The sequence below is a fragment of the Malania oleifera genome, chromosome 5 (assembly GCF_029873635.1).
Source record: "Malania oleifera isolate guangnan ecotype guangnan chromosome 5, ASM2987363v1, whole genome shotgun sequence".
In the NCBI taxonomy this organism is placed as follows: Eukaryota; Viridiplantae; Streptophyta; class Magnoliopsida; order Santalales; family Ximeniaceae; genus Malania; species Malania oleifera.
The window spans coordinates 34,820,159-34,936,589 of record NC_080421.1 but is presented as its reverse complement, the minus strand read 5'-3'; the positions used below and the strand labels follow the sequence as shown (position 1 = coordinate 34,936,589).

The window sequence follows — 116,431 nt, the reverse complement described above, 5'->3', positions numbered from 1 at the left end:
AATAGGATTTTGAAATAGAGAGGATTTTTGTTAATGATTTTCTACTAATCACCCCCTAATCCACACAAATGAACCCATATATATAGGTCAAGACCAAAATATAACCGTTTAGGACCTATAGGGAATTCTTAGAAAAGTTTTAAAATACTTAGGAAATATTAAACCCGTTTAACCCTTATTTACCTCAGTTAAAATAAAATAATCCGAGAAGGTTCGAGTGGCTGAACTGAGGTTCGGTCACCCGACCAAACTCATTTTTAAAAACCCTTAAAAATAATTCGGTAGCCCGAGTTTTGGTACAGTAGCCTGAACAAAAGTTAGTAGAATTTTTTTCGTAGGTTTGGGTGCCCGATCCTAGGTTCGGTAGCCCGACACATGTGTTCGTTCGCCCGGGGCCTATTTTGAACTGAACTACTCTACAGCCCAAGTTGGTGAAAATGTCACATCTAGGGGTTCGGTCACCCAAGGGAGATAGAGTCTTTCTTGGTTTGGCAACTCGAACTATTGACTTCCCAACAGTTCGGGCGCCCGAGGTGAAACGAACCCCTGGGGTTTGGTTGCCCGAGCTCTCTCATTTTATGCTTATCTTGTTCAGTCCATTTCAAATTGATCCTCTGTTTGACAAGATATTGTGGGGATATATTAGTGCATATACGTGGGGACCTAAAGTCTTACTAAGGTCTTTTCAAGGGTCGTTTTGAGATAGTCCCAAAAATTCGGCATCGATCGACCGAAGGGTGTCCTAAGGACATTCGGTCCCTATGGTCAATCTATGGTCATTTTTTAGCTTACAAAACTTACATGCATGACATGCAGAGATTATTATAGATTGATATAAATTATTATAGACCCAAATAAAATAAATTACAATAAGAAATAATCTTCAGGGTCTTCAAGCTTTACTTCGTGTATCATCAATTGATTTGTTAATATAAACATGCACACAAACTTGAAAGCTAACAAATACTAGAGTATTTGCTATTATCAAAACCGGGTGTGACCTATAAGGTCAACATTCTCCCTTTTTTTGATGATGATAAATACACCATGCAAAAAGTGGGTATAGCCTTAGAAGGTTCCCCTTAACAGTGTGCATTATGTAAAAGATTTATCAATGCAAACAATTTTTACTACCCAATTTTTTCGTTTCATCCATCTCTCCCTTTTGACAACAGTAAAAAGGGTATAAATCATTAGTACACAAGAGAAGTTTGGGAATTTTAAAAATTTCGGCAGCATATCATTTGAAAATAAGACATTTCTAAATAATTTCTGTATAAAAATTGATCTGTTTTGAGTTTTAAGATCTAACAGTTTATACACAACTACTTAACTCAGACAGTTCCAGTATGATCAAGACATAAAACATGAATAGAATCATTATCATACAATAGATATGAGAATTGTGCATTGCAAAACATAACCAATTCCATAAAGTCCAAGCTAATGAAATATACCAATTGTTATATTAATTGTTAGACTTTGAAATTATTAGAAAGCTCCCCCTTTTTAATATAGCATTTGGGTATGAATAGTTTTAAAACCAAAAATCATGTCATTTAAGCACACAAACAAGAAAAATAAGATATGTCGCATATAAAATCATTTTCCTGCCAAAAACAAAGATATGTAATATAAATAGATAAATATATATCTCCCTTGTGATTTTAAACAAATGCATAGGAGCAATGCTTGTTTGAAAAAGAACCTTTAATTTGAAGATCAAGCAAGCAAATTTTTCTGGTGATCATTTAAACCCAAAACAACTTTATGACCAGAAAAATTACAATCATATGTAACTTAAAGATAGACAATTTTAAGTGCAAGATCATATGGTAAACTTTGAAATAGTTTGTGGCAAAACAATATATTTCAGCTTTAGGATTTTCATTGAGATTAATACATTTAAGCACATACCACAATACAACTTAAAGCATATCTAAGCTTAAAAAAAATGGGTGAGCACAACAAGATTGTGATTTTAGCTTAGGGTCTCCCCCTATGAATTTGAATACTAGCTTAGATAAAATGAACAGCTTATACTACTCAAAGATTTAATTTATTAAGCATGCCAAGCAGTATAAGCAATCTCTTAAAAAATTCTTTATCATAATTATACTGAATATTAATTAATTCATTTCAAGCATTGTAACTAGTATAGTTTCCCTAGAGCCTTCAAATGCATAAGAAAATATATACTAAGGCATGAAATGATACTCATAACCTAGAACAATCCATATTTATTCAAAGACCTTTAAGCACTGGATATGATGTTCAAGGTTACAGAAGAACCTTAATATACAAGAAATAAATCTGTAAGATGCATATGAGTCTTTTAAGCTCTTTCTATAAGGATAGAGCTCAACTCCCCTAACTACCTGATGATTATGTGAAGATGAAATTTAATTTTCATTGAGTTTTCACTCATCCTTTCAAAAATATTTTAACTTTAATTTTATTATAATCATCTTTGGACAAGGTTTTCTGTTGAGAAAAGTCTATCGAAATTTCGGCAGTATGCCGTCTGTAAATTGAACATTTTCCCATAAAACTTGTACCTAATATGTTCAAATAAGCAATTTATAATTTAGTTCAAGGCACATGAGAATCTATATCCACTACCAGCATGCAATTTTCATTAACTGCATCCGCCATGCAAGAGACATTCTAAACTAAGCATGCAATCAGGTAGCCATCAACAAATGATACAAAAGATTAACTATCCATTAGAAGATATACTTATTTAACGCATAATGAATAGTAGGAATTCAATGCTTTTCAAATGAAGGCATATGGGCATAAAAGATAAAAAATCATGAGAGCATTTAATGTATATATATATATTCATGAAGAGAAATGCTCCCCCTGAGTTATGCACTTATTCAATTTATGCCTTTTCATTTTCTAATTACTTAGCCAAGTGTTTAGATTTTTCATGATTTAATCTTGGCTAAACATGCTTAGGCTTAGAGGACCAAAGATTCACATGCAATACTTCTTCAGGGTCATAAGCCAATGTATTCCTCTTTACTTATGAATTTCAATATATGATAGAGGCCCAAGTTCAAATGACTTTTCTTTCTTAATATTCATGCATAGGTTTCTTAGTTATTGCATTTTCATATATGTTGAAACCTATGACCATCATATTAGCCATTTAACTCATTTCTAAGAATACAAAACTCTAAAGGATATGACTTAACGTTATAAGAGCTTATGAGACGAAGTAAAGAATAATGCTCTTAACAGTTAAATTTCTATTAAGTTCATAAGAGTATTTAGGAGAGGTAGGACATTATTAAAATAGTTTTATGATAGTGAATATGTCCAAACCATTTAGGCAAAAAGCAACTAGAAATATATGAATTTTTGAATACTGATCTTTGGTGATTGGAAAGTATCCTTTAGATATGATCACATAGAGGAGCAAGGATATGAACCAAGGAATGGGTGAAATCTTACCGAATATGATTGTGGTTTGGTAAGGATTTCCTATGAAGGGGATAGGTGAATCAAGATTAGAAGATTTATATTTTTAAACTCAAGGGAATAATTTGATTTGATCAATAAAATACGAATCCCCTAGTGGATGCCTCTAATTTTGATTGTGAGAGAGATGTCTTATTATTAGCACATGATAGATATGGAATTTATTATCATTGCTTATACCTAGAGTGATGAGCATATTTTGATTAATGAGATTAGGGTTAAATGATATAAGGCAAGGTGAATTCCCTAAAGCTCAATTCTGTGCAATGGACAGCAGTATGCTTAAGTTTGTGATTTTTATGTTAGCATGGGTTAAGCATTTTGAATTAAATACCAGACATAGATGTCATGTCTATTTGGAAATGGATAAAGGTTCTTAGTATAACAAGATCATGTTTAGTGAGGTCGTATACTAAGATTTTCATTTTAAGCGACAACCACTTCCCAAACCTATAGTCATCACAACCCCTAAACCTAATCCTAAGATCTAAGAAAGCAAAAAATAATTAAGTTATATCTATTTGACTCTGGTCTTCCTCAGATCCTAAGGGGTTTGTCTTTATAATAACCTACATCATTTCTTTGTCTATACTTCTAGCATTTCTAAGTTGGATACGCCCTTTCATTTTACAAGATAAGCAAAATTTATATGCATGTGATAGACTATGCTTACTTGTTTTATTTCTATTTGACAACGTATGACTGTGGGACTTATAATATGAACCCTTTTTGAAAAATTTATTTCTTTTGGTTCTTAAGGTTTATTATGATTATTCTTTTCATATTCTACTTTGGGTGCAATTATAGAATAATCATCTATTTCCTTTTCTAAGCAGATAATTTCCAATATCTTCTTAATCTTTCTCTTCTCAAGGATAGCATGATAATCTTTTAATTCTTTTAATTGTATAGCTATCCCCTTATTCTCAATTTTCGAAAATGATTTTTTCTTAGATATCTTAACTAGAAATTTATTCATTTTCAATAAGGTATTTCCTAGTTTTTAAAATGATAGCATGCTTTTATTATTCAATTCAGCACATAATTCATCATAAGAATTAACACAATAATTTTCATATGAATCATTGCATGCTATGTCAATAGTAATATCACAATATTCAACAGATGATTCATCAAGTAATGTGTTATAGGACTCAACAAATGAATCATCACATGCAATATTAATTAAACTAGAAGGAGAAACATATACCTCCTCATTGGTTATTGTAGTAAACTCATGATCTGCCACTACCTAATCATTAAGACTTAGAGCATTTGGAGTGGCAATCTCCTTTTCCTAGGTCTCTTCATATTTCCTTTCTAACTCAACCCAGATCTCCTGTGCACTCTGACATGCCACAAACTCAACAAAAATATTAGAATCTAACGCAAGATATAATATGTCCATGACATATGAATTTGCATGCATTAACCTAATATCATTTTTATTCAAGGGCATACGAATCCCATTAACAATCACCCATCAGGACATCCAATCTATTCATGTCTGAGGTGGGAATCACAAGGGGGTTGTCGTCAGGTTTAATCCATTCACGGAGATACGGGTCAGATAGGTTAGCGGGTATGACGTAGTTCTGGACCTTCCTGTTCTGGGGGTCGAGTCCTGTGAATATTTTGAGAAACCACCACACCTTAACGTGGGTGTTAATACTATATTTATAATTACAAAGAATAATTACAGAATAATTACAATTAAATGATACCGTACGTAAAATGGAAACTATTATCCTAGAATAAATGAAATATTTACTATCATGGGAGTCAATGCATCTATATTTGGGCAATGAGTTGTGCGATCCTCAACACTCCCCCTTAAGTTGGAGTAGATAGTGATCATACTCAACTTGCTCAGTAAATAGTTAAATTTTGTGGGTCAGAGTGCTTTTGTGAATAAATCCGCAGACTGCTGACTTATGGGTATGTGAATAGTTTGAATAACTTGGTTTTGGATCTTCTCCCGTACAAGATGGCAATCGATCTCTATATGCTTTGTTCGCTCATGAAATACTGGATTAGATGCGATGTCAATAGATGCTTTATTATCACAATACATCTTGATTGGTTGTGAGTGAGCTATCTAGAGATCTGTCAAAAGTTGTTTTAACCAAGTAATTTCACAACAAGTTGATGCCATAGAGCGCTATTTTGCTTCAGTTAAGGACCATGAAATTGTTGTTTGCTTCTTGGTTTTCCAAGAGATTGGTGATTTTCGTAGTAAAATACACTACCCAATAACAAATCGCTGAGTATCTTTGCACTGAGCCCAATCAACATCACAAAATGCTTGTAATTGAATACCATTGGAAGCTGACAAAAGGATTCCTTGCCCAGATGATTGTTTGAGATAGTGCAAAACCCGACGTGTTGCATCCAAGTGGGAAGTTCAAGGCTTATCCATGAATTGACTCAATGTGTGCAACGCATATGCCAAATATGGTCTAGTGATAGTCAAATATATTAGTTTCCTAACCAATCTTCGATATGAAGATGGATCCGAGATAAGTTCTCCATCCGTCTCACTAAGTGCCAAATTTGGTTCCATTAGTAGACTACATGGTTTAGCCCCAAAGAAACTGGTCTCCTCAAGTATCTCCAAGGCATATTTCCTTTGTGATAGGAAATTCCAGTTTTAGAGCAAGCCACCTCTACCCATAGAAAGTATTTCAAGGGACCAAGATCCTTCAGTTTGAAGCATTCTCCCAAGTATTTCTTAAGATCATTGATCTGTTCCAAGTTGTTTCCTACCAAAATAATATCGTCTACATCAACCAAGATGATGGTGAAACTTGTTTCATGGGATCAGACGAACATAGAGTAATCTGCTTTAGATTGCTTATAACCACAATTGATAAGTGTGAAAGATAATTTAGCATACCACTGCCTGGATGCTTATTTGAGACCGTATAGAGACTTGTTAAGATTGCAGATTCTAGTCTCCCCTTTCGTCTAAAACTAGGAGGAAGATGCATGTAGACATCTTCATCGAGATCACCACGTAGAAATGCATTATTAACATCAAGCTGAAAGAGGTGCCAATTGTGGGCAGCAGCAAGAGCAAGGACAGTGCGAACGGTGACCATCTTGGCTACAGGGGCCAAGGTTTCAGTGTAATCAATCCTTTCCATTTGGTTGTATCCTTTGGCAATAAGACAAGCCTTGTAACGTTCTACAAATCCATCAGGATTATGTTTGATTTTGTACACCCATTTGTAGCCAATGGGTTGTTTGTGGGGTGGAAGAGGAGTCAAAGTCCAAGTGTTATTGACTTCCAAGGTATCAATCTCAGCACGCATGGCAGCACACCACTGGGGATCCTGCATGGCTTGCAAAAAAGACTGGGGTTCTTTTGCAATGGAGATAGCAGTCGTGAAAGCACGGTGTGTAGAAGAAAGGGAATCATAAGAAAGAAAATCAGAAAGAGGATAAGGAGTACCTGAAGAATGGACCGCCGCCGAGTTAGATGATGGGATAGGACGAGAAGGGAGTGCTTGGTCAACATGGTAATCCTGTAGGTAGGCAGGTGGCTGAATTGCATGTGTGGATTGTCGGACAGAGACCATTGGAGCATTAGAATGGGAATGAAGAATAGGTGAGCCAGGAGGTGTCTGGGTAGGGTTGGCGGAGAGGAGATTTGGAGAGTCAAGAGGTTGTGGTAAGACAAAATATGATGTTTCAAAAGGAGTGTGGCTAAATGGAAATTGATCCTCATGGAAGATCACATCATGGGAGACAAAGGTTTTGTGAGTGGCAAGATCATATAACGCATAACCCTTTTGTCCGTAGGGATATCCAATGAAGGCACAACGAATGGCACGAGGGTCAAATTTAGAAGGGTGGCCGAAGTGAGTGGAGGCATAACAGAAACATCCAAATACTCGAAAGTGGTGATATTTAGGCAGGGTGTTGTAGAGTTTTTCATAGGGAGATTTCCCACCCAAAAGAGGAGTAAGGGTTCTGTTAATCAATTAAGTGGCAGTAAGACGAGCATGACCCCAAAATTCTTTGGGCATGTTGGCCTGAAATAGAAGAGTGTCGGCAACATTTAAAAGATGACTATGTTTTCGTTCCGCAATCCCATTTTGTTGAGGAGTGGAAATGCAGCTAGTTTGATGCACAATTCCCTTTTTCAGAGTAAAATGACAAAATGTTGAATTCAGAACCATTATCACTGCGCACAATTTTGATTGCATGGTTAAATTGATTTTCGATGAGTCAAATAAATATTTGGAGAAGAGAACGAGTCTCTGACTTATGACGCATTAAGTAGACCCAACTATATCAAGTGTAATCATCAACAATAGTCAAGAAAAATTGTGCCCCAGTGAGTGATGGAACACTGTAACCCCCCCAAATGTCAACATGTATTAATTGAAAAGGTATAGTAGAAGAAATAGAACTTGAAGGAAATGCAAGATGTGCTTGTTTAGCCAATGGGCAAATGGAACGTGTGTCTAAATTAGAACAAATGCCTGAAATATGTTGTGAAAGTGAAGACAAAACTTTATTGGATAAATGACCGAGTTGGTGATGCTAGAGTTGGGAATTCAATGTAGCCACCTACAATGTGCAGGAGATGGCTTGCGGAAGTAGTACAACCCATCCTTCTGAGTGCCCTGTCCAATCATCCTCATCGAGCGTAGGTCTTGAATAAAACACAGGTGAGCAGAAAAAATGATTAAGCAATTGAGATTTTGACATAATAGGCAAACATAAATGAGGTTGAAATGAAAGGAAGGAACACAAAGAACATTTTTTAAAATAAAGGAAGGAGAAAAAACAATGGATCAAATATGTGTTACCACAGCATGAGAACCATCAGGGAGTCATATTGTGCGACCAGAAATAGGAATAGAATAGGTTAAGTCAGTGGGAGAGCGCACCATGTGATCGGTGGCTCCACTGTCAAGAATCCAAAGACTTCCAGAAGAATAATAGGAGAATATACTTGTTAAAGACTCAGTAGTACCTATGTGGTTTGCAGTATTGGCAGCCATGGAGACAAAATAGAAAATGTTTGATTTTTATTTATTTATTTATTTATTTTTGTTTTTTGTTTTGGTTTTTCTTTTTTGATTTTTTTTTCTTTTTATATCTCAACCGGGAGGTGCTTTAGTACAACGGAAAAATTGGTGCACCCACGAGTGATCTTAGCATTTGTACAAGTAAAATATAAGAAATTTGTGAAATGTAGAAGTGGTGGGAACAGTTCTACGTGTTGTTAGATTGGAGACGCAAACGAGCGCTGAAGAACTCTCCAGAGAAGATCTGCACAATGATCCGATCTACGTTTCTAGATCATGGATTCGTGAGGGAGCTTGTTTGCAAGGATGCGAGGGAGGTGGTGTTCGTTGGGGACGAAGCAGATCTGCTGCCGGGAATTAGTTTGGTGCGAGGGAGGCGGTGTTCGTCGGGGATGAACAGGGTCACAGTGATCCGAAATTTGGAAGGAGACGACGTCAACGGAGATGACGACGAAGGAAGTCAGAGACGACGAGGATAGGGAGCCGTCGTTAACACACAATTTGCAGAGAAAACTGGTGGGGACCTGCTGCAACCGTGGAGGTGCAGATCTGGCGAGGTGTAGATCCAGCGACAAGAAATGCACAACAAGCTTGATGTTGTGTGACAGGAGGTTCAGGCTGGCACCGTCGGCAAACAAGAAGGCGATGGCGAGGCTGAAGCTGGAGGTGAGGAAGTCAGAGCTGCAGACGAAAGACCAAGCTGGATGATATATTAGGGATATGGGAAAAAATATTTCCTGCACTGAAAGAAAGAAGAAACGATCTTACGCTCTAATAGCATGTGTATATTTTGAGAAACCACCACACCTTAACGTGGGTGTTAATACTATATTTATAATAATAAAAAATAATTACATAATAATTATAATTAAATGATACCCATATGTAAAATGGAAACTAATATCCTATAATAAATGAAATATTTACAATCATGGGAGTCGATGCATCTATATTTGGGAAGCCTCGATGGAATGAGCTGTGCGATCCTCAATAAGTCCGGTGCAAACGATGATGGGTTTATTGCTCGGGAGGATGGTGACAGATCCGGACTAGCATCCATTTATGTCGAAGGGCTTGGATGGATAGATGGTCGGGTCAAGAGCGACCCAGTTGATGAGCTCCTTGGAGATGAAGTGAGCCCAAACCATGTTACCCCGCACAGCTCCCTTCGAATTGTACTAGTAGAAGAGAGTAGACTTTTCGATAAAGTATTGGTATAGAGATGGAAATAAAGTGGCAAATGCCTTTGCTCATCAAAGTGCTAGTGGGAGGAATAGGTTGTTTACAAATAGTAGTCAACTCCCTAAAGTTATCAATGGGTTGTATAAATTGGAGAAGATGGGTACGACTTATAAGAAATGTTTAACTGATTTCCTGTTGATTTTGGTCTATACTTTATATTGTTTATCTTTTGTTTGTTTTGTTGCGTGATATTTGTTTTGTAGGTCATTGTTTTGGTTTTATTTTGATTGAACTTATAATCCTGTTTTGGTTGGATGTTGGTGTTGTTATTTGGGAGGCCTTTAAAGTTTTATTTTTTGTTTCTCCCTTTGATTATCTTGTAACCACGGTATTCCTCTGCCAAAAATGAGGGTTTATCAATAAATAAATGGAAATGCTGCCCTTCTTTTTTTTTTTTTTTTTTAAAAATATTTCATTGTAATACATTGGTCCTATTTGTTTAGAAAGAAAAGTAAAATAGCGGAGAAATGAAAGATTAATTAAAATTAGAGACAAATTTTTAATTTTGGGGAAAAAAATGGAAATTAGTTTTTTTAAATAATTTTTTTATGTAATTAGGAAGTAAGACGTCATTTTTGTCTTATTATTCTCAAAAGTAAATTATTTCAATTTTTTTTTTGTTATTGTATTCATTTTTATATAATATTTTGAAATTAAAAAATTAATTTAAATTTTTTAATTCATTTGAAAAATAAATGAAAAGTAGAAAATATTTTTTTATATTAAATGACACTTAAAATTTTTTATTTAAATCTTAAAATTTGAAATATATATATATATATATATATATATATATTGTTATTATTTAAATTAAACAAAGGCCCACAATGGGCCTTAAATCTCAAATTAGCTCAAATTGAGCTGCAATCAAGCAAAGGCCCACATTGGGCCTTAAATCACAAATTGAAATTCCTTAATTGTATGTTTGACACGAGCTTTCCCTATACTAACCTTGAACTATTCAATGTATCAGGTGAACGTGGCTGAAGTGGGTTCAATGCAAGTGGCCCAACGATGGAGTTTGAGACTTTTTATTTTTTATTTTTTGGGTTATGTTTTATTTGTAAATCAATACAGAAAAATGATTGTAAACAAAATTTTGTATTATATACAAATCTAGTGGATTGATGCTTATTTCAAACTAGTGAGAGTGAGAGAATTGAAACCCTAACCATGGGAGTAAAACGCTAGGCAAAGACCTTAAAAGGCACTCCCTTTGTTTTAAAAATATTTTTCTCAAAAACACAATTTGATTATTTAAAAAAAAAAAAATGAATCAAAATTTATTTTGAAAGAAAAAAATTTTAACCATGCTTTAAAAGTTAAAATTTTCAACTAATAATTTTCTATGAAATGGCCGGATAAAATGAGGTATCTACAAATACTATAGAAAAAGAAGAAAAAAAAAATGAATGATTTTTTGATTTTTTTGGTTATGATTGAATCTAAAAAAGTAGTATACCTGCATGTCCTTAAGAGAGGAATCGAGTTATTTGTAGTTTATCAAAACATTTCCAAATCTTGAATTCAAAAACATTTTGATGATTATCGAAAACACTTGAAACCTTTGATTGAAAAAGAAAAAAGAAAAAAGAGAACATTGAATATTTTAGAAAACTCTCAGTAAGAGTAGAGCCTTGAAAACTTGTTAAATTTAGAAAAGTAAACATTTCTCCATCCTCTGGTCACTTCATATATAGATGATAACTTTGAAAATTTTATTTTTCTAGTTTAACTTAAAAAGAAGAAATTATTTTGGTGGGAGAACCACAAGTTCGCCTTGAAATCTCGTTGGAAATGAACTTAGAAACCTCCAAAAAAAGCCCAAAAATCAAACCATGGGCATTCATTCTAATTTTTTTTTTTTATATTCCTTTTTGAAAACATTAGAAAGATGAATTTTTGATCCTTTTTTTTTTTTTATGGAGAAAGCCATGAAATCACATCAAAATATCAACAACCAAGCTCAATCATACACTTTGGTACTCACCTTCACTCATCAATATCATTGACATTCCAAAAAAGTTCAGAGGAAATGGCTAAAATTTACCTTCTAGACAGGGCGGTCGACCGCACCTCAGAGGCCGATCAATTGTCTGCAAAAGTTAAGGGGTGGTCAATTATGTGTCAAGGTTGGTCGACCAACTACATGCAATCTTGCTTTCTTTAAAATTTCCATGAAATTCAGTGGTTTTTATGCACAAATCTCACCTTCCCCTATCTTAGATGAAATTTTGATTTGAAATTAGGACATGCATACGCAGGAATATGGAGAAATAAATAATGAAATTCAATTTTATCAAGTATATGATTTTTGAAATATCATGTCAAAATCATGCAAATGTAGTTTGACATAGTACGCGTGCACACCCCTCTTACAACATTAAAGAACTGTAAAATGTGTTAAATATTAAACTTGATGGGGCTCATATTATTACATAAATAATAAAAAAAATAAAAAAAATGAAGAAAGTGAGTTGAAGAAGGATGAAGAAGAAGTCAAAGAAGCAGGTATGGGAAATAGACACATTTCCTACGTAGAAGAAATTTGCAGCCATCACCTCCGCAAATCACGTCGGCCAATCCTCAACGTTTACCACTTTTTCTCCCATAAATTGGTGTTTTTTTTTCTATGTAGCATGGTGTGGGGAAGAGGTAGAGCAACCAGTGAGAGAAGAAGAAATTATGTATTTTAGGAGTTTTTTTGAATTTTTCATACTATTATTGAAATCAAAGAGTGTTTGTGTGCAATTGAGTGTTTGTTCATTGAGTTTCAATCACAACTAGTGATTGAACGAGTCCCCTCCACCCATCAGTGGTATCAAAGCACTGCAGTTTGCTAGAATTTGCCAAATAGAGGCGAACATAGAGGAATTCGAACTTTTCCCAGATTTGAAGTTACTCAAAATCAATTTTAGAGCATACCATCGTGTAGATCGTGTCAAGATGAATCCATAAGTGAAAATCGCATCTCAAACAAAGTCCAGATGCCTTCCCATGCTCTCACACATGCCAACAGCTGATACTGCATCGTAGAGACGCATTGCACCCGCCATCGCAAGTGTTGCCGGCGACGTCACGCACCTAATGCACTAACATGCTCCTTCTTCACCTAACTGACACAACCTGGCCTAGAGACCCACAACTCGATCCTTTATGCATCATTAATATTCCTAGTATCAATGCACAACTCTTTTTTTTTTTTAATTAAAAAAAATATTAATAAATATATTTACAATAATGAAGCCTGCCAACAGCAACCTGTACCGAAGATCCACGAGCACGACCTGACCCATAGACCGACCCGCGACCAGATCCACGGATCGTCACCGACACACAACTTGTTCAGAAGACGCCACATGGTCTAACAATGCTAACTGACGCCATTAATCTACTATTAATAAAAATCGACCCAACTAAATCCATCTAAAACGATTTTTTAGCTGGTTCAGTGTTATTTGGACCTGTTTTTTACTTCCCAAAATTGGTTCCTAAAGGTTTTTGACCTTCTGAACACACTAGTGGCATTATATTTGCCAAAATCCATCCCCAACATTCTATTTTGATATATATCAAACCCGATGGCAAACGGTAGTGCACAAACGCTCATTCCAAAGTTGACAAAGGACAACTACGACAACTGGTGCATTCAAATGAGAGCCCTACTAGGTGCTCAGGATGTAATGTACATCGTTGAATATGGGAACAAAGAAGCCCCATCAAAGGAAGCCGAAGCATCTATATCTGATGCTCAATGAACGACCTTCTGTGCCGATTAGAAAAGGGATTGCAAAGCCAAGTCCATTATCTACCAGGGCCTTGATGAGGCCACCTTCGAAATTATCACTTCTGCCAAGACATCCCAAAAAGTCTAGAATACTCTCCACCAGATATACAAAGGAGCCGACAAAGTGAATAGGATTCACCTCCAAACTCTACGAGGTGAATTCGAATCCATACAAATGAAGTCGTCTGAATCTATTGCCGAGTACTATACTTGGGTAATGGTTGTCTCAAACCAATTGAAGAGAAATGGAGAGAATCTCACAGAAATGAGGATATGTGAGAAACTTTAGCAATCTTTGGATCCAAAATTTGACTACATAGCCGTCACGCTGGAAGAAATGAAAGATCTAGAGACCATGTCTATAGAAGAGCTCATAGGATCTTTGCAAGATCACGAGCAGAAGGTGAACAGAAGAAGTGACAGTAAGTCACTGGAACAAGTGCTACATTCAAAACTATCTTTGACTGATGGGAGACACGAGTAAGGGGGGACGTCGCACTGAAGACAAGCATGAGGTCGAGGATCTCGCAAAAGAGGATTTGGATATACTAAATCTAGAAAAGGAGGTCGATACGGATAAGGTTCCACGAGAGGAGAACATAGACAATAGAACAACGTCGCATGAGGAAGAGGATGTGGAAGAAGTGGTGGCGGTTACAACAACCATCAGAACATTGACAAAAGAAACATTGGGTGCCATAACTGCCATAAGTTTGGCCACTATAGCAACAAGTGTTGGGGGCAACAAAAAAACAAAGGTTAGCAAGGAGACTAACCTTGCCGAAACTGAACATGTAGTTAGAGAGTCGTTGATGCTAATGGCGCACATCTCAACCCATGACCAAAGTGTTAAGTACCTCGACGCTGGAGCCAGCAATAATGTGAATGGCAGAAAGAACCTATTCATTGAACTTGATGAGAAATTTCAAGGGAAGATCTCTTTTGGCAATCTATCTAAAGTCCTAGTTTAAGGGATAGGAGATGTTTTGATCAAGCGAAATTCCGAAGATCATGCTTTCATCTCCAGCGTCTATTATGTGCCAAACATGAAGACCAACATCTTGAGTCTCAAATAGCTTGGGGAGAAAGTCTACCGAATTAGCCTTAAAGATAAGCAGATGGTGATATTAGATGCTCAAGGTAAGCTCATCACTCGAGTCACTATAGCAAAGAATCAGATGTTCCTTGTTGCCATCCATCACGACATGCTAAGATGTCTAAGTGTCATCACAACAATAAAGATTGGCTGTGGCATCTAAGGTTTGGACACCTCAACTTTGAAAGCTTGAAGCTATTGGAAAGTAAGAAGATGGTGAATGACTTACCTAACATCCAACATCCCGATTAGATATGTGAAAGCTGTGTTCTAAGCAAGCAACACAAAAATAGTTTTAGAAAGCAAGCTGACTGGAGATCTACCATGCTACTCTAGCTAGTACACAAAGATGTGTGTGGTCCATTGAACCCAATTTCAAATGGACAGAACCGATACTTCCTCACCTTCATTGACAATTACAACAAGAATAGTTGGGTCTACTTCCTGAAAAGGAAGTCATAAGTGTTCAAAAAATTCAAACAGTTCAAAACTCTCATGGAGAAGTAGAGTGGCTATTGCATCAAGTCACTCCGATCAGACTAAGGAGGAGAGTACAATGTAGAAACTTTCCAGGAATTCCTTACGCAACAAGGGATTCAAAACCAGTTCACACTGGCCTACACTCCCCAATTGAACAATGTAGCTGAGAGGAAGGACCACATGATCCTTAACATGGCCAAAAGCATGTGAAAGGATAAGAATGTGCCCAAAAGTTTTTGGTCAGAAGCAGTGTTATGTACAGTCTCTTTGCTGAACAAGTGTCCTACGAAGAGTCTTGATACAAAGACACCAAATGAAACATAGAGTACTCACAAGTCCAATGTGAGTCATCTTAGATATTTGGCTCCATAGCCTATGTCAAGATCCTAGAGTCAAGAAGGACAAAATTAGAAGATGAAGGAAAGAAGTGTATCCTTGTTGGATACGACGATAGCACCATGGGATATCGACTCTACAATCACATCAACAAGAAAGTCATTTTCAGCCAGGATGTCATTTTTGAAGAAAATCCTAGAAGTGAGACCAGGCTGAATCTTCCAAAGATGCAGAATTGATGCTTGAATGAGAAGAACCCACAAAGGCAAAAGAAGTGGCTATTGAGTCACAAGTTCTCAAACTCGCACCGTTACAAAGCAAAAAATGTGCCCCGAGGTAGCGCAAACTGAAAAATGTGATTTTAAATTTTCGTGAAAAACATGGTGTGATGGAGTCACCACTAACCTTTTGAAGTGTGGTTAGAACATTTGATTACTACCCAATTAAGGGCAGAATCGGTCTGCGTTACCAAAGTAAGGATCTGGAGTTCGGTTATATTAGGGGAAGGTATTAGCACCCTCTACGCACCCGTTCTACTAACGATACCTAATTAATTGAAAATCATCCCAAGTTAAACTTAATAGTCTTTGATTTACTCCCATTTTGTGAAATTACAAAAAAATGCACATACTATATAAGTATTCTGTAAAAAATTAAGACACCTGGAGCTCGGAAAGCTCATGCCCTTTTGTTGAAATCATAGGGATGTAAAATCGAGAAAATATGATACAAAATAAACTCTCAACATTTTAAAATTTTGTAGGGTTTTTCTAAGTATGAAAATAATATTTGAGGAGGTTTGGGAACTCATTTGGGGATGAAAAGTTTGCAAAACAATTTTCCAACCTCAAAAATGTTTTTTATTTTATTTTATTTTTTTCCTAATTTTTCGTTAATTATCTAAATTTTCAAATAAAAAAAAGTCAATTAAAGAAAATAGTCAAGTCAAAATAATTCTAAAAGACCGTGTGGTGAACGGAAATCGAGGGGACTTCTGGTATGGCGTCATCGTGGCCGTTGCAGGGCTATAGGGATTGAACGGCTAGGGTGAGGAGCACCGAGATTGCTGACGTTGGAAGATTGTGATCGTTCCTTGAAGGCTAGGATCCAACGACAACAATCAAGGCGAACATGGATGGCTAATTTGGCTTCAATCTGGAGTGTCTATGGAAAGCACGCATCCAATGGCTGCTAGAGAACCGCGTCACCTTAGCGTGTGTGGAAGATTAAACATCCACGTGTTGCACATCTACGAGGATCAAACGCCAAGTGTCACGATCCTAGGGCTCCGAACCCAAACATACTTAAACCTAGATTTTTTGTTTTTTGTTTTTTTTCATTTTTCCATTCTTTCTTTTGAGCCTTCTCTCTCTCCCTTCTTTCTCTCCCCTCTCTTCTCTCTGAAAAACTCTTTTGAGACTTGAGACCCTAGCCCCAGGTTCGATCCCCTCTCTCAGCTTCCTTTCTCTGTTCTTAGGTTCTCTCCTTTCTAACATCTCTCCACTCTCTCTGTCCATACCCGAAATCCCAAATTGTCAAACCCCTAAGACTTTGAAACCCTAGCCTCTCCTTTTTAGATCTTTATTCTCCCTTGGATATTTTCTCTCTGCAAATCCATCATAAGCCCTCCCTTCTCAGAAGGATTGCTCCTCTCAGAAACATCAACCAAGGATTCGGTTTCTGGCATAATGGTGAACAGCAAATGCCCAAAGCGGTATCTTAGAGCACTCGAGAGCCAAAAATGGAGGGAAGGGTAATTCAGTTCCTGAAGTCATTCCAAAAAGATAAGTTTCCCGTCCCTTTTTGTTTTATTTTGTAAGAATCCGAACCATGATATATGGACTTATTATGTAAAGAGGGGTAAAAATGGAATTTCACAGACTTCGTCGACGAGGCCATAATTCATCAACGAAGGTTGAAGGCTTCTCGTCGACAAAATTCAAAAGCTCGTCAACGAGTGAATGCCGAGAGGTTCGGGGAAATTTGAAATATCAGGTTCGTCGATGAAATCGCTGCCTCATTGACAAAATTCTTGAAGACCTCATCGACGAGGATGCCATCTCGCCAACGAAATCGCCCAGGTCAAAGGCCTTTAAAAAATCTTTTGGGGTTGCTTTGTTGCTAAGTTTTGGAAATCCTCTCCCTCTCTCTCTAGAATTCGAAGCTCTCTCTCTCTCTCTCTCTCTCTCTCTCTCTCTCTCTCCTTGATTTCTTCACCGTTTGTCTCCTGAATCACGAATCCAAAGTTACTGCGAGGATCAATGAAGGATTCTCTACGTTTCCAGCGAATCGAAATCTCGTTTCGAGCGATTTCGGGTTTTGAGCTAAAATTGAGGTAAGGCTCGGTTTTCATTTCTGATTCAGTATATGTGTAGTAATATGGTTTGCAAGCATGTACTGTACTGTGGTTTGTAGGTTTTGAAATCTCGGTTCGTAGTCTTGGGGACCGTAAAGTTCGTAGTTGGAATTCGGGTTAAGGTAAGGGGATTTAGTTTATATCAGTTCATTTTTGAAATCAGGATCGATAAGCTTGCAGGCTATAATCGTATGTATGTTTTGGCTACTTATTTGGGGAAATCTATCGAGTAAAATATGGGACTTTCGGGTTACAGTTTTTAGGAAAAATTGGGGATTTCGGGTATCATCTCTACTTTGTTTTGGAAACTGTTGGTTATGTTAAAATTGTACTATTGAGGTGACCATAATCCATATTAGCATAAACTGTATACTTTAAATTGTAATTGATATGATTTTCCATAAACCAAATAAGTATGGTATGTATGTGTATATGTATTTGCTCCAGGTATTTGTAAAATAGCTATGTGGCGGCTAATTACCGTATGCTGAAATGTATAGGAACATGAGTTCCAAAATGATTAAAGGGATTTGTAAAACAGTCATGTATCTGTTAACTATTTTGGGCGAGAGTGGCCGACTCTATATCCGGGGTGTGAAATATCATCAATATGTTCTGGCTGGTCACTGAAGGGTGTGTTCTACACCGTATGTAGCAATGTAATCATTGTGGGCCTGAGTCGTCCGTATGTAGCAATGTAATCATTGTGAGACTAGGTGACTTTGTGTAGTTGCGTATGTAGCAATGTAATCATTGTGGGCCTCGGTCGTCATAGCGTAGTTGCGTGTGTAGCAATGTAATCGCCGTGAGACGAGGTGACCTTGTGTAGTTGCGTATGGAGCAATGTAATCACTGTGGGCCTTGGTCGTCGCAGCGTAGTTGCGTGTGTAGCAATGTAATCGCTGTGAGACGAGGTGACCTTGTGTAGTTTCGAACTAGTGTGACGACACTGACCATATGTTTTGGGTATCGTATGTACTAGAATGGTTTAGTGAAAATACTAGAACTGTTTGTAATTGTATGAAACTATATAGGAATGTTTCAAACTGTATCGTATTTTTAGTGTTATGAAGTATGTAAAATAACACTAGTATGACACACACTGATATAAACTGCTTTCTTCCTTACTGAGAGGTGTCTCACCCCGAATGTATTTACAATATTTTTCAGGTCCTTCTGGTAGCTGTATTTAGCATCCTAGCATCTGGAGGCGGGGGTGTCATTAGCTACTGCTAGTACCAGTTAGGTACGAGTTTTGGTATCCAAGTTGTCGCGATGGTTTTGTAGACACCTGGGGTATGTTTGGTATTATGGGAATGTATATCCTAGTTTGTATGGACTCTGGTATAACACTGTATATGTATAAAAAGACCGTATTCCACTACGTAAATTGATGTGTATGGATGTTTATGCGTATGTGTATAGGGCATCCGTTCACCCCACGGAGTCGGACCCTCTTTTTGGTATTGTATCATGTATGTTTTTATTGATACAGAGATAGGTTAGGTTACTACATTTTCACCACCGGGTCCCATTTCCGAGTTCGGGGTGTGACATATTTTGTTAGTCTTTTATTATGTGATTTATTGATTTGTACTTATGATTTGAATGTTGTGTGTTACTGGTTCAAACCCTAGTGCTTTAGGGTTGTGATTTGTTAAGCTGATTTGTTTAGGGATGCCTGGTTCAAATCTCTGGTAGATCTGGTTGTAGGGCCAGAGTTGAAGACGAGTGAACTCATCTCAACCCAATGAGTGGATGACAAGGTTGACTCGCACGAGTCAACCTAATGAGTGGGGGTGGGGGGGGGGGTGCTCGGGAAAACCTAAGTGGGTTGAGACATGTGGGTAGCTTGGGCTTTTGGTCTCTTATATTAAACGGGCTTTGTTTAAAATTTGAAATGGGCTTTAGGGTTAAAATTTAAAATGAGCTTTGGGGTGTAAAATTGAAAACGGGCTTTGGGGGGTTAAAAGAGAATTGGCCCGATAAACTTTTTAAATTAGAAGGGCTTTGGATTGAAAATTTTAAAATAGGCTTTGGTTTAATTTGAATATGGGTCTGGGTTAAAAATTTTAAAATGGGTTGTGATTAAATTTGAAAATAGGTTTGGTGTTAAAAATTTTAAAGCTGGCTTTATCGAAAAAAAAATATCTTGAGACTCAAATTTGAAATAGAACAGGGGTTGGTTTGGAAAAATGTCCAACACTTACGACAATGTTTTAGAGACTCAAGATTCAATCATGTCTTTCAAAAAGGGTCTTCCAATTTCCAAGAGTCAGAGTCAAGTTTCATTCCACCGAGTCTACCTAAGGATGGCTTGGTTAAAATTAGGGTGTCTACAGTAGACACCTCCACATAGTTTCCATTCACCACAGAGGAATGGAGCTTCATCACCATTTGAGTGTGAAATCTCAGACATTAGGCCTAGAGGAGCCTTTACCTTAGCTGATCTGGATGAAAATATAGAACCTATAGAAGTGAATGTTACTTTATACCATCTGTTGTTGACTAGCAACCCGGTTAGCTTTGAGGAGGCTAATGAAAAAGAAAAATTAAATGGAGAAAAGCAATGGATGAGGAGATTCAATCCATCGAGAAGAACAAGACTTGGGGAGCTGACAAATCTCCCGAATGGCCGCAAGACTATTGGTGTGAAATGGGTCTACAAGACCAAGAAGAACGCTCAAGGAGAAGTTCAGAGATACAAAGTAAGACTTGTCGCCAAGGGCTAAAGGTAAAAAGAAGGGATTGATTATAGAGAAATCTTTGCCCCCCGATTGCCAAGCTTGAGACTATCAGATTACTTATTTCACTCTCTGTACAAAATGGATGAAAGATTTACCAACTGGACATGAAATCGGCATTTCTAAACAATTTTTTTGGAAAAAGAGATATATATCGATCAGCCACTTGGATATATGAAGAAGGGCAAAGAAGATAAAGTGTACAAGCTAAATAAAGCACTTTATGGCTTGAAGTAGGCACCTCGTGCGTGGAACATGAGGATTGATGACTATTTCTAGAAGAATAGATTTGAGAAGTGTCTCTATTAGCATGTGATATACATGAAGATGGAGACAGAAGGAAGCAAGCTGATTGTCTGCCTATATGTTAATGATCTGATCTTCACCAGCAATAATCTAGAGATGTTTGCCATTTTCAAAAAGAGCATGGTCAAAGAATTCGAAATGTCGAATATTGGCTAGATGGCTCATTTCCTTGGCATAGAAGTCATGCAAAGTGAGATCAAAATCTTTATCTCCTAGAGCCACTATGCAAAAAGAAATACTGAAGATTTTTTTTTATGGGCAACTACAACCTTGTAACAACTCCGATTGAAATGGGAGTTGAGAAAGAATAAACAAGGAGATGTTAACCTCACATATTTCAAGATTCTAGTTAGAAGATTGAGGTATTTGATGTGCACCAGACCAGACATACTCTATGGAGTTGGACTTATTAGCAGGTACATGGAGACTCCTGACCAGTCCCATCTGAATGCAGCAATGAGAATACTCCACTATGTCAACGGTACCATCACTGATGGTATGTTCCATTCATCAAGAGGTGATTGCAAACTTATTGACTATTCAAATAACGATTGGGGAAGGGATCTTGGTGAAAGAAAAAGCACTATTGGATTCACATTCTTCATGGGAGATATAACGTTTACATGGTCATCAAAAAAGGAACCCATCGTAACGTTATCATCATGTGAATTGAAGCTGAGTATTTATGGACCAGGAATGTACTAAAGTATCTAAGATTTCTCTAAAATAAGCCCACAGAAGTCTACATTGACAACCAATCAGCAATTGCACTTGCGAAGAATACAGTCTTCCATAAAAGAAGCAAACATATTGATACTTGGTATCATTTTATTAGGGAGCATGTCAAGAAGAAATAAGTAGAGATGACATCTTGCAGAATGTATGATCAAATTGTTGATATTTTCATAAAGCCACTCAAGTATGATATTTTTTGCAAGACTAAAGACAATGGTTGGAATAATAAAGACAGGAGAGTTAAGTTTAAGGAGGGATGTTGAATATTAAACTTGATAGGGCTCATATTATTACATAAATAATACTAAAAATAAAAAAATATGAAGAAAGTGAGATAAAGAAGTTGAAGAAGGATGAAGAAGAAGTCAAAGAAGTAGGTATGGGAAATGGACACATTTCCTACGTAGAAGAAAATTTGTAGCCATCACCTCCGCAAATCACATCAGCCAATCCTCAACGTTTACCACTTTTTTTTTTTAATAAATTGGTGTTTGTTTTTCTATGTAGCATGGTGTGGGGAAGAGGTAGAGTAACCAGTGAGAGAAGAAGAAATTGTGTATTTTGAGAGTTTTTTTTTTCATATTATTATTGAAATCAAAGAGTATTTTTGTGCAATTGAGTGTTTCCTCACTGGGTTTCTATTACAACCAGTGATTGAGTGAATCCCCTCCACCCATCAGTGGTATTAAAGTGCCACAGTTTGTTAGAATTCGCCAAATAGATGTGAAACAAAGGAATTTGATTTTTTTTTCCCCCCAGATTTGAAGTTGCTCGAAATTAATTTTAGAGCATACCATCATGTAGATCGTGTCAAGATGAGTCCATAGGTGAAAACTATGTCTCAAACAGAGTCTGCATGCCTTCCCACATGCTCACACATGCCAACAGCTGATACTGCGTCGTCGAGACGCATTGCACGTGCCACTGCGAGTGTTGCTGGCGACGTCACGCGCCTAATGCACTGACACACTCCTTCTTCACCCAACTGACGCGACTCAGCCCAAAGACCCGCAACCCAATTCGCAACCCACCAACAGCAACCCGTACCGAAGATCCACAAGCACGAGTTTCCTCACTGAGTTTCAATCACAATCAGTGATTGAGCAAGTCTCCTCCACCCACCAAAATGCACAAAGACACTGAAAACTTACATGATACAAAAAAGCTTTTGGTGCTTAGTAATGCTAAACAATAAGGGTCCATGACTATCAACTGCTACCAGATGAGTCCATAATGTCACAAACTTGTGTCATTCAACTTAATTTATCCCTTGTTACCGGACCTTATACCAAGCAATGACAAAATGATAAGATTACAACTTATGGGTACAAGAGGGCATTATTGAAAATTTAGTAGGAATAACTTTCCTTTTACCATAAAAAATTTTGAGATCTCTTGGAAGTCAATAAGTGAGGGTGTGCATTTGCACATTGAGGAGAGTGTTGCTACATTCATGAGTAGCAATTTTTTTAGCCAAGCTGTTCAATTTTTTTTTTTTTTTTTTTGGGGGGGGGGGGGGGAAGTTTACATGTATTTTAGATTTATGCTTTTGGAACCCCTCCCCCCACCCTACTAATTAAGAAAAAAATCCTAACTAGCTTCCACACTATCTAGTTAGATCATGTAGACATGGTTAGCCCTATTTCACTACCTTAGCCTGTTCTATATAGAAGTCACACCGTTCAAGAATCACGATTTTTCTGATCAACAACTTTTTCACTGCATGAAATTATGTTATTGCGAGGGAACCACAAAATTTTCTATGTTTTGCCCTTAATTTCCAAAAAATAATGTTGCAGAGTGGGGAGTAGCACTATGCATGTAACACCAGCTTGCATGCATGTGGGTTCACATGGACCAGTCGTTTTCATTGTCTTTTCCCTTCTCCAAGTTCAAGAGAGAGAGAGAGTTAATGTGTGATGTACGTGCATGAGATTGCATGTGCCAGAGGCAAAGGCACGTAGCCCATGCATTCTTGTTTCCTAAAAATTCAAGGGAGACTGGCACTGTTCATTACTATTTCCAGAGTTATGTGGGTCTCCATTAACAGTTTCCACATTTATTGCTACTTTAGTTTCATTTAAAACCCAACTTCTAAACCACATAATTTCTTGGTTTTTCTTTTCTTTGTACATTATAAGAACACTCGCATGCATAATGCACCGGACGGATATGGATAGCTATTCACACGGCTCATTTGGTTCAGTGAATACTTATTAATTGGAATGAGGTAAAATACTGTTTAAATTTTAGGAATTAAAAAAATATATATTATTTTTATATATTTTTAATTATCTCATTCAATATACACAGTAAGAAACGACATGCAATAAGAAAGAAATAAATATTCGCATGACAAATTTTAAGAATAATTATTTATTGTTTATTCCTTATTATAAATTCATAAAATGTTTCACATTGTTATTTACTTTATATTAATAACAAAATTTCTTATATAACTAATTATAATTAATTTAGTAAAATTAATCTATTCTCGAATAGGCTTTCACAAATTGAACATAGCCTAAATTTTGATAGAGGAAATGATGAGGGTGGTCATGTAGAGAAATAATCAACTAGTAATCTACGAGTATTGAAAGGATTTTAGATGCTATTATTTTTTAAAAATAAATAAAAATAATAATAAAATTTAAGCAGAGGAAAGGCCTAATCATCCTAGCTAGCATTTATTTATTTTTTATTTGGTTTTAGATAATTCAAAATTTCAATTTGGATGAGTACTCTATACTTTCTCGAGCAACACAAAACTACAAGAGAACATAACCAACTCCATAGTCTAATAAATTAAAGATAGGCCTTCGCATGTAATCGAATTTAAGACCTCCAGTTAACAAGAAGTCTTATGTACACTTGAGCCAACATACCCTTGAGGGCCTACCATTCAATTGTTAGTATAAAAAATAGAAAATAATCACAAAAGTGGAATATTTTAAATTTTTTAATTAATTAATTAATAAAAAAATATTTCAAATGTTTATCTATATTACTAGTTATATGTTTTCCACATTATGCAAATTTTGCCACAAAGTATAAATATGAAACTTCAATTATAAAATCATGTATTCTATGCTCAGTCAAGCATGTTGTAATATGTGGCTCATATGATTGAGTGGAAGGTATGTACAAAGAGAAAACATAAAGAAAACAAGAATGCTGACTTGCAGAAGGTAATCGTCGACGATTTCCCTGTAACCGTCGACTGTTTGGCGCAGTTCAATGAAATAGTTGACGATTCTAAACATGTTACTTCGACTATTTGCCCTTGAAATTTAATCATCGAGGGTTTGGCTCATAAACTCGGCATTTGTTTTCAAATTTTGAATTGGGACGTTGGAGAAGTTAGGTTTTGGAGGAAAACCCTCCGGGAAACTTATATATACATGGTATATGTTTTAACTCTGTAATTTTGGTGTCTTTTGACACAAGATAGTGAAAATCACATTGCTAATTGCTCCAGTGGATGTAGGCTTGCCGAACCACATAATTCTTTGTGTCATTGTTATTTCTTTCATTATAATCTGCGTGATTGTTGTTCTGTGTATTTCACCGTTAAATGTTGCATTGTATGCTCATTTTATTCCTCTGTACATTCAATTTTTACAGCAAATTGGTATCAGAGCAATGTTGTAATGGCTTCTAGAACTTTTTCTGCAAAGTTTGATGTAGTAAAGTTTGATGGAACAGGAACTTTCGGTTTATGGCGGAGAAGAGAGAAGGATTTATTAGTACAACAAGGTATGGTAAAGGCTTTATACAGAATTCAACCAAAAAGCATGAATGATACAAGTTGGAAGGAATTGGAAGCAAAGGTTATGGTGACTATCAAGCTTTGTTTGGCTGATGATGTGTTGTATCATGTCATGGAAGAAGATTCTCCTATTGCTGTTTGGCAGAAACTTGAAAGTCGGTATATGTCTAAGTCTTTTACGAATAAATTATTTCTTAAGTAAAAGTTGTATTGGCTTAAGATGGTGGAAGGTTCATATTTGATTCAACACATCATTGAAATCAATTAAATTGTAAGTGATTTAATGTGAGTTGATGTGAAATTCGAGGAAGATGACAAGGGGCTGATGATATTGAATTCATTAAATGCGTCTCACACGTATGAGAATTTGATTACTACTCTAACATGAGGTAAAGAAACTCTGAATTTGGAAGAGGTAACAAGTGCACTACTGAGTTTTCATCGAAGAAAGAAGGCTAGCGATGAAATTTCACATGTTGGAGGGCTTGTGATAAAGGGTAACCAGGAACATGGGAGAAGCACATTCTAGAATAGATCAAGTTGTAATAAGACACATTCGCTGTCCAAGAAGAAGAAGGATATTCTATGTTTTAAGTGTGGGAAAAAGGGGCTCATAAAATCGGAGTGTCCGGAATTTAAGAAGGGGAATGCTGAAATATAAAAGGGTACTTCAAAATTAGTGAATATAGTAGAGGAAGGAATTTGGAAAGCAGTGCTGGTGATATGCTTTCAGTTTCATCAGGGTTGAATCGCCTCACGGATTCTTGGATCCTAGATTCGGCATGTTCTTATCACATGACATCAAATAAATTAAAGAATGGTTTAGCACCTACATGCATGTTAGTTAATTCTGGCTTCATTCTAATTGGAAATGATGTTGCATGCAAAATAATTAGAATAGGAAACATCAGAATTAAAATGTATGATGGTGTTGTAAGAACAATATGTAATGTAAAACACATACCGAACCTATGGAAGAATTTGATTTCATTGGGCACTTTGGATTGTAACATATTTAGTTACAAGTGCGAAAGTGGGATTATGAAGGTGTGTAAAGGGGTTCTAACGTTGATGAAAGAGCATAAGTTAACAAGAAACATCTATACACTGCTAGGCACTACAGTTGTAGGTGGAGTTGCATACGTAGATTCTGAGTTTGATAATATTGTTTTGTGGCATATGCAGTCAGGGCATATAGGTGAGCATGGTATGAAAGAACTTCATAAGAGGAATCTTTTTGAAGGGTATTAAAACATGCAGGCTAGATTTCTACAAGTATTGTGTTCTTGGAAAATAGAACAGGATGCAATTCAAAACAACCATTCACAAGATGGAATTTATTCTTGACTACATTCATTATGATGTTTAGGGGCCAGTGAGAGTAGCATCATGGGGTGAACATATATGTTTTTTGAGTTCCATTGATGATCACTCACGGAAGGTTTGGGGGTACTTCATGCCGCACAACTCAAAGACGTTTTCTAGGTTTAAATTGTGGAAAGCTGAGGTGGAAAACCATGTCGGGAGGAGAATTAAATGCCTCAGGTCAGCCAATGGGACTGCGTACGGTGATTCGAGGTTCATGGAGTTCTGTGAGCAGCATGGCATAAGCAGACATTTCACAATTCATCGAACACCACAACAAAATGGTATGACAGAAAGGATGAACTGAACTTTAGCTGAGAGAGGTCGATGTCTCAAGTTAAATGCAAAGCTAGCGAAAAAATTTTGGACTGAGGCAGTGAGTATGGTGTGTTTCTTGGTTTATCTATTGCCAAGGGCCTCACTAGAGGGGAAAGTTATAGAGGAGGTATGGACAAATAATGCGGTAGACTACTTCGGTTTGAGAGTATTCAGTTGTCCACCATATGTGCACATTTCTAGTGAGGAGAGATCAAAGCTTGATGCAAAGTCTAGTCGCTGCATTTTTCTAGGACATTAGAAAGGTATGAAAGGGTTGAAGCTGTGGGATTCAATGGCAAACAAAGTGGTGATTAGTAGAGACATGATTTTCTATGAGAAAGTCATGGTGAAGTGTACTCAGGAAGAAGATGATGAGAAATAAAAGCCCCAGAAAACTGGAGCAGAGATGAGCATGTTGTGCAGGTGGAGTTAGAGACTCAGGACAGTGATGACAATGTTCAGAATGTAAGGAATTCAAAAAATTAGCAGGATCACAATATCCCTATACGTAGATCCAGAAGTACTATTAAGCCACCGCCCAAGTATGTTTTTTATGATTCGGTGTCTTTTGCTCTTGGGTGCTATGGTGGAGGAAATAGAGTCATTGCATAAGAATCAGATGTGGGATTTGGTGGATCTTTCATAAAGGAAAAGGGCAATAGGTTGCAAGTGGGCGTGTTGGAAGTAGGAAGCAATTTCAGAAAATAAATGAGAGAAGTTCAAGACATGGTTAGTAGCAAAGGGATAATCATAGAAGAAAGAAGTTGATTATGATGAAATCTTCTCCCTTGTGATCAGGCACAATTCCATCAAGGTAGTGTTGGGATTAGTGGCACATTATGATATGCAGTTGGAGGAAATGGACGTTAAAACAATGTTTCTCTATGGTGATCTCGAAGAGCAAATTTATGTGGTACAACCAGAAGGGTGAAAGTAAAGGTGTAATCCCAAGAGGGGGGTGAATTGGGTATTTTAAAATTCTTTGTGCGAAAACTTAATTAATTTTAAAAGTTATTTTCACGTCCTCTAAATATTTTAATCACCACAAAAACTATTCAACGAACAACTATACCAATCAACAATCCTAAATATGAAATCAAATCACAAGGTTAATTATTTTTCAAGCAGATTAATATTGGTAACAAGATATTTAATCATACAAATATTATTCTTGTATTTGACCAATTAATCAATCAATATCAAACAATCCCTATAAATTAAATCAAGTTTGAATTTGCAGCTACAGCAGCATTCGATCACAATAGATATCTAAATCATTCAAGGCATCCACAAATCAAATTAAACATTCATACCATTCCCAAATCAAAATAAATCATTCACAGTAGATGAATATCAATATATAAGTGCAAGAAAGTAAAGAGATAAGGGATAAGAATTACACTGAGATTTTTTATAAAGGTTCGGCAACGTGCCTATGTCTTTGCCTCAAGCAACCCGCTGTGAAGATTTTACTAATTCTCTTCATTTAATAGGTGGAGTACCTCTCTCCGTTTAATAGGTGGAGCACCTCTCAAGCAAGAACACCCTCTTGTTTTTCTGATTCAAGACCTAAATCATTTGTTTACAAATAACAGCAACATATTTTTGTACAAGAAGAAACTCTCACAAAAGAGTGGATTTTTACAAGTTAAAATCACTAGTATACTCTTAAAGATAAGAGGCTACAAAGCTCAAGAGGGGTTTGTAGGTTTTCTGGATTGAAAGATAAGCAATCAAAGAATAAAAACCATAAAAGAATTTTCAACGATAAAGAAGAACGCATAACAGTGTTTGAAGGATGAAATCAATGAGTTTTTGTGCGATTTTGTTTCTCTCACACGATTAGGGTTAGCCTTAAATAGATGGGTTTGAATTCTAACTGTTTACCCAATTTTGGAAACAATATCTTTTGAAAACAAAAATAAATTGCGTTGTTCATAACTTTTATCACGCACTTCGGTCGACTGAATTGGAAGTTTGGTCACCCAAACCAATTAAAAATATGAATTTCAAATCGGCAATAGCCTTTCGGTCGGCTGAACTTTAAGTTTGGTCACCTGAACCTGTTTGGTCGAATCAACTTTTAGTTAGCTCGGCTGAACCAACATTGTCTAGGCTTTTACAATTAACAGTACTCATTCAGTTGACTAAACCACAAGGTCGGTCGCCCAAACTCACTGATGCAAGCCAGGTTATTCAGTTTCATGCATTAAATCGACTGAGCTTCGAGCTTAGGTCACCCAAACTTTTTGAATTCATTTTTCCTTTTATTTTTTATTCCAAAACTCATTTGTCTTCTTTTGAAAAGATATTTGGACTTTGAAAGAATATTTTCAAGTTGTTAAAATAGGTCTCTCAACCCAATTTATCCTATGAGCTTCATAAACAAACTTAAACTTTGAGAAGTACTTTCATGAGACTTCTATTACATTATACATCAAATAAACTCTAAGTCTTCATGTCTTGAAGCTTTCATCCGAGCTCTAGTCAATCTTCATTTAGCTTGTTTTCTTCTTGGCTTTTAAACTTTAAAAATGAAACATTGTGCTTGTAAGATATAATACCTGAAAATTCACTTGAAAGCACAATTAGACTCCTTTGTTTGTCATTATCAAAACTGATATTAATTCTTATTAGGCTAACAAAGGGTTTAGTCAACCCGATCAGGAGCAGTTGGTTTATAAACTGAAGAAGTCACTTTACGGGCTAAAATATTCTCCGAGGCAATGGTACAAATTTTTTGACTCTTATATGATCCAGATAGGCTACAGAAGGTGTGAGTATGATTGTTGTGTGTATGTAAGGAATCTTAATGGTGGTTCTCTCATTTTTCTATTAAGCGGCTCGTAGGCGGGACCTTGCAATGGTTGGCCTACCACGCTAAGCCAGAACTTATAAGTTTATAAGTATGATTGGTCTGCCCACCCTGGTCTGGACTGCTAGGGGGCACACTACTCTTCCCTGATGCTCAATTGACTATCCAACTCCCACACTTTATCTAAGATGTGTGGTAGCACTACCTAAACTGATAGCTACGATACCGTACTCTGAATCTTAACTAAGTCATCCGGGTTCTTCTATCACATAATATGTTTCATAATATTGTTATATAACTGTTTCATAATTCTATATAACATCTATAATGATAATCTTTCCTGAATAACTGTTATAACATATCTAGTCACGACATCTATACCGGCTGAATATCACGACATCAAATTGTCCATATAAGAAGAATTTTTCAAGATAAGTATTCCAATGCCACCTTGATTTCAAACAAATGTTTGTCAAGCTCGCACCTCTGGAGTTGGTCCAACAGTAACATCAAATCTCTAAATTGGAAGGAATTCACGTCCATCATTTTGGATTTGGGAGGTAGAATTAGTTCATTATGTGATACCCAATTTGTTCAGAGTTTTTGTAACTAAACTGCAGCTTGGGTCAACTCTGAGTTTCTATGTCTCATTATGATGTATGTTTTGGAAGTTCAAGCACCTTGCTTGTCCTTCCCATTTCTTTAATGAAATTACCTTCTTTTAAAACAACATCGTTTTCTTGTGGGAAAATTTTATTTGACAATTTTTCGTTGTGATTTTTAAGTTTTTATTTTTAATTTCAAAGATGTCTCTTGACTCTTGAGTAGTTTTATTTCTTTGAATTACTAATTCTATTTACTGTTTTAATTTTTTATGTAATCAGGATTTTCAAAATTTTCTAACAAAAAAACTTATGAAATTTCTTACCAAATTTAAAAATACTTCAATTGGTCCTACAAATGAGTACGATCATAACCAACAAATTAAAGGGAACTAGGTATGCAGCCACTCACTTGTAGACCCTAGTTTCAATATTCAATATACATGTATATTAAAATTTTAAAATGGTCTAATTAAAAATAATTTTAACATAATGTAAAAAAATATATACAATTTTTCGTGTACACAATTTATTGGTGTGTTTGTTATGATTTTTATTTCTTTTCAAATCCAAATTTTTCTATAGTCCAAAAAAACTATATCATCCTCTAATTTTGTCACAATTTGGGTTGCATGAGTCTTTTAGCCATAATTATGTCAAAAATATTTCTGATGAGTTTGATTTTTATTTTAAATTTTTATTAGATTTATTACGAGATAATACAAGGTATCATTCTTTTACAAGTACCAAGTCCTATTGAACCAGTGATATAATATAGGGTTGTCCTTTATGGTGCTTGTCTTCTCTTTTATTGAATTGTAGACTAACGGACACAAACACTACATGCAAATCACATTTAATTGACATTTGTCCCCATACCTTACACTTTGTTACCTTAAATTTACTATTTGCTTTTTCATTACCCAAATATCTATTTAATTTCACAATCCAATATTGATATATACATATATAACAACTACTTCATTTGCAGAGCATACTAGAAGTTTGAAATTAGACAAATGTGATACGATAAACAAGTTTTTTAAGTAGGTAAAACTATCGTACGTCTATGCATCATTAAAACATAATGAAGAAGTAAAGGAAAATAAAAATTCAATATATATATATATATATATATATATATATATATATTGTTGGAGAAGGCAACAAAAGATGTTGAAATTGATATTAGTACTATCGAGAAATGAAGAGTTAAGTGATTGTCAATGTAGATGTGCCCTAGATCCGGTCAAACATTATTAATATAGTTAATGTCATTTTTTTTATTATTTAATTTTTTGATAGGTCTGTTTAGATTTGTTTCTTATTTAACTTTGTTTGGATTTGTAATCCTATTTTGATTGGTTGTTAATATTGTTTTTGGGAGTCCTTTAACTTTTTATCTGTAATCTCTCAATGCTTATCTTGTAACCACGGTATTCCTCCATCAAAAGTGACGACATATTAATAAATAAATAATGGAAGCGCCGCTCTCCTTTAGTTAAAAAAAAAAAATTAAAGAAAAAAAGTATATGGGATAATGAGCATGCTTCAACCTAATTAAGCCACATAATATAGAAGATAGTCATAATCACCTTTAATATGTACATACTATTGATATAGACATACAAATATGGATACATGCACAATGTTTTACATACATTGATAGACAACAAATTAAGCTATAACTAAGCAATAATGGTGGCTGCCCAAGCTATGAAGTAAGTAATATAATTGAATGGCACTATTGAACATCCTAAAAAATGCATTTCACCTTATGCACCCAGTTCGACACACCAACACCCTTGTGTCTAGTCAAGAACCACGTCTGAATTAATTTTTTCAAGTCTGAATCATTCTATAATTTAAATAATTTTGTAATTATTGTTACCCTTCTCTCCATTCTTTGTGATTATTAGTAATTGTAATATTTTTGATTTCTGAGAAAATTGAAAGGACAATTTTATTTAATTGGTACAACAATCATAAAGTTAATTGTGAAGAAAAATGACATATGCCGAATTATTTTCTCAGCTGCGGGAAAGGGGGATGGTATCTGCAATCCGTGGGACGCCCGTTGCGAACCCTCCTCCACAGTGGTATGATCCTGGGGTTCGTTATGAGTACCATGCTAACTCTCCCGACCATACTATTGACAGATGTTGGGCTTTCAAGCATAAGGTGCAATCATTAAGAGATGCTGGATGGTTAGCATTCGACGACAAGCAATCGGGAGTCCAGGGGAATCCTTTGCCCAAACACGAGGAAGGAAGTGGTTAATATATCCAGGAGGTTCCCAAATCAATGGTTTCAGTCGTTATCCACCGAGGCTAAAATGATAGAGTACCGAACTTTTGACTATCTAATCCTTTTCAATTGATGTTCTTTTGTTTTCCCCATTGTTATTTGCATTTTGTAATCCGTGGATGCCTGTGTCTCGGAAGATTTTCTATATTCAATAAAGTGAATTATGCATTTTGTTATCTCACTTGCATCATGAGTCCAGTTGCCAAATTTTGTTTGCTTATGTTTCATGCCGGAATAGGGAAAGTAATATTGTCAGTGTTCATGAGCTAGAAAAAGATGTTAAGGGATGAAACAATCATTGAATTCAGACGTTATGAAGAAGTTTTTTTACTTTCCAAGGAATTCAACGAACTGGTTGCGCTGTTCTGATAATTTCCTATCAATTAATCACTCATATTTTGATCAAATGATGGATGGCCCTCTTTGGCTGACCAGTTATCCCTAAAAAGAACACAAACAATGATTTACTATTTGTTAACCAAATTGAGCCTGAATGTTAAACCAGTTTTTTCTTAAAATTCAAATCACCAAAAATCCAACCTGGGTTTGGATCCCTTAGCGTTTGGCAAATCATTTGAGACAATAGTCATTACCAAAAGGATGGCAGACCATTGTTCTGCTACCCAAAAGAAAGTCAAAGAAGAAATCCCTTGCAAACCCTTTTTGAGCCTGAAAGATTCATTTCTTGATTAACCCGTCAAAGGATCACACCCCACACTGGGGCAGTTTTTAAAAGATTGATCCCAATTGAAGTTCAAATGAAAATGAAGACAAGATTCCTTTATAAAAGAAAAAAGTGAAAGTCGGAGTAAAAGGAGGAAAATAAGATTAAAAGGGAAAGAAAAAAAGAAAAGCAGGAGGAAGAAGAAAGAAAATAAGGGACTTACTACATATGTGATCTTTGACCAAATTACCCTTGATGAAATTGATAATTTTTTAGCCTTATGTAACTCGTTTCTTCTTTAACTCGTATCCTTAGCCTACATTACGGTCCAAATGAAAGTCCTGACCAGATTGGTATACATTGTTGTCTTAAATGATTTGTCAGACTCAATGTTGAGTCTGAACTACGTGATGATCTGATCCTGAAAAGATACGTAGGTAGCTTGTTGAAATAACAAGTTCGGTCAACATCTTGCAAAACGCCTCAACTCGAACTAGGGGCATAAAATATTATTTGGAGTGGTATTTTTTAGCCTTAGTTTCCCTTTTATTCTAAAATCCTACATCCCTAAGCCTACGTTTCGTCCTAAGTCTTAAAGACCATCTTGAGATCAAAGCATGGGTTGATGGAACTGGGGCAGTTGAAGAGAATGACAGTCGTCTAGGCTAGGAAATCAACGTTATATGAATCTTGAATACTGGTATGAATTTTCCCCTATGATAGCATTGAAACATGGTAAAACATTTATTTTGAGCGGATGACCTTTTGATTTAGCAAGTTGATATCATAGTTGCATAATCATTCCTCGTTCTTTGAAAAAAAAGAAAGGGAACCCTTCTTATTCTTTAGAGCATTAAAAGAGGATGGATAGTCAAAGAGTTCCAGAATCACCAAAAATTTCTATAAAGAAGATCCTTGTGGAGAAAGAGCAGTCAAACTAGGGCTAATGTTATGTCAAGTTTCAAAAATAATCTAACAATAGAGTCAAGATCGGTGGCAGATAAATTTAATTGGGGCAAATTTTGAGTTGAGTCTCAGTAGGTCTCATTCAAGCACCTTATTATCATATTGGAATATGAAATCAGAGTCAAGATCAGCTGTAGGTCCATTCAACTGGGGCAGATTTTGTGATTCTCATTTGAGCTGAGTCGATCACTTCCATGACCGGATGAATAAAGAAGATTAAGCCAAGATCAGTTACATATCCATTCAAATGTGACGAATTTCATGTAGAGACCAAAGATAAGATCATTGGGAGAAAAGGTCCATGCATTGTCATGCATTACCCCAAATTTCACGCATTGTCATACATTTCATGCATTGCCATGCATTCCATGCATTCCCATATATCTCATACATTTCATGTATTACCATGCATCTCATGCATTGTCATGCATTTCACGCGTTACCATACATCTCATGCATCACCATTGTGTGTTTCATATATTACACAAAAAATAAAAAAATAAAAAATGCATACTTATAATCATAAGTTAGCAGCATGCATATCAATAGCAACATATCACTTCATTCTAGCATCATAATTTATCAACATGCATACATATAGCAGCATATCTTTGCATTCTAGCATCACGGGCAGCAATAGAGCACCCTTCATACTTGCCTTGTTGAATAAGCTTTCAAATGATCATTTGACTGGGAAAATTCCTGTTGTGTTTAATTCTGAGTTGGGGTAGCTGACCCCAAGCACACCATGATTTACTTGAAAAACTGAGGCAAGTTGACCCCAAACACACATTGATTTATTTTGAACTGAGGCAACAGATCCCAAAGAAAAGGGGATTCATTCATTGACATTCAGACTTTACCTCAAGAACATTTTCCAAATAGAGTAACAACTTTCCAAACTTTGCTTTCATACCTTGTTACTGGTTGAGGTGGCTCGGATCATCGTATCCGCTACGACTCGGATTCTTACATTCGAAGCAAGCCATCATTGTGTCCCATGGCTGGATCATCGTATCCTTACGGCTCAGATTCTTACATTTGAAGCAAGCCGCTATGAGGATCCCAAAGTAAACAAATTAAAGAAAAAAAGTATATGGGATAATGAGCATGCTTCAACCTAATTAAGCCATATAATATAGAAGATAGTCATAATCACCTTTAATATGTACATACTATTGATATAGACATACAAATATGGATACATGCACAATGTTTTACATACATTGATAGACAACAAATTAAGCTATAACTAAGCAATAAGGGTGGCTGCCCAAGCTATCAAGTAAGTAATATAATTGAATGGCACTATTGAACATCCTAAAAAATGCATTTCACCTTATGCACCCAGTTCGACACACCAACACCCTTGTGTCTAGTCAAGAACCACGTCTGAATTAATTTTTTCAAGTCTGAATCATTCTTTAATTTAAATAATTTTTTAATTATTGTTACCCTTCTCTCCATTCTTTGTGATTATTAGAAATTGTAATATTTTTAATTTTTGAGAAAATTGAAAGGTCAATTTTATTTTATTGGTACAACAATCATAAAGTTAATTGTGAAAGAAAAATAGCAACCAAAGCACTAGAACAGTGTAACACAATTTCATAGCTTTTCCTATTCAATGCAGTTATATAGACCAACTAGCTAGGATGTAAAATTTTCGAAAATGGCAATATAAACCTACATCTTGAGAGTTTTTTCCAAGTTTATCTTTTTTTAAAAAAAAAAAAATATATATATATATATATATATTAAATAATACCCTTTTGGGGAAAATAATTCTCGGAATGATTATGATGTAATCTTGCTACTTGGTCCAATGAGATTTAAACGAATTTCGCTAGACCAAGTAGCGAGATTTGTTTGAGAAAATGGTGCGGTGTAGGACACGTGACAAATCTCGCTGGTTCATCTAGTGAGATTTGCTTTGGAATTGGGATTCGCTTATCCATCCGTCTTTGGATGTGTGGCAAATCTCATTGGATTATCTAGCGAGATTTGCTTGCATATTGATTTTCTTCCTTCCTTTGCTCGCAGAAAAACCAATAGCAGAGAGAAGAGGGGCTTCGCAGAGCAAACTTCAACTTTGAGGGGAAGGTTGATGGATTTATCAATAAGAGAAAGTTTGACAAAATCGAGAATTAATTATAAATTTTAAAAGAAAATATTAATAAATTTGTTATTTAGGGAAATGTTGATTGATTTATCAATAAGGGAAAGTTTGACAAAATCGAGAAAAATTTTAAAAGAAAATATTAATAAATTTTGTTATTTAGGAGAATGTTGATGGATTTACCAATAAGGGAAAGTTTGACAAAATCGCAAATAAGAAAAAAAGACACAAATTGAGGGATTGTGTCCACTAAGATATAGCAAAATTAAGAGAGGAAGGGGAATTTTGAGGGTGAACTAAGATAGGAAAACTATTAAATGGGCAAATAAGATGGTGAGAGAAAATGCGACCACAAAAGGAGAGATTTTGGGAAGCAGTACACCATAGCAAGCATGAATTGTGCAATTTTCCTTCGCTGCTATATAAGTTGTCCACATTGGCCTCTTCTTGCCCCTTCAACTACTCTCCTCCTCCCTACACCCGCCCCTCTGCCGCCAAAATCCTCAGCAAGCACAAGGACTATCTCAGCCCCTCTTTGTTCCACTTCTACAAAAAACATGTGAGCCTTAATTTCTCCGTTGATTAATTTTTCCATACATCATCCAATTATTAAGATTATTAGTTAACAATTTCAATAATAATTATTATTAATTAATATTTAAATATTTTCTACTCAATAAAATAATAGAAGATTTCCCTATTTAATTAAATATAATCTTACTATTAGTGTATAATTGTAATATATGACTGTTATATAAATTTATGATAAAAATAATATTTTTAACTAAATTATAATTTATAATTTATCCTATGTTAAAATTCAAATTAATAAATGATTCTTCCCTCCAATTATTTAATTAATCATCATTATAATAAATAAATAAGGAGAAAACAAAAAATTTCATATGCACAGCAAATTAAATCTCGCTACACCAAGTAGCGAGATTTAAATGACAGTCCAATCTGATCTAGACGCATGCCAAAGCAAATCTCACTAAACCAAGTAGCAAGATGTTAGGAACTTGTGAGCATCCACATCAAAGTAACACCAAAATTTTAACATGGTTCAGTCAATATCGACATACGTCCACGAAGCACACACCAAATATTCATTATTGCCGAAAAAATTATCTCTCTTCCTCCTTTCTTCCTCTCTGCTCTCTCTAAGCATCTCACTATTCTCCTGTGTCATTTCTCAGCCCTCTATTTATAGGGCTACTATTCCAATCACAACTTAATTACAATTTAAACACAATGAATCAAAACATAGGAAGTTACAATCATGGGATTAATTTCACCGCGTGAGATTAATTGCAACGCGTTTTCCAACTCAGCTCCATGAATAGATCGCGTCTCCAACTTAGCTCCAGCTCTCCTGGCTATCTTTTGGTTCCAGCTCTAACACTCTTCCACTTTGAGACAAAGACGCCTCCTCAACCAGTATCATAAATAAATAATGTGCTCAAAACATATGTCTTCAAGCATGAAGACCAACTGAAGTTGAACACAACTTCAACTTCTCTGTAGTTACCATCTTCCTGTTTGCTCGATTCCTACGAACTAATCTAATGGCTGTCATCTTCACAACTGGTGTAAAAATGTCGGTGTAGTCAATCCCTTCCTTGTGCTCGAATTCTTTGACTACTAACCAAGACTTGTACCTTCTGGAGCCGTCATGCTCCTCTTCGATTCTATACACCCACTTGTTATGAAGGCCTTTGGGCAACTTCCACATTCTGTTGGAGGTGAGGGACTTCATCTCATCCTTCATTGTAAGCTCCCACTTGCTCATATCTGCCACCTGACATGCTTCATCATAGCATTCGGGCTCTCCCCCATCTGTAGGAAGTAAGTAATCAATATACCTTCTTTTTGGTATATGAGTATGAGTAGATCTCCTAAGCTCCGGAGCTGGAGTAGGAGACGATGGTGCAACGATCTGCTCCACTGGTTCCTCCACCTGAGGATTCTCGGCATTCTGCTGATGTGTCCTGACACATTCTAAGTGGACTAGTTCTAGTCTCTTTTTCTTTGGGGCATGGGTGTTTATCTGAAAACTAACCCTCTTCTGTTTCCTGACTATACAATCCTCACACATGTCAATCTGCACTTACTGTAGACCACTCAATTTTTCCTTTGAGTGCATCACCTTGAATCCCTTCTCGCTCATGTGACCAAGTCGTTGGTATCAGATGTTGTTGTCGTCATTTCTTGCAGCAACTGAAATAGACATGGAGGCATTGGAGGTTAGAAAAAGTGTTCCGCTTTTCTTACCTCACGCAATCGTTAGTATACCCTTTGAAACTTTCCATTCATCGCCAATGAATTTTGTCGTATATCCCTCATCTGCTAGCTGACCAGCTGAGATCAAATTCTTTCTTAGGTTTGGAATATATCTGACATCCTTCAGCTTCCATACTGATTCGTTTATATTAATCTTCACAACTCCCTTACCAGTTACGTCGCAAGATTGATCGTTGTCAAGGTACACCTTACCAAAATTACCTGATGTGTACTGCTCTAGGCAATCTCTATAACATGTGACATGAAATGAGGCTCCGGAGTCTAAGACCCAAGACTCCTGCTTGCTCTCCAAAGAGCAAATCAACATCTCATCATTCTCGGAAGCAATATTTGCTTCTGTCTTTGCCCTCGTCTCATATTCTTTCTTCTGACTCCTGCACTGGTTCTTGTAATGACCAGCTTTTCCACAATTCCATCACTCAATAACTTTTGTGCTCTAGGAACCTATGTCCTAAGTACCTCTGAGATTTCTGGATTTAGACCGCCTGGGCCTAGATCTGCCGTGATTATTTGATTGTCCATGCCTGTTTCCTCTACCTCGACTCTCCATGTTCAAGGCTGAACTCGAAGTGGAGCCATGGTTCGACTACATTCTTATTTTCTCTGTCAAAATCATGCTAACGACTTTATCGTATACAAGCTTCGATTTTCCTACAGAGCTACTAATGGCAGTAACAACATTATTCCAACTTTTAGGCAACTAATTGAGAATCAATAGGATCCGAATCTCATTATCAGACGTTATCCTGACTGGGGCGAGTTGATCAGACAACTCATTGAAATTATTCAAATGGCTGATGAAACTTTCACCTGCAAACATGCTCATTGTAAATAGTCTTTTCATGAGATGTACCTTATTTTCGGCTAAAGGCTTCTCGTACATATTAGAGAGTGCATCTATCAGAGACTTGGTGGATGTTATATGTTTGATATTGAACGCTATAGATTTCGACAACGTCATTCTGATGGCTCCGAGGGCTTTTCGATCAAACAACCCCCGCTCGTCCTCGTTCATGGATGTTGGTTTACCCTTCAACGGTAAGTGCAATTCCTTCCCAAAAAAATAATCTTCTATTTGCATCTTCCAGAAACCGAAATTATTGCCATTGAACATTTCAATTTTTAAGCTCTTTTCATTCGACATCTCGATTTACTGATCTAAAGATGGAATTAACTCAAATGGATAGCACGGTTGGATCCAGAATGATTGAAAACCCTAGAAATGATTCAAGTCGCTCAAAAAACAGACCCAAAAACGACTCCGAAAAGTTTAGTCAAAGTTTGGTTAAACCTAGTCAAACTTGATCAACTATGCTGACGTGGCACGATGGCATGGCATTATTGGCGTGGCCCACCTGCTGCCGTGATAATGGGGTCCACTTGCTGACGTGGCAGTGGGGTCCACTTGCTAACGTGGCGCCTGATGTAGCACTCCTGCTGACGTGGCCCCTAAATGGCTGACGTGGCACTTTGACGACGGTTGACTCAGTAATGCTGACGTGGCCGGGTCTGTGCCTGCGGGTCAGATCCGGTTCTCGCAAATGGGGTCTTGGGTTGATTCGATCTAAGTCAGCGTCTAGGTCGAGTCGGGTTCCCTCCGAGTCGGGTTGAGGCTGACCGAGCGAGGATGATGCGTGTAACACGTGCGGCGTGTGAGGGAGCTGGTCATCGGCACATGGAGAAGCGTCTTACTCTGGCAAGGCACGTGAGCCTTCGTCTGAACTCCGTTCGAGCTTCGGCTTGCACGATTCTCTTTGTCTCAGCGAGCTGAATGCGATGGTGGCCTCAAAACTTGGTTTTGATCCACTGGACAGAGCTCTGATTTCGGGATCACTTTCAATCTGGCTTTCCTGCTCCAACCGGGCTCTAATACCATTTGTTAGGAACCTGTGAGCATCCAGATCAAAGTGACACCAAAATTTTAACGTGATTTGGTCAATATCAACCTACGTCCACAGAGCACACACCAAATATTCACTATCGCCGGAAAAATTACAATTCTCTCTCCCTCTCTTCCTCCCTTCTTCCTCTTTGCTCTCTCTGAGCTTCTCACTATTCTCCTATGTCATTTCTCAGCCCTCTATTTATAAGGCTAATATTCCAATCACAATTTAATTAAAATTTAAACACAGTGAATCAAAACATGGGAAGTTACAACCATGGGATTAATTTCACCGCGTGAGATTAATTGCAACATGTTTTCCAACTCAACTCCATGAATGGATTGCATCTCCAACTCAGCTCCAGTTCTCCTGGTTGTCTTCTGACTCCAACTCTAACATATATTCATTTTGGGTGTGACATGTGACAAATCTCGCTACTTTGTCTAGCGAGATTTAAACAAATCTCGCTAGATCAAGTAGTAAGATTACGTTAGAGTCATTTCGAAAATTATTTTCCCAAAAAATGTATTATTTAATATATATATATATATATATATATATATATATATATATATAAAGAGAAATAAAACACTAAATCTTGAAGCCCCATGCCCTACATTTCACGTGTTACTGGTGTTAGGTACTTTCAATTTATATGCCACAAATGGTTTACCTTCACTGTTCACGGTTTACCATCTCTCCTCCAGCCTCTATATATATATTAAGCACAGGGATGAGATTCCTCAATGCCACTCCTATCACCACACACGCAGCTTTCACCACCTTCATAATCATTCCCATGGCGACCCGCCTCGCTACCCTCGTCGGATTCCGGCAAACCACCAGCCGGAGCTCCGCCGAAGGACAAAGGGAGAGCAAGTTTTTACAATCTCAAGGCCAAACCCTGCGTTACCGGCAAGTAGAAAAACACACCAAGTCGGAAACTCCCTGTCAAGGACATAGAGCATCTGCAAACACTAGTAAAAATCCATGGAAGGTTAAGCTTTGGAGGAGTAAGCGAGGCCACCGGAGACGAGATCATCGTCATTTGGCGGGATCCTGGTACTTGGCGCCTTCACTAAGTAGCATCGCGAGGAAAGCAAGAGCATTTTGTGACAGGTTCTGCTGTGACGCCAGTGAGAACCCAATTACTAGTGCAAAGGAAGTAGTGTTGGTTGATCCTTATTTCTCAATCCCTGTTTTTCCAGCCACAGCCAGTGCTCCAAGTTTCTAATTTATCATGTAGAGATATATCATGCACATACGATGGATGGAGGACTATATTTGCTAATAAAAAAATTGATGTTTTAATTTATTGCTAATCATGATAATTTGATTTACGGTCCAGCACCTGCAGGTAGATTTCCTTCACTTCTACAAGAACAATCTTACCAACAAAAAGGCAAGAATAGAAGAAAAAAATTATAAACAATAGCCTAAACAAATAGAGTTGCAAAACTACTACAAAATTAGTTGGAGCAAGCTTAACAAAACTAGTGGACGACGAACTCTAGTCGGCCTACTTCATTTAGGCATTTCCACAAACATGTGGTTTGCATTTGACAGCACGATGAAATGAGAACCGGGTCGAAGCCAGGACAATGAGGGTGACAATGAAAGGTGGGCTATAAGAGTTGAATATTTCCCACTTAAAATATTTTCATCCAAATCAATGTAATATATTTGATTTCTAAAATGAAATGAGAAAAAAAATTAAGATGAAATGGAATAAACAATAGTTCCCACAGGAGCACACTACCTTAATCTCCCCAAAATTCCATCACACAAGTATAAAAATTCAAAAAAAAAAATTAAATTGTATATTGACATTCATTACATAAATCATGTTTACTACAAACCTAGTTATGCCACAATGGGTGACGTGGAATCTTAAGATTGGTTACTTTCACAAACTAAATGTAAGATAACACAACACCTGTTATTGCATCCTGCAACTTGGGTTCGTGATTAGTCAAGTAACATCCTCGCCCCGCACCTTGTACTAAACGTGAAAAACAAATGTATATGGTTAACTAATTTATTTCATACGATTATAAAAAAAAAAAATTAAATGTCAAATGAATGGAGGAAAGGTACTTTAATACCTCTATACAAAAATAAAGAAAATATTCAAAATTATAATAACTATTATAAAATTAAACTTATAAGTAAACTATGAGAAAAGATTGTTGAACAAAGATTAAAATTAGAACAAAGTCTTAGAAAATCAATTTGATTTTATGTCTACAGAAGTTATATATCTGTTAAGAAGATTAATGGAAAAGTTTAGGGTAAAGAAAAGGAACTTGCATATGATTTTTTTTTTTATTTACTGAAAGGAATCATTCGATTTCGGGTCTAATACAAAGAACTAGAAGATTCCACCTCTGACAAGCGCCTACACCTAATGGCTTGACCGATGTTCCCATTTCCTCGCTAACCCATCATGCAAAAGGTATGTCGTTAGAGTGAGTGCGCTTTACTAATAGAATATCAAGTAAAGGGCTCTGCTCCTTCGACTGATTGTTCGCATCGGATCTCAGGTTCTCTATTCCACTCCCTAAATAGGGTTCTTTTCACCTTTCCCTCATGGTACTTGTACGCTATCGGTCATTGAGGAATACTTAGGCATAGAGGGCGGTCAACCTTTCTCGTGTACAAGCGATCAAAATTCGAACACACCGCTTTTTACTAGTACCTAGGGAAGTTATATTGTGAGTCTTAGAAAGAAAAAAAATGTATGTAGTAGGTATATTGATGTCATTACGGGTATGTACGATGCAGTGATAACTAGTGTAAGGATCATAGATAAAGAAACTAGTGATTTTCCAATCACCATAGGTGTACATCAAGGATATGCTTTGAGCTCTAATCTTTTTGGCTTTAGTGATAGATCAATTTGCTAAAAGTATCCAAAATAAGGTACCATGATGTATGTTGTTTGCAAATAATATTTTATTGACTGATGAAACTAAGGACGGAGTAAAAGTTAAGTTAGAAATATGAAGAGAAGCTTTGGAATTTAGAGGTTTTAGGGTAAGTACAAATAAGATAGAATATACTAAATATAATTTCAGTAATAGTAGGAGGAATATTTGAGACAAAGTTAAACTTAATGATGAAAAAATAAATAGCATTTGTAGATTTTGATACCTTGGATCTATTATGCAAGTTGAAGGAGAAATTAAAGAGAATGTATTGCATAAAGTAAAAGCAGATTGGATAAAAATAGAGAAGTGTTTCAAGTGTACTTTGTGATCATAAAATACCCTTGAAATTAACAGGGAAGTTTAATAGGATAGCTATGAAAGTAGTTATACTATATGGATCACAATGTTGGGCGATGAAGAAACAGAATATCCAAAAAGTAAAAGTTGACTAAATGAGAATGCTTAGATGAGTGGTATAACAGTTAAAGATAAATTAAAAATGAATATATTCATAGTAAGTTAAGTATAACTCCTATAAAAGATAAGATAAGGGAGGAATGACTCAGATGGTTTGGGTAATTACAACGTAAGTTACATAGTGCGCCAATGAGGAAGAGTGAGTTAGTTACTATGAGGGACAGTAAAAGAGGTAGAGGTAGACCTAAAATAGTTTGGAATGAGATAGTGAGTACAAATTTAATAGCTCTAAATTTGGCGTAAGAAATGGTCCATGATCACATAAACTAAAGGAAAAGAATTCATATAACCAACTCTAGTAGGATTTAAGACTTGATTTTATTATAATTGTTGTTGTTGTTGTTGTTGTTGTTGTTGTGTGTGTGTGTGTGTGCGCGCACGCGTGTAATAACTTTGTTAACCCTCTTGCCTAAATTTACTATTTCATTAACTCAACTACTTAAAACATCATCAGCCTAAGGTTTATTTTTAGGACAAAAGGTATACCTCTTTTGAGGTATAACTATATGACACATATTTGTTTAAAATTTTTTTTAATTTTTATGAACTTTCTTGATATTTGGTAGAAATGCCTTCTCATGCTTATATTTTTCTCAAATACAAAAATAATTTTATATTTTTTTTATCAAAACTCAGTGAAAGTACCGAAGAATTTAAAACCTAAGAGTGCAACTTTTACCAAACTTTAGGCAAGGCCCATAAAATTTTGAAAGTTTGGGAGAAGTCACTTCTTTTTATTAAATTTGAGGAGATGAATATCTTTGCCCTTTATTTAAGCTCAGGGGTGACAATATCAATTATACCTTTTCTAACCCATATTTCATCAAAAAAAAAAGTTGTCCCATCCAAGAAGGGGTGGCAAAACGGGCTGTGACTCAATGGGTGACCCATTTTTCGCCCATTAAAACAAGTTTGGGTCTAAAGAGAAATCTATTTATAAGCACGTCAATTTGAACCTAATCCAATTAATAAACAAATTAGCTAGGTTTGGGTCAAGTACCTGATATTTGTTGCATGTATGATGTACCATGTATTTTTTAAACAAATAAAGATAAGATACAAAGTTACATAACTATATCTTTTGAAATATTTAGGAGGAAAAAAATGATAAATAGGTTGTACTATTTTTAAAATTTTAAATCACTTTTTAAAAAAAATATTTAAAGAGACATAAATTAAATGATAAATAAGTGTTATCAACTTACAAATGTTAAAATATTAATGAGAAGAGAATAAATATATGTTATTTTTAAAAAAATTAAATCATATTTGGTGAAATTAAAATTAATATATTACATATTTCTTAATGGGTACTTAAAGTGTACACAGTTTTAACCCTTTTTATTAATTGGGCAAGTTCAGATATGATATTTAATGACCCATTTGTAAGTGGTCAACCCAAACCAAACCAGTTTAAGTCTCACCCACTTATGACCCAACCCAAACCCAACATTTTGACCTGTTTTGCTGCCGGTAGATCCAATCCTTAGTCTTTCAGGTTCAATATTAGTCAACCAAACTGAATTAACCAACTGAAAATCGACCAAATTCAATTAAATTGGTTCAATTAAGTTCTCCAATTCAGTCAGTTTAGTCTTAAATATATGAAATTTTGATTGTTCATTTTTTTAGTTTGATATAAAGAATTAATATATTTGATTAACCAAACCAATCGAATGTAAGTATTAATACATATAATACATTTTTTAACTTTCAAGTTTTTAACCAAGTTCGCTCTTCACTATTTTAGTCTATCAAACTTTTAAGAAGAATTTTATTCATTAAATATTGCTTGAAGCGGCAATTTAATATCATAGCAAGGAGTTAAACACTTGATTAATTTGGTTAATATTGGTCTCCATTAGTTGTAGAATGTATAATTCGGTTTAGTATGGTAAGCCAATATCCTTCATCAAAATTTTTTGACCCATACTTACTGAATGCTTAGTCCTATTATTTTTAATAAATTTAAAATTACTAAATTAAAATAATCCTTCTAGTATTTACGAATAAAATGACATTTTGTGACGTACTATTTTTAACCTATCAACTAATATTGCTTAACATAAAAGCTAGCAAATCCCAATATTGCCAACTTATTTATCAATTTAAACACTTATTAAATTATATCATACTACTACATCATCTCAATTAGTAATATACATGATAAACTAACAAATTCAAATTCCTACCTATGAACAAATTAAACCGAGACCGAGGGGTGGGCATTCATTTAATGTAAAAAAAAAAAGGTACAATTTTTATTTTTTTTTCTTCATATCAAATTTGATTCAAACAAAACCTTAAATTTCAATAATTCAAATACCACCTTTCCACAAAGATTTAAAATGCTTGGAGTCAAGAACCCATGATGTCACCTTTGATGTCGTGGTGACGATCAAGGGGGAGATGAAAAATCGCCATCCCTACCTAAATCCATGGGACAGGGTTGATGCTGCGCGCACAAGCGAAGAAGGGACGACGTTTACCTTCCCCAACACTGCGGCACACGGGCTGGTGGACCTCTTAACTCCACCTCTCGGTAGACCCAAACAAACTAAAATGGACTTCGTCGTTTCGCCATCAATCACCCAACTCACCTTTTTCGTTTGGGTCATGGATGTGACCATGTGGAGTGGAATTAGCCACTACTCAAAATGACGGGCAATTTCAAGTTTCAACCGACATTTCCCAGAGCATCTGCTGCATGACAAATGGAAAAACAACTATTGGCAGTTCTTGGTTTGCTTTTTATTGCTTGCTTTCACCGGCATCCAAAATGGCTCATGGGTTATTGTCAAAATCCTGGAATTTAACAATGATATTTTCATGTAATATGAAGTGTCTCTTTCACAACTGGCTTTTCTACAATTTTCATAGCTACATGGTGAAAAAAATGAACCAAAAATTGAATCGCAAAGTTGCTGCAGTTCTTTTTTTTATCGATACAAAACCTTCTGTCAAATGAATGAATGAACCAAACAAGTGTCATCCTGCTGGATTGAAATTTTCATAATCTAAGTTGCTGGTCTGTTTTTCTTCGACCATGTTCATCCAAAAGGGTAGGGGCTAGCAGCAATCATGGGTTAAAGCAGATTTAATACGTGGGGTTACGCCCTGTTTATTGTGAATTCAGCACCAATCGGCAGATGATCACTTGGGTGGTGGTAGTTTGGCAATCCACCAACGATGTCAGGAGCATCCGATTCAGAAAGTTGGAGAAGACTAACCGGCTTGATGAGGCTAGATGGGGAAAAGAATATATAATCAATAGTCCCAGTAAAACCAGGGGTGCAGTTTGTGAATGCTGGTTCTCCTCTTGTAAATGCATAGACACTGCATATCGGAATAGGGAGATCTCCTGAGCATTCCAGTTGTGGTACCTGTAAAGAGTTGCCTGAAATGAGGTACTGGTACACCTGCATGGCAAAATTTTAAAGCCTATATAAGAAATGAAGGGTAAAACTTGCTTCTCCATACTCAGCACCCAGATGAAAGTTGTATAGTCAACATCTCACCCTTGGCTCGTACCAAGTAAAGGTGTAAGTGAGATCAGCTTACTTGCAAGTTACTCAAGAATTTTAACAAGTCAAGTTCAAGTTCAAGTTCATAAATAGTACTCAAGTTGAGTTTTGAGCCTAAGCTTTTTAATATCATTAATTTTATATTATAAGTCATATAATATATATTTTATAAATATATTTAACATTATATGTAATATTAATTTATAATCAAGTCGAGCTCAAGTTTTATGAACTTGTAACTGAGTCGAGTTTGAGTTTAACAATTATGAAATCGATCAAATTCGAGTCGAGTTTCAAGCTTAATATTTTTTAATCGAATTGACTTCAAGTATTTTATCATGTCGACTCAACTCAACTCAACTCAAATACAACCCTAGTACCGAGTTCGGTCAAGCCAAGCGTGAGCAATAGTGGGCTCTAATCAAGATACACTACACACACTAACAAGCCTTAAGTCCCCACTATGTAGGGTCGGCTATATGAATCATTTTCTGCCAATTCACACAATGAGCTCTAATCAAGACAATGAACAAATAAGATAATCAAGCAGAAACCAATTTATGACAACCATCCCTAGATGTAATCATAGAAATCCATGCCCCTTCGTTAACAAATATGGGAAGGGACCTGGGACATGTACAAACAATCACATAAACCATATTCCACAAGGGCTCATAGTAGGGACTATAGGTGGTCTCTTTTGGGGATTAAAGCCAGACCCTAAAACCCACCAAGGCATTGTGGCAGGAAGCCCACCCAAAAATCAAAGGTCATCCTCAAGGATCCAAGCTCATCATGTCCAATATTCCAAACCACATGGCAGTGAAGCCTAATAATAAACCTAACATTCCTAGTGGTTGATGGATATCCCACCACTGCAGTAACATAACCTTGTAATCCAGGAAGAAAGAAAAAAAAAAAAAAAAAAACTTGAAATCCCATAACATATTGAAAATGTTAGCTGCAAGAGTATAAAATTAGGCTGACAGACAATTTCAGTTTAAGCCTATCAGCATCCTACTACATAGCTCAGTTCAATTCATTTGCAATCTAAACTTAACTAACAATGCCTTTCAAACTCCTGCACAAAGTGGCCAAAAAGAAATTCATTTTTAAATCCTGCTAAAATCAACTAGAAACAATGTTGTTTTAAAAGAATAGCATAATTCCCACATGCCAACAGCATCACATGGAACAAACTCTAAAGCTCAAAGCTCAAAGCTCTAAGTTATCACTAGGATTCATCCTCGTGTAGCAGGTTAGTTTACTAAGATCTAGGATCAAATCTATGGTATGCTAAATGTCTCTCAACAATGGCAACAGTTACAAAGCTCATCAGGAGTGACATCCCAAAACCCAAAACTTCTCAGGCAGAATTGCAACCACATTAGTATGAACTACCAGGTGGTCCTTAACAACTATAGCAAACATGAACTCACACACTATCCCAAACCTCTCAAACTATAACCAATGCAAAAGCTGAATGGAGTGAGCCCAAGGTGGACCAATCCAAACCTAGAATCATACTTACGCTGGACTAGAGGCTGAGACTTACGAGTGGGACTTGGACCAGGTAGGTACTTTAGATAAACTTAAAGGGCTGGAATCTAAATTAGTAGGTACCCTCTCTACCATGTTGCTCCACAACATTCAAAACCATGATAGGCCACAGAACATGGGCATGATTACTGTGGAGGTCACACCAAATACTCTCTGAGCACCTGCCCATCCAAATGGACACAGAGGAAGGGGATTTTTATTCATCTGGTTAACTCTAGAGGGCCAGGGATCAGGCTCTTGCATGAGGTCAAAAACCTACAAAGAATAATAACAGAAACAATGTTCATGCACTACCCCCATCAATGCCCGTCCTGTTGTCTATACCAACATTTAAGAATGATATGGAAGACATCATGTTGGCCTAACAAGGCTTTCATATCTTGTTTTAATGGAAACAAATGAAGGATGGTTTAACTAATTCGTGTTCAAGTAATGGATTTCAGAAACTCTAAAATGACAAGTTCAAAAAGATCAAGAAAGAATGACCAAAGATCACCAAGTGCTTAAAGTCACTATATTTACAAAGTGATCAAGAGGAAGCTCAAGGAGACTCAAGAAAGTTAAAGCAAATACAGCTCAAAGAATGATCAAATTCAGGGAAAAAGAAAGGAGATTCATGAAGACTTCAAAAATCAAAAGAGTTTTTAAGTTTTAGGAAGCTTCATGTAAGTACTTCAATTCTAAATATCATTTTGGATGAGATGAAGCTTATTTGGGGATAAAATGGACTTGGAGACCTTATTTTAAAAACCCCAAAAATATATTTTTAGATGAAAGAAAGCAAGTCAAGAGTTTTGAAAATTAAACAGAAAAACAGCTTTTTTGTCTATCCAAGCGACTGAAGTGAAAGTTCAGGCGCTTGAAGAATTTCCTCGAGCAACTGAAGATTAAGTACAGGAGCCTAAAGTTCTGAAAGAATTCTGGAGAGACAGTATAGCCTCAAGCGACTAAAGTTGGACCTCAGGCGCCTGACCCTGTTTTCAACAGAAAAAATAAAACAGTGGGATGAAGGCTCAGGTGACTAAACCTATGGTTCAGGCGACCGAACCTCGATAATGGCCATAATTTTTAAATATTTTGATTTCAAATCTAAATTACTTGCACCCCAAACTTTCTAAAAACTTGGGGGACACTCCAAGTAATCTTGGGCAGCACGAATTTGACTCTTACTAAGCCTATAAATACAAGGTTTATGAAATCAAAATTTAACCAAGAATTAAAAACATCTCTCAAAGCTCTCTTGCTCTCAAAGCTTTCTTGCCTATTGAATTGCTGCTAATCAACTGAGATTATTCTAAGTTACTGATTTCTTCTCTGAGCAAAAGTGCTGAGTTCTTGACTCTTATCAAGAGAAGAATTCTGGTGATATAATTCTTGAGCTTCATTCTTCATTCTTTTGATATTTTGATTGAAGTATATTAGTGATTTCATATTGTACTAATCAGCTCTATCTGAGAGCATTCTTTGTACACACATATTTGATCTTCTTCTTGTAGTTTTTGACGGTTTAAGGTTGTTTGGATTGTTAGACCAAGCATGGGGTATCGCTTGGAGAGGGGGCTCTACCCTTAAGGAGGCTTGTAACGATTTGTTCCGCTCGGAAAGGAACGATATAGTGGAAACCTTAGGTGGTATTGGCCTAAGGCGAGGACTTCGGCTAGGGATAAACCGAACCTCATAAAATCTCGGTCTCACTCTTAACCTTTCTCTTTATTTTCTACATATATAAATTGTGTGGTGTGTATTCAAAGTGCAGGAAGCCAAAACCGAGATTGAGAAGACTTTTGACTTAAAAAGTATGTTGATCTTTGCGGAAACCTTAAAGGGAGTGCGTTGATCATTTGTGGAAATCTTAGTTGAAAGAAAGCAAACAAATTTCATTCTTAATAGGGCTTGAATCAAATATCCACAGGGCTATAACCAAACTCTGCTTTGAGTGTTTGGAATCAACAAAAAGTGTTGCAGCTTGTTTATTGTGTTTGTTTGGATTATTTGTTTGTTATTTGCTTGTGTTGAGATTGAGTGTGGTTTGTGGATTGGTTAAACACCTAAGCATTATTGTGTGATTGATAAATTAACAAAAAGGTTGTGAATTCATAAATAATTTATAAAGAAAATTTTAATAACCCAATTCACCCCCCCTCTTAGGACTACACCTTAATTTTCAATTGGTATCAGAGTCGTGTTATAACAAATCTTAAAAAGAAGTTATATAAAGATCTAAATAGCACACGTAGGAGTAGCTCCCTTTGGAGAGGGTCAATCCTCAACCAGACCACCAATCTTCTATGGACTCAACTATACATTTTGGAAACAACGAATGAGAATTTATCTTCAAACCATGGATTGGAAAGCTTGGAAGGTTGTCACACATGGTGACTTGATTCCTACAAAATTTGTAGATGGAAAAGAAGTTCCTAAGGAAGAAGAAGACATGACCGAAATTGACCATAAAATGTTACGAGTCAACTCTAGTGCTATAAACGTCTTATATTGTGCTCTTGATATAAATAAGTTTAATAGGGTCATGACTTGCAAAACAACAAAAGAAATTTGGGATAAACTTGAGGTAACCTATGAAGGTACTGTTGATGTTAGAGACAATAGAATTGAAATGCTCACTAGTGAATACGAAGCTTTTAGGATGAATTCAGACGAATCCATCACAAACATGTATACTAGGTTTACATATAATAAACTCCTTAAACGCTTTAGGGAAAACTCATTCCACTTATGAGATGATACGTCAAATCCTTAGAGGACTTCCACCCGTTTGGGAACCAAAAGCCATAGTCATAACGGAAGGAAGAAATCTTAAAAACACCTCACTAGATGAACTCATAGGATCACTTCTCACTTATGAGATGGCTATGAAAGAAAGGAACACTGAAAACAAAAATAAGAAATTTGTAGCTCTTAAAGCATCTAAAGAATTTAAATTATATCAAATGGATGTAAAGAGTGCATTTTTAAATGGCTATATTAAAGAAGAAGTCTATGTAGAACAACCACCGGGCTTTGAAGATATACAAAAACCTGAATATATGTACAAACAAACTAAGGCCCTATATGGTTTGAAACAAGGCCCTAGGGCTTGGTATGAAAAACTTAGTGGATTCCTACTAGATAAAGGGTTTTCTAGAGGTAAGTTTGATAGTACTTTGTTTATCAAATCTAAGAAAGATGACTTACTCATAATCCAAATTTATGTAGTTGATATTATTTTTGGTGCAACAAATGATAATCTATGTAAAGAATTTGCCAAATGTATGCAAGAAGAATTTGAAATGAGCATGATGGGTGAGTTGAACTACCTAGGATTACAAATTAAACAAGCTAAAAAGGGTCGTTACATAGTAGAGAAGTGAGTAAGGATGATTTCAGGTTAAGAATAAAGAGAACTTTAGAAGTTTGAGGACTTTAGGCGACTAAACTTATAGTTTAGGAGCCTACACAAAGGCTCAGAAGCCTGAGCTTCAGACCTCAGGTGACTGAAGTGCTACTGCATGTTGATATTCACCTTTAGAAAATCTTTAGGCGACTGAGCTTATTCTTCAGGCGTCTGAAGTCGCGGGTACTTTATATATTTTAGCACGAAACCCTAATCTTTTCATATTCCAAGCTCCTGAACCCTACTCCTCCACTCACCCAAAGACCCTATTCTTCATTTCCCTCAACTTCTCACTCAAAATCCTCCGAATCAAAGCCTCACAAACACGATCCTACATCTTTCCTACTCTTTCTAGGGTTTCAATTTGGGTGTTCATTTGCTCTCTGATTCTGATGATGCCTTGTACAAAGACAACAGCAAACCGGGATTCCTCTTCAGGAAAAGGTGACACCAACATCGAACAATGGTTGGTTTCTTCGCATTCAAAGCAGATATATCGAACCCGTCTTCCCTCCATTGAACCAATCTTAGATAAGGTTATTGACACACACTTCTTTGATTCTAAATTCCAGGAAATCCTACCTTTATTTCGAGAGATAGGTTGGAAAAATTTTGTTGTTTATCAAGCCAAAGGCTTATTTCCCAACCTCGTCAAAATATTTTATGCAAATATGGTTCATAGGGAGAATGTTTTGACCACCAAAGTAAGGGGCAAGAAGATAGTTCTAACCCCTCAAACTTTAACTCCCATTCTCCATATTACTCCGGGTGAATTTGAATGCCCAACATTTGCTCAATCTTGGATTCTCGAACAAGGCTTCACTCCGGAAGAATTTTTGCCACTCATTATGGTGAATGAACTTGTCTACTTTGGGCATCCCCCTATGTACAAGCAACTAAATTTAACAGCTCAGATACTTCACAAGATCATCACCAATAACATCTTACCACACGTCGTTCGTACGTCGATTGTTTTGTATTATGGTGCTTGCTAAAAGGGAAGAAACATGATTTAGCTAGCCTAATTCTGAAATAGATGTTGGCTAAGTTGGAAGCAAATAAAGTCACCTTCCATATGGTGGTTCTCTCAAGATTATTTTTACAAATCTTAATGTTGCCACTCCTTCTGAACTGTTCATCAAAAGGACTCAGTACGACCTTTTTACCTCCACAACCCTCAAACAAATGAGTTATGAAAAACATGATGAGGATCGGCTCTTGAAAGGAGGGAGACCACAAAGGCCAGCAGTTGTACCTCCTCCTCCTCCTCAGGATCAAACAAGGCTTTCATATTTTGTTTTGATGGTGATAAATAAAGGATGGTTTAACTAATTTGTGTTCAAGTGATGAGATTTCATAAACTCTAAAATGACAATTTTAAAAAATCAAGAAAGAATGACCAAAGATCACTAAGTGCTTAAAGTCATACTACATTTACAAAGTAATCAAGAGGAAGCTCAAGGAAACTCAAGAAAGTTAAAGCAAATACAGCTCAAAGAATGATCAAATTTAGGGAAAAAGAAAGAAGATTCATGAAGACTTCAAAGATCAAAAGAGTTTTTAAGTTTTAGGAAGTTTCATGTAAGTACTTCAATTCTAAATATCATTTTGGATGAAATGAAACTCATTAGAGGATAAAATGGACTTAGAGACCTTATTTTAAAAACCCCGAAAATATATTTTTAGATGAAAGAAAGCAAGAAAATCAAGATTCTTGAAAATTGAACAGAAAAACAGTTTTTTTTGTCTGTCCAGGCGACTGAAGTGAAAGTTCAGGCACCTGAAGAATTTCCTCAGGCGACTGAAGATTAAGTACAGACGCTTGAAGATTTTTCTGAAAGAATTCTGGAGAGACAGTATAGCCTCAGGCGATTGAAATTGGATCTCAGGCACCTAACCCTGTTTTCAACAGAAAAAATAAAATAGTGGGATAAAGGCTCAGGCAACTGAACCTATGGTTCAGGTGACCGAGCCTCAATAACGGCCATAATTTTTAAATATTTTGATTTCAAATCTAAATTACTTGCACCCCAAACTTTCTAAAAACTTGGGGGACACTCCAAGTAATCTTGGGCAACACTAATTTGACTCCTACTAAGCCTATAAATACATGGTTTATGAAATCAAAATTTAACCAAGAATTAAAAACATCTCTCAAAGCTCTCTTGCTCTCAAAGCTTTCTTGCCTATTGAATTGCTGCTAATCAACTGAGATTATTCTGAGTTACTGATTTCTTCTCTGAGCAAAAGTGTTGAGTTCTTGACTCTTATCAAGAGAAGAACACCGGTGATATAATTCTTGAGCTTCATTCTTCATTCTTTTGATATTTTGATTGAAGTATATTAGTGATTTCATATTGTACTAATCAGCTCTATCTGAGAGCATTCTTTGTACACACATATTTGATCTTCTTCTTGTAGTTTTTGACAGTTCAAGGTTGTTTGGATCGTTGGACCAAGCATGGGGTATCGCTTGGAGAGGGGGTCTACCCTTAAGGAGGCTTGTAACGGTTTGTTCCGCTCGGAAAGGAACGATATAGTGGAAACCTTAGGTGGTATTGGCCTAAGGCAAGGACGTCGGCTGGGGATAAGCCAAATCTCATAAAATCTCGATCTCACTCTTAACCTTTCTCTTTATTTTCTACATATATAAATTGTGTGGTGTATATTCAAAGTGCAGGAAGCCAAAACCGAGATTGAGAAGATTTTTGACTTATTTGCGGAAACCTTAAAGGGAGTACGTTGATCATTTGCGGAAATCTTAGTTGAAAGAAAGCAAACAAATTTCATTCTTAACAGGGCTTGAATCAAACAGGGCTATAACCAAACTCTGCTTTGAGTGTTTGGAATCAACAAAAAGTGCTGCAGCTTGTTTATTGTGTTTGTTTGGATTATTTGTTTGTTATTTGCTTGTGTTGAGATTGAGTGTGGTTTGTGGATTGGTTACACCTAAGCATTATTGTGTGATTGATAAATTAACAAAAAGGTTGTGAATTCATAAATAATTTATAAAGAAAATTTTAATAACCCAATTCACCCCCACCCCTCTCTTGAGACTACACCTTAATTTTCACATCACTGTGCCTCTAATCATCCATTCCCACTGGATAATAAAATATGTACCTCATCACATGTCATGGACCCTACCCAGTTCCTCCAATCCCTCTATAAGTCCTGAAAGCTAGTCTCCCTAATTCCAAACCCGACACACCACAAAGAAGTCATATGATGGATCTTTTCCCAAATCATTGAACAATTTAACTTCTTCCCAGGAAATATCCTTGCATTAGGCTCCAACCCTAATTACATAATTACGTAATTACATTACTATGTATATGCATAATTGATTTGATTTGATTTTGTATATATGTAATTATGTAATTGACTCGATTTAGATATGTAATTATGTACATATTTATGTATGTACATAATTATGGTATTGACTCAGCTCTCACATAAACTAAACTATGTGACTGTGTAATCATGTAAACAGAAATATAATTCAGATATTTACGCACATAATTCAAATATCTATGTACATATAACATATTATGGACACTTTTGTTTAGATAAGTACATAATTATGGCATTGATTGCACTCTGCTCGTTTGAAACTAAACTACATCATTACGTAATTAATTACATAATGCTATAATTAAAATATTTATGTACATAATTATGTAATTATGTACATATTCGAGTTGAAACCATAACTACGCAAACATGTACAAAATTGGTTAAATTCAGTTATCTAAACCAATTACTATGCATATATATAATTATGTAATTGGTACGGTTTATATATGTGTAAATGTGTAATTATGTATGAATTATGATGTGAATACATAATTACATAATTAATGCTAAATTCTGATACTCAACCAAGCCACAAATAACCCTTGAGGATGGCAGGAATAGGTGGAGACAGGTGATGTCCAGGGCAGCGAACCTCCTCACCACCGAAAGCTAACCCTCATGGCTATTGTTTACGATCTTTTTATTGCATGCTTGGGCATGTACACACTAAAAGTGAGCATCAAAGCTGTGAGTTCCACCTAATATTCCCGCAATTGCTTCCGCATGCTTTAATTGGGTAAATGGGTTGACCCATTTTTAAAAGGCTATAGTAATAAATGGATCAAATTATTTTATATAAACGGATCATAAATGGGTGAATGGGTTACTAATGACCCAACCCACTCTAACTCATACCCACCCATTTAACATGTCTACTAGTAAATGGGCAATGGATTGACACAAAAACTTGACTGGAGTGAGCCCCTTATATTTGACCCAAATGCAGTGCAATACTAATGATCCGTGGCCCAGCCCATTCCAGGCCCAATCCATTCTTGTTGCTTGGTATCACATGCATCAAACCCTTCCTTATCACAAACCCTAGCTTGCCTAAAACCCTCTGAACCGTCAACCACAGCCACAGCTCCACAAACCAGCTCTGTACCTCCACAGTTGCCACATCACTCGCCAAAACAAATGCTAGCTCTGATCTTCCTGACATCATATCTTTCCAACTCCAGCAAGCATGACTATCTGAAGATTGATTGGGCTCTTTTTTTGAGATCTACTCACCTTTCCTGAACACACCAACTGCAGTAGTTCAATATACCTTCTCCAACTCTCCCCACCCAAACCCCCTGGGGCAAATATGGAACACCCCTTACAATGGTACGCAATCCCAACTCCAAAAACTCACCTTTTCAATTTGATTTGATTGCCATCTTGTACAATATCCTCCAAACTTCATCAAATGAATTGAATTGCTTCAATCTCGAGAATACTAAGGACAAATAATTGCATATGCATCTTGCAACCAAAACAGTCATACTGATCCACTGGTTCTTATTCCAGATTTCTCCTACAGATGGACAAACTGCCCTCCCCAACTTTTTACAGGAGCGAATTGAAAGTTTCCCTTTGATCTGCAGCAACTTGATGACATACTCCTCCACACCTGAACTGCGATCAGCCCCATTAAATTGACAAAAAATACAAGAAGAGCATGAACAAGAACGAGCGAATGGTTCTTAAGTGAGAAGCACTCTTGCCCATAGCTTAGAATGGAAAGATAATTACTTGAAGGATATATTAGCATGCAACAGGCAAGGGGGAAAAACGGAAGGGAATTAGTTAAAATGCAGACATGAAATGAAGAGACCAACCTTATCACCAGGGGTTGAATTGAAGTCACCTGACAGAATTACTGACGGTGCAGAGTCAAATCTGTTTGATACCAGTATTTTAAATTGAGCTAAACGAGAGAGGAGATATTTAGCTTGTGCCAGCTTAACATCAGCCCATTCTGGATCCCTGCAGCAGAGAAATTCCAGTCTGATTTATAAATCAAGCTAAAAATATCTAAACTCAATAACTCACAGAAATCAAATTTTATATGCACAGAAACACTGGAACACGAACAAATAAATTAATGAAATCTGAACATAATTTACCAATAAAGATGAGTGTTCGCCACAATAACAGTATGATGAGAAGGATCCTTAAGTTTAAACGCAGCCATAATTCCAACACAATCACGTTTTAATCTTACACGGGGATCATTAGGATCTTCAGAATCCTCCGGTGATTTTTTTGTTGCTGAACCTGAAAATGGTCATTGAAGAAGTAAGCTACCACTATAATACACAGGAAATCAGACTGAGCAGAAACCTCTTAAGCTGCCATGTAGAAAATATCCACCATGAAAAAGAAATCAAACAAATAAATAAGGGCCCGTTCGGTATCGTTGTTGTTTTCTGTTTTCTATTTTTGTTTTTGCACAATGAAGAAACAGCTTATTAAAATTGTGTTTATTATGTTGCCAGTTTTCCATTTCAGTCATCGGTTTTCAACTGTCTGTGAAAAATTGAAAACCAAATTTTATGATTTTTTGTTGCTTTGCCAACCTATTGCCAGAAATTTTAATATCTAATAATAGTTTTTTTTGGATTAAATCATTCATTTTATACACTTTTAAATTAAAATTAAAATTAAAATAAAATGGTCATATGAATATAAATACATAAATTTCAAATAAATAATAATGAAGCCAATTACAAATATTTTTTCTATTTTTCAATTGTCATGTACAATAATTTTTTTGTTGTAAAGTCAAATATGAAAGCATAACAATTAAGTAAAATAATTATGATAATTTTTATTTTTATTATAGTATTTTTTTTATTTGTATTATTTTGAAATTTTATTATTTAAATCATATTTTTACAATATTGTTTGATTTTAAGGAAGAAAGTGAGCATTATTAATTAATTTTTTAATTTTTTTTATTTTACAAATATTAACCGAGCAGGTTGTTGGTTTCTAGTTTTAAGTTTATGTTTCTGGTTTTTGGTTTTTGTTTCTGATTTTCGTTTTCGTAATTTTTGACAGTAATACCAAATGGCCCCTAAATAAACGAATATGCTCATGCTTGTCTTCTATTAATACAAAACTTAATGGTTAAGGCTGTTTCTGTTTTTTTTTTTTTTTTTGGCCATTTTGCTTCATTTTCTCTAATAAGTAGGGGAGTGCACCTTTTTGCAGGTTTGTTTCTTGGTATTCTTTGATTGTTTTTCTTTTGTTTTTATTTGGCAAGCCTCTCATCACATGAAAACCTGAGATTTGGTTTGCTTTGATTCTAACTCTTCAAGTTTTTCTTTCCCTACTGATGCAGCTTGTGCTCTCATGCTTTATCAACATGAGAACAAGAACATCTTCCTGCATGATGACATTCTGGTTTATATGGAGCAATCACCTCAGTATGTTGCTTAGCAGGACTGGCAGAAGGTACACAAATTGAACGAGGCTATTAATATATTGAACAATATTCAGGATACTGTTGTTGCCAGTTATGGGATGAAGAAAACCGTCACATTTCCCAGTGTTTGTGGATATATAACTGTGTAGTCTCAATTAGCAATAAAGAGGGTATCCTAAAGCATATTTGAGCAAGTGCTCTCAAACAAAAGACTGCAGGCCCCATTTAAGAATTTTTCAAGTTTTATTCCATCATCTATGAAATGGACTATTTTCCCAAAGGCTCCATTAAATACGATTTGGTTCTATCTTGACATGCCATGAAAAACATAACAGATAATACAATTTCCAAAAAGTATTTAAATGTACCCCTACTAAATGCAACCTTATTTTTCCAATACTATCAAAACATTTTTCAGAAATTGCAACGTACAGAGCCAAATCAAATTTCTCATTAAAAATTGTCCAATCTCTGAAGGATTTGAAATATTCTAATAAAGCAGTAATCATATATGAAGAAAAATAAAAATGGGATGTGATGTCCTTCTGCACAAAGCCAGTGTCCTCAACAAACTTCTCATAAAAACTGTAATTAAATTACACATAAATATCAAAATGCAAACAGTTACCATCTTTTGGTCCAGCATCTTCATTTCCACCTGATAGCATATCAATGTGCTTAGCATCACATGAGATGGAGGAATCTTGAACCAAGTTTACAAGATCATTGTATTCTATTGTCTCCTCTAAGACCAACTCTGCACTGAGTAAAAGACCAAAAGATATGTTAGATGGAATAGCAATAGAAGTACATGGACTTTAATAACTATGAAAATATAAATTTTTTTTTTTCAAATGGCAATCTGATGAATTTTTATGCAAAATTTCTTTTAACCCAAACTGACTGCTCAAAACATGGACATGATTAAATTCAAAAAGTTTCATATTCGACATAATGGGAATAGCTACCCCAAGTGATTTTGGAGCGTATAAACTTTTACTATACCACAAATCTTAGAAAAGGATGCACTATTAGGATCAAAGATTTTGAATCTACATTGAACTAGAAAGGAGAGGATTCAGAAAACCTGTCATGCTTGTAAAAAATTCCACACCCATCACGCTTCTGCCCACTTCTTTGAATATAGATGCTAGAATAGCCACGGCTCTCCATATTGCCTTTGTAAAAGCTATCATACTCGTCTAGTTCCTGGTGAAGTTCATTACATGAATCAAATAGGTTCAGAAAAAGGATATGGAGGATCAAATGAAACTAGAATACAAACAAGCAAGCATTACAAAGTTATATAATAACTATAGGGGATGCCTGGAAGCAGGAGAAACCTGTAGGCAGAGGAAGTCAGCCCCAAAGCTCTTGAGAACAGTTAGTATTGCCTTGGAACGAGATTTCCACCTGCAATTGACGTAGTGGAGAAAAATATAGTAGTTTTCTCCTTTACTAATAAAACCTTGATAGACCTATCATAACTAAGAAATTGAATTTGAAATATACATGTTGATTTATGAACCATGATTCATGAAAAGTAGACCTTGAAACTTAAAATATAGCCTTCTAGTCATTCTGCCATGATTTTCCAACTCAAATGACAATTCAGGACAAATAAAATTCCTATAAAATTTCGAACAGGAGAGGGGGGTTAAAAAAAAAAATTTTTAAATAAAAATAAATAAATAAATAAAAATGAAGAAAGCCACTCTACACCCAACATCATATGAAAAGTGAGAAAATTGTCCCTAAGATCCTCCCATTCCATGCACATTATGCATGGTCTTCACATACGAATATTAGAAAAAAGTAGTTGTTCAACCAAGTATGTACAGGTTTATTCTTCACCCACAACAATCAATCCAAGAATTTTACAAGAAAATTATGCACCACAGGAAATTCAAAGTCAGGTTTCCAACATGTTAAGGGCAATTTGAGCATTCACCCATGAGAGTTATGGACAATTTTATAAGGGCCATTGGTACTTGCAGGTAGGTTGTGTGGCAATTAACCATAAGACCTTACACTGCACTTCAAACATGGAATTGTGCAGTTGGATTTAGAATTGTGCGGACTTGGACATAGACAAGGCATATTCCGAAAAATGCAAGTTTAAAAACTGGGCGCCTATTTGGTATCATTTCTGTTTTTTGTTTTCTGTTTCTGTTTCTCCACAATGAAGAAAAAAATTATAAAAACGCATTTGTTTATATTGTCAGTTTTCTGTTTTTGTTACCAGTTTTCAATTTTTTGCCAAGAAACTGAAAACCAGATTTTATGGTTTTCAATTGTTTTGGCAACCTGTTGTTAGAAATTTTAATATCCTCAGATAGTTTTTTTCGGATTAAATTAATCATTGTATACACTTTTAAATGAAAATAAAATTAAATGATTATATGAATTTAAATATAATTAAAAGAAATATATACATAAATTTCAAAAAAAAATAATAAAGCCAATTAAAAAATACTTTTACTACTTTTCAATTGTCATGTCCAACAAAATTTTTATTGTAAAGTAAATTTTGAAAGTAGAACAATTAAATAAAATAATTTTAACAAATTTTAATTTTATTATAGTAATTTTTTAATGTGTATTATTTGTAATTTTATTATTTTAATCATATTTTTATATTATTATTTGTTTTAAAATGAAAACAAGCATTTTTTTAATTAAGTTTTTAATTTGTATTAGTTTTATAAATGTTAACCAAACAGGTTGTTGGTTTCTAGTTTTTAGTTTTTGTTTCTGGATTTTGATTTTCATTTATGGTTTCTGTTTCTCTAATTTTTTACAATGATACCAAATGACCCCTTATCATACCAACAATATATCTCAATTTTAGGACAACCAATTCATCCAATCCTAAAAGACATTGATAATACATGGAAATTTTCATTTGGGGATATTTGCCCGGTTTTTAACAGAAAGTCTGCCAAACTCAAATTCTTCGTGATAAATTATAGGTTACAGAATGTTGAAGACATTACTGAACATTCAAAATAATAAAATAAAATTATAAAGAAAGAAAAAAACGAATCCTGTTAAAAAAAATTAAAACAAAGGTATAGACCCGTAACCCAAATGCACATGCCTTGCATTGGCACACAATGCCTTTACACACAACAAAATACAGGCATGCACAAGTGTGCATCCAGTATATGCTCTTTTTTTTTCGAGTACATACGTATTTTCTCATTCTATTCTATTGGCTTAGTAAAATCCATGGTGTTTCCATTCAAGATATGCAATATAAAAGGATATTCTACAAGAAGAAAAAAAAACATAAATTATTTAAAATAAAGAACAGGTTCCAACCAAGCAGCTTAGAAAATATTAATATTATTAAAGAAGCACTTCAAGAAAACTTGCACAGTTAAAAACAAAACAAGATGAATCATATGCAGCTGATGTTTCTATATTTACTTGAGACAAGGTGAGGGAGAGTGCGGAAACAAAGAACTCTTCACATACACCTACAGAATAAAATGACTTTTAAGTGTCAGAAACAAAGTGAGGAAAGGATTCTCATGGCTAGAATATATCTGCAGTAATTAACAAGCATTAAATGTCTTTACTTTTCTCGTAGTGGTTATGTAAAAGTAGCAATATTGGCTATTAAATGTTTTTACATGCAGACAATGATGTGGTGCGCAATTTTTCAACTGCAAATAAAGTGATAAAGAATAAACAAAATAACATTTGGATTGTAAACCCACATGATTGTAATAAAAAGGTCCAAGGTCAAAAGAATTTTTACATGAATACCTATTGCAATTTTTCACATAAACCCATGCTGATGAGCAAACTAAGCCAAAGAGGAAATTATAAATATCAACAGAGCAAGAAAATATTAGTTGACAGACCAAATGTCTAGGACTCTAGCGTGATCTTTAGCCAAAAGAAGGTGGTAAGTGCACAAAATTTTCCAAAATATTTCTAATTCCAACAAATAAATAAATAATTTCAATGGGATTGGAGTTAAATGACACAAGAGGAAGTAGAGGCAGCTTTAAAAAGGCAAAGTTGTTTCCCAAAAGTTTTCATAAAGGATCTGCACAGGAAGTTGTATGGGGATGGATTAGAATTGAAGGGAAATTGGATGGAAAGACTATTCCAGGAAGAAGAGGTTTGACTGCCAATCAAACTCCTTAATGGTGATAATGCACCCAGACTAGACAGTCTCACGTTAGCATTTTTTTCATGAATGTGGGGATTATTGAAGAAGATTTTATGAAAATGACGTCTGACTTTTATGATCATCATTGCTTAGAGAAGAGTCTAGATACCACTTTCTCACAACTCGATCCTGAAAAAAGCGAATCTATTAAACATAAGGTGGTTCAGAAACTAGTAACTTGGGGTGAAATCCCTACAAAATAATTGCAAAAGATTAGGCTATAGAAATATACAAAAAGAGAACTCCTTGCTTATGTTTCATTCAGAAAATATTTTTTGTCGAATGGAGACATGCTAGATTCAGCAGTTATTGCAAATGAGTGTGGAATAATCAGATTCAAAGACTTGGGGTGATCTGCAGGCTAGGAAGAAGCAATTGACAAAAGTAAATGCATAAAAGAGGAAAAAAATGCATGGACCCTATCGAAATTGCCTCCTAATACTAGACATTCAGAATAGATAGTAAAGGGTAAGTGAAAAATAAGCTTAACACAAATAGTATATTTGTCATATATATATATATAGAAGGGCAAGGTTAGTGGTTAAAAGATTTAAATAAAAAGGTGTTGATTATTTCAAAACTTTTTCACCTGTTAGTAAATTGACATTCATTAGGATTATGTTGGCCATAGCATCAATATATATAATTTGGAAATACATCAAATGGATCTAAAAATAGCCTTGTTAAAAGAAGATCCAGAAGAAATTTATATTCAACAAATGGAAGAATATATAGAAAAGCAACAAGAAGATGAAGTGTGCACATACCTTTATATGACCTCAAACAAACAGCTAGACAATGGAAGAAAAAATTAAAATTTGGATTTAAGAGAAATAAAGTTGATAATTTCTTCACTAAATGTAGTTGGAATTCTTGTGTTGTTGTTACTCTTTATGTTGAAAGGACTTGTTAATATTCACTTGTTCTGTGAATATGCATTGTCTCCTTCATCTCTCTGTCAGAGGAGGAGGGACAACGGTTATCAAGGGAGATGCAGTTATTTCTCTTTTCAAAAACATCCAGTCCATGGGTGAAGACCTTTAAGCCCCCCAAACACATTGTTGTTGTACGACTTAGAGCAAATGCCTCTGGACAATTTATATCTTTGGAGAAGACACCAGTAAAGCGGGCTATTCAAATGATCTCTCTACCAGACGGAAAGGAGGCATTGGGATGGAAGTTTTGGGATGCAAAGCTGGGGACAGCAGAGGAAAGTAATCCAGTCATATTCAAACACAAGCCATGTTGCCGCAATTGTGGCTCTTCAAATGTTGGCAAAGATCCTAAACACAAGCAACAGTCCTTCTCAAGGACTTGAGTTCTGCCTCACCAGCAATTGTATAGGAGAAGATTTGGAAAGGAAAGTCTGACCACGCTGACCATGAGGGGATTTGAGAAGGAAGATTTCCTTCTAGTTTAGAAAAAAAAATTCGATTCGAATTTTTTGGACAATCAAGATACTTGTGGGGTGTATAAACTTAATACCAATTGCTTCAGGCCCAACGTTGGGAGGGCAGAAAGTAATATGACAGTTTGGTCAAGTCTTGACAAGACTTTTAAGAAAGGAGGGGGGGAAGCTTCATGTGCATCAGCCCCGTTATTGAGCCAAACTGAACTTTAAGGAGGCATTCCTGCTGGGGAATTCCAAATTAATTGAGGCTTCAGGGCCCAGGCTACTTTGGCTCAAAAAAGGTGCAGGCAAAGCAGGGGGAAGTCCACTGGAAATTCAGTTGCGTGTCAAGGAAAAACTCCAGATCGCTCATGTCTTCTTGAGCAGATAATGCAGGGGTTGTAGGGTCTATAAGAGGTAAAACTGAAGCTGGTAGCCAATGGAAAAGATTTGTGAACAAAGGGAAGCAGACTGTTGAATAAGAAGGTGATTGGAAAAGATTCTTCTCTTCATCCACCAATTGAAAAATGATTGTGGAGGTTACCCTTAAGAGTTTAATTTCTTGAGGCATGAGGTAGTAAAAAGTACGGGTTCATCAAAATTGGTGGGATACTAAAGGAAGTGGCATTGTATCCCATGCAAGCACTAGGAAGTCTGTTTCGACATTGCTAGCATGATCTTTCCTATCACCCATTTCAAAGTGGGTGATGGCAACGAGATTCGTTTTTGGAATGAGGGATAGGTGATGACTTGTTGGAGACGACAATGCCTTGTCATTGTAGGCATTGCTGAACCACATATATTTGTGTGTTGACTCTTGTTGTTTTCACATATTCTGAGTGTTTGAATTATACTTTAGTGCTTTGGCATTGTTTCCCATGCAAGCACTAGGAAGTCTGTTTCGACGTTGCTAGCATGATCTTTCCTATCACCCATTTCAAAGTGGGTGATGGCAATGAGATTCGTTTTTGGGAGGAGGGATAGGTGATGACTTGTTGGAGATGACAATGCCTTGTCATTGTAGGCATCGCTAAACCACGTATATTTGTGTGTTGACTCTTGTTGTTTTCACATATTTTGAGTGTTTGAATTATACTTTAGTGCTTCATTGCTTGCTGCGTTCATAATTTCCGCTGTGCAATCTCATACTCGTTATTACAACAATTGGTATCAGAGCGTTGTTGTCATGGCATCGGGTTCTTCTTCTGCAAGGTTTGATGTTGTCAAATTCGATGGAACCCGAAATTTCAATTTATGGCAAAGGAGAGTGAAGGATGTACTTGTACAGCAAGGGGCGGTGAAGGCTTTGTATGGTGTTCAACCGGTCAGTATGGATGAAGCAACTTGGAGAGAATTGGAGGCAAAGGTTGTTTCCACAATACGTTTGTATTTGGCCAACGAAGTACTCTATCATGTGATGGAAGAGGATCCTCTAGCAGCTGTGTGGCAAAATTTAAAAAGTCGGTACATGTCCAAATCACTTTCTAATAAGTTATTTCTTAAGCAGCGTCTTTATTGGCTTAAGATGGTTGATGGTTCGAACTTAAATCAACACATCAATGCATTTAATCAAATTATTAGTGATTTAATGCATGTTGATATTAAGTTTGATGAAGATGATAAGGCTTTGATATTACTAAACTCCTTGCCAATAACTCATGCTTATGAAAATTTAGTTACCACTCTTACATGGGGAAAAGAGGCTCTCAATTTAGAAGAGGTGACAAGTGTTTTGTTGAATTTTCATCAAAGGCTGAAAATATGTGATGAAGGAGAAGGACTTGTGGTGAAAGGTAATAATGAGCATGGCAAAGGAAAGTTCAAAAGTGGATCGAGTCAAAAATCCCATACTCAATCCCAGAGGAAAAAGGATATTCGGTGTTACAAGTGCAGTACAAAGGGGCATGTTAAACCGGAGTGTTCGGATTGGGTGAAAGGAAATGCTGAAAAGCATGAAGGGATTTCAAAATCAATGAATGTGGTTCAAGAAGGAAATTCAGTTTGCAGTGATGGTGATGTTTTTTCTGTTTCGTCGAGGTCGGATCACCTTACAAATTCATGGATACTTGACTCAGCATGTTCTTACCATATGACTCCAAACAAGGAGTGGTTCAGCACCTACAGGTTGGTAAATTTAGGTTCAATTCTAATGAGTAATGATGTTTCTTGTAAGATCATTGGCATAAAAAATGTTAAAATAAAAATGTTTAATGGTGCTGTAAGAACCTTGAGTAATGTAAGACATATACCGGAGTTACGGGAGAGCCAGGGCATTAAGAGACACTTTACCGTGCGCCGGACACCTCAACAAAATGGTGTGGTTGAAAGGATGAACCAAACTCTAGCTGAAAGAGCTCGGTGTCTCGAACATAATTCAGGGCTACCGAAGAACTTCTGGGCTGAGGCAGTTAGTATAGCTTGTTTCTTGATAAACAGATCACCAAGGGCATCACTATAAGGGAAAGTGGCAGAAGAGGCATGGACGGAAATGCAATAGACTACTCTGGATTGAAGGTATTCGGTTATCCAGCCTATGTTCACATGTCTAGTGAGGAGAGATCGAAAGTTGATGCAAAATCCAGACAATACATTTTTTTGGAATATCCAAGGGTGTGAAGGGTTACAAGTTGTGGGATCCAATGGCAAACAAGGTGGTGATCAGTAGAGATGCAGTCTTTGATGAGAAGGCTATGGTGAAGCGTACTCAAGATTGTGATGTACAGGAATAGGAGCCAAAAAACTGAGGCAAAGACGAACATGTTGTGCAAGTAGAGTTGGAAGCTCAGGGCAATGGCAATGATCTTGGTCCTATGGTTGCAGGGACCTTTAGCTCGAGAAACCAGCAAGTCAACAAAGTTCCTATATGGAGATCCAGACGCACTATCAGACCTCTGCCAAGGTATGGATTTGAAGAGTTAGTGTATTATGCTTTCCTTACTAGTTGCAACGATCCAACTACATTTCAAGAGGCAGTGCACGGCCAAGAGAAAGGTAGGTGGATGGGTGCAATGATTGAAGAAATAGAATCACTATATAACCAAACTTGGGAGTTGGTGGAGCTTCCAGATGGGAAGAGAGCTATAGGCTGCAAATGGGTATATGGGAAAAAGGAAACAATTTCAGAAAAGAAAGGAGAAAAATTCAAGGCACGGTTAGTGGCAAAAGGGAACTCATAGAAAAAGGGAATAGACTAAGATGAAATATTTTCACCTGTGGTCCGACACACTTCTATCAGGATAGTATTGGGGTTGGTAGCTCATTATGATCTACATTTGGAACAAATGGATGTGAAGATAGCGTTTCTTCATGGTGACTTAGAGGAATAGATTTATATGATACAGCCGGAGGGATTTTGCAAACCAGGAAAAGAAAACTTAGTTTACAAGTTGAAGAAATCTCTTTACGGGTTGAAACAGTCACCAAGGCAATGGTATAAAAGATTTGATTCCTACATGATCAAAATTGACTACAAAAATGTGAGTATGACTACTGCGTGTATGTGAACAAGCTTGATGGTGGTTCTCTTATTTTCTTGTTATTGAATGTCAATGACATGTTGATAACTGCTAAAGATTTAACTGAGGTAAATCAGTTAAAGGAATTAGTGCATAAAAAATTTGACATGAAAGATCTTGGTTCAATCAAGAAAATACTTGAGATGAAGATTCGCCGAAAAATAACTGCAGGGAGGTTAAGGTTATCTCAGGGCACTAATGTGGAGAAAGTGTTGGATAGGTTTAGCATGGCTGATGCAAAACCGCTATGTACACCTCTAGCTAGTCATTTTAAATTGTCTGTTGCAGATTGCCCAAGTACGGATGATAATATCCGGGACATGTCAAAAGTCTCTTATGCTAGTGCCGTGGGGAGTTTAATGTATGTCATGGTGTGTACAAGACCAAACTTAGAACATGTTGTGAGTGTGGTGAGTAAGTTTCTCTCTAATCCGAGAAGACAGCATTGGGAAGCCATCAAATGGATATTCAGATACTTACGAGGCACATCGGGTTATGGCATCATGTTCAGCAAGCAACAGTGTAGTTCTTCAGTTGTGGGGTTTGTAGATGCTGATTATGCAGGGGATATGGATGATAAAAGGTCTACAACGGGTTATGTCTTTGCCTTTGTAGGAGGACCTATATGTTGGAGATCCATGATTCAATCTCTGGCATAGTAGTCAGATGCGCGAGGCGAGCCGAGGTGCAAAGGGTCTTTGAAGCCGAGGCGCGAGGCGCGAGGTGAAGGCGCGCGCCTCACGAAGGTGAGGCGCACAATTATTAAAATGGTGTAAAATATCTATTTGGGGTAATTTATATATGAACATATGAATATCTAGTCATATTAGAATTTAAAATGTCAAAACATTCAATAAAAAAATTGGAAATTTAATAAAATTGCCAAGACAAAGCCCAAAAGCCTCAACAATTCAACATAGTTCAACATCAAAAGAAAAGAGTACAATAAAAGATTTCAAAATATAAAATCTAAAAATCCTCCTCAATCATCACTCATCACTCATCATCAACTAGGTCGGTGAAGATATCATCATCTTCCTCTTCATCATTAGAACTGTTTTCTCCAACATCTTTTTCCTCTTCCGTCTCCTCTACACTATCCACTTGGATTTCATCCTCATCTACAAGTTCCAACATTGTGGTCCGACCCCTAGCAGTGGTTGCACTACTAGATGAAGCCCTTCCTCTTCCTTTAGACGATGATGGCATATTTGTACTTATTCTTGATCTAGTGTGATGCGGGGGGTTATTTAGTCCAGCGGCTCTAGCAACAGAATCCCAAGTCAAATTATCATCTTCAAACACAAGTTCATCATCCTCATCAGAATCACCATCCATCCTACCAATCAACCACTCATTACTATCATCAATGTCCTTCAGGAGGATGGGATCAATGGTGTCACGTTTGTCGTATCGACGCCTCAAAGTTCGATTATATTTCACAAATACCAAATCATTCAAGCGTTGTTGGGATAGCCTATTTCTCCTTTTGCTATGAAGCTGCAAAAAGTTTAAAGTAATATGGTTAATAATGATTCTAAAAAGCAGTAGATTGGTAGTTCTTGTTCTTTAATAATTAATCCATGATATACTAATGACTTACATGTTGGAATATGCTCCAATTTCTTTTGCAGCCGGTAGCACTACACGTGAGGCTAAGAATTTTCACAGCAAACTTTTGCAAGTTTGGAGTTGTTGATCCATATGCCATCCAACTTATGCACGCAGCAAGCATGCAGCAGGAAGAAGAAGAAGAAGAAGAAGAGAAGCAGCAGCAGAAAAAGAAGAAGAAGAAGAAGAAGAGAAGAGAAGCAGCAGCAGCAGAAGAAGAAGAAGAAGAAGACTTACAAAGGTTCGAAGTGTTGAAGGCGACGTGACGAACTCACGTCGTGCTCGAAGGCAGTCAGACGAACCCACGACTGCTTCGAAGGCAGGCAGACGAACTCGCGAGGGCTCCGGCTGGTTCGAAACGAAGTTGCGCAGGTTGTGCTTCTTCAAAATGTCGAAGATGAACTCACGATCCTGGTCGAAGCTCGAAGACGAAGTCGCGAAGGCTTCCGGCTGGTTCAAAGGCTCGCAAACGAACTCACGAAGGGCTTCGAAGGGTCGAAAGGGGCTAGGGCTCTGTTCGTTTGAGTCGAATAAGGGATACGAGTCTGGCTTGGGCTATTTGTCTCCTTTAAATGGCTTAAAAATACACAAGGCGCGCCTCACTGCGCCTCGCGCTTCACTGCGCCTCGTCTCGCCTGGGGTCGCCTCTTGCAGGTCGCCTCGCCCCACCTGGTATGAGGCGGCGAACTCATCGCCTCACTGCGCCTTGCCCCTAGGAGGCGCGCTTTTAACTCCTATGATCTCTGGTGGCATTGTCCACAACTAAAGTGGAATATATGGCAATTGTTGTAGCCGCAAAAGAAGTCATATGGCTTACCAGTTTGGTCAAAGAGCTGAGCTTACAACAAGATGGGGTTGTGCTGCGTTGTGACAATCAGAGTGCTATTTACTTAGCGAAGAATCAAGTGTACCATGCTAGAACCAAACATATTGATGTGAGGTTCCACAAGGTTCGGTAGTTGATTACTTCAGGTGAACTTGTATTGGAGAAGGTTCACACATCTGAAAACGCAGCTAATATTTTGACAAAACCAGCAACTACTGATAAGTTCAAGCAATGCTTGAGCTTACTTGAAGTCTCCCAGTGCTAGATGGGAGACAAACCCAACCGAACGTTCTAAGGTCAAGGTGGAGCAATCAGATATATTTTTCAAGCTCTCCTAAGGGGCGTATAATCACCAAGGTGGAGATTGTTGTATTTGTGTGGCTCTTATACTTTGTGGAGTATACTAGATAAAAGGAATAAAAACATACATGAAGTCTTTTGGTGATGAGCAGCAAAGACTCGTCGACGAGAAGATACCGAGAGTCAGAAAAATTCAGAAGTTTTGTGATACTGAGAGCAATTTTAGTGACTCGTTGAAGAGTGGACACTTCTCGTTGACGAGCTCGAGGCTACGAGAAAGAATTCAAATTTTGAATTGGAATGCTGGGACGGTTGGGTATTTGGAGGGAAGCCTCCGAAAGGTTGATAAATATGTTTTTTCTGGGCATATTATGAAGAGAGAGAGATCATTGTATCTTTGTATTGTGTAACTTTCATTTCATAGTAAAACATTTGCCGGATTGCTCCCGTGGATGTAGGCATTGCCGAACAACATATATTTGTGTGTTGATTTTTGTTGTTTCCATATATTTTGAGTGTTTGAATTATACTTTAGTGCTTCATTGCTTGCTGCATTCTAATTTTCGCTGTGCAATCCCATACTCGTTATTACAACAGCTAATCATGCGACAAATGAAATAAAACTTGAGCAATTCTACAATTTATTAAAAAAGATTTCAAAGATTGGGATGTATCCCCTCATATCTTCGGCCATAGACTCAATCAGAATAAGAGAATCGGCCCAAATCACATAAAAGATTGGTTGCTGTAGAAAGGAAAGCACGAGCTAGGGTTTGAATAAAAGTAAGGTGGTGAGAAAGGAAAGTCTTGAAAATTGCCCATCTTAGCTATAGCTCCAACCCTAAAAATAAGGGGGCGTCCCAGAAGGAGAAGCACACCAACACAGAGAGAAACACTCATACATTGAGCAAAGAAAAAGGAGAGGCATTACAGTAAATTGAGGGATAGGTTAGTCTCGAGGGCTAAAACCCTAGAGCACATCCAAGTGCTCCCTGCAACTCGAAGGCACAGCCCAGTGCCCCATGAAATCCAAAGGCACCCCTACCTACACAAGGAAGCACTCAACCCAGAAGATTACACAAGAGAGAAGCAAGAGCCTAGACAGAAAAGAACGCAAGGATAAGAAGACCCGAAGGAGTAGAAGACCTCAGGTATACATCCATTGGCTTATCCTTCCATAAACTATCATATATCATAGGTACCGGGTAAGAAGAAGGATCCCCTCATGCATGCATGCACGTAGGTCTCCCCTGAAAACCCCCACGGTCCCACTAGAACCAAGCCCAAACCCTGAGACCCGCACATCCAAACAATAACCAAAGCCCATGTTTTTAAAATAACCAAAGTCCATGTTTTAAAATAACCAAAGCCCCTACTTTTTTTCTTTAAATAGCCCAAAACCTTGTTTTTTAAATAAATAAACCAAAGCCCATAATCCAAAAGCCTAAGTTTTTAAAATAACCCAAAAGCCCATTTTTTTTATAAATAACCCGAAGCCTATGCTTTTAAAATAGACCAAAGCCCAAATCTAAAAACAGCCTAGAGCCATGTTTTCAAATAAAATTAGCCCAAAGCCCAAATCTAACCTTAAGCCCATGTTTTTAAATAAATAGCCCAAAGCCCACATTTTTAAACAACCTAAAGCCTAATAGCTTGAAGCCCATTAACCCAAAGCCCATATTCTGAAAACAAACCAAAACCCAAATATCCAAACCAAACCCCAAAGCCTAGAGCCCGAACCAGGCCCACACAAAACAAAGCAACCCAAAGCCCAAATATCCAAACCGGACCCCAAAGCCCAAAGCCGAGTTAGGTCTAGGCTCCAAGTCCAACCCAAGCCCACCAGTACACCATAGGGTCCACAAACCCAATCCCCGAGTCATTCAGGGCCAACCCAGTGGGTTGACTCGCTTGAGTCAACCCTATCCACCATCTAAGTCAATTCAAGTAAGTCTGACCCACTGAGTTTGGGGTGAGTCAACTCACCCTGATCTATTTCCATCCCCAAATCCAAATGCAATAGAGAAAAGAGAAGGGGAAATCATCTGTCATGATGAAGCCAATCTAGGGTTCTACTTTGAGCCCCTAATCCTTGAATAACCTACAAGATAGCAACAAAACCACCCAATAGAATCAATAAATAAGAAAAGGAAAAAGAAAAGTGAAGAAAATTTAAACAAAGCAGATCTAGGGGGGTGAAGGATCAAAGGGTAGCATCGTAGGTTTGAAAACCCTCTCAGATCTGAAAAACCCTAGGAGAAAAGGGTAGCCAAGAGCCCTCATAGATCTGGGAGGTCACAGATCTAAGTAGAAGAACATAGAAAAAAGAGGGAGTCAAAGGGGGGGGGGGGGGAGAGAGATCTAAGAACACCACAGAAGTGAGGAAACCACTAGGGATCCGAAGAGGTTGTAGGTCTAAGGGATAGAACCAAAAGGAGAAAGAAGTGGAAGAGGCAGAAGCCTCGCAGGGAAGAAAGAACAGAGAGAGAAAGAGATAGGAACGCAGAGAAAGGAGAGAGAGAGAATGCAAAGGAAGCGAGAGAGATGAGAGAGGGGATCGGAAAAATGAGCAAAAAGAAAAAAAAAAAAAGGGTTTTATATGAAAGGGTTAATGACCATGTGTCACCACCAGGTGGTGACACGTGGCACAATCTAGTCCAAGCATCAAGTGCATGACGCGGCTCAACATAAGCCGTTCGATCTGTGTTTTCTCCAGATGGTTCAAATCATGCCACGTCAGCAATTCGAGTATATTATTCTAGGCCACCCGAAGGGTGACACGCGACAGGGATAATGTCAGCAGCACGTCACACCCATTTTCCAAAAATTCAAAAAAAATATTAAAAAGGGGGGGCATCCTCGAGTGGTGACACGTGTGCTGACGTCACCCCATTTCTCAGAAATATATATATATATATATATATATATTTATATATATGTTGCCATGTGTCCTCACCCTGAGTTGACACGTGGCTTCCCCCCCCCCCCCAAATTCCCCAAAGCGGTTGACCCAGTTCGGACCGGTCAAACCGGTCCATAATTATTTTTTATTTATTTTATCTATTTATTTCTATTATTTATTTAATTTTTGATTGAGAAAAATTCATAAAAATAGGAAAATTTGAAAAAAAAATCAAAAAAACATTTTGAAAGTCAAAAAAAATAAAATAAATATTTTGAGTTATTTTGGCTAGGAAAAATGGAGAAAAACCTTTGAAAAATCCCATAAATTTTGAAAACAATGTTAAAAGTGCTTAGGAAATTTTTTACAAAATTTTGAAAAATTAGGGAATATTATATATATATATATATATATATTTGTTAATTTTCTTGATTTTTGGGTGGGTGTGCCCCAATGATTTTAAAAAAGGAATGGAATATCTTTAGACCTCACCTATAACGGCTCTGAGAGGGGTTTTTCTAACAAGATCTCTTCTTTTGGAGGTCTTATTAGACATTCCTAAGTCACGCCCAGATTTTTTTTAATCTACTATTAACTTTGTACATTTATTCATTTATTTGTTTGTTTATTTTGAAAGGAGCTAATTAAAAAGTTATCAAATTCAATTTGGGAATTATTCTTAATTAATTAGGTACCGTTCGTAGAACGGGTATGTAGGGGTTGTGAATACCTTCCCCTCGCATAACCGAACTCTCGATCCCAATCCTGATATATGCAGACCGAGACTACTGGTTCCTTAGCTTAAGTTTAGTCTAGTGACCAAGCAAATGAGTTGTAATTGGGTATTCTAACCACACCAACGAAAATAGGTCAGTGACGACTCCAAATTCAAAATTTTCAAAAATCATATATTTTATTCCCTCACCTCCCCCAGGGCACCTTGTCCTGGGACGTCACAACAACTTGGCAACTCCTCTGGGGAAATTAGAGAGTCGAGTCATTAATTAATTATAAATTATCCCAAATGTGAATTTAATAAATCTTTTAATTACTCCATCTTATTTTGTGAATATTGTTTATATAATTGTGAATATTTTTTTGTATATATGTTTTAATAAGGATGTGTAAAGATGAATGAATGTGGGGTTTGTGGGAATAGGCTAAGTATATGAACTCACACACATTTTCATGAGTCTTCTACCAGGGTTTTACCCTCTAGAAATAGAAAGAAGCACGGTACCGTTAGCTGTCATGAGACAAGGTCTTTGGGGGCGTGGATTACTCCGCTTAGTTTGAACTTTGTCCAAGCCCATTGGGTGAGGATAGGAGACATGCTAGGAGCCTGTTGACCCTATGGGTCATACTCTGTTTTGATTATGACAAATACTCAGGTATTTAATGATTGCCAAGTTGATGTGCAGGTTTATCTTGGCAGTATCCTATGATGGCACTCGGAGACCCGGAGGAAAACAAAGACTCTGAAGACCCTTGATATAATTGATTTGTTGTAATTTATATTCGGGTCTGTAATATTTAAGTAGGAAAGGTCTGTAATAGTAAATAGGTCTTTGGTTTGTAATAAGCTCACACACATCACATGCATGATAATACGTAAGCTCAAACAAACCATGAATGACAATGGACTTTAGAAAGACCTTAGGGTTTTCCCTTCGGTTGACCTTTGGTCGACCGACACCGGACTTTTTCGGTGTCTCTAAATTGGACCTCAAGTGCCCCTAGGACACTCACACTTTCACATATAATTGTTAGGCACTTAAATAGGGCTTTATTGTGTTAAGACAGGACCGAAATGCACACTTGGTGCACTTTCGGTCGACCGGCCAAAAATAGTTCATTCTTGGCCTGGTCGACCGAACCATCCCTGGGTCAACCGTTGACCTAGGTCCCAGTCGACCGAGACCATGTAGTTCATTTGACCCCAGTCGACCGAACCAGATGGAAGTCAACTTTTTGACCTCTCGGTCGACCGAGCACTTTTTTACTCCAACTACCTGGTCGACCGAGGGGTCTTGGGAGGATTCCCAACGGTCTGGTCGACCGAGCCATGCAGTTCAAAAAGGGGCCGGTCGACCGAACCTCGGAGTTTTGGAAAATCGCCCTTGCCCGGTCGACCGACCACTCAGTTCAAAATGCCCCTGGTCGACCGAGCCACTTGAGTCCTGGTCGACCGAACCATTTCTGTTCAATCGGACCTCTCGGGTTGGTCCAATTTTTACCGTGGTTAATATTTTTCTAAACAGGGTTAAAATGCCTTAAACGTCATTAAACTTTTCTAATAATACCCTATAGGTCCCCAACGGTCATATTTCCTTCCATAGCTATATATATGGGTTCATTTGCAAAGATTAAAAGGAGATTAGCCACTTTGATTAGGGAAAATTCTTTGAAAAACCAAAACCCTATAATACTCATTTTATTACTCAAACCACTCATACTTGCCTTCTATCATTGCCTACATATTTTGTAAGTTGATTGAGTGTTTTGTTTAAAAGGTTTGCTCTCCTTATGCTACTTGTTTGACACGAGTTTCTTGAGAGCCAAACCTAAGGATTCTTAGGAGGCTTTTGCTAATAAGCATTTCCTAAGAAAACCTTGTTAGATCTTCTAAGCTTGCACTTTCATTGCAAGATCTTGGGAAGAGTGTATTTGTTTTTATTTGCAAAAACTTTTCAAACACTTCCAAATATCTATTGTACTTTTATATTGCAAAATACTTTGAACAGATATTTGCTTGTGTGATTGTGATCTTTGTTGCAATATTCTTTCACTCATATATTATTTGCTGAATACAAAGATTACATGTCTTTTGCAAACCAAGCATATACATCGTTTAATACTTACATGCTTGAGATATCTTAATGATTGAAATACATAAGACTTGACATCTTTGTGTGAACCTATTTGTTGAATATCTTGCGATACAAAGATTGTTTGTTTGACACTCTCACATACTCTTTACACCGATAGAAAATACCTTTGAGAGTTGAATCATCTAGACCACATTGAGCTTACAAATTATTTCATATTTGTGGTGTATATTATTGCGCGAATTTGGGTACATATCTGCTTCACTTGAAAGCACAATCACTGTACCATTTCATTGTAATACACTTTGGTTGTATTTCCAGGCACGGGCCTGAAGAGGGAGACTAGCCCTGGAATAGTCCCAGATTGGCTTAGACCCGGTTAGGAAAGCTAGGTACGTCGTCCTGTTAAGGCGTATAGGTTGAGGTCAGCCCCGCTAATTGACCTAGTTAAGGTTGAGGTCAGTCCTGTGATAATTTGACCTGATTGTAAACGGTGCCGCTCCACCCTTAAGTGAGCTATTAGTGGAATCCTCTAACTTGCGAGCTTGAGGCAGGGACGTAGGCACAGTTGGCTGAACCCCGATAACACATCGGGTGTTTGCTTATATCTCTGCACTTTATATTTACCGCACGTGTATGTTATGGGTGAATGATGCGTATGACTTAATTTTCACAGTATATTTATCTACGCGTTTGGAAATTGCATAGACTGATCCTAGGTTGTGTACATACCATGTTTGCATAGATCAACCTAGGTGAAAAAGTTTTAAAAATTCCAATTCACCCCCCCTCTTGGCAATACACCAATTCTAACAGACCCTATTATTAATAGGGAATAGAGCTTAACCACACTTAATTGTCTATAGTTTTCCCTCCCTTAAGATAGAGCCTCACTGAAAAACCTCAAGTAAATCATCCACCTGGGGTTGGGATAGGATCCTCACCCTTCTTCATGAGTGGGTTTAAATCTGTGCTATGATTGGTTGTTTGTCTTAATGATTTATCTCACATTCATTTGCATGCATGTTAGGCATTTCACTACATTGTCAAAATTCTGAGATAGCCTGAAATTACTTCATGGTGAGTCCAATGGTGGTACACAAAGAGGAGGAGGTCGTAGTCCAATCATATTTTGAATCCCAGCAGAATCGTTATGGGAACAGTCTAAATCGGAGTCTCGATGTGGTGCTGCCGGCACAGGTCAAGCTAGACACTAGAACCAACATTCTGAGAGAGGTGAAGAATATCTGGATTGGCTGGACAGTTGAAAGAGGTCTCAAATTTTCCCAATTGTACAGCCATATCGGGTTCTTGCTGCATGTGGTAGTCAACTACAAGGTAATAAATATAGTCACCTAGAAGTGCAAAAATTGACAGGTAACAGACTCCCTCATTTAATAAGAATACCAACCACTACACCCGCACATCTGCAACCTTGGCAAGACAAGCAAGCATGTCTCATGTGTCTCATATTTCTTTTCTTCTTCTGCTACCTTATATATCCCATCAATTAATGAAAAAATAAATAAAAATAAAAACATGAACATACACATTAACACAACCATTTTTAGGGACCGCCATCCTTCTCAAAAAAAATAAAAAATAATAATAATAATAATCTTGTGTTTACCAACTTGAAATTCGTATATTTAATTTGAATTTGTTGTAATTTTATTGTAAGTTTGGATAGAATGGAGTTCAAATTATATTGTATTTCATCAAATTTTATACATATTCAAATTCAAGGCTTAAATTAAATTTAAATTTAAATTAAAGCCCAAAATTCAAACTCAAATTCAAAATCTAAAATCTATTCTAATAAACACAATCAAGTGCAAGCCCTGGGGCACAAGATAAATAACGTATGTTACGGAATATGAATTTTAGGCCCCAAATTTGTGTAGTTTGGAAGAAATTTATTAGAAATTTATATTATGTTTTATCCAAAAATCCAAACTTAAGGTCCAAATCCCATTTTCCAAATGCAAGCTAGGAGTTTTTTAGGACAACCAAATTAAGAAGAATTCTATCAGTGCATTTATATGAATTGAAGGACACATATTTTGTTTGTTTGCAATGCAAAATTAAAGGGTACTATTTTGTTATTACTCGGATTAATTGCAAGGCATTTTAATCTGTTCTCAGAAACATGTATTATCTCTAATAAAAATTAAAAATACTAAATAAGAAGGAATACATATGCATGTGTAGGCCAGAGATTGATCTTAGTTGTGAATTGGTGGTTTCCTAGCGGGTCCAGCATAATCCATAACTACCATGCCTTCCACAGTGTTGTTCCCCGTAGAATCCATGGCTTCCTACTCATGAGCTTCGTGTGCTTTAGATCAATATAATACTTATTTTCAAGCCATATGCAAATTATCAACTATACGAAGGTGCTATGGCCATCACCTGAAATGTGATATAAAGAATTAGCGGGCCAATCTGCATAGGTATTTCAATGTTTCCCACAGACTCTCTATGAATTTCGTCAAAGGTCCTCATGATTAGATTATTTTGCTGCATATACGAAATTTCAATAGACAAATTATGAAGTGTGGTCATAGGCATGACATTCAGTGAGAACCCATTATCAATTAGGACCCAGGCTACCATATGGTCTCGGCATTTTGTGGAAATGTGGAGCGCCTTGATGCGCCCATGGCCTTCTGGTGGAATCTTTTCATTAGTGAACGTTATATAATTGGTAGTTGTGAGGCTTCCAATTGTATGGTTAAAGTTGTCCACACTAATGTTTTGTGGGATATAAACCCAATTGAGAGTTTTCATAAGAGCTCCCCGATGGGTCTCTGATTTCAAGAGTAGAGACAATACTGATATATGTGTTGGAAGTTTACTAAGTTGGTCCACTACATTGTATTCACTTTTTTTGATTATTTTCAAAAACTCCTCTGCATCCCTATAGGAGACCAGTTCTTGGACTACTTTATTGGCCTCTCCTGAATTTTGCCTATTTTCTTTTTCCAGATGCTCGGACATATAGATTCTTCCACTATGGGTTATCCCACTAACCCCCACGACATAGTTGGTCACATCTTCATTGCTAGTCTCGTACCCGTACTTCTATGGTACTGCTTTGTTGCTCTTATACGGTAATGGTCTGGGAACGGATATTACTAACCGGGCCAGTGCTTGGTTGACTTCTTCCATGATAGAAGATCTTTTCGAGTAGGGACGAATGGCCTGTTTGTATACTGAGGATGTTCATATTTTCCCTCTTCTATCGCTTGTATTTATGCATTCTCTCTTATGGTGCATATTTCTATCCAGCTGAGTTCCACAAGTTCAAATATAAACTATCGAAAATTCTGGCAATTATGCACTAACCAACTATATTTTTTCTGACAATCACATAGTGTCCCTTCAGGGCAAATGGCGTCCTTTCCAAGCATTCTTGCTAGGCATAGCTCTTTGTAAACCAGATTCAGTGGGAATCGATTAGGCTCCAACTTCCCGCTTTTCTCCACCCATTCTTTTATAGCATTTATGGTGCCTCTCCCATGATTAGGTAAGGGATTGCCTTGAATGTTGGGCTCCTTGGCATCGAATGCTAGCTAGCCCACATCCCTTAATGCTTGGACTTTGTGCTTGAATGACCAACAGCGATCGATGGTATGTCTAGGAGTGTTGGCGTGGTACGCACATCGAGCAAAATGGCCGTACCATTTCGGGGAGGGAGGATGTATGGACACTCTGGGAATGGGTGCAATAAGTTGCCTTTCGATTAGTTGGGGAAATAACTCTGAATAAGTCATGGGAATTCGCTCAATCCTTCTCTGTCCCTTAGGAAATCCTCTTTCTGGAGTTTGAGGGTCCTGATGTTTCTGAGTGTGCAAAGGCCTAAAGGAAATTAATTGGGGTCGTGCGCCTGGTTGCATTACTTGATTGACCATGGGTTCATAGACAAAATTCTTATTTATCCACCAAGACCAACCCTCTTGGTATGGGTACCCCTGGATCATCTGCGTTTCTTCTTCCTTTTTCTTGCTGACCCATTTTTTAATTGGACCAAGTTCGGAACTTGCACTTTTCATCCTTCCTGTCTTAAAGGCGCTTTCTATTCTCTCCACGATAGTTATCAAATCTGCGAAACTTTGGAAAGTACTCCCAATAAGGTGGCCAAATTATAGGTCACTCAGCATGTTCACAAATAAAGAGATAGTCTCCCTATCTTCCACGAGAGGGTGTACCTAAGCTGCAGCTTCCTTCCATCTATATGCATATTCTTTAAAGGTTTCGATGGCCTTCTTTTCCATGTTCTGTAGGGTCAATCGATCTAGTATCATCTCCACCACATGCCAGTACTGGGCAATGAAGGCATGAGCCAAATCCTTCCAGGTGCGGATTTTGGCCCAATCGAGTTGAATGTACCATCTAATTGCCACCCCAATCAAACTATCTTGAAAACAATGTATCAAGAGCTTATCCTTGTCAAAATAGGCTTCCATTTTCTGGCAATACATGCGAAGATGTGTTAATGGGCATTTGGACCCATCAAACTTTTCGAATTCTGTCACTTTAAATTTAGGTGGCAGTGTCACCCTCGGGACCAAGCATAGATCGAAAGCGTCAATTGACCCGAACAAGTTAATCCCCTCCATAGCTCCTAGGCATTCTTCCAACATATCATATCTCCGTTTTGTTTCTGTCTTGGAGGTACACTCCTTATCCGTTCCTTAATCAGAGAACATTACCGGGGGTGTCCCTGCAGCAGGGAATCCCTGAGCTAGCATATTGGGTACAAACGGCGGTGGACTTGGACCTAAACCATTTACCGCACAAGTGGGTTGGGCAGAAGGTGCCCGTGAACTGGCGTAAACCCCGAAGCGTGAAAAGGATCTGATTTTGTCTCAAGTTTTGGAGGTTGTGCGGCCTTTCCTTTATTTGCGGCCATCGACAATTCCATCATCATGTTCATCTGATCTCGGATTTCCCTGACATCATTGCCCATATCCTCTTGGCCTTGTTCTAGGCCTATGACATGGTATGATAGGAATGCGCGGTGGGCTTAATGTTGAATTTTGTAAGCTGGGACCCTTCCTTATTTTTGAAAACAACCCCTTTTTTATGAGTATGCATGAATATGTGCACAATGCATGAATGTTTATGTAATGCAAATTAAATGACTACAACAACAACAAAACCAAGCCTTAGTCCCTAAGTGGGGTCGGCTATATGAATCCTTTTCCACCAATTTAGGCGATCATGGACCATTTCTTTTGATAGATTCAAGGAAATTAAATTCTTACTCACTATCTCCTCCCAAGTTATTTTAGGTCTACCCATACCCCTTCTACTGCCCCCCACAATAACTAAGTCACTCTTCCTCAGAGGCGCACTATGTGGCCTATGTTGCAAGTGTCCATACCATAGTAGTTAAAAGCGCGCCTCCTAGGGGCAAGGAGCAGTGAGGCGATGAGTTCGCCGCCTCATACCAGGTGGGGCGAGGCGACCTGCAAGAGGCGACCCCAGGCGAGACGAGGCGCAGTGAAGCGCGAGGCGCAATGAGGCGCGCCTTGTGTATTTTTAAGCCATTTAAAGGAGACAAATAGCCCAAGCCAGACTCGAATCCCTTATTCGACTCAAACGAACAGAGCCCTAGCCCCTTTCGACCCTTCGAAGCCCTTCGTGAGTTCGTTTGCGAGCCTTTGAACCAGCCGGAAGCCTTCGCGACTTCGTCTTCGAGCTTCGACCAGGATCGTGAGTTCATCTTCGACATTTTGAAGAAGCACAACCTGCGCAACTTCGTTTCGAACCAGCCGGAGCCCTCGCGAGTTCGTCTGCCTACCTTCGAAGCAGTCGTGGGTTCGTCTGACTGCCTTCGAGCACGACGTGAGTTCGTCACGTCGCCTTCAACACTTCGAACCTTTGTAAGTCTTCTTCTTCTTCTTCTTCTGCTGCTGCTGCTTCTCTTCTCTTCTTCTTCTTCTTCTTCTTCTTCTTCTTCTTCTGCTGCTGCTTCTCTTCTTCTTCTTCTTCTTCTTCCTGCTGCATGCTTGCTGCGTGCATAAGTTGGATGGCATATGGATCAACAACTCCAAACTTGCAAAAGTTTGCTGTGAAAATTCTTAGCCTCACGTGTAGTGCTACCGGCTGCAAAAGAAATTGGAGCATATTCCAACATGTAAGTCATTAGTATATCATGGATTAATTATTAAAGAACAAGAACTACCAATCTACTGCTTTTTAGAATCATTATTAACCATATTACTTTAAACTTTTTGCAGCTTCATAGCAAAAGGAGAAATAGGCTATCCCAGCAACGCTTGAATGATTTGGTATTTGTGAAATATAATCGAACTTTGAGGCGTCGATACGACAAACGTGACACCATTGATCCCATCCTCCTGAAGGACATTGATGATAGTAATGAGTGGTTGATTGGTAGGATGGATGGTGATTCTGATGAGGATGATGAACTTGTGTTTGAAGATGATAATTTGACTTGGGATTCTGTTGCTAGAGCCGCTGGACTAAATAACCCCCCGCATCACACTAGATCAAGAATAAGTACAAATATGCCATCATCGTCTAAAGGAAGAGGAAGGGCTTCATCTAGTAGTGCAACCACTGCTAGGGGTCGGACCACAATGTTGGAACTTGTAGATGAGGATGAAATCCAAGTGGATAGTGTAGAGGAGACGGAAGAGGAAAAAGATGTTGGAGAAAACAGTTCTAATGATGAAGAGGAAGATGATGATATCTTCACCGACCTAGTTGATGATGAGTGATGAGTGATGCTTGAGGAGGATTTTTAGATTTTATATTTTGAAATCTTTTATTGTACTCTTTTCTTTTGATGTTGAACTATGTTGAATTGTTGAGGCTTTTGGGCTTTGTCTTGGCAATTTTATTAAATTTCCAATTTTTTTATTGAATGTTTTGACATTTTAAATTCTAATATGACTAGATATTCATATGTTCATATATAAATTACCCCAAATAGATATTTTACACCATTTTAATAATTGTGCGCCTCACCTTCGTGAGGCACGCGCCTTCACCTCGCGCCTCGCGCCTCGGCTTCAAAGACCCTTTGCGCCTCGGCTCGCCTCGCGCCTCTGACTACTATGGTCCATACCATTTGAGTCGTCCCTCCCTTATCTTATCTTCTATAGGAGCTACACCTAACTTACCACGAATATGTTCATTCCTTAATTTATCTTTCAATGTTATACCACTCAACCATTTAAGCACTCTCATCTCGGCAACTTTTACTTTTTGGATATTATGTTTCATCATCGCCCAACATTCCAATCCATATAGCATAGCTGGTCTTATAACTGTCCTATAAAAACTTCCCTTTCAATTTTAAGGGTATTCTACGATCACATGGCACACTTGAAGCACTTCTCCATTTTACCCAACTTGCTTTAACTTTATGCATTACATCATCTTCAATTTCTCCTTCAGCTTGCATAATAGATCCAAGGTATCGAAATCTACAAGTGCAATTTATTTCTTCATCATCAAGTTTAACTTTGTCTCCAATATTCCTCCTATCATTACTAAAATTACATTTCATATATTCTGTTTTATTTCTACTTATCCTAAAGCCTTTAGATTCCAAAGCTTCTCTCCGTAATTCTAACTCAGCCTCTACTCCATCCCTAGTTTCGTCAATTAATACAATATCATCTGCAAACAACATACACCATGGAACCTCCTTTTGAATACTCCTAGTCAATTGGTCCATCACTAAAGCAAAAAGATAAGGATTCAAAGCAGATCCTTGATGTACACCTATGGTAATTGAAAATTCTCTAGTTTCTCCATCTATAGTCCTTACACTTGTCATTACTCCATTCTACATATCCTTAATGACATCAGTATACCTACAACATACACCCTTTTTTTCTAAAACCCACCTTAGAACTTCCCTACGTATCCTATCATATGTTTTCTCCAGGTCAACAAATATCATATGCAAGCCCCTCTTCTTTTCCCTAAACTTTTCCATTATCTTCTTAAAAGATAAATAGCTTCTATGGTATATTTCTCAAGCATAAAACCAAATTGATTTTCTAAGATCTTCGTTTCTAACCTTAATCTTTGTTCACCTACCCATTCCCATAGTTTCATCGTATGACTCATAAGTTTAATTCCACGATAGTTATTACAAATATGAATATCTCCTTCATTTTTGTATATAGGTATTAAAGTGTTTTTCCTCCATTCATCTGGCATTTTCTTAGTTTTTACAATTGTATTAAATAAATTAGTTAACCATATAATTCCATTATCACCCAAGCATTTCCAAACTTCAATTGAGATGTTATCTGGTCCCATAGCTTTCCCATTTTTCATCTTTTTTAGTGCAAACTTAACTTCATTAACTCTAATTTTGTGAATAAATCTCATATTTTTAATCTTTTCCTCATTTGACAATTCTAAGTTTAAGCTTTCTATTTGGTTTTCGTTAAACAACTTACTAAAATAACTTTGCCATCTTTCTTTAATATCTTCGTCCTTAACCAAGACAACATCATCCTCACTTTTTATAAATTTTACATTTCCTAAGTCTTTGCTCTTCCTTTCTCTAGCTTTAGCAAGTTTAAATATATCTCTTTCCCCTTCTTTTGTACCTAATCTATCATACAAACTATTAAAAGATCTATATTTAGCTTCACTAACGGCCCTTTTTGCATCTTTTCTCGTCTCCTTATATTTTTCAAAGATATCTTTGTTTCTACATTTTTGCCATGTTTTATACCAAATTCTTTTTGCCTTTATGATTTTTTGTACATCTTTTATGATTTTTTGTACATCTTTATCCCACCACCAACTCTCTTTGCTATTCGAGAATTTTCCCCTTGATTCATCTAAAATCTTTTTTGCTATCTTTTTAATAGAGCTAGCTAATCCATTCCAAAAAGTATTTGTATCTATCCCATCCTCTGTGGTCCAATCCCCATCTTTGATCATTTTATCTTTAAATTTTATTATATTTTCTCCTTTTAATTTCCACCATCTAGTTCTCCTATACTGGTTTATTTTATCATTTTTCTTCCATTTTTTAATACATATATCTAATATTAAGACTCTTATGTTGTGTGGTTAGGCTTTCACCTGGAATAACTTTACAATCCTTGCATGATAAACGATCTACCCTCCTAGTTAAAAAAAAAACTATTTGACTTCTATTTTGTCCGCTTTTAAAGGTTATTAAGTGTTCTTCTCTCTTCTTAAAGCAAGTATTCATCATACTAAAATCATATGACATAGCAAAGTCTAAGATCATCTCCTCATACTCATTTTTGTCTCTATATCCATATCCTCTATGTATCCTCTCATAATTTTTATTATCTCTTCCAACATGTCCATTCAGATCTCCTCCTATAAATATTTTCTCAGTCCCTAGTGTGCCTTGTATAATACTATCCATATCTTCCCAAAATTGTCTCTTAAGATTTTCTGCTAAGCCAACCTGAGGAGCATAAGCACTAATGATATTTATTATCTCTTGTCCTAATACCATCTTGATTTTTATAATTCTATCCCTTACTCTAGTTACATCCACAACGCTATCTTTTAAGTTTTTGTCTATAATAATGTCTACTCCATTCTTATGTTTTTCTTTTCCAATGTACCGAAGTTTAAATCCTGATTTATCGATTTCTCTAACTTTCTCCCCCACCCACTTAGTTTCTTGAAGGCAAATTATATTAATTCTTCTTCTAGTCATTATATCCACAATTTCCATACTTGTACTCGTAAGTGTCCTTATATTCCACGTTGCTAATCTAATCCTAATTTCCTGAACTAACGTCTTTACCTGCCTACGTCTAGAATGATGTAGGAACCCTCGCATATTTGACACCGTACCAGGGCGCCGACACGGCGCGTCGCTTCGGGGTGACGACCTAGCCCACCCTCGCCCACTTTTCGCTACACCCGAGTGGTTCAAGTGCAACGCGTCGCTTGTAGGGGACGCCCCAGCAAATATTCGGTAAGGATTCATATTATAGTGATTAGACAAATTTTACGCTGACTATCAGCTACCTAACACAACCATCCTCCTTCAGTCGGGCTTGGGACCGGCTGTGTGTGAAAAAATTAGGACATTAAGTGCATCGCAGACGGAGTTAAATTAAATGACTACTTGCAAAAATTATTGAAACAACCCATGTTACTTCAAAGGAAACAAACATGTTTACACCATATCATTGTCATTAACTGATTTTAATACAATACAATTTGCTTTGGTTACACTTAGACAAGTAAATTCTGAGATCCAATGTTCCAGTTGCATCTTGCTTGTCATTGCACTTGTAGAGTTTAGGATTTTCTTTCTCCTTTGGCAGCCACGGCTTTCAACAATGTTTTGTTGATTTGCACCTCAGCTTGAAGTTTTCTGCTTAAAGCGATTATTTCCTTTTCCGCTTGTATGCATTTGTCCTTTTTCTGTTTCACATTTCTCTGGCATTGGAGGATAATTCAGCGTTCTCTTTTTTTTATCATCCTAGCATTTAACTCTGCTACCATGATTCTTTCTTCAATCCGAGCCTGATTTGCGAGTGCCATTAGCAGGTTCAAAATTTTATGAGTTCCATTCATCAAGAAATTTGCAATTTGAGGATTTATCCGACTGGTGATCCAATTCTAATAATCTCCATGGACCTCGATCAAACGCATGCCTAAATCTATTACATGGATGGTCTTCCATGCAGCCACAAATATTTCTATCTGCTTGTGGGCCCCCTCTTGTTCATAGGCGAATTCTGAATTACCCAATTTGTGAGTCATAGGTATGAATTGACAAAAGTCGACTTGCCTTCTGAACATAAGAGGATCATAAGCAATTCCTCCCCCTAGGCCTAGCAACGGGACCCATGGAAAGTCTCCACATCAGTATATCATATCAGAGTTTTCCATCCACGAAGCTTGCCACGAGAATCCCTTTGTTTCCTAATTGCGAATCCTTTTGGCCCATTCGTTCTTGTTCGGGTGTTCTTCCTATGAAGCTTTATCAAAATCCGCCAAAGGGATGCGAAGACTTGAGAACACTAGAGAAAAACACCCTTCATTGCACAGAACGTGACTCATGAACCAGACATAAAGAAGTGGAACTCAGCACTTCAATCGGCATTTTCCTTTGACTCGATAGTGATTCAGGGATCGGAATGTCACTTCCAAAATACCGGGTTAGCCCCATTTTGAATTTAAGCCAAAAAAGAAGTGGTTCCATGATCAATGGCCCCTATCTCCTTTGGAAAAATTACCAGCCCATAGATGGCATGGGCTAGCATATTCATGTGAAGTTGCTCCTTTTGTTCCCCTTTTACTAGAGTTTTCAAATCTTCCCAGGTGATGACTTTAGCTTCTTTTCAAACTTGTTCATTTATCCTCTGAGTTTTGACCCCGATCACTTTGCATAGTTCTCTCCTGAAAGATGTGGCAAGATTGGATCCATAGGTCCCATAGGTCTTTGGTAGGTGTAGCAAAGACATATACTCTTCAATAGTGGGAGTCATGTTTATTCCCTCCAGAGTGAAGCAGTGATAGGAGTGATTCCAGAATTCTGTCAAGACATTTATTACCTCGTAGTTGACTAACACATGTAGCAAGAACCCAATATGATCGTACAATCAGGGAATTTTGAAACATCTTTCAATTGTCCAGCCAATCTAGATATTCTTCACCTCTCTCATAATTTTGGTTCTAGTGTCTAGCTTGACCCGTGCTGGTAGCACCACATCGAGACTCTAATTCAAACTATTCCGGTAACGATTCTGCTAGGATTCAGAATATGATTAGACTACGGCCTCCTCCTCTTCATGTAGCACCAATGGACCCACCATGAAGTAATTTTCAGCTATCTCGGAATTTTCACAATGTAGTGAAATGCCTAACATGCATGCAAATGAATGTGAGATAAATCATTAAGACAAACAACCAATCATAGCACAGATTTAAACCCACTCATGAAGAAGGATGAGGATCCTATCCCAACCCCAGGTGGATGACTTACTTGAGGTTTTTCAATGAGGCTCTGTCTTAAGGGAGGGAAACCTATAGACAATAAAGTGTGGTTAAGCTCTATTCTCTATTAACAACTAGCTCTCAGCATGTCCCCTTTCCTCATCCAATGGGATTGGACAAAGTTCAAACTAAGTGGAGTGATTCACACGGCCCCAACGAACTTGTCTCATGAGGGCTAACAGTACTGTACTTATTTCTCTTCTTAGAGGGTAAAGCCCAGGTAGAAGACTCGTGAAAATGTGTGTGAGTTCATATACTTAGCCTATTCCCACAAACCCCACATATCATTCATCTTTACACATGCTTATTCAAACATATATACAAACAAATAATCACAATTATTTAAACAATATTCACAAAATAAGATGGAGTAATTAAAAGACTTATTAAATTCACATTTGGGATAATTCATAATTAATTAATGGCTCAATTCTCAAATCTCCCCAGCGGAGTTGCCAAGCTGTCGCGACGTCTCGGTAATCAGAGCGGATTGTAAAATGTGTGTGAGTTCATATACTTAGCCTATTCCCACAAACCCCACATGTCATTCATCTTTACACATGCTTATTCAAGCATATATACAAATAAACATTCACAATTATATAAGCAATATTCACAAAATAAGATGGAGTAATTAAAAGGTTATTAAATTCAAATTTTGGATAATTCATAATTAATTAATGGCACGACTCTCTAATTTCCCCAGTGGAGTCCCCAAGTTGTCACGACGTCCCAGGACAAGGTGCCCCAGGGAGGCGAGGGAATAAAATATATGATTTTTAAAAATTTTGAATTTGGAGTCGCCACTAACCTATTTTTCCTTGGTGCGGTTAGAACACTCAATTACTACTCATTTGCTTGGTCACTAGACTAAACCTAGGCTAAGGAACACCCAGATCAATGAGGGCTCTCGGCCACCCTTTTCTCCAAGGGTTTTTTGAATCTGAGAGGGTTTTCAAACCTACGATGCTACCCTTTGATCCTCCACCCCCTCAGAGCTGTTGTGTTTCATTTTTTCTTCACTTTTCTTTTTCCTTTTCTTATTTAGTGAGTACGTTGGGTGGTTTTGTTGCTATCTTGCAGATTATTCAAGGATCAAGGGCTCAAAGTAAAACCCTAGATTGGCTTCATCACGACAGATGAGTTCCCCTTCTCTTTTCTCTATTGCTTTTGAATTTGAGGATGGAAACAGGTTCGAGGTGAGTTGACTCACCCCAAACTCAGTGGGTCAGACTCACTTGAGTCGACTCAGATGGTGGATAGGGTTGACTCAAGCGAGTCAACCCACAGGGTTGGCCCTGAATGACCCGGGGATTGGGTTTGTGGACCCTATGGTGTACTAGTGCGTTGGACTTGGAGCCTAGACCTGACTCGAGCTCTAGGCTTTGGGGTCCAGTTTGGATATTTGGGCTCTGGGCTGCTTTGTTTTGTGTGGGCCTGATTCGGGCTCTAGACTTTGGGGTTTGGTTTGGATCTTTAGGCTTTGGTTTGTTTTCAGAATATGGGCTTTGGGTTATAGGCTTCAGGCCATTGGGCTTTAGGTTGTTTAAAAATGTGTGCTTTGGGCTATTTATTTAAAAACATGAGCTTCGAGCTATTTTTAGATTTGGGCTTTGGGCTTTTTAATTTAAAAACATGGGCCCTGGGCTGCTTTTATATTTGGGCTTTGGTCTATTTTAAAAGCATGGGCTTCGGATTATTTATAAAAAATGGGCTTCTAGGATATTTTAAAAACTTGGGCTTTTGGGTTATGGGCTTTGTTTTATTTGTTTTAAAAATAGGGTTTTTGGGCTATTTAAAAATTAAATTAAATTAAAATAATAAAAAAATGGGGCTTTGGTTATTTTAAAACATGGACTCTGGTTATTTTAAAAAGATGGGGTTTGGTTATTGTTTGGATGTGTGGGTCTCAGCGTTTGGGCTTGGTTCTCAAGCTGGGGGTTTTCTAGTCTTTCAGAGAGAGTGGGACTATGGAGGTTTTCAAGGGAGACCTACGTGCATGCATGCATGAGGGGATCCTTCTTCTTACCGGGTACCTGTGATATACAATAGCTTATGGAAGGATAAGCCAATGGATGTATACCTGAGGTTTTCTACTCCTTCAGGTCTTCTTATCCCTACGTTCCTTTTTTTCTGGGCTCTTACTTCTCTCTTGGGTAATCTTCTAGGTTAAGTGCTTCCTTGGGTAGGCATGGGTGCCTTAGGATTGCAAGGGCACTGGGTTGTGCCTTCGAGTTGCAGGGAGCACTAGGATGTTCTGCCTCCTTCTATGAGTAGGGTGAGAGCTTTACCCTTTAGTTTCTCTAGGGTTTTGGCCCTCGAGACTAACCTATCCCTCAATGCACCGTAATGTCTCTCTCTTTTCTTTGCTCAATTTATGAGTGTTTCTCTCTGTGTTGGTGTGCTTCTGCTTCTACAAGGCCCCCCTATTTATAGGGTTGGAGTTGTAGCTAAGCTACGCAATTTTCAAGACTTTCCTTCCTCAGTGCCTTCCTATTATTCAAACCCTAGCTTATGTTTTCCTTCTTACAGCAACCAATCCCCTCTTTTATGTGATTTGGGTTGATTCTCTTTTTATTATTGAGTCTATGACCAGAGATATGAGGGGATACATGCCAATCTTAGAAATCTTCTTTTAATTAATTGCATAATTGCTCAAGTTTTATTTCATTTGCCGCATGATCTGCTTTCCTGTTTTTGGCCGCCGGTCCCTATGAAGGTGCTTTTGGGAATATCCTTTTAGTGTAGGATTTCCGGCCATTGTGTATTTTGTCATTTTTGTTACCCCTGTAATCCCCCAATATTATTTCCCTATACCCCTGATGTATTTTATGTACCCCTGATGTAATTCAATGTACCTGTGATGTATTTGTACAGACACTGAGAGGAATAATAAAAGAAAAGAATTTTTCCTAACACGAGGACCTGATTACATGAACTGTCGCAGGGAACCCGTTTGAACAATATAAAAGAAATTGTCAAAAAGGGACCTAATTAAAAGAATATTATCATAACAAAGATGACCTAATAAGAGAAATGTTAAAACAAAGGACCTAGTCGAAATAATAAAGAGAATGGCCTAGTTAAATTAAGGAAAATAAGATAAGTAAGAGAGAAGAAAAAAAATGCTATCAACAGGAACCCTAATTGAATTCATGAAATTAAAGGATGGATGAAAATGTTATCAGAATGACCCAATATGAATGAAATTGCAAGGTTGGTACAAAGGATGGATTTACTTATTTTTCACAAGATAAAGGAAATAAATAAAAGAGACCCTACTAAAAAGGGGCCCGGTTAAAATTGGGTGTTTACAGCCGCCCCTCTATATAGTCTCGTTGCTTTTAAGGTAACATTTAGTACAAGTGATTTTTTTATTTTTTGGAAAAAAAAATAAAAGAAAGGACTTCACTCCAGCCTTCAAAGGGATTGGAAGGCAACTTTATTGTAATTTTTTCGTAACTTTACCTTCTGTTTTTAGGACATCTTTTTTTTAATAGCAAAAGAAGAGATATGATTAATAGATTAAGAATTTATAAAAAATAAAAAATAAAAAAATAAGACATCTCCTAATAAAATCTGGAAAAACTAGAAGGAAATTCTAAAACAACAAAAGGAAAAAAAAAAAAGAAACAAACAAAACCACAACTCCCAAAATCAAACCATCAGATTACTCCAATCTTGCTGAACTTCCAGAAAGCTCCCTTGAAATACCCAAACCCAACACACCACAATGATGTCATATAGTGACTCTTTTCCCAAACCAGCAACCAATTCAGCTTCTTCCCTGAAAAGATCTGTGCATTACCTCCAACCATAACCCCCATAACACTGCAAAGAAACGACATTTCTGTAATGCTGTCCTATCCTTCCTCCTTCCAAAACCCACAAATGAAATAGCCAAAAGTTCCTCCACCAATTCTGGACATACCCAACTTTCTCCCAAAACTCCAAATAGCTTATTCCATACCCTCCAAGAAAAATTAAAATGAGATTCTGTCTCTAAATTATTATAGCAAAGCACACAAACATTTGGAGAAAGTGCCTTCAATGGTCTTCAAATCTGCAGCAAGTTATTGGTATTGATTCTATTAAGCACAACCAACCACAAAAAAAGACTTGATTTTTGGGGGTACTTTGGCCTTACAAATAATAGAATAAAGAGGTAAAAAGAGGAATTAGAATGGGCCAAGAACTCACAAAATGATCACAAGAATATACCCTCAAATGATCCAAGGATCAAGAACAAACATCCCTCCCTGAAGAAATGACAATTATTCAATAAAATCAACAAGGAGGACTGCCCAACTAACTCTCTATTATTAAGAGGTCTCCTAAAATGAAAATACTAAGAAGCCAAAGGACTGCCCAAATCAACAGCAAAGAAAGAAATAGCACTTTTCTGCCCTAAGCTAAAACAGAAGAAATGAGCAAAAGATGTGGATAGGACACCATTCCGCAACCAAGGGTCTTTTCAAAAACGAGTTCAAGAACCCATCTGACCACAAATTTCGTGTAAGAAATGAATAAGGGATAAATTTGAGAGATAGATCTCCATGGACTCTCCGAAGAATGTCTAAAACTAGTAGTAGTGGATACAGATCTCCAATATGTTTTTAAGAGGACATCTTGTTCTCCTCTCATTGTACCTTGTTTGTTCTTTTTTAATATATATTTCTTATCCATAAAAAAATCAATGTGAGAGATTAAGGTCCTAATGATGTAATTCTTGAAATCAAGATCAACTGACATGATGGTAAAAATACTTTATCCCAATCACATTATGCTGAGAAATTAGGTGAAGTTTTTATTACTTCAATAGTAATGTTAGCGATACTCTCTTGGATACAACAACAAGAAGAAGAAGAAGAAGCCTTAAGTCCCACTAGGTGGGGTTGGCTATATAAATCCTTTTCCACCAATCCACCCAATTAAGAACATTTTTCTCTACTAGACTAAAAGTCATTAAATCCTTCCCCACTACCTTATTCCAAGTTATTTTAGACTTACACCTACCCCTTTCACACCAGAAACAATAACTCACTCACTCCTCCTCACAGGTGCACTAGCAGGCCTACATTTCAAATGCCCAACCATCTAAGTTGTCCCTTCTTTATCTTGTCTTCAACAGGTGCTATGCCCAATTTATTGTGTATATGCCCATTCCCTAATTTATCTTTTAATGTTATGCCACTTATCCACCTTAACACTCACATTTCAACAACTTTTACTTTTTGTACATGATGTTTCTTAGTTGCCTAACATTCTGAACCATAAAGCATAAATGGTCTTATAGCCATCTTATAGAAATTTCCTAGTAATTTTAAGGGTACTGCACGATCACACAACACAACTGATACACTCCTCCATTTCACCCAACCTCCTTTAATTCTACGTATTACATAAATCCTCTTCAATTTCCCCTTCCGCTTGCATGATAGATCCAAGATATCGAAATTTATGAATGTTATTAATTTTTTACCAAGTTTAATCTTCTCCCCACTAGTCCTTACATCACTAAAATTACATTTCATATATTTTGTCTTAGGCACTCTATCATAGGCTTTCTCTTAGTCAATAAAACCATACGCAAGTCTCTTTTCTTTTCCCTAAACTTTTCCATAAATCTTATTAAATGATAAATGGCTTTTATTGTCAATCTCCTAGCAATAACACCAAATGGATTCATTAGAACCCTTGTTTCTAGCCTTACTATTTGTTCAATTATCCTTTCCAATAGTTTCATCATATGACTCATAATCTTGATTCCACTATAGTTAATATAGTTTTGAATATTGTCTTTGTTTTTGTATGAAGGTATTAACATGTTTTTCCTCCATTCTTCTAGCATAATCTTGGTTTTTATAATACAATTGAATAGATTAGTTAAGCATATACTTCCTTTATCCCCTAAATATTTCCAAACTTCAATTGGTATGTTACTCATTTGGCCCTATAGATTTCCCACTTTTCAATTTTTTTGAAGTCATCTTAACTTCAAGGACTCTTAACTTTGGGAATAAATCTCCTATTTTTAGTCCTTTCCTCATTTTTCACTTCCAATTTCAAGCTTCCGTTTTGGTTTTCAACTTATTAAAATATCTCCTCCACCTCTCTTCTATGTCTTCTTCTTTAGTTAAGACATTACCATTCTCGTCCTTTAAACATTTTACATTACCTAAATCTTTGCATTTTCTTTCACTAACTCTAGCAGTATTCTTTTGGATCCTCTCCATAAATTAGTACCTAATAAGGTTGACCCTATGTCACAATGTATATGCATTAAGATATTGAAAACTTAATTTTTCTTTTTTATAGAAAAATAAATCCATTAATATTTACGGGAGAATTACAAGGAAAAGAAAATAAGATGTCCACCCTCATAAAAACATAAGCAAAGAAGCAAAAACAATTACATCCAAGCCCCTTTCCAATCCCTTTAAAGATGCAACAACAAAATTCCTAAAAGAATTCCAAAGAATGAGGCCAAAAAATGCCGTGAAAGTAACCCTACCCCAAAGAAAATGCACAGAATTTGTTTTTGCCATTGAAGACCGTCGCATCCCTTCCGCAGGGTCTAAAAAATGCCAAAACGTAGCACATTTCCATAAATCTATTCCCCTCTTACTCCTCCCAGAACCTCTGTACTGCATCAGCAGAAAAACATCAACACTTTGGGAAAGAAACAGAGCCTGCTCAAAAACTGAGAAAAAAAAAAAACACAAAAAACAAAAACAAAACGAAAGCTGTCTAGCCACCTGAAAATGGAAAAAACAAATGATCTCTGGTCTCGCTCACTCCCAAACACATGACACAAATATTTGGACTTATGGCCATGTACGTCTCCTCATTTTCAGGAAATCATTAGTATTAAGCCTCTAAAGAGTCAGAGTCCACATAGAAGCCCTGATCTTACAAGGAATCTTGGCCTTCCAAATAAAATGGATCAAGGGAAAATAAGGACACAGCATTTTCAACAACTGGGAAAGAAAAGATTTTGTAGAAAACAAACCTGAAGAATCCCCAATCCAAACCCTCAAGTCACCACCCATTCAGGAACAAAAGAATCCAGCACTTGCAACAACATGGTCATATCCTCAACCTTGCTCTCATTAAGGAAGCTTGATGCATTTAACAAACTGCAATAGAATCTAACGTTACGCTTGCAGTTGGAAAATTGAGTAGGTTTACTCATAAACCTAGTTATGAACACTGAAAAGAAAATAGACTTCTAAGATATTTGAAAGGTAAAATAAATTATGGCGTGCAATATTCTGGCATTGAATTTACTTTGGAATGGTTTTGCAGTGCAGTTTGGCTGCAGATAATGTGGATCCATACTCAACTGCTGAATGGATTTTCTGCGCTTAATACACAAACGAATCTATGGACTTTATAATAAGATGTGAAGATCTCAGGGTGATTTTTAGACTAGATATGGAGAAAACATATGTTCATTTAAATTGGTTAGTTCCTTATATAATTGTAAAAGGGGATGGGAGTCAGGAAGAGGTGGAGGAGGTGGGTTCATTCTTTCTTCTCTTCCTGTGTTTGAGTGAATGGATCATTTTTTCCCAAGCTCTCACAATTTACAACAAGGAAATCATCCTCTTCTCTTCATATTAGTCAATATGATCATGGAGGCATTCTCCAAACTTCTAAACAAAGCAACTGGCAGGAACCTTATACACAATTTGCAATTGGGTACGGTGAATATCTACTCTCTTGTCTTTAGGCAACATAATGGCATTTGTAGGTCAATCATATACAATTTAAAGGAGATTCTTTTATGTTTTGAAATGGTGGTGACAGGTTTAGGGATTTGCCAAATGTGAGGTCATTTCCAGCACGGATGATCAAAATCATTGATACTTTGGAAACCAACTCATCTTGTGAAAAAAGTAGGCTTCCTTGCACAAAACTTGAGGAGAGGAGATAGATTGGAAGGGCTAAACCTCTATAAACATTTTTTTGCACTCTCATCATCCCAACTCACTTTACCTTCATTGCTTGCTTAATGCTTGATTGATTGCTCATATCACTTGCACTAGACTAAGAAAAGGAGGGATACTTAGGTTTCATTGTATTTTAACAACCCAATTCAAACCCCTCCCCCAACCCCTACCTTTCCTGCATTGCCTCTTGGCAAACAATCAAAAAATTCCCCTCATAGAAAAGTACCCAGCTAGCAATATAGTGGCAACCCCCAGCTTGCAATATAGGGGCAAATAAAGAAGCTTGCACAGGGAAAAATGTAATTAAGGAGGGTAGTAGTAAGAGTTTGGAACCATGTACCTGGGAAAAGGTTTCAAAATTAGGAGCTTGAAGCAATTTTCTCTGTTATTCTATCAATAGGAGTGGAGAGGACAAATTGGTTTAGAAAGAAAACCTGATGGAATCTTCTCCATTCTAGGTCCTATTTCAATCTGTTAAGGAAGAATACAGATCAAACTTGGAAGATTCCCTGTTAAGTGCATCTAGGGATCATGCGCTGCCTCCAAAATGACTTTCTTTTCCTTGTATAAATTTCTGGCAGTGGACCATCTAACTAGAGAGAATTGGACAACTTCCCATTGGTGTTGTATGGGCAAGCCTAGTGAAAAAACAGAGGATCACCTTCTTATGCATTGTGAAGCAGGAGCAGAGCATTGGAGCTCCCTCTTTGCCTTAGCCTTCACAGGTAGGTGGTCTTGGCAAGACCTTTCATAAAGCAGAGCAAAGGTTCAAGTTACCAACTAGTAGAGATATTAAAGGTAATAGAGCGTTAATTACATGCACAAATAAATGTCACCTAATAATATGGCACACATGAACATCACCTGATAAGAAGGTCAACAGTACGAGAAAATAATGATAAAATCAGAACAATATGACCGTATTAAGAGGTCGTACAAAAATGCTAAATATCTTATCCCTTTCAAACCAAATTATATTAGCTAATACTAAAGAAACAAATAATATATTCATTACTATCATAGTCAACAAGAAAAGAGATTATGGAAGGGGAAAAACTTTTTGATAGTATAAAGGGGGAAATAAAAAAGAACAATGAAGAAGACAATTTTTTTAAAATGAAAAATTGGTGAGAGATTTCTCATACCTGAGCCAAAATGTTATATGAAACAAGACGAAATTTGAAGCCTGCAATATCATATATAACATGGCATGCTTATATAACAAACACTAAGCTTATATAAAAGTCAAATCATGGAAAATTTTGCACAGTGATGAACATGATAACAAAATCAATCCAACAGTGAACCAGTGAGATTTTTTTAGATAGAAAAAGAAGAAGTTCATTAAGAAAGAAGAAGAAATTACAAAGAGGATGAGAAATGCTCACGCAATGAAAGAAACGCACAAGAAAAACAATGAAATAAGCTAAAAGAGGCAGCCAATCACGCAAAACATCCAGTAGCAAGCACCCACAATGATGCAAAAAAAAAAAAGCATTCCTGTCCCAAACAAGATATAGATGAAGCGATCACAAAAAAAACCCAATCTTCCATCCAACCAGTTTACCCAAATGGCTGCAAAACCTTTGCCTTCTTCTGCTTCCCAAACCCAACAAAATCAATCAACAATAAATCCTCCAAAGACTGAGGAGAAATCCAGCATTTACCCAACACTAGAAAAGCTTACTCCCTAACACCAAGCCACACAGCAATGCAGAACTGAATGTGCATGATCCTTACTATTAGCACAACACAAAAGACAAACACCAGGGGAAAGGACCATGTATGGTCTTCGAATCTGCATAGATTTGGTGTTAACTCTAGTAAGAATGGCAATCTACACAAAAGCCTTTGCCTTCAAAGGAATTTTTGCCCTACACAGACAATTAGCAATAGAAAGAGAATGAAGAGAACAGTTTAGATGGGAGTAAAATGATTTACATGAAAAAAAAAAAAACACCATAATTACCCACACACCAGCCTCTAACTTTCCCAACATGAGAATATTTTAAAAAGTCCCACAAACCTATGGGAGAAGAAAGCTCCTCAATCTCCCCATCATTAAGATTCTAAAAATTTAAATCAAAAGAAACCTCTTGAATAAAGAGGAAAGAAGAAATAAGAACATCAAGAAAGAAAGTTAAGATGAATAGAAGGCAACTCAGAAACACAGTTCTCCTACCCAATGATCCTTCCAAAACCAAACCCTAAAACTGCCTTCCACTTCCTATTTAAAACAAGAAAAGAAGAAAGGATACACTTGCAAAATGAATTTCCATGGGCTTTCATGAGTAATTCAAGCTATTAAATTAGCATCTCTTCTCCTGCAGACCAAATTTACTTTTAACATCCATATGCGATTGAGAATCTGTTTTCCAAAGGGGAAAAACAACCTAGCCACTGACCCACCATAGCAGTGCTCTAAAACACCAACTTACCAAGACCCAAGCCCCGAGCCCCCTCCTCCTTAGACCTACAAACAACCTCCAACTCACAAGATAATCCCTCCTCTGGACAACCCCTGACCAAAGGAAAACTCTCATAAACCTCTCTAGGCAATTAGCAACCCCCACCAAAATCTTAAACAAGGATAAAAATAAATAAATAAATAAAAAATACAACGAAATTGAAGAGATACACACCTGGATTAAAGTAGTGCAGCTTCCCAAGGCGAAAATCATACCCTTCCACCCATCAAGACATTTAGAGACTAGCAGTCACAAGATCCCAAAATCCCCTGGACTAAGGATTTCCCACCTAAAGAAACTCCTAATGTAAATCAAAAGGCCACTGCAGAATCTGACAACCTACAAGAACTACAAATCTGGAAGTCACCTTCAGACTCAGATTAATTGCAGGCTGCAGCTGGGCCACACTTAGCTAAATATCTTAAGACCAGAGAGGCAGATACTAACTCAAAAACCTGTAATATGGTGAGAATTACAAAATACTTCCTGTCATTTGAGAATAAAAAAATAGCACCATCAGCAGAAAACTGCAAATGAGAAACAACCACATCACCCTTCCAACAGCAAACACCTTGTACAAAACCCCTTTCAATCTTTGAAGAATTGGGTAAAATGGAAAACCTGATCACAATGATAGGTCTCTCCCTCTATTTATAATATATGCCAAGTACATAACAATGACCATATTACCCACACCTTCTCACTCGCTTACACTTACTAGGACAGTAATAACACAATTAGTAACACTAAGCACTAATAACACTCACCCCTAAAGTTGGAGCATAGATATCATATGTTCCTAGCATGTTACATACGGGCTTAACTCAAGCACCTCCCAAGGCTTTTGTGAATAAATCAGCAAGTTGAAATTCAGACTTCGCATGAACCGTAATCAGCTTCTGCACAAGTTTGAGGCAGACAAGTGACAATCAACTTCATTGTGTTTCATCCACTCATGGAAGACTAGGTTAGAGGCAATATGAATAGTAGCATAATTATCACATATCAACTCCATAGGCCAAGAATGTGGAGAACCAAGTTCTTCTAACATGCTCTTAGCCAAATAAGCTCACATGTAGTGTGTGCCAGAGCCTAATAATCTAACTCAGCACTCAATCAAGGCTGCCATAGTCTGTTTCTTCCTTTCCCGATACCAAGTTACCACCTGGTAGAAGGTGAACAAGCCCAATCTGCATGTTTATATCCCTAAACATAAAATGTGACCCTAATCTTTATATAAGAGACCTCTCCTAGGTGCACCTAGTATATGAAGATACAAATGACTATACCCAATGACTTGTTTTTGGAGAATCAAGAAATTAGCTCACAACACTTGTTACAAAATATACATTGATTTGAGTGACTGTAAGATAATTCAACTTCCCAAAAAATCTCCGGTATCTTCGAGGATCGGCCAACAAATCACCCACATCTGGCACTTACTTCTTGTTAGGATCCATAGGTGTCTCCATAGGTTTAAATCCCAACAGCCCAATCTCATCTAAAAGGTCAAGAACATATTTTTTGAAAAGACAGTCCCTTTATAAGATCTAGATACTTCTATATCCAAGAAGTATTTCAATGGCCCTCAAGGGCCCTTGATATGAAATTCAGTCTATAGAAAATGCTTCATAAGTTCGATACCTCAATGATCATCACCAATGATCACAATACCATCCACATACACCCTACCAAAAGTAGTACGACAATAAAATATAGAATGATCTATCACGCATTGCTAAAGACCAAACTTGAGTAACAGCACTGAATTGAACAAACCATGCTTTGGGATCAGACCATACAAGGATTTCTTGATTCAACACACTAGTCACGACTCTCCTTTAGCAACAAACCCGAACAATTGCTCCATGTAGACCTCCTCCTAAAGATCACCATGTAGGATGGCATTTTTCACATCTAATTTAAGCAAAGGAGATGGCTAAGGAGATGAACAAACAAGCAAGCTGGGCGATCGAGAAGAATGTGCCAAAATAATCCAAACAATGCCCCTCAGAGTAACCCTTGGCAATAAGATGGGCCTTCAAACAAGCCAAAAAACCATGTAGATTGAATTTCACAAACCACAATATGCACCAAAGGACAACCAACCACAAACTTATCAAGAGGAAGGAAGTTCCAGCTCCCAAGAATCATTACCTAATAATGCATGCATCTCTTCAACCATTACAATCTTCCACTCAGAATGAGATAAGGCAAATGGATTTTGGAAGAGCAACTGAAGACCAATTACTAACAAAACAATAATATAAGGGTGACAAGAAATCATAACAAACAAAATTAGAGATTGGATGCTCAGTAAAGGTGCTTTTACCTTTCCAAACAGCGATAGGATGATCAACTAGAGGTGTAGAAATGAAATCTAGAGAATGCTATCCTCCCTCGAGTCATCATATGTATACCTACAAATTGGGATGATCCAAGCAACAAGAAGGACTCAAATTGGATGGAGGAGCAAAAGGACCAGAAAAACATAAAATATTAGGACCTAGAAGGCTAGGTAGAGAAAAGGACTCATAAAGGTCAATATAACTCAAAGAATTAGAATAGTAAAGTGCAGATAGAAAGGAAGGATGTAAAGTAGGGCTATAGCATCGATATCCCTTTTGAGTATGAGTAGCCCAAAAAAATACATTTGATAGTGAAAAGATCCAACTTATCCATTCCTAGATGTAAATGATGGGCAAAAGACTCACAGCCAAATATACAAGGAGGAACTGCGAACAAAGGAGCTTTTGGAAGATAACTAAATATGGGATTTTACCATCAAGGGCAAAGGACAACATTTTATTGATGAGAGAGCAAGCAATTAGCATGACATCACTCCAAAAAATGACTTTCATTTAATTCAAAAAGGGTACGAACGACTTCAAGAATACGCCTGTTTTTCAACTCTACAACACCATTTTTTAATGGAGTGTAGGCACAAGATAACTGATGGATCATACTAGGATTAGTCATAATAGGTACCGAATTAAGTACTAAAGTATTCCTTAGCATTATCACTACGAAGTGTCATCAAACTAAGTCCTTATTTGATAAGGCACAAAATATATAAAACAACTCCTAATGATCTTTCATTAAATACAATCAAGTCATTATGGAGTAGAAAAGTACACCAGCCTCATGTCCTGCCAATGGTCTTTCTCATCTTTCAAGTCTTGAAAAGCAACAGAATCAAGAAAGAAGGTTACAAAACAATTTAGAAACTTATAATCTTACATATAGAAATGAGATTGAAGAGGGATTCAGGAATGTACAAGACAGAAGAAAAAGAGATGGAGAAAGATTCACTTTTCCTATCCCTTTAATTGTGACAGGACTTATCAGCAAAGGCTCAGTATAGATTTTTAAAATACTGGTGGGCTGAAGAAGTTGGTTACACCTGTCATATGATCAAAGGCAGCAGAATCAATAACCCAAGGAATAGTGGGACAGATTCTAATTGACATGCAGACTGTAGGATTACGTTTTTGAGCAAAAGATGCAATGTGATGAGATGCTTGTTGGTATGCCTAATACAGCAAGAACCTTGATACTCCTCCCTTCTGAGACAGTTATAGTGCATCGCTCACCAACAGCAGAACAAGTGACTAACAAGGGAAATATACTATTGGGATTTGGAGACTCCATCCCAACACATTCAAACCCTTGACACAGGAGCAAATTAGAAATACACAGCAAACAGCATGCTTTTGGAATTCATAGACTCCATACCAATGTTTCAGGCAGAAAGAATTCAATAAACACTGACAAACAGCTTCCCGCAGCATCAAACAATCATTCCTTGAGTGCCGCACATGAGCAACTAAAAAAGGTGGGATCGTTGGACAAAAACATTACCAAAAACTTCAATAATATGTTTGTACAGGGATTCAAACAGTGGAGGATGACTTCAACCCAGAAACATGCCTGTAAGAACCTTCAAGTGCTGGAACGTGGGATTGGTTTTGCCTTTCTTCGACCAGCACATGAGGGCTCATGGAATTAGCTCCAGCAATGGGATTTCAATGATGGCAAATCAGCAATGTCTGTGCGTGGCTACGGTGTTAGTTTTGTGAAATCTATAGGGTTCTTTTTGTTCTAAACTGGCAATGCCGTCCAGGACTGTCATGGCTTCCAGTGTACCAAAGTTCAAATCCTGAGTTCTCAATTTTTCTAGCTGTTGTGTTGAGCATGGAATGGTGGGATACATTGATTAGAAGGAAAATTAACTTAATCTGCCCTCAAGAGACGAAATAGGTAGGGGAGAAAGGTAGAGAAATTTAGAAATCAGAATTTAATTACTTAGATTTTGCAATGTCCTATGATTTGGTTATATTGAATACCAACTTTATAAAAAGAGAAGAACATTGAATAACTTTCAAGAGTGGGCAAAATAAAAGCCAAATAAATTTCTTCTTAACTAGGAAGCAGAATCATCTATCATGTAATAAGTGTACAGTTATCCCAGGTGTAAGTTTGACAACACAACAAAATCCTATACATATATATATATATATATATATATATATATATATATATATATATATATATATATACACACTAAAAAATGTAAGAGAAAAAGAAATAAAAATTAATGCAAGAGGATTAAGCAGTGGAGTTTGAAGGGAGAAAATATAGTAAAGTTTAAAGATAAAATGATTAAACTATTAAAGAGAGTGACTGAACAGTAGGAGGGTTGATGCGAACACTATGTGGAATAGAAAGGCTAACTCTATCATAAAGATAGCAAAAGAGGCTTTAGGATAATCCAGAGGAATATACTCATGCAGTAAAGAAAGTTGGTGTCAGGATCAAAATGTCCAAAAAGTCGAAAGGCAAAAAGAAGCTGGTATAAAACATGAAAAAGTTGTAGAAATATAGAAAATCTTGAAAAGTATAAAGAGACAAGAAAAAATGCAAAAAAAGTCATTAGTGAAGCTAAACATATAGCTTATGATACTGTATATACTATACTAGATACAAAAGGAGAAAGAGACATAAACTTGCTAGAGCTAGAGAAAGAAAATGTAAAGATTTAGGTAATATAAAAAGTATGAAGGACAAGAAAGATAATGTCTTAATCAAAGAAGAAGACATAAAAGAGAGGTGGAGGAGATACTTTAATAAGTTGTTTAACTAAAAGCTTGAGCTTGGAAGTGACAAATAAGGAGGAGACTAAAAAGAGATTTTTTTCAATAAATTAGAGTCCTTGAAGTTAACATGGCTTTAAAAAAAAGATGAAAAATGGGAAATCTATAGGACAATATAGCATACCAATTGAAGTTTGGAAATGTTTAAGGAATAAAAGAAGTATATGGTTAACTTATCTATTCAACACTATTATAAAAACCAAGAAAATGCCAGAGGAATGGACGAAAAGCACATTAGTACATTTATAAAAACAAAGATGATATTGAAAATTGTAATAACTATAGCGGAATTAAGATTATGAGTCATATCATGAAACTGTAGTAAAGGATAAGTGAACAAAGAATAAGGCTAGAAACGGGAGTTTCAAAGAATCAATTTAGTTTTATGCCCAAGAGATCGACAGCGGAAGCTATATATCTTTTAAGAAGATTAATGGAAAAGTTTAGGGAAAAGAAGAAGGACTTGCATATGGTTTCTATTGACCTAGAGAAAGCCTATGATAGAATACCTAAGGAAGTTCTTCAATGGGTTTTAGGAAAGAAGGGAGTGTGAAGAAGATATACTGAGGTCATTAAGGATACATATGATAAAGCAACGACTAGCTTTGGGACTGTAGGAGAGGAATTTAGAGAATTTCCAGTTACAATAAGTGTACATCAAGGTTCTACTTTGAATCCTTATCTTTTCGCTTTAGTGATTGATGAACACAGTAGGAATATCCAAAACGAGATCCCTTAGTGTATGTTGTTTGCAGATGATGTCTTGATTGATAAAAGTAGGAGCAGTGTGGAATCTAAGTTAGAACTTTGGAAAACTATTTGAGTCTAAAGATTTTACAATAAATAGGGAATATGATAGAATATATGAAATGTAATTTCAATAATGTAAGGGAGAATGCTGGAGAGAAGATTAAACTTAATAATTAAGACATTAATAACACTATATTTCAATATCTTGGATCTATTATGCAAGTGGAAGGGGAAATTGAAGAGAAAGTAACACAAATAGTTAAAGCAAGTTGGGTAAAATGGAGAAGTGCATCAGGCATTTTGTGTGATCATAGAATACCCTTAAAATTAATATGAAAGTTCAATAAGACGACTATAAGGCCAGCCATCCTTTATAGATTAGAATATTGTGCAACTAAGAAACAATATGTAGAAAAAGTAATAGCTTCCGAAATGCGAATTTTAAGGTAGATGAGTGATATAACATTAAAAGATAAATTAAGGAAAAAACATATATGCCATAAACTAGGCATGGCACTGGTCAAAGACAAGATAAGGAGGGGCAGCTTAGATGGTTTGGGCATTTGAAACGCAGGTTTAGTAGTGCACCTAGGAGTAGTGAGTTGGTTATTGTTTTTGGTATTAAAAGGGGTAGGGGTAGACCTAAATAACCTATAATGAGATAGTGTGGAAGGATTTAATAACTCTTAAGCTAGAGGAGAAAAATGTTCTCGATTGGATGAATTGGCAAAAAAAAACACTCATGTAGCCCACCCCACCTAGTGGGACTTAAGGTTTGTTGTTGTCATTGTTGTGGCTTCCTGTTTCTTAGGCCTACGGTGGTGCTTGCAATTCTCCTATGATGGTATACATGCAGCAGGGATTTAGACTTTTAGAATTTGGTTTTGACGGTGGCTGTGACAATTAGGGTTTAGTTCTTAGAATCATGCTCTTATACCATGTTGAAGAATTAGGTAAAAGCAAAAGACTTGATCACAATGATAGGTCTCTCCATCTATTTATAATATATGCCAAGTACATACAGTGACCATAACTCACCAACTCACACTTACTAACACAGCAATAACACACAATAGTAACACTAAATAACTAGTAACGCAACCTATCAATTATCATACTCAACACAACAGCTACTAAGATTTATATATATATATATACCAAGGGATCATTTGGAACCACTTATAATAAGTACTTTTGTTAAAAAAAAAAAAGTACTTATATGGAGAAGTACTTATAGTATGTACTTATTTGAATAAGCACTTAAGTCTTCGACTGACCATTAATAATCTCAAAAAAAGAGGTGGAAGAAAGACAACCTCTAATCCAACCCTACCACTGAGCCTCAAACCCCTATAGAAGACCCCATCCAAAAAAGACCAACTAAACCTCTATCAAAGGGCCAAAGGCCTTCTCAAAGTCCAACCTAAAATCAAACCCTTCTTACTCTTCCCAACATCCTCCACAACTTCATTGGCTACAAGGGCAGCATCCAAGGGTCCAATCCGTGACTCTGGGAGAATATTTTAATAGTATTAAGTTTGAATTGGCGAGAACAACAGTCCAATAACCATCCCCATTAAGTGTGACCCATAAAGTTGAGAAATTCCAGGACCACTCTATCCCAATATTAATAAATAACTGGCATGAAAGTAGTGCTTTATTTAATTCTCTCTAATCAAATCAACCTCACTGATGAAAACAATTAGCATAGTAATGATCACATTTGAATTCAATTAACCCAACAAAGTAACAGTAAAGAGCAGCTTTAGTGGCAGTTTTGATTGACGAAACTGAAATTCTAACTTTTAGGGACCTAAAAACAAATTTAAGTCAGAGAGAACAAAGTGACATGCTGTTGCAGTAACAACAACAACAAGAAACCAAACCTTCAGTCCCACTAGGAGGGGTTGGCTACATGAATCCTTTTCCGCCAATTTACACGATCATGAGCAATTTTCTCCAACAAATTAAGGGCTATTAAATCCATACTCTCATTCCAAGTTATTTTAGGTAAAACCCTTCTACTACGCCTTACAATTACTAGCTCACTCCTCCTCACTGACGCACTATTTGGCCTACATGGCAGATGCCTAAACCATCTTAGTCGTCCCTCCGTTATATTCTACAAGAGTTACGTCTAACTTACCACAAAGAAAACAGTATCAGGTTCAACAACAAACATTTTTTATTTTTTTTTTGAAGAACAAAGAATTATATTAAAGGAAGAAAGAAGATTACAATCAAAAAAACAGAAAAGGAAAATAGAGAAGGCAAGGAGGACAAGATATCCTCTTATTACAATAAGAAACCAACTAAACACTAGGTAAATACAAAAAAAGTTGAAACAAAGCAATTTAAGAAAGTAGAGCCAGTCAATCCCACTGCATGTCTTCCAAAGAAACATGTCGGAAGAATCCATTTGCCCAACACTAAAGCAGCACCAAAAAGACCATTTTGCTCCAAAGCATATTACTAGAAGTAGCAACCCTTTAAAGATTTTGGCATTTATTTCCATCCAAATGCACCAAATAATAGCTCCAAAGAACTTTCCTCTCTCTTAGCAAAGCCTCCAAACATTGTAATACAAACAATCAAAAGAAGTCAAGCATACCCAATTTTCTCCTAAACTCCCAAAAAAACAAATATTCGAACAAAAAGCCAGAGCAACAAAAACAAAAACAAAAAGAACAACATTCCTTCTCATAAAAAATCGAAGATGAAGTGGAGAAAATGACAAATAATATGCAATTGTAGTCATTTAGGCACAAAATACAGCAGAAGAACAAAATATTGCATTAAAAGCAAACAAACAAAAAGTAGTAACACAACAACATAAGTAAAACAAATAGAAACTAAGGCATATAAGAAAATGCTTAGTTTTCCACTCCCAGCTCCACTTCCAAATCCAACTAAATTTCCTATTCAAATCACAAAGCACAAAGTCAGAAGAATGACAACATCATCAAGTATAAAAAGATTTATATCAACCATGTGAATGTGATACAAAAATGGTTGAATTATACAAAATTGAATCAAAATTAAATAGTACGCACATACCAGAAAGATCACTTCTATTATTTTCACTCTCTTTTATAGAGTTGAATTTTGGACATACTGGTACAGCTATTGTGCTCATTTTGCCTAAACAATTTCTCCTGAAGATCAAAATATTAGAATGTTGCCAAATTTCTTTCAAAAACACAAATTTCATAAATAAGGAAGAGAGCATGACCCAATAAAAAAGTAAATAGATTTAGCATTTTTTTAATTCAAAAACAGTATTTTCATGCAATATTTCAATAATGGTGCCATTATTTTGAAAGAAAACCAAGTAAAAAGGGAACATCCACAACCAATCCACCACAAGGCCCATTCTATGTTTTCTTGTCTATCATACTTTTCTCGTTTTAGCCAATCATACAAAAAACAACAAAAAACATTCTCAGATGTCATTAGAAAAAAAAAAACATATAATTAATCCTTTTAGAAGCAAAACTACAAATTTGTAAACAAAAAAGCATTTCGGGTTGTATGATAGAAAGGTCATCTACGAATATTCAATATACAACAACAACAATCGAGCCTCACATCTAACAAGGTGGGATTGGCTACACGAGTCCTCTAATGCCATTTGCAAAATCTAAGGCAATGTCCTCCAAAAGTTGGATTATTGTCAAAACTCACAATCTTGGTCCAAGTTATCCTATGTATACCCTCCCTTAACTACTACCACTAACAACAACTAACTTGCCCCTCCTCACAAGTATGTTATTTGACCTACGTATCAAGTGCACAGACTATCTTAACCTCCCATCCCTCGTTTTATCTTCTATAGGTTCTATGCAACTAAGGATATTTGTTCATTCCTTATTTTATATTTCAAAGTTATACCACTCATCCATCTTAGCATTTCATTTCTGTAACTTTTACTTTTTGGACATATAGCTTCTTGGTTGTTTGACTTCCTCAATATACCAAGAGAGTGAAGACCTTAGTGATTTTGATTGCGATGAGGGTCTGCTCTTGGACAAGATTATGAGTCAATATGGTTATGTTTCTTATTCATGTGATATGCTTAGAGATTTAATGTATATGTTGCCTCCTCCATTACAAAGATTGGAGGGATTTAGCAGTTTCAAAAAATGATGGTATGGATAAAAAGCAATTGGCTAATAATGGAATTTTCCCTCCCTTGTAGAGGAGTTTCTAGGAAGAATCTTCAAGCTTAGTATTTATTTGTAAAATTGGGTATACACATGTTAGACAATGGAGGAAATGAAAAGTAGTTAAAAGGTGGTAAAAATAGAGCTAAGAATGGTCAAGGAACAAGAAAATTAAGAGTGTTCAGTGAATTATGGTGGGACGGGTTTAAAAGAGGGGCTTTCTCTGTTAATTTTGTGTAGTTTTTTTTTTTTTTTTAGGACTGCCAATTACTATGCTCACCTATGTTATAATTTCTCTCTCTCTCCCTCCCTTCTTTAAATTATCTTCTTTTTTTATCAAACAAAAAAAATCTCGACAATCGAGTTTAATATTTTCTCCAATATTCCTCCTAAAATGACTAAAATTACATTTTATGTATCAGGTGCTTATATTTATCTTCAATACTTTAAGTATTAAACTTCTCTCAATAATTCACTTTATATTCTAGTCCACCTCTAGTTTCATCAAGCAAAACAATATGATCTGTAGACGACATACACTATGGAATCTCATTTTGGATATTCCTAAAAATTTCATTCATAACTAAGGCAAAAAATAAATACTCAATGCAATGTAAATATATTGTGATTGAAAACTACCTCTCCAACTGTAGTCCTGACACTAGTCACTACCCCATCATGCATATCCTTATAACATCTACTGACTATATACTCCTTTTTTTTTTCTAAAATGGCCATAGAACTTACATAGGTACCTATTATAGAATTTCTCTAGGTCAAAAAAAGCCAAGTGTAAATCCCTTTTCCACTCCCTAATTTTTCAACAAATTTTCTTATATGTATATATATATATATATATAGCTTTGGTAGTTGATGTTCCAAGCAAAAAACCAAACTTAAAAAAAAAACGGGGGGACAGCCTTGTGCACAAAGCTCTCATGTACGCGGGTCCAGGGAATAGGCGGACCACAATGGGTCTATAGTACGCAACCTTACCTTTCATTTTTGCAAGAGGTTGTTTCCATGCCTCGAACCCGTGACCTCCAGGTCACACGATGACAACCTTACAATTGTGCCTAAGCAGAAAACCAAACTGATTTTCTAAAACTCAAGTTTACTCTTTGTTGTTGAAGTAGCTCTTCCCAAAGTTTCATTGTATAAATCATAAGTTTAATTCCAAAACAATTATACAGTTTTGAATATCTCTTCAAGTGCTTTTCTTCTGATCATCTAACATTTTCTATCCCCTATAATTTTTCTAAAAATAAATAAATAAATAAAAGTTAGTTAACCATATTACTCTACAATCTCCTAAGCATTTCCAAACTTTATCATCTCGTCCTACAACTTCTATATTTTTTATATTTTTTAATGCTCTTAACTCGATTAACTCTAATTTTTGGATGAATTTCCTCATTTTTCTATTATATGTTTAAGCCTTCTAGTCAAGTTTCCAATAAATCGCTTACTAAAATATCCGTCGAATTACTTCCATATCTTCTTCTTTATCCAAAATACTATCATCCCCATTTTCTACACTATTTTTACAGGAAAAAAAAAAAAGTATTAAAGAGAAGAGAAGCCACAACAAGGAGCATAAGAAAGCCTCCTTAAAACCAAATAGAAAAAGCAGGGAAAGCATCATAACACAACTGCCAACCAATAAAGCTTAAGATCAAAAAAAGACAACGCTTCAAAACAACAAAGCCCACTATAATGCCATATATTAAATCCATCCCAGAACATTTAGCTAGACATCCTCCGATCCTCTTCCTCGAGAAAATATACTCTTTTCTTTACCTATCTCTAACAAGTTTAAAAATGTTCCCTCCCCATTTTTAGCACATATTATAGTATATAAATTATTATATGCTCTAAGATTAGCTTCGCCAACGATTTTCCTATTTGCATCCTTTTTTTGCCTCTTTATTTATTTTTTTTTGGATACGCCGGGTTTCCTAGACTTACACGTCAAACTAATCTTACGCCTATTTTGCCTCTTTATATTGTTCCATATTCCTACATTGTTGCCAACTTGCCATGTCTTAAAACATATTTTATCTTACCTACTTTTTGGAAGTTGTTATTCCACCACCAACTCCCTTCACTAATCATGCATCTTCCTATAGGTTCACATAAGACCTCTTTTGTTCTCTCTATTAAAACTAGTCATCCTATTCCAAAGAATATTAGTGTCTACATTATCTCATATTGTTCAGACACATTCTTTCATCAATTTATTTTTGAATTTTATTTTATATTTTCTCCATGTTCTACCACCTTGTTCTCTTCCATTAATCTATGTTACCCTTTCTCTTCCATTTTTCAATGCATATATATAATACTAACACTCAAAGTTATCTACTTAAGAATAACTCTTAATTCTTACTAGTTAAGAAGAAATTTATTGGATTTTTATTTTGTCCACTCTGGAAGATTATGCAGTTTTCTTCTCTCTTGAAGCACATACTCATCGTTACAAGATCAAGTGACATGTAAAACTTTAAGATGGTATCACCGGACTCATTATCTCCATATCCATGTCATCCAACCATCCTCTCATTAGCCATAACCTTTTTGTCCTTTACTAAGTCAGCATTGAAAACCGCTCCCACAAATATTTTCTTCCTCCCTAAATTCCTTTACAAAATACCATCCATATCTTCCCGAAATTACCTTTTAAGGTTTGTTGCTAATTTGATATTATCTTCAACTAGCTTTTTTACCTGCCAACTTCGAGAATGATGTGGGAACCGACACTGCACCCAAGTGTCCAGGCACCAAATTGACACAATGCCTCACTTTTGCAAAGTTTTTGCTACCACGGTGGTGGGAGTGTAACATGTCCCCCAATAAATATTTTGTAAAGATTCATAAAATTTTGACAAGTTTTGCACTTGTAGTTAGCTACCTAATGCAACCCTCTTTCTTTACCCAGGTTAAAAGATTCCATATGATTAACATTTTTGGCATGTATCTTCTTTGCCTTTCCTTCCACAGAAGAATCGCAAATAATATGTTATATCCACGCACAAGCACACAGTACACGCACACATGCCCATTACTGTTCAGTCTTACAAAGTGAAGTTTGGAAACAATAGGTCCCCCCTCAAACACACGCACAAACAATATACTTTCCAACAAAATCTCAAAAATTCAAACCAAGCGTTTCCTTTCTAGATGAACTAAAATAAAAAGGGCATTTTGAAAGAGTGCTTGTGCATGCATTCAAGCTAATCATTGCAGACAAACCAAACACTTACAAGAAGAGGTAAAAAACAAACAAGCACGAAGAACAGCAACAGTGTTCCAGCAAACAATAGCATCGTATTAATTTGATTATAGAAATCAACCAAGAAATTGAGAGATGGGTAGGGGAGTATAAGGGCAAGCACCTCGGGAATGAAGAGGACGAGAGCAGACGATGAAGCACGGAAAGAGTCTTTTTCATTACGATACTTCCCCTATTTGTGTATGGTTTTAGAATTTTATAGCGACAACAGATTTAAAACTGAGGCAGTAATATAGGCTTCACGTACAGCCACACAGAGCCTCTTGGCGAGAATCGCAGAGGATTGATGCGAACAGAGGAAGCCAGCGCAGTACAGGAGCTCTCGGGGAGCCTGTGTGTGGGCTTAGGGCGGTAAGAAAAATAAAATTACAGGAAACCCGGGTCTTTTTTAAATTGCATACCGCTCCCGGGGGGCTGGATGAAAATAGTCCCAATTCTTCCGAGATGCCTAAAACACAGTTTGAAAGTGGTAGCCTGTCCAATTTACCTACTCAAATAACAAGAAGTGCTACCCTGGGTGGTGGTGCAAGCTGATCTTTCTTGTCTCTAAGATCAAATTCGAGTTTAACTTAAGTTAAAATCAGTTATGAGAGGTGTTGCTGTCTGAAAATCAAACGATTTTCGTAAATCGCTTCCTGATCACAACTATCTAAAAAGAGTCAATGATGGCTTTGAGGACCCGAAATGTATTCCGAAAAATCACTCTGATGCTTAAGTAAAAGACTAATAAGAGGTTATGAATTGCAACAATAGAAAGAGTGAGTATGAATAAGATGTTTTACCTCTTCTCCAAGTCCCTTTTTATAATAGTGGAGATTGTCCCTCCGTTGATCCGACATTTATGAGCGTATTATTGCGCTTATGGGGGTTATAAAATTTTATGGGCATTTATATGGGGTTTTTTATTGTAGTCATATAACGGTTCCTCTCATGAATGTATATCTATTAAAGTTTGAGTCAGCTATGTAGAGAGGTTTAATAGTGGTTTTGTAACCATTCTTCCTTTTAAGTAAGGATATTTTGGGTTTATCAAGAGGAATACCTAATTTTGAATATGGAGAGGAGTTTTAAATCACAATAGCTTCGATGGGGTTGTGGTAATGATATCATCCTCAAGTCAAGTAGTTGTGGTTCAATTCGAACATTTCACAGCGAGAGGAGCACCCATCATAATGCCCAAGAGGGGCTGCTATGCTGGTCAACCCCTAACCCCTTTTTCATCGAGAAAAGAAAAAGTTGCCTATTAAGGGATAGTTTGGAACTATTACAGGGCATCTAATTTGCAATATAAAAAATGTTGGCCCTAAAATCGAGTCTAGAAGGAGGTGAATGGACTCTTTTGTGTATTTAGACTTTCCTCTACAAAATAATAAATCTTGGCAAGATACAAGCAATTATATCACAATATAAATCATGCACAAAACGTAAATTAAAGAGTATAGGGAAGAGAAGCTTGACAAATGATATTAACGTGGTTCAGTCTCTTGCCTACATCCACGCTGTTGGAATTGGTGTATTCCCAAGAGGGCGTGAATTGGAATTTTAAACTTCTTCCTAAGATTAACTAAATATTAGCAATATTTCACAACTTAGGGTTTTTTTGAATGCAATCCCGAATGCGCAGATAAACATAATGTGCGGAAATTAAATCATGCGCAGCATTCATAGTCTATTAAAAATAGCATGCATGTGCAGTAAATAAATTATGAAAATATAAAGTGCACACATGGTATGTTATCGGGGTTCGGTCAATCCTACCTACGTCCCTGCCTAAGCTCGCAAACTCGAGGATTCCACTAGTTATTCACTTCACTGGTGGAGCGACATCGTTTACAACATTTTACATGGATGGTGTACCTAGTTCTCTTAACTAGGCTGAACCAGTCCGGTGCTCTGCTAACCAAGTTTGAGTAAGTCCAGGACTATTCACAAGGCTAGTCTCCCTCTTCCAACAAACCATCTAGAATACAACAAATATTCAAATGAAATATTTTTCGTACAACCAGAATGCTTCTCAAAAGCTTATGTGTACAACAATATATTCAGAAATACCCTCATGTATGATATGCAAATAAGCTCAACATGAGCATGTGATTTTCACAAAAATAATCTTTCAATAAAAAATGTGTATGATGAGTGCTCAAAGATTTTATGCCTAAATAAGAAATTTATCCAAAAATAATTTTCTAAATAAGGTGCAGGAGAATCTAGGGTTTATGCATAACGCCCTGACCCTATACGTGGGCCCGGAGTGCTACTAATCCATTCATTTTCCTGATAATCCATATACTAATTTCATGTACGCAGCGAAAAACATAAATATAATCTCCACAAATATAATACCAGAATTTAATATTCCTATCCATAATCCAAATTAACTATTCACCACTCATAACCACATATATACATGTCTCTAAAACATAATCCCCAAATACCAGTATTCTCAACCATCCATATCTCAGAAAACTTAAAATATAGAACATAAAACATAAATTTATACATCTCAAAATTAACATAAATATGTACCATTTTCTCTTTCTATTTCCCAAAAATGCTACAAAACCTCGAGCTCTCTAAGCTCGATCTCGAGAAAATCCTGAAAAAGGTAAATTCATATTCGGGTGAGACACATCTCAGTAAGGGAAAAAATAATATATTAAAACAGTGTGTGGCTAACATGAGTTTATATAACAACATGATATTTAACATTTGAAAAATCGTTAACATAATTTCTAAAGTCATTCTCTGAACCTAATCAATCACATGCAAAATATTTAACCCCACGAGATTACCCAAGGATAGGGGTGATTACCCGCCCATACAAGTAGCACCCCTCTGTTTTGATATATTTGGCAATCCAAGAGTCACTACTGAAGCATACTCGGGCACTCACCTTACTCAGTAAGCCCTCAAGTATTAAATTAATCTCGTACTCATACAGTTCATACAAAAGTTTATCGAAGAAGGCTCCTAAAAATAGGGAAATCTACTCACCCATACAAGTAGTTTCCTTCTGCCCTAACACGTTATGCAGCCTACTGCTACACCTGATACAACCAGGGCACTCGCCTTTCTCAGCAAGCCCTCAGGCGAAGAGTTTGTCTCGCCCAAACGTAACATGTTCTACTAGCATAAATACTACTAACACCATAATACATTATTTTGTTTGTCATTATTTTACATCTCTCAACTGTTCATGTTTTCATCTTTTACTTTTTATTTCATTTCACTTTACGTGGCTCTTTCCTATTTTACATTATTCACATTTCACATTTCATTTCCGTTTCATTCATTTCCATTTTCATTTCATTTCATTTCATACGCAGCATCTTTCAGCTATTTTACCCAACATTTTTCAGTTGTTTTACCCAACATTTTTCAGCTGTCATACATTTACCCAACATCTTTCAGCTGTTTTACCTAACATTTTTCAACTGTTATATATTTACCCAACATCTTTCAACTATTTTACATGGTTGCATTAACACTCACATGCAGCATACGTCATTTAACATTTTCATACTCAGTTCATTTCCTGTATATCATGCATCTCATACATATAACATATTTTCACATAACATTCCTATCTACTCATGTCACACTATTTAGCAATAAAAGTCATATATATTTCCTATAAAATAAGTCAACCTACATTTAACATTCACATATTGGAAAAAAAATACCTTTAATTTCTTACATAATTATTCTGA

At 36.6% G+C, this 116,431-nt stretch overlaps 2 protein-coding genes across 3 annotated transcripts; one reads left to right on the top strand and one right to left on the bottom strand.

Annotated features, from left to right (window-relative positions):
- Nucleotides 1-41,473: 41,473 nt before the first annotated feature.
- Nucleotides 41,474-42,044, top strand: LOC131155633 (uncharacterized). Its single transcript, XM_058108888.1, has one exon. It carries the CDS (start codon nt 41,525-41,527, stop codon nt 41,957-41,959), a length of 435 nt encoding a protein of 144 aa, XP_057964871.1. The 5' UTR covers nt 41,474-41,524; the 3' UTR covers nt 41,960-42,044.
- Nucleotides 42,045-46,926: 4,882 nt separating this feature from the next.
- Nucleotides 46,927-113,103, bottom strand: LOC131155789 (carbon catabolite repressor protein 4 homolog 4). Of its 2 annotated transcripts, none has more exons than XM_058109194.1 (10): nt 112,825-113,103; nt 108,324-108,421; nt 98,041-98,081; nt 62,812-62,861; nt 60,723-60,792; nt 60,467-60,588; nt 60,008-60,141; nt 58,076-58,226; nt 57,788-57,935; nt 46,927-47,551 (listed from the first exon to the last, which is right to left on the bottom strand). In XM_058109194.1, the coding sequence occupies exons 1-10, from the start codon at nt 112,878-112,880 to the stop codon at nt 47,243-47,245; spliced, it is 1,179 nt and encodes a 392-aa protein (XP_057965177.1). In that variant the 5' UTR covers nt 112,881-113,103; the 3' UTR covers nt 46,927-47,242. The 2 variants fall into 2 exon arrangements, with proteins under 2 accessions (XP_057965177.1, XP_057965178.1); XM_058109195.1 differs by having other exon boundaries at nt 46,927-47,515; nt 112,825-113,084.
- Nucleotides 113,104-116,431: the final 3,328 nt, after the last annotated feature.

What these genes read in the sequence shown, in the direction of transcription:
- LOC131155633 (XM_058108888.1), top strand. Translation starts at nt 41,525, where the DNA reads ATGGCGACCCGCCTCGCTACCCTCGTCGGATTCCGGCAAACCACCAGC.
- LOC131155789 (XM_058109194.1), bottom strand. Translation starts at nt 112,880, where the DNA reads ATGAAAAAGACTCTTTCCGTGCTTCATCGTCTGCTCTCGTCCTCTTCA. An exon ending in GCGAACACTCATCTTTATTG is followed by an intron (nt 57,936 to 58,075) that starts GTAAATTATGTT and finishes TCTCTGCTGCAG; the next exon opens with GGATCCAGAATGGGCTGATG. An exon ending in ATTCAACCCCTGGTGATAAG is followed by an intron (nt 47,552 to 57,787) that starts GTTGGTCTCTTC and finishes TTTGCCATGCAG; the next exon opens with GTGTACCAGTACCTCATTTC.